Source organism: Labrus bergylta, chromosome 4 (assembly GCF_963930695.1).
Source record: "Labrus bergylta chromosome 4, fLabBer1.1, whole genome shotgun sequence".
NCBI classification, from domain to species: domain Eukaryota; kingdom Metazoa; phylum Chordata; class Actinopteri; order Labriformes; family Labridae; genus Labrus; species Labrus bergylta.
Window position 1 is genome coordinate 18,577,874 of NC_089198.1, and position 140,120 is coordinate 18,717,993.

General features: G+C 40.7%; 11 protein-coding genes across 21 annotated transcripts in view; 8 read left to right on the forward strand and 3 right to left on the reverse strand.

Moving 5' to 3' along the window:
- LOC109984060 (receptor-type tyrosine-protein phosphatase S-like) overlaps nt 1-13,216 on the forward strand; it is a 72,835-nt gene extending 59,619 nt beyond the window's left edge. For 5 of the 7 annotated variants that reach the window (XM_065953944.1, XM_065953939.1, XM_065953942.1 and 2 more), the window contains 18 exons: nt 1-44; nt 174-261; nt 482-700; nt 1,646-1,803; nt 2,480-2,494; nt 2,732-2,844; nt 4,492-4,589; nt 4,852-4,975; nt 5,434-5,609; nt 5,695-5,814; nt 6,648-6,802; nt 6,987-7,272; nt 7,741-7,919; nt 8,293-8,419; nt 8,760-8,885; nt 9,611-9,765; nt 9,880-10,015; nt 10,563-13,216. The exon at nt 1-44 is cut by the window's left edge and continues 210 nt beyond it. In XM_065953944.1, the coding sequence (XP_065810016.1) occupies nt 1-44; nt 174-261; nt 482-700; nt 1,646-1,803; nt 2,480-2,494; nt 2,732-2,844; nt 4,492-4,589; nt 4,852-4,975; nt 5,434-5,609; nt 5,695-5,814; nt 6,648-6,802; nt 6,987-7,272; nt 7,741-7,919; nt 8,293-8,419; nt 8,760-8,885; nt 9,611-9,765; nt 9,880-10,015; nt 10,563-10,631 (2,388 nt within the window). In that variant the 3' untranslated portion in view covers nt 10,632-13,216. The remainder of the gene's footprint in view (nt 45-173; nt 262-481; nt 701-1,645; nt 1,804-2,479; nt 2,495-2,731; nt 2,845-4,491; nt 4,590-4,851; nt 4,976-5,433; nt 5,610-5,694; nt 5,815-6,647; nt 6,803-6,986; nt 7,273-7,740; nt 7,920-8,292; nt 8,420-8,759; nt 8,886-9,610; nt 9,766-9,879; nt 10,016-10,562) is intronic. The other 2 variants (XM_065953941.1, XM_065953945.1) reach the window with 1 other exon arrangement.
- Nucleotides 13,217-17,821: 4,605 nt separating this feature from the next.
- On the forward strand, nt 17,822-27,698 carry LOC109984091 (GRAM domain-containing protein 2B-like). The gene is made up of 12 exons (XM_020634106.3): nt 17,822-18,002; nt 19,808-19,979; nt 20,959-21,031; nt 21,184-21,287; nt 21,775-21,864; nt 22,693-22,764; nt 22,861-22,923; nt 23,013-23,112; nt 23,310-23,366; nt 23,748-23,847; nt 24,567-24,677; nt 26,011-27,698. The coding sequence occupies exons 1-12, from the start codon at nt 17,965-17,967 to the stop codon at nt 26,024-26,026; spliced, it is 996 nt and encodes a 331-aa protein (XP_020489762.2). The 5' UTR covers nt 17,822-17,964; the 3' UTR covers nt 26,027-27,698.
- Nucleotides 27,699-28,851: 1,153 nt separating this feature from the next.
- On the reverse strand, nt 28,852-36,634 carry LOC109984065 (alpha/beta hydrolase domain-containing protein 17A). Of its 2 annotated transcripts, none has more exons than XM_020634077.3 (6): nt 36,438-36,634; nt 35,650-35,735; nt 34,599-35,101; nt 34,153-34,347; nt 33,184-33,363; nt 28,852-31,426 (listed from the first exon to the last, which is right to left on the reverse strand). In XM_020634077.3, the coding sequence occupies exons 3-6, from the start codon at nt 35,099-35,101 to the stop codon at nt 31,201-31,203; spliced, it is 1,104 nt and encodes a 367-aa protein (XP_020489733.2). In that variant the 5' UTR covers nt 35,650-35,735; nt 36,438-36,634; the 3' UTR covers nt 28,852-31,200. The 2 variants fall into 2 exon arrangements, with proteins under 2 accessions (XP_020489733.2, XP_020489732.2); XM_020634076.3 differs by having other exon boundaries at nt 34,599-35,104.
- Nucleotides 36,635-38,087: 1,453 nt separating this feature from the next.
- Nucleotides 38,088-71,878, forward strand: LOC109984046 (semaphorin-6B). Its single transcript, XM_020634046.2, has 17 exons — nt 38,088-38,673; nt 54,679-54,802; nt 55,726-55,837; nt 56,844-56,904; nt 57,016-57,078; nt 60,083-60,181; nt 60,264-60,354; nt 60,601-60,720; nt 61,248-61,336; nt 61,958-62,175; nt 62,266-62,397; nt 62,649-62,798; nt 62,950-63,126; nt 63,989-64,129; nt 64,764-64,841; nt 66,365-66,426; nt 67,687-71,878. The coding sequence occupies exons 2-17, from the start codon at nt 54,697-54,699 to the stop codon at nt 68,670-68,672; spliced, it is 2,685 nt and encodes an 894-aa protein (XP_020489702.1). The 5' UTR covers nt 38,088-38,673; nt 54,679-54,696; the 3' UTR covers nt 68,673-71,878.
- A 1,646-nt stretch (nt 71,879-73,524) lies between these two features.
- gpr35b (G-protein coupled receptor 35 b) lies at nt 73,525-78,231 on the reverse strand. The gene is made up of 2 exons (XM_065953946.1): nt 76,126-78,231; nt 73,525-75,274 (listed from the first exon to the last, which is right to left on the reverse strand). Exon 2 carries the CDS (start codon nt 75,267-75,269, stop codon nt 74,421-74,423), a length of 849 nt encoding a protein of 282 aa, XP_065810018.1. The 5' UTR covers nt 75,270-75,274; nt 76,126-78,231; the 3' UTR covers nt 73,525-74,420.
- An 8,583-nt stretch (nt 78,232-86,814) lies between these two features.
- On the forward strand, nt 86,815-100,519 carry LOC109984028 (nuclear receptor ROR-beta-like). Its single transcript, XM_065953947.1, has 10 exons — nt 86,815-87,295; nt 93,515-93,600; nt 93,715-93,856; nt 94,212-94,736; nt 95,409-95,530; nt 95,647-95,779; nt 96,338-96,445; nt 97,103-97,213; nt 97,739-97,851; nt 97,949-100,519. Exons 1-10 carry the CDS (start codon nt 87,289-87,291, stop codon nt 98,108-98,110), a joined length of 1,509 nt encoding a protein of 502 aa, XP_065810019.1. The 5' UTR covers nt 86,815-87,288; the 3' UTR covers nt 98,111-100,519.
- A 1,654-nt stretch (nt 100,520-102,173) lies between these two features.
- Nucleotides 102,174-115,500, forward strand: LOC109984031 (endophilin-A2). 2 transcript variants are annotated; one of them, XM_065953948.1, is made up of 9 exons: nt 102,174-102,369; nt 106,600-106,668; nt 106,763-106,979; nt 107,193-107,326; nt 107,991-108,149; nt 110,371-110,474; nt 111,638-111,771; nt 111,898-111,957; nt 112,732-115,500. In XM_065953948.1, the coding sequence occupies exons 1-9, from the start codon at nt 102,325-102,327 to the stop codon at nt 112,914-112,916; spliced, it is 1,107 nt and encodes a 368-aa protein (XP_065810020.1). In that variant the 5' UTR covers nt 102,174-102,324; the 3' UTR covers nt 112,917-115,500. The 2 variants fall into 2 exon arrangements, with proteins under 2 accessions (XP_065810020.1, XP_020489669.1); XM_020634013.3 differs by lacking the exon at nt 111,898-111,957 and having other exon boundaries at nt 102,175-102,369.
- A 147-nt stretch (nt 115,501-115,647) lies between these two features.
- Nucleotides 115,648-121,327, forward strand: stap2a (signal transducing adaptor family member 2a). The gene is made up of 11 exons (XM_020634012.3): nt 115,648-115,957; nt 116,739-116,810; nt 116,886-117,005; nt 117,104-117,160; nt 117,259-117,410; nt 117,490-117,621; nt 117,727-117,796; nt 118,238-118,340; nt 118,457-118,552; nt 118,637-118,765; nt 119,877-121,327. The coding sequence occupies exons 1-11, from the start codon at nt 115,850-115,852 to the stop codon at nt 119,930-119,932; spliced, it is 1,095 nt and encodes a 364-aa protein (XP_020489668.1). The 5' UTR covers nt 115,648-115,849; the 3' UTR covers nt 119,933-121,327.
- Nucleotides 121,328-122,319: 992 nt separating this feature from the next.
- On the forward strand, nt 122,320-129,963 carry sema4e (semaphorin 4e). Of its 3 annotated transcripts, none has more exons than XM_020634043.3 (15): nt 122,320-122,401; nt 123,836-124,149; nt 124,286-124,431; nt 125,651-125,713; nt 125,797-125,895; nt 126,051-126,150; nt 126,246-126,356; nt 126,494-126,645; nt 126,819-126,997; nt 127,111-127,267; nt 127,451-127,673; nt 127,851-127,966; nt 128,571-128,728; nt 128,808-128,860; nt 128,937-129,963. In XM_020634043.3, exons 2-15 carry the CDS (start codon nt 123,954-123,956, stop codon nt 129,557-129,559), a joined length of 2,376 nt encoding a protein of 791 aa, XP_020489699.2. In that variant the 5' UTR covers nt 122,320-122,401; nt 123,836-123,953; the 3' UTR covers nt 129,560-129,963. The 3 variants fall into 3 exon arrangements, with proteins under 3 accessions (XP_020489699.2, XP_020489697.2, XP_020489698.2); XM_020634041.3 differs by lacking the exon at nt 122,320-122,401 and adding an exon at nt 122,408-122,543; XM_020634042.3 differs by lacking the exon at nt 122,320-122,401 and adding an exon at nt 122,550-122,815.
- Nucleotides 129,964-130,239: 276 nt separating this feature from the next.
- cactin lies at nt 130,240-135,547 on the reverse strand. Its single transcript, XM_020634040.3, has 10 exons — nt 135,198-135,547; nt 133,479-134,082; nt 133,251-133,346; nt 133,014-133,159; nt 132,715-132,877; nt 132,204-132,318; nt 131,905-132,097; nt 131,672-131,797; nt 131,118-131,488; nt 130,240-130,916 (listed from the first exon to the last, which is right to left on the reverse strand). The coding sequence occupies exons 1-10, from the start codon at nt 135,506-135,508 to the stop codon at nt 130,426-130,428; spliced, it is 2,616 nt and encodes an 871-aa protein (XP_020489696.2). The 5' UTR covers nt 135,509-135,547; the 3' UTR covers nt 130,240-130,425.
- Nucleotides 135,548-136,208: 661 nt separating this feature from the next.
- cdc34b (cell division cycle 34 homolog (S. cerevisiae) b) overlaps nt 136,209-140,120 on the forward strand; it is a 4,799-nt gene continuing 887 nt past the window's right edge. Inside the window, exons 1-5 of the mRNA XM_020634087.3 lie at nt 136,209-136,975; nt 137,995-138,081; nt 138,199-138,296; nt 138,993-139,127; nt 139,251-140,120. The exon at nt 139,251-140,120 is cut by the window's right edge and continues 887 nt beyond it. Coding sequence (XP_020489743.1) covers nt 136,790-136,975; nt 137,995-138,081; nt 138,199-138,296; nt 138,993-139,127; nt 139,251-139,461 — 717 coding nt within the window. The 5' untranslated portion in view covers nt 136,209-136,789 and the 3' untranslated portion in view covers nt 139,462-140,120. The remainder of the gene's footprint in view (nt 136,976-137,994; nt 138,082-138,198; nt 138,297-138,992; nt 139,128-139,250) is intronic.

The following is a 140,120-nucleotide window of genomic DNA, read 5'->3' on the forward strand; positions in this document are numbered from 1 at the left end:
GTCACCATCATCCTGCCATCACTGGAGAATCGCAGTCCTGTCAAGTAAGAAGAAATACAGTTTCAGACTTAGTGCCATAAGTTGGCAAGGACAAAATAAAATAAAAAGTTTGTGACATTTTAGCTATTTGAATCATCCTTTAAAAGTTTTATTTCCTCCTCTGCTTTTTGCAGGAATGTTTATGTTGTTGTGGTTCCACTGAGGAGAGCCCGCGGCGTCATCAGACACCTCAAGAGTCCAGATGAGATGGACCTAGAGGAGGTGAGAACCACAACAATGACAGCACTCACAGATGCCTGTGCCTGGAAGCAGGAAAAGACTCACAAAACACACACACACACACACAACTCCTGGCAATGCTTAGCATTTCTGATTTTAATATCAGTGTTTAGACATTAGTCAGAGATATTGGAATGCTTCATTTTTTTGTGTTTGTCTTCTCCCTGTCCGTTTCTCTGTTTTCCCCCTCTCTGTCTCTCAGCTGTTAAAAGACATCAGTCAAAGGCAGAAGGATACTAGGCAGCAGAAGCAGGTGGACCTGCGTCGGGCTTACATCACAGCCCGTTTCACACCTGCCACTCTTCCTGCCTTCTTCACCCTGGGAGACCAGCTGGACTACGGTGGCTTTGAGAACCGCGCTCTGGACCCAGGGCAGGAGTACGTCTTCTTCATCCTGGCCGAGCTCAACTCCACAACAGGGGTACAAAAAGCCGCCGTGTCACATCACTTTTATGTCCGTGTTTAGATCAACTTCCTCAGTCCCTCGCTGCCTGTGTTTCCCCCCTGCAGGCTGTCACCATGCATTGTAATCAATATGGCCTCACTGCTAAAACAATAAAAAGCGTGTCAGTCAGAGTGTTGGAAGAAAAGGCAATAACCCTCACGTACTTCCATCACAGCCGCTAATAAAGCGTGAGTGTACTGTTGTGCCAGTGGAGGAGATATTGCCCTGTGTAATGCTCGTATGTTGATTTGAATTGGATATAGATGGAGATATATAACTTGAATTATGTTAGATTTAATTTTTTTATTACATGTGTTTAGTAGGAGCTCTTTAAGCCCAGGGGAAACTCTTCAAAAGTTCTTCAGAAGTAATAAATAGGCACTTTAATCATAATCACTTTATTTTGATAATAAAAACACATGTGATGATAGTAAGCCTTTTGTCCATTATTTATACGTTGTATAAATAAAGCTGATAAAATATAACCTAATGCACACATGTAAAGCCAGCTAGTCACAGTGACAGGATACTCTATACCACTGCAACTTCTCTGCAATGAATACTATTTTAGCTGGTTACATTTTATGTAGTGAAAGAACTGTTGGTTTAACTCATTGTGTTATGTTCAGATCCACAGTGTGGTAAAATGTTAAACAAGTTAAATGTGCTGTGATGATGTTACTCTTGAAAACAAAACAATAACCCAGAGATATTCTAAAAAAAAAAAAAAATCCTTTTGATAAAAAACAAAGTGAAAATCAAGCTGAGATGATTCAGGCCGCTAATTAAAAAATTTCCCCCATGGGGGATCAATAAAGTTTATCTTTATCTTTATTCATTAAAAAAAGAATAAATGAAATCTCTTCCTCTCCCTTGCACAGTTGTTCTGATTCTGCACTTGTATGTTTGTTTGTTTTACAGAAAATGTATGTGGCCAGCCCGTATACAGACCCAGTGATTGCCCCAGATTCAGACCCCCAGCCCCTAGATGCAGGTGATGGTCTGATCTGGGTGGTTGGACCTGTGCTTGCTGTGGTCTTCATCATCTGCATCGTTATTGCTATCCTGCTTTACAAAAAGTGAGTGGGACGTACAAACGCTGTTACAAAGCATTTCAAAAGCTTTGATGTTCAGACAAATGTTGTTGATCAGCGTCTTCTATAAATCTGGATGGCTAAGACTGGAGTTTGAATACTTTTAAAACTAGATATTAATGGGGTCACAAATATACAATTTCATGTTTAAGTGATTCTAAATCTCCCCCCTACTCTGCCTCTTAATGCAGTTTTTGCTGGTTTTCACTTGACTGGAAGTTGATGTTGCTTTTGTTGGTTGCCTATTTTAGCCGTGGATTGATATACATCAGATGTTCTAGTGAGTATAATGGCAGCAAGCTGGTGTATGTGGAATAGACTCAATGTATTCCCCAGAATAAACGTTGACATTCACTCAACATAAATACTCTTCTTTTACATGTATACAGAGGCTCCTTCTTAAACTCATGGTACAGGAACTGCGTAATGTTTGGCTATCTTTCCAATCAGGTTTCATCAAATTTGTTCCAATTTAGAAGTTTATTCTCCCTTCAGACAATTAAGAAACAGTCTGACCCGGCTGTTAGCCCGTGATATCTGCTGCAAGCCATCAAGCTTTGGAATACTAATGCAAAATATTGATTTACCTTTCTAACAATCTGTCTGTTTCCTTCCTTTTCTTCCCCTAATTATTCCTGCCTTGCTCTCGTTTCACTGGAAGCAGCAAACCTGACAGGTAAGATTAAAGCAATGTCAAGTTCTTTGTCTGTGTTAACCCACAGCAATTGCATGACACGAGATGCTGTGCAGAGAGGTTATATCAAGCCAAGTCATACAAAACACTATATCTGTGAATGCACTATTTACTTGACTCAAGTAGCCGTGCAAATGATGTGTCAGTAGTGAGTCTGCTTCCCTCTCTGTTTGTTTTGCATGTGCTAATTGCTCTTTTGACTCACTGGTTTTTGAGCAGCAAGCGCAAGGACTCTGAACCGGGGACCAAGAGCCTTTTGAGCAACGCAGAGATGATGGCCCATCACCCAACAGACCCTGTGGAGATGAGACGCATCAACTTCCAGACTCCCGGTGAGACCCATGAACCAACACAGGCACCCAAACACACACTCTGTATTTGCATAGTAAAGTACACTTCCGATTTCCTCCTGATTGGATGATGAAATATGCATGCCACCAATTTTATCCTGGGCTAAGATTATGCAGACAAGATTGTGAAAGTACTCCTCCGCGCGACAACAAACTTGTACCTGGAAGCTTCCAGTTATTTCTGAGGACTCAAAATGGCCACCGCCCAGGTACAGTCAGTGCTTAGTCATGGCTGAGTCATAACGGTGTGACAAAATCCGATCATCTCCTCTCGCCCACATTCCACATGCCAGGCTGCAGAGAGCACATCAGAACGGGCAGCGATCTGTCTCTCTAAGTCTTTAATGATCAAGTTGCTGAATGAAAAGGTGCGGCAGGGGTTAACTGTGGTCATTTGCAAAGAAATGTTCTGTATACTAACCAGCCTACCAGACTCAAATCCCCACTGTGAAGTAACTACATGGATTTTGCACCTCCCCACCCCCTACTGAGTGAGATCTAACAACATAGCTGATATCGTACAGGCAGCAAGCCGTTGAAGCCTTGCTTTCACTTCTTACATTGAATTAACAGCGTTCAGAAAACACAGCCTGGAGCAAATTAATCCCTGTTCCTGCTATATTTTCATGGTTGCAGTTTATAGAAATCTCACGTGGAAAGGGTGGTAAGATGTGTCACCGAGTAGAAAGGTTTAGTCTTTTTCCTGCAAGGATTTAAAAAGTCAAATATGATATTTTATTAAATCCATAGATGACGGTTTGAAGTTGTATTTTTCATGTTCCAGGAGGCAGAGTAAAAGCCACAGATTAAAGCTTTTCTATCATTTTCTTAATTTTTCTCTCTTGTGGCTGCAACCTTGAAGCTCCCACCTCACCCACTTCTCCATCCCCTGGGATTTTTGCTTTTGAGGTGTTTGGCAAAGATGAAATTCAAGTGAATTTTCCAGTAGAAGCGCCTGACAATATCTGAGGTCATTCGTGGTCGTGACAGTGCTTGTTTTGTCGTGATCACTTGTGGGTGCTGCGGTACGAGTGCTGAAGCAGAACATTACTGTTATTATGAGCCTGTTTACATAGCTATAGCTGCACAATGACTCTGCACAGGGCATCAATGTGTAATATGACTCTGGAAACACAGAAAAAACAATCTAAGGCATGAATTTGATTGTTTATTGAGTATGAAGCAGTGTTACTTACAAATATTGTTTGCAATATTTGCATTTTGAATGGACAATGGATCGCTGAGGCTTCTCTTTTCTCACTCCAGCTGTGTAATGAAACGACTGTAGGAGGCTGTAAAGATTTGTTCCTTGGTGTGTGCGTGCATGCAAGCCTCCTAATTAGTGTTCTGTCTGTGTTTGTTTTCTCTTGAGTCGCTGCTCCTCTGATCACAGAGAAAGCAATTTATCAAAGAAAAAAAACAAAACAATTTACTAACAAACAAGACTCGCCTCCCTTTGTTCACACACGTGGATCAAAATTGATTTTCTGCCTCAGCGTGTTCCTTAATATGTGATGTTCTGTGATTGTAAAAGAAATTATCTCCACAGCTCCGCACATGTTTGACGTTGACCTTCTGTAATTAAGGTTACTCAGACCTAAACTCTGCATGATCTATGACCCCATGTAGGAATGATGAGCCATCCTCCGATCCCCATCAGTGAGCTGGCCGAGCACATCGAGCTGCTGAAAGCCAACGACAACCTGAGACTGTCCCAGGAGTACGAGGTGAGAGATGCGTTATTATGCAATACAAATAAATAGATTGCATCTTTATTGTTTAGAATTGCAAGCCTTTGCTCCATGGAGTAAATCTTATTTAACGTGTATATCACTGTGTGCAAACTCTACGTTCATGATTTATTCAGCACTGCAATTTATTGCTGTAACTCGTCCACATTACACAGCACTCTCTCCATTATGCTCAAATGCACGACTAAACATACCACCGTGCTCTGTTAACGTCTTTGTTTTTGCTGCTTCTCCTCAGTCCATTGACCCCAGTCAGCAGTTCACCTGGGAGCACTCAAACCTGGAGGTCAACAAGCCCAAAAACCGCTACGCTAACGTCATAGCATACGACCACACCAGAGTCATCCTGGCTCCCTTAGAAGGTAAGGAAAGAGCAGCGAGTTAAAGAAGATGTTAAAAAGATTTTAATGAGTCTGTTTGTGCTCAGAGGGGGTGGACACAAAAGGGGGGAGAGAGAGGGAGGAGAAAGGGAGAGCTTGCATGATGGATGAAATCTGAAATTGCAAACAGTGCTGGAGTCTGCCTGTGTGCAGCGGCATGAGACTGACAAACAGCGCGAGTGCATTCAAGTGCAGCCAGCACTCCTCCGGAACAACAAGGGGGAGAAGGGATTTGATCTAGAGCTCATGAATTTACACCGACAGAGGCTTGTTTGTTTGTTGTCCTCCACTAGTCATCCCGCAGCTGTCTGTTGGAAGCCAGGGCTGCCGGGAAACAAACAGTTCGTTAGTCTGTTTGATGTCATACATGCAGGTTAATTTATTATGTCGCTGGTGCGCGTCACAGTTTAGCAAGAGCCTCACAAGTGTCTCGTTTGTAGGTATCCTGGGGAGCGACTACATCAACGCCAACTACATTGATGGCTACAGGAAGCAGAATGCCTACATTGCTACACAGGGCCCGCTGGCAGAGACTTTCGGGGACTTTTGGAGGATGGTGTGGGAGCAGAGGGCTGCCTCTGTGGTTATGATGACCCGCCTGGAAGAGAAGTCAAGGGTAGGACACCTTTAGAGGCTAAGTTCACCTGCAAATTGAAGTTCTGAGGATTGTTAGTGATGATGCTTTTCTTTCATATCTTAAGATAAAGTGTGACCAGTATTGGCCCAGTCGTGGCACAGAGACATACGGGATGATCCAAGTCACCCTGCTGGACACAATGGAGCTGGCCACTTTCTGTGTTCGCACCCTTTCCCTGCATAAGGTAAATGATGACACACTTTGTCTCTCATCAACCCCTTGACTCTCCCATCTGCCCTTTCCTCTCTCACATCCATGCTGTGATCTCTTGAGTATACAAAGAGCAAACAGGAGCAACCAGTGTAATCGTACATTTCCAGTGTCACCAAATGAATAGTACATGTGGACACACAGAGGAGAATAGATTAGTCTTCATGCAGTGTTCAAAACCAGGCCAGCCTCCCCGTGTCGGGCCCTCAGATTTGATCACCATTGGAGGCAGAGTACTTTCTTATAGCGAGGGGCTAATCTAAGACCGTCAGACTTGCGTGTCTCTGTGGCCTACTTACAAACACAGAAACTAGGCCAACTGTAGCTTCCAAATGAAGCACAGCTTCACTAAAATTTTGTTGATGTGTTTTGAAATGTCAAGTTGGGGGACTCATCATACAGTAGAGAATAAAACACATGAAATATTCAACAATGCTGGTCCTGTTCCTTTGTTTTGGGGACAGTGTGGGAATATTAAGAATATTTCTATTACTCAGTTAAATATTCTACAATAATTCCTTGATAAAACATACGTTATCACTATGATTCTTCCGCTTGAATCCATTCAAAAGCTTCTTGGACATTCTGTATAAAAGGAAGTTGTGCCTGCATGGCGTGTTGACAATGGGGATACATTTGAAAAACTGCTCTCAAACTGACAAATGTGTCACTTTAGCAACTTAACAGGGTTTTTGTAACATCTGATTATACAAAAGGGATGAACCTTATATATGTAAATGTTCAGTTTACAGTTCTGACCTCTGCGATTTTAAAGACTTTTTTTTTTTTGCTCGTGTCTTACATCAGAGCGGTAGCAGTGAACGGAGAGAAGTGCGTCAGTTCCAGTTTACATCCTGGCCAGATCATGGTGTGCCAGAGTATCCCACCCCCTTCCTCAACTTCCTCCGCAGAGTCAAAGCCTGCAACCCTCCTGATGCGGGACCTATCATCGCTCACTGCAGGTATAGTTTGCACACATACTGTAAGTGGATAATTATAACAATACTGTTTCTGTATTCATCAAACAAATGAGATAATAATATGTACCAAATACCAAGCTTTAGAGAATTTGGAAAGCACATCATAAATCTCCAAAACACCTCCTATTATTACTATTACAATTCTTCCTACTGTCCTCTCTCATAGTGCTGGTGTGGGTCGCACCGGCTGTTTTATTGTCATTGACGCCATGCTGGAGCGCATTCGTCACGAGCGCACTGTGGACATCTATGGTCATGTGACCCTGATGCGCTCACAGAGGAACTACATGGTGCAGACAGAGGACCAATACAGCTTCATCCACGAGTCTCTGCTGGAGGCCGTCGCCTGTGGAAACACGGAGGTGGCCGCCAGGAGTCTGTACTCGTACATGCAGAAGCTCTCTAAGGTGGAGACCGGGGAGCACGTCACTGGCATGGAGCTGGAGTTTAAGGTAGGAGAGCGGGCAGACAAATGCTATGTGATATGCTATGTGTACTCACAATCATTGGTAAAACTTTGCATTTGTCCTTAAGTTTTAGTGCAGTTAAACTTCAGGTTTTCATCTAAACTTGTTTGACGTGAGTGTTAGTTAAAGGCCTGATCATGTTATATCTACTCAGGAAGAAAAAAATTAAAAAATAATAAAGTTTAAAAGATTAAAAACATTGTGTGCAAACAGAGAAAACTACTTTACTATCGTGTTTTTTTTTTTTATCTCACAACCACTCAGCTTGTTTTGTGGCTTGCAACTACCAAATCATAGAATTTTGTGGCCATAGTACATCAGCTAACCATGCAAATAATCCCGAACATCGCTTCACTTTTGCATGCAAAAGCAGTTTTGGTTTGTTATATAACTGACTTTCAGATTTGAAAAAAAAAAAAAGATAACAACACATTTTTTTAAATCTCTCTTCAGCGACTGGCAAACACCAAGGCCCACACGTCCCGGTTCGTCACAGCTAACCTGCCTTGCAACAAATTCAAAAACCGACTGGTAAATATCATGCCCTACGAGACCACACGCGTCTGCTTGCAGCCAATCAGAGGCCTGGAGGGCTCTGACTACATCAACTCCAGTTACATAGACGGATACAGGTATGTTTTGGTCCTGGGAAACACTAATATGGCCTGACCACCTCATGCGCTTATGATGGTTGATGAGTGAATGGATCGGATAGGTTTTCACCACAGTGCTCTCACCTGTCACGTCCTGTCAGATCCAACGTTACTGTATACATGTACCCGCTTTCTGTCTCGTTGCACAATGAAGGAGACGTAGGCTGAAGTGCTTCTGATGATTCAGGCATTCAGAGTAGTTGTACACACATGTTTTGACTTTTCCCCTTCCTGCCTGAAGCTTGACCCCCTTTTCAGTTTGATGCTTGGCGGAGGAAGAAATAGGGACATATCATGGAGAAAGTGGCTTCATCATGTGTGTGTGTGTGTGTATGTGTGTGTGTGTGCGCAGGCAGCAGAGAGGCTACATTGCCACCCAGGGTCCACTCGCTGAGACCACGGAGGATTTCTGGAGGATGCTGTGGGAGCACAACTCTACTATAGTGGTCATGCTGACTAAACTAAGAGAAATGGGACGGGTAAGGAGCAAAATAAATTCACATGACAGCATTAAGTGCTACAATAAACAGTAAATTTTAGCCGTGTACCCCATGTGGGCTCTTAAACCTAATCTTTCAAAATGGCATACAGTACATAAGAACTGAAAATTGTATTGAAATTAATCACCCTGGCTGTTTAAGCTGAGGGGAATTGAATAAAAATAAATGCTTAATGCAACTTTGTATTGCTGTTTAAACAATATCATTCTTAGTCTAAGGGGTCTGACAGTTTTCAAATCTGGCCCTTTAAAACAATATTTAAGTACGCCTGCTATAAAGAATGTCTTGTGACTTTATTTTTTTTTTTCTGTCCTCTCAGGAGAAGTGTCACCAGTACTGGCCTGCTGAGCGCTCAGCCAGGTACCAGTACTTTGTGGTGGACCCCATGGCTGAGTACAACATGCCTCAGTACATCCTTCGGGAGTTCAAAGTTACTGATGCCAGGGTGAGTTCATGGTGTCAGTGTGTTTAAAGACCAGTCCCCATGTTACATGTTGTATTCAGACACAAGTGAAACAGTACACTCCTCGACTCCTTTGCTCTTTTCCTGATCCATCAGTGCTGTCAGAAAGCAGCAGTGCATTGCATGTCCAATCGACCTGTAGTGTGTGTCAGTTATTGTGTGTTTTGTATGTGAATGTGCCCAACACAGCAGGTTAGCACTATTGACAGGCAGACCTAGATTACTCAGTCAACCATGCTGTCTTCAGATTACCTCAACAGCATATGTGTGTGTGTGTGTGTGTGTGAGTGTGTGAGTGACTGCATGTGTGCTGACTGCTGCTGCATACGTGTTCCAGTCATAGATAACTGGAGCTAAGCCTGTCCTGCACTGACGCCACATTGACAGATGCTCTATTGATCTCCATTAAAGGAGGAGTCAGGAAGGCTGAGCAGCAGAGAAAAGATGTAATTGCCAAGTGAGTGGCTGACAATAGCAGACGCACTGACGTTACAGCTTGATGTTAACCACAGCCAGTGATCCAGGGTCAGATAACAGTAATCATTAGAGAGAAAAACAGGATATTGCCTGGCAGAGTCTCGCTCCACGGTCAATACAGAGAGAAGAAGCTCTTCTGAAATAATCACCTTACAGAAACCATACACTTCAGGGATAAATATCAGAAATATTTAGTGGCATTATTTTTTTCTCTTCTCCACTCCATACAGGACGGCCAATCCCGGACAGTGCGTCAGTTCCAGTTCACTGATTGGCCGGAGCAAGGTGTTCCTAAATCTGGGGAGGGCTTCATTGATTTCATTGGCCAAGTGCACAAAACTAAAGAGCAGTTCGGCCAGGACGGTCCAATCAGCGTTCACTGCAGGTAAACAGTTGGGTTATAATTTTCAGTATGTTGGTATAAATATATGCCTTTGATTATGTCCAAGCTCTGGCACCTTGTAAACTTTTGGTAAAATGTTTTCCTTTGTGGCTGTAGTGCTGGCGTGGGGCGGACAGGTGTCTTCATCACTCTGAGTATTGTCCTGGAGAGGATGCGTTACGAGGGGGCGGTGGACATCTTCCAGACTGTCAAAATGCTGCGCACACAGAGACCAGCCATGGTGCAGACTGAGGTAAACACTCAACAACATGTCAGACTTATTTATTCTTAGAGTGGGGCTGAGACACGCAAGGAAAACACTGAAACAGCACATCATTGTTACTGCTAAAGCTCATGTTTTCATCAATACAGTTGTATTTCATAGCATTATACCTGTCTGAGCATTAATATTTAAAACTAAATACAGTACAAATAAACATGATATTTTTCATACCGTTAAGCTTAGGTTCCCATGAAATTGTTGTTTCCTGTGCCATTATTCTGGCAGAGTGAAAACTTGCATTTAAATCAGCATGATAAGATTCAACTATTTATTTATTTGATGTGAATTCAGATTTTATAGTTTGACCCATGTCCCATCTGTTAACATCAGGCTTTATGACCTACTCTGCGGTCAGACAGTCAGTCAGTCAGTCAATCAGTAGGAGGAGTATCATATGTTTTTGGGGTGCTGTCATGTTGTCCCTCTTTTATACAGTCTATGATGTTAGCAGTAAACACACTTTTTTATTGATAAAATATTCATGATTTTGTGTTTCTATCATCTGTTTCTCACTCAGGATGAATACCAGTTCTGCTACCAGGCTGCTCTGGAGTACCTGGGTAGCTTTGACCACTATGCAACGTAAGTGAAGAGACAACCATCCATCCATCTTTCTGCCTCGAGGTCAACAAACAAACCAAGGAGCGAAACAGAGAGAAATAATTACAACGTGAACATTGAACCTTTTTTTTTTTTTTTTCTGGGGGCGAGGCTCAAAGATGAAATCAACACCAACAAGGACAAAAAGCAACAACAAAAACAGCAACAAGAAAATCTGTGTGTTACAGCGGCTGCACTCATCAGGGACGAGGTGGTGGGTGTGGGGACTGTCCATGTTTAATCCATATACTTACCTCAGTGTTCCAGTGTGAAGGACGTATACTACATGTGTGTTGTGGTCAGCTATCTCCAATACGAACCAGTGAAATACAAATGGCTTCTGAGCAGGAATTATGATACTTTATGTGTATAAAAAACAAAAAGGAAAAAAAACACAAAGAGCCTGGATATTTGCTGCACCCTAAATGGGCTTTTTATCCTCAACTTTGTATCTATTGGTTTGGTGTACTAAGGGGTTACAAAGTGCAAAGGTGAACATTTCTATGTGTCCGTGAGTCTACTTCAAAGGTGTCTACTGCTGCCACAGGTAGTTCTGATTCCATTTCAAGCAGATGATTATTAGGTCATGCCTCTGCAGAAGCCTACAGTACGGACTCATCACCCTGAGGACTGTTGGAGAAGCATGTGGATGCCCATCAACCCGACGCACAGTGCCAAGAGAAACCATAAAGAACATGAACTGTGGCCTACGAGGAGACATGCTCCCTCTTTAATCCAGCATAACAAAGAGTCGGACTCTGACTGTACTGGCTGAGGATAAGTTTGCACTCCCAAACCGAGTCCTCAGCTGGCCTCAGAGCAGTGATTAGAGCCCATTGTTTCCTCAACTGGGCTGAGATTTGAAGTCCAGTGCATTCTTCATTCAACAAAGCTTGCTTGCTACTTGCTATAGTTCCTTGTTCATCCTCCAGCTACTCTTGATGTCAGCCCCATTGTGTCAGTTCAGCATTAGTGGCTCACTGAAAGAGATGCTCATGAATTCAAACAGCCCATTTCATGTTTTCTATGTGTTTTTACTGTATGTCTTTGCCTTATGCTGACATGCATTGTGTGCTAAACATTTATAGTCATACAGTATCTTGAAGTGAGGATGAAAGCTGTATCAGTAATAATCTTCCTCCTCTGAAGCTTACCTACTTGAATTGCACCACTTTGCAGTTTAATCACTCTTAATATTTCACTGTTTAAGGCTACCGGCAATGAGAGAGAAATCCCCAAAACATTCAGCACAAGTGGTTAATTGCCCACTTTCAGCGTTTCTCTCCCCTAAATCAGCTGACCCTGCTGTTTGGAACCTCATTAAAAAATCTCTGTTCCTGAATCACGCTGTACAGAACATCCCAACTTAACCAAATGATGTTTCCCCCTCTGTCCTCTCCGGTACAACTGCACAAGTCCTTGATATGGATTGAAATCTTGTCTTGATTTGACATATAATCATAAATGGTCCCACGTGTTGATTGAAGAGCACAGCGATGTTCCAGTGTATCAGACATCTCGGGCGATTTCACCGATTTTGTACATACAGTCTATCATTGGAGTCCTATACAGTACAGTTACAAACGTCTGAGCACAAGATATAACGTGGGATTGGATGTGATGTAGTTCTTATTGTCGCAAAAGAAAAAGCCTTATTGTTATCGTTCACTTTGTCATATTTATTTCGTATGATTTTTTTTAAGATATTTATTATTCTATTTTGTTACTTTTTAGGTATGTTTTTAATTTATTTATTTGGAATATTTAGCAAATATAACCAATAAGATGTTGTTTACTTGTTTTTTTGGCGAGCCAATGGTATGATATTGTCATTGTTTTTTTGTTTCGTTTTTTTTTAATGGTCAGTTTTGGTGCTTTTTTATTTGCTTCCTTATTATAAAGTATGCCCTCTGTGTAGGGTGCTATTTGATACTGATAACTGATGTCCGACTAGTTAGCTAGAGATGTACATTAGAGGCAGCCCTAGTTTAAGTTTACAGTGATGCCCTTTTAATGCCCTTCCTTGTTGACGTCCCTAATAACAGCAGTGGTGTGATCATAGCAACACAGGTATGATCCACCTCATCATGATTGGTCAAAGGGCATCAGAGAAGTTAGATCTATAGAGCAGACTTGTTGGTGAAAACCTCAGACAAGTTGCTGGTATTTAGTTTGCTGGAAAGCAAATGGTAGCAAGTGTATTTTTTGACAGAGAATGGGTGACTTATCACTCAACTACACACAGGCACACAACTACACACACACACACACACGCAAAAGTTATTGTTAAAATCTAAAATTATTCTGATATGAAATTTATGTGTGGTCCAGAAGTCTTGACAGTGTGTGACATATATAAGAATATGTTATTCCTTCGATTTCTAATATTATTGTGTCAAGAGAAATATAAAGTGGCACACACATGAAACATGTGAAATGTGTTGAGGGCCAGCTCTGATGATGCCATCCCCCTCACTGATGTACCTGTTCTTTCCTTTCAAAACCCTGGATGTAGATATTGTATCTTGACTTTGTATTAAAAGCAGGATGATTGGATATACAGCACAATGAGCTGCTCGATTCCTGTTGCCTCTTTTTGTTGTTGTTCCCTCCTCGTCCACTAGATGGGACCAAAGTAAGTCAAAACCAAAAGCCTCTCCTGTCACTCCAGCTAGCTTTGACAAACTGCACAATGCAGTGTGCACAAAATAACACCCAGGAAATGTTTGGAAATGCAAGCTGACTTTTTGCACCAGGGTTTCAGGAAAAAAAAAATCTGATTTTTCGAAGTTTGGAAACAAAACAAGCAACAAAATTAAGTTATAATATAAAGTAATATAGTACAAAAGGATGAGATGGATGATAAAGAGGGGAAACACCATGTTTACACCTGCAGTGTGAGGAATCTGATGCTGCAAGATGACATCACAACACCACATCCATACATTTTGGGTTTTACTGAAATTAGGGCTATTTTGTTTCCAGACACTTATAATATTATTTATTTTACTATTTTGTGCCCAATCACAAATATATGACCTTTAGTTTCCCAGTGACAGTCAACCATGGATAGGTATATCAATAGTTGTCGGTCGGGGTAAATAAAAAGCAGTTTGTACTGAAGCGACTGCAACAAAATCAGGGAGACTAGCTAGCTTGGTTCTCTTAAGTGAACACAATGAGTCTCACTACACAACTATAAACCCCCATTATTTACAGTTTGTCATCATATTTGGTTTCATAGATGTTTTAGTTTTGTTTTGGCTACAAGACTAAAACTTAGCTACAAGAGCTGGACTGATGAGAAAAGGATGACACCTCAAGATATTTTGGCTATAAAAAAAGTTTATTTTGTTCATTCAGACCAGACGGGTTCCTCCATTTCTTCTGATTCTAGGATAAGCTAACCAGCAGCTGGTGCTAGCATTACATTTAGGAACAAATCTTTCACAAAGGGTCAAACTTAAGTTTTACTTTGTAGATAAAAGAGCTCTCAGGTTTCTGTCCTCACAAAGTCTGCTCACAAACTGCTTTATATTCCTGAGTGAATGACAAAAGGTAGGCTATTCTCAACATTTCTTGTATTTTCTGTTTGAATGCATTTTCTTTGAATAACTCTAGACAAAGAGGGTCATGCTGATGATCAGGAAAGGGAAAAAAAATGCTGCTCCTTACATAACTGATGGTGTGTTTCTTGACAGCTGGGACAAAAGAACACTACATTGTAAAAACTACAATATTATTTTGATAACTTATTGTAAGAAAAGCTAGAAGCAGAATACTAGTAATATAATAATAGACTGAAGCACTGATGGATTCTTTTCCAACATTAATAAAAAAGACACACAGGTGATGTCTGTGTGCGTTTTTATGCGCAAACAGCATCAGACAGGTTTATGTTGCTGTCATGGTCAAACTTTTTATACATTGCTTTAATTTGAACACAAATCCCTGTTAATGACTATTGTTTTATTTTAAATGGAACTATTTTTGTATATTCCTTGGAATAGGAAAAATACGAACATCTTAATCATTTCAAATGTTTACTTCTGTTTTTGGAAAGATTCTCACGGCCCTGTCATTGTCTCCCGACCCCTACTTTGGGAACCACTGGACTAGGTGATTAAATCTGCTCTAATTTACTTCAATTTAAAGTCACACTGATAGGCCTGTCATACGTGACCTGAGTGCAGATCCACGTGTTTCACTTCTTTCTTTTTTTTGCAAAAGCACGGTGCTACACCGGGGCTAGGGGGCGCCATCACAAATCTGTCTATCCCCGGTTAAGCACCCTCACGTATTTGGGTAGTTTTGTTTTGTTTTTAAATAAATTGTAAAAAATCGCACCCCAATATATTAGTCAAGCTCCCCCACAGCACCGGAAGAAAAAAAATCCTGCCGCCATCACTGTGTTCGCATACACATACAAGATAAAGATAAGAGTCCTTTGCATGTGTAGAGTTCAGGTACAGGAACATTATCCACATTTTTTCTTACTAAAATCTGATCTGCTGATACAAAAACCTGTTACACCTTAGAGAAGTATTTGTTTGGTTTTACTTTGCATGACTTTCTCAGAATCTGTCAGCGAGCCAACAGCTTTTTGTATTTAAACTTTTAGGTAATGACAGGAAAAAGATAAGAAAGAAAAACAGAGTAATGTTCCTTCCATCACAGAACAGTTGTATGTACTGTTGTTAGGATGCTGTCACGTCTCTAACCTGTAGTATTTCCTTCTTAAGGTGTGTTTGGACCGGCCCAGCAACTTAACACTTTCACTCTGTTCAGAATGAAATCAATCTCTTAATCATGTTCTTACTGTCTGAAGATGAGAGTACTTTACTTGTTGTTTGAATTCAACCTGCCTTTACTTGGAAATAAAGTAAGGACCTTCAGGTAGATCAATGACAATAACTGTAAGAAGGAACTTGTTACAGATCAAAAATTAAATGAAAACAGCTAAAAGGAATAGCAAAAAAGTGAAATGTTTTATTTTGACTCATCAACTGAGCTGTCTATTTGTTTATATATATATATATTTATATACAGTATACAAGAGAGAGAGAAGAGAGAGAGATCGACAACAGTGGCTTGAGTTTATTTAGTGTGTAAGCCTTCATTATACCCAAGAGTAAAAATATAGATTAGAAAAAAAGACAAAAAGGATCAAAATTAAAGGTTAAACCACTTAGAAATATTTGTAATTTATTTATTTTTTATATAGGTATGTCCACTTTTTTTTTTATCAGTCATACGTGCACCTAAGCCCTGTTTGCTTTTGCTCACAACATTTTTTTTTTTTTTTTTTAAATGTAGCCTACTTTGATTTATTATTTAAAAGAAATTTGACAAAATAATGAAATGGTCAATCTTGCTTACTTTTCTAGGCTTAAATCATCATTTTGTATAGCTCAAAAGAAAATGGTTCTCCCTCATCACTTAAATAAAAACTACAAGGATCCATCTGTATTTCTCTTTGGACTCAGAACTACAATGTCAAGAATAAAGATGGTTCAGTCCTGATCAGGTGACAGATGTTTAAGATACTGGAAGTCTGAGCTTGTGTCCCACAGTAAACAAACTGTATTTGCACAAATATTTGCTCCATTTCTGTTTATCTCTTGTTGAGAGGCAGCCTAATGATCATGTGAAAACACACTAATTTGCCTGCACACACAAGCCATAAAAGTCAATAAGAAAAGGCTGGTCTACTGAGCTATGAGTGACAATGTCAATGTGTGTACACTTAAGCATACATATCTTTATTCATTTTAAAGACTTTTTTCAGTTTTACTTCAGAGTGATCTTTTTTGTCCATTTTTTGTTGTGTCATGTTAACCGTGCTGTAGGCCATAAGTCAACCTCTGATGTTTATCTGTAGGCTACAGGCTGAGCTGGCTGAACAACCAAAAAACACATGACAGTAGAGTTTACATACCTGTGTCACACTGCGTGTACATGTGTGTGAGTATTCTCAAACATGAATCTGTGAAAACCTACTTATAGGTTTCTTACTGAGTCAAGAACCTTTTGGAAAGTGAAGACGGTCACTTTTTGATGGTCCCTTGAAAGGTTTATTGATAATCCAAACTTGGTGGTTCAATAGGGCTAAATCATTTTGAGTTTTTGTACCCTAGGTTTAGTGTCAGGTTACTATAGTTGTAGAGGGGATGTAGATAATGGGATGAGGGTCCCCAGTGTGACCGCGCCCTAAGGGCGGTCATCTATACCGTGCTGCGCCATTCCCACACTGGCCGGCACGGTCACACTACACAGGTCTATCCGTACCTAAGCACGATTACCTCTTGTACATAACGTCGTAATACAACACATGCACGCTTTATGTTATGAAGCTCAGTTTACAAACAGGCGGACGAGAGAGAGAGAGAGCGAGGGAGAGAGAGAGAGAGAGAGAGAGAGAGAGCGAGAGAGAGAGAGAGAGAGAGAGAGAGAGAGAGAGAGACGCGCAGTCGAGTCCGCGTCTGTACATCAGAGAAAAACAGAGAGCATGACAGCTACTTTACTGACTTTACAGCTTATTTTAAGCCATTTTAACCAGACACAGCAATAAATAAATAAATAAATAAATAAAATACATGCGCGGCCGAGTCCGCGCGGACGCCCGCACATCGGAGAACAACTCAGAGAACATGACAGCTTTGAGGCTTATATTGTGTCATTTCAGTCAGATACAGCCATGAAACTCTGGACTTCTCCACAATGAAGGCTGTCAGCGTTGTTTACCCGCGTGCTTGTGCTCGTGCATGAAGTGTACCGTGCAGAAGCACACCTCTCCGAAGTGTGCCAAAGCCAAGGAAGTGTACCGAGCCTGAGCACGATACGGAGCGGTCACACTGGTCAAACGAACTGGACTTTAGCGTTGAAGCGTGCTTGGGCACGGTACGGATGGCCAGTGTGACTGTGCCCTAAAAGTATAGGCTACAAGTAGGCTACAAGTACTGTGTGTCCAAGTGACGTGTGTCAAAAGTTCAGGGCACTGTAGCTGGAGCCACCCATAGCAACTGTTGTCATGAGGAGCAGAAGCCTTTTCCAACTGCTTTCAATGATTGGTTGTATTTCGTCCCGCCTCTCAAACCTGATTGGCTAATTTAACAATACGAGCCAATCCATTATGTAGGCGGTCCTTGCCTTTGGTTCTCACCTGCCTCTGGCTACTTCAGAGTAACTCAGGAAAAAGAAGACTTATGATTATATGAAAGGTGTTTTAATAAGAGGGGAAAGCTCAAACCAGATGCAATTTTGCTCTGCATGTCTGAAAGTGTGCGTACCTATATGAGCTCGAAGTGTTTATTTCCATCATGAGCATTAACAGAAGATTCTCACTGGACAGTTCTGAGTGAGTAAACACATGACTTTTCCTCTCATTTTATATTTTCCTATCGTTATGTCTACATTTTATATCAATGACAAGATGTTGTTGAAACTAGAAATTGATATTTTTTTTTTATTGCTGGTTGACAGTACAACCAGCAGCAGGTGTGCGCAATGTAGTCTACTTGTTAAGTCAAGAGTGTTTGTAGCTGCTGGTTTAAAAATGTGAACTAATCGAAGTTAATCGCTGTCTGCGCAGATGTAACGTGATCACATTAAAACTATATAGACTGTAAATATTAAAACATACCCTTGAATCCACGCAACTGTGATTGGCTGAATAGGAAGGAGACATCTGATTAGCTACAGACATTTCCCTGCTGAAAAAAAATGCATTTGTGAATCTAACCACAGCAGGGGAGTCTCAAAAGTCCCACACACAAATGCAGTGAGGTTCACAAATGACAAACAGTTTGTATATAAATGTAACAAGATACAAATGTGTTTTTAAAATATATACAGTTGCAGGAGAAAGTATGTGAACCCTTTGGAATTTCCTAGTTTTCTGATTAAATTGGTCATAAAATGTCTTCTGATCTTCATCTAAGTCTCAACAATAGACAAACACAGTCTGCTTAAACTAATACCACACAAACAATTATATGTTTTCATGTTTTTGTTGAACACGACATGTAAACATTCACAGTGCAGGGTGGAAAAAGTATGTGAACCCCTTGGCAAATGACTTCTCCAAGAGCTAAAGGAGTCAGGAGTCAGGAGTCAGCCAACCTGCAGTCCAATCAATGAGACGAGATTGGAGGTGTTGGTTAAAGCTGCCCTGCCCTCCAGTTTTGAGTTTGATATTCTCAAGAAGCATTGCCTGATGTGAACCATGCCTCGCACAAAAGAGCTCTCAGAAGACCTACGATTAAGAATTGTTGACTTGCATAAAGCTGGAAAGGGTTACAAAAGACTCTCAGATGTAAGTCAACAACAGAATGTCTTCAACAGAAGAAAATACGCCTTCTGGAGTGGCCCAGTCAGAGTCCTGACCTCAGCCCGATAGAGATGCCGTGGCATGACCTCAAGAGAGCGGTTCACACCAGACATCCCGAGAATATTTCTGAACTGTAAAAAGTTTTGTAAAGAGGAATGGTCCAAAATTCCTCCTGACCGTTGTGCAGGTCTGATCTGCAAATACAGGAAACGTTTGGTTGAGGTTATTGCTGCCAAAGGAGGGTCAACCAGTTATTAAATCCAAGGGTTCACATACTTTTTCCACCCTGCACTGTGAATGTTTACATGTTGTGTTCAATAAAAACATGAAAACATATAACTGTTTGTGTGGTAATAGTTTAAGCAGACTGTGTTTGTCTATTGTTGAGACTTAGATGAAGATCAGAACACATTTTATGGCCAATTTATGCAGAAAACTAGGAACTTTCTCCTGCAACTGTATGTATATTATATATTTGCGGATTTCTATTACATATATACAAAACTATAAATATTCTTGTGTGAATCAGAAATACATTTGTGAATCTTAATTTTTTATTTGTGGATTTGTTTTACATTTATATAGAATGAAAAATATTTGTGTGTGCATTGAAATACAGTTGTGAATCCTTCTGTGTGCATTTGTGAATATTGAGACTGATCTGACTCCATACACAGGAGTTGTTTTCTTCTGCAATCCAACACTTTTACTAACTTAGACAGTATAGCCTTCTTGTGTCCTCATTACATCGCTTTACTGGATGTTGTCATATATCAGTTGACCTGTTTGCTGCTTCATCACTCTGACATTTATCTCCTCCTCTCTTGGGACAGCTTGGCACATGAAGCAGGACTGCTTGGCGCTAAGGGAGGTGGCAGCATATCAGGTAGTAAAAAATCTAGACATAGCCTGGTTGAGGGCCGGCTGGAGACCCAGGAAGTAAATAACAGCCTCAGGGAGCAGACCATAGCAGAGGAGCTACCAGATGGTCTCATCAACAATAATGTAAATGCATCTCACATCATTCAGCTCCTTCCTGTTTTCTTTCATCCTGTATTTAAAAGGAAACACACCTTTTACTTGTGTGATAATATTGTAGACTATCAGTGTGACGGGGGGGGGGGGGGGGGGGGGAATTAAAATGATGAATCAGTAGCCCCATTTAAGTCAATGATGCTAGCTTTATTGTGTCTCTCAGCTAGTTCTTATGATCTGCTACTCCAGTAGGCCTATTGCCTATTTCTATATTTTGCTGCAGCAGGCAACTGCTTTCAGTGAAAGAACACTAAAATGTCACTGTAATACACAGAGGAGCATTTAGCAGCTAAATATTTGAGACCAAAATTCTACATGAATGAGGTGGTCAGAAACACAACTCCACATGAGTCATTATGTGGCTCTGCCATGACTGGATGTGTACATGTACAGCTGCTAGGCAACAAGTAGGCTTCAGTCATTTCAATCAGAAAGTGTTTGTATGTATATGTTGTATTAATAATTCAATTCTGAAGCCTAAAATGTTGTTATTTGAAGTTTAGAGTCAGTTCTTTCATGAACTGCCTTTCAAAGCACAGCTTTGTCTTCGACTTTAGAAATAATCTGTTATTCATTAAGTAAAGCCTAAAGTAGGACTACTCTCTCAGAACCACACAGCAGACAGAGGGCCAGCTTTGTGGGGCATTTTGATGCTATATATAAGACCAAGATATTTTCTCCTTGAGTCGGTAGGCACCAAAAGCAGATCTTAAAGATACTGAAAAATACGGCCGCTTAACAAACACAACTGCACAAACGTGTGGTTTTGGTACAGTTTACATTTGGAAACAGGTGAGCGAGTGTTGCTTTAACAACCTGTTTCTGGTGCCTCCAAGTGGCCTAAACATCAGTTATGTAAGTAATATTGTAATAAACAAACAAACACCAGACCTGCTTCTGGTCAACACACACGTGAACTTTTAAACAATTCACCGTTTTCCCTCAACAGAGCTTCAAGAAGCACAACAAAAACTTTCGCAAACTGTTTCCAGATATTCCAGAGCTCGAGAATCTGACACATGGTGAGCAGAGAGAAAGTCACAATGACATTTTTTAGAATTTCTGTCTGACAGAAGTCTGGCTTATACTGTATATATTCATGTATTTATATGAATGTCTCTGTTGCAGCTATAAATGATGCATGTTATTTTGTGCGTGTGTAAATCTATTGTAGCATTCACCTGTGCCATGCAGAAGGAGGTGCCGTATCATGGAAAACTCTATATTTCTGATCACCATGTGTGTTTTCACTCCTCCGTGCTGCTCAAAGAAACCAAGGTAACACTCTAAGACACATGTGGGCGTGAAACTTTATTCTGCAGTTAATGTATTTAACAGATGCTTTTGAGTAATGCAAAATACATCTGAGCATTTTATTTAACAATAAAATGTTATCATAGTGGTAGCACTTTGTTGGTGTTCTATGTATTTGAAACCATTCACCAATTAAGGTAATATGTTTCTAATTTTGTAGTAATCTTGGCATAAAAGACTTTTGACCTCACTTGTTTTAGAGAGGAATCAACAGTCATTTAGCCTTTCCTGGGAATTCAAATTCATCTCAAGCGTTCAGGCTTTTTAACTCTATATCAAAGGCGGACTTCACAGAGGAACATTTTGTAGGAGAGAGAATACAAATAAAAAGCTGCCTCTTCACTTTGATTATCCACCTTTCAGGTCACTTTCAGAGGAAAATGTAATATGACTATAGAGTCCTCTTGAAGGCTGTGAGAACAGAAAAAAGTATTTTGTCAACATTCTTCAGGTGGCGATTTCTGGATGCAGTGTCCAGGAGGTGAGGAAGTATAACTCGGCTTTATCCATGTTGTCAATAAAGACGACGGATGGAAAGAAGGTCAGACTACACTCTAAAAAACATTCTGTATTTAGTTCTCTCTGGTCTTTGTTCTATTATTTGCTGTACTTTATTTGTGGATTGCTTTGTATGATGTCATTTTAAGAAGTTCCCTGACAAAATGTGTCATGTCCAGATATTTAACTCGACCTAATCTTGGCAATATGTTCCATTGTAATCGTACAACTAAAATTTTGATAGGACGCAGAACTACTCTATTTTCACACTTGAATGGGTACAAAATCAGGATCTAAAGGGTTTCAGTGACACAGTAAAACCTCTTGGGAGTTTGTGCGGCAATAACATGGATTACACCTAAAGGGAATTGTTAATGTTAACGCTCCTCTAAACAGACATCCTATTCTGTTGTTGTTGAACCAGAATAACTCCCTAACAGGAGCCTTATTAAAGGCTCAGGATGAGACGAAGAGATGTGACGTGTGTGCATTCATGTGCAGGGCCACTCTTTTTACACATTTCTTTTATTTTGAATCGTAATATTTTTCAGGCTTTGTCTGAGTTTTTATATCTTTTGTATTCATAAAATTGATTTCCATGACTGGACAGTGCAAGTAAGCTTAGTTTAGCTTAGCTTAAATTAACGGTTGTATTGTATGAAATTACACATCCCTATTCAACATTGGATTTTAGATTCTTTTTATTCAATAAACGAAAAGATGAAGTCAAACTGCCTTTCAAATTCCTGTAGTTATACTGACTCTTTGTCAAGCCGAGACTTAAAGTGTGCTTTCTTAACAATGAGCATAGACATATGCATTTTGTTGTTCCAGTATTATCCCTTTCTTCTCCTTTTTATGTCTCCCTCAGTTCTCATTTGTGTCTTTGAGAAACCGTGAGCTGTGTTACAAACTCCTTCACAACATCTGTTCATATGCTAAGGTGGGTGTCTGATGAATCCAGCTGTACACAAAGAAAGAAAGAAATAGAAATCCCTTCTCGGTCTTAACCTGTGAATTTGTGTTTTTTCTTATACAGGAGGGGAGTGCAAACAGCAGCCCTCATCACTCCTCTGCAGAGAATGAAGTTGAGCCTGACATTGTAGGTTTGCTGCAGCTCATGCAGGGGGCTAAAATGGGTGCATAAGACGTGATGACTCTAACCTTCAGTGTCACTGTCCTTGTTTATAGGCCTCCAGTGTTTCCAGCTTGGAGGACGTCACAGATCATGATCTGAGCAGACAGAACAGCATTCATCTTAAAAACAGCGTTTTGCAGATGTCCGGTGAAGGTGAGGAAAAGATGGAAGAGAAGGGTTTAATGGGATAATATTACTGACAGTTGTTAGACTTCAGTGTAATGTTTATTTCAATAAGGACTTCAGATTGTCTGAGATGGAATTGTATTGAGAGCACTGAACATTTTAAATGAGTATTTTAACAACACCATTATTTGCAAGGTGTAAAATGTGTTTTTGTGATTTTCTAGGTCCAACCAGTTCCAACTTCACACATCAAAGCAGCTCAACAGACGCAGACAACAAAGGTGTGTGAAGAGCTTACGAATAGATGCACATACCTTTCACTGTACTCTCAAAGATTCACCCGACGTTACTCTCATGAAGTTCAAACGCTGTCATTATGTTGGACTCTAATTTTGAGTTGCAAGTTGTAAAACCCAGCAAAATCTAACCAATCCATTCAATTTACTCCTCCCCGATTGATCAACAACTTGAAATACAAACAAATCTGAAGTGATAGTGCTCCATATTTCAAGTTAAAACACCATATTGTATTCACTGCTACTGTTAGGTACCACCAGCTAACATCAGCATCCAACTACGTAGCTAGCATTACTTTCTGATACTGTTACACGATATAATAGAGAAAGGCTTTAAAAATACTGACAGAACTTTGTATGTACCAGCTGGGCCATGGATTTGGAGGATCATGGAGAGAGTTGTACCGTTCCTCTTCGTCAGTGAAATGAAGAACCTCAGGAGTCTCTTCTACATCTACTTTATGCTGTAAGTATCACGAGTTTCCTCCCGTGGATTAAACTAACCAAAGGACTGTACTTAAGTATCCTTTCATACTACTCTAGTAAGTAAGTACCACGTGTTTATACTTTACTACATTTATTAAGGTTGCTACTTTTCAGATTTAAATCTCACATCCAAAACCAAGGCATTTTACAGAATATAATGTTAGAAGTTAAAACTGCCCAACCGTATAAAGTCAAAAATAAACTTCACCTCAACCAGCTTCATACTTTAATTCTTGCTACAATTCTGTACAATACTGCTGTGTAAGACCTGAATTATGGAAGACTTTGTGAGTTGACGCCTTTAAAAGTGTAACATAGATGTTAAATAGCACGAGGACGTCTTTATTGGTAAAGTTTGGATTCTCAGAGAGAACTGTTTTTAATGGCCTATTAAAAACAGTCTTTTCTATAAATTTTGCCTCTAGTGGTAAATGTTTTGTCATGATAAGTTATTGGCTTGAGAGAAATGAAACCTTGAGATGTGGTTTTAGAAATGTGATCACGCAATGTTCTCTCAGGCTCCACACAGATACTATTTACTGATATCTTATATTGTTTTGGCTGTACGGTATGTTCTTGTCTCAGCTCAATCTTTGATCCATTCTGCAGAAATGTACTTTCACATTAGAGAGAAGTGATGTCGTGTCTGACAGCAGACCAAAGGTATTCATGCTTTTGTTTGTGTTTGTGTTTTTTCAGCATGACATTGCTGCTGGTGGCATCGGGGTACATCGGGATGAGGATCATTGCTCTGGAGGAGCAGCTGAACACCTTGGGAGACCTGACAGAGTGGGCTCTACACAAGAGACAGTGAGTAGTGCCAAAAAAAACATGAAGAATCTGAAAAGGGAGCCTGTGAGCAGATGAAAGAGGAGGAAGTGATTTACGGGACGGCAGAGAAAAACACCAGACATGGCTTAAACCGGTTTTGGTGACTTTTTAAAACCATCACTTGCACGTGAGCTTAGACATGAACACAGTCGTTCTGCAGGTTTACGAACTCAACAATGTGACAAAAGATAAGTGATAACATTCCACCAGTCACACCTATGTGTTTTATAAATGTAGAGATGATGCTTTGATCCATGCAGAACTTACACAGCATTAATGATGATAAAAAATATTGAATCAATGACAATGAATGTAGTGGGGACTTTTATTAGAATACATAACTTCTATTTTTACTCCTTTTACTTCACTCATTTAAGAGCTGTGCATACTTGACATGTTCAGATTGTACAGATAATAACATGGTTAACAGATGAAATATGATGCATAGCTTTGAAATGACTGTACAGAAGGAAGAGGAGAGTGGAAAGACTAGAACTGATTGAAGTATCAAAGTATAGTATTATTGTTTTTTTTTATTGCCATGGTCATAGGTTGATCAGTGGACATAAAGGGAAAGTCTGAGTACATTAAAATGGGGTTGGATGCTTCCAGAAAGATCATGTTGTGGACATTACGGGGAAAGGAGTTGGAAATAACACTAAGGGAAGGAATTGCTGAAACTCAGTAAGAAGTGTTTGAGTTATAGGCAAGGCACGTTTATTCATTTCAACAGCAAGGCAACTCAAAGTGCTTCACACAAGACATCAAGAGCGTCATGACGGAGAAAAAAAGAAACATGAAAATAGAAAATGTAAAAATCACTATAACAAACAGTTCACAATCTCAGAGAAGAAACTTCCATCCTCAGGAAATCCCAACTGTTTTACTCATGTGTCACAACACCCATTTCTCACCATGTTTTTCCCACATTGTTCGACAAAACCATGTTAAATATAGAAAGAACAGTGATATTAAAAGGGATAGGATTGTTAATACATTTCATGGTTAACGGTTACAACCAAGGAGGTGTCGGTAATGCAACAGTTATAGATGCTATATGCATTGTGAAAAATCAATTCTGTGAGATATTTAAAGGTACTCTTTAATTGTGCTTATTAATAACACATTAATAATCACTTCTGGGTTATAAGTATTTTCTCTGATCTTTAAGTACATTATTCTGAGAACACTTTTGTAATTTGACTTAAATTACATTTTATGGACGGACATGTATTTTTCAGGACGCCTATTTTACAAATTTATAATTTATACAACTTTTCTTCCACCACTACCCTCCCCTTGACTTCTACAGGTACCAGGAAAACTAGCCAGCAGAGGCAGTGATAAACAGTTCCCCTATGGAACTACTGTGCATTTCTTTGTTTCCTCCAAAGAAATGCACAGTTTAGTTCACAAATAGGATCTCCAATCTTTTATTAGCGTCATGTCTACAGTGGATGTAGATCAGCATTAAGGTGCTTTCTGGATGTGTGAACACGGACACACGTGGTGAACTACATGGATGAGTGACTGCTTTGGCGGAGAAGCACCACACTATTTCTGTCCGGAGTGCAATCATTTTCTGCTGACAGGTCAAAGAAAGGAAGCCATTTCTCCAGCAAAGAGCCATATGGAGGCAGCGTGCTGAAGCCAGGTTTGTTTCCTGGCCGTGTGAACAGCTGAGCTCAGCTAGCAGACGTTTCTGGGCTGACCTGCAAAATGTGATCATCACAGTTGATTTTAACAAGGTGAAAAAGCACCTTTTTCTGTTTCTTGATTAATAATCAAATGTACATTGTAAAATAATGGTTCATGTTGTTTTAGTGAATTACTTATTATTTAGTGATACTTTATCTTACTGTTATTGACAACATTCAGCCAGCAGGGGGCAGTCAGTCCTTTAACATAACTTTTACAGGCAGAATGTCACCTCGAAAGACTTTTTTCTTTTTTAAAGGGGCTCTATGTAACTTTCAAAAATACTGCGTTTGAAGCGATACCGCATGGACGTTAGGTGAACTGCACCTGTAACCTGTTGCTCGCTCTCCCTCGCGTGCTCGTACGTACACAACACTGGATATTTACCGGCACAATGTTTACAGAGGAGGAAAGTGAAAGTCTGTGTGTCTGTATTCATTCTCCATCCTACAAACGACAGTCTCTGCAGGCACTGGCTGAGAGCAGGAGTGTGTGAAGAGTTTGTCCGCCTTTGAGAGCTCCTAGGGCGGATAGAAGTGTGTGGAAGGCGGCCTCTGGCTGTAGCGGGAGTGTGTGATGAGTTTGTACTGTTGATCTCTGTAAGTGGAGCGGAGTGAGGAGGACGTTGAGAACATGCATAAGATGTCACTTCCTGGAGCTTTCTCGGAAAATACTACCCGGGGAAACTTTTTATACAGGCAACACAGACAGACAGTGAACATTAATGGGAGATAAAAAACGATTTATACATGTAAAAACTTACATATAGCTCCTTTAAAAATTAGTATAATGTTAAGAAGAAAAATGCAGTTTTTTGTAAAACTGTAAACTTGTGTTCATAAACATTTAGCAACTGATTTCTATGGCTGTGATTTGTATGGTTGTATAGTTTCTGGAATCTGTGCATGAAAATGACTTCTAACTTGGTGTCACAAAACATGGGGACGCATGAGCGACTGTATGTATTACATTGTGACAGAAACATTCTGGTGTTTTTACAAAGTTTTCTTTAGTGTATCAAGCTATTAGATAAACTTGTTCTCATACATTTACCAGGTCTGAAATGTCTCAAGGATTGTTTTAACTGTACAACAATAAACACATCAATTCCAGCCTATCAAAGTCAATCAAAGAAGTTTGAAATTACTATGTACAAAAATACAAACTGTTCTATCAATACCAGATATTATACATGTTTATTAACTAATGCCCTGTGTACAATCAAATCGAAAAAGAAAACGACATTTTTGTACATAAGTGATCTTTTTATTATTTTGTTGTCAATAAAAAGGTCAAGATTCAGTCTCATGAATTAATTTCATTACATCATCTTCTCAGTTCAAAAAAAGCAACATAAAATTACAAATCATAATACAAAGAATAGAATAGGTAAGTACAGTAACCATATAAACAGCCCACTAATATTATCTAGCTCCCCCCTGCCCACCCACCCACTGAACACTGCCCCACTCAAACTCTAGCACAAAACTCAACATTACATCAGTTAGTATCAGCAATTTAAAAAATGTGAATAAACGTCCTGTTTTTTTAAAAAGCGCTTCAATCTTCCGATGCCATGATTTCAGCTTTACCCTCACATAGAATACATAATAGATATAACATCCCGCCCCAATCACTTGCTGCTCTGCAAAAACACGATAGACATGCATACAGTTTTCACTGTTCGACCCCCCCTCCCCCCACCCCCATCAATAAACATTCAGGGCCAGAGGATACAACAAACGTTAACTTCAGTGGTGCATCATTAAAAACGGCGATTATCCACCGCCTTCCTTGGAACCCCATGAATGAAAAGGTGGATCCTGTGGTTTCCCTGAAAACACGACTTGTCAGAGAGAAACTGAGGCCTACTGTCAGAGAGCAGCGTTAAACTCACTGATTCTTGTAACGGCTCAGAGCTCTGCTTCAAGATGGTAACAGATATCCATTATTTATATCAGAGATACGAAGTACAGAATGACAACTGAGAGATTCCCTGCTCAAAGGACAAAAGAGAGCGAGTGGTGTTCAGTGACTATTCCACGCCCGAGACCATTCTGTACTCCCAAAATGGAGTAATCACATCAGTGAGAGTTCAGCACATGTTCCCTTAAAAAAAAAAAAAATGCAGCCACTGTCACTGTAACTGATGGATCTCCTGGAACATGAAATGTTTTCGCTTTCTTGATCCTGTACTTCTCAGGTCTACAGAGTGCTTGTTACATAATCAATCTTGATGTTAGTATCTTTGATGCTGGCCTGTAGAAGACAAGTCAATAGTAATGAAGACACACAAACTTACATTTTAAACCCTTATTACACTTTGGATGCTTTGTACAATAGTGCTGAACTTAAGACCTGCTTTTGTCATGCTTGATCTGATATATATATATAAAATGTGTAAATGCACTGTAAACTACAGTACTTGTAATGTGTGTGTATGCATGTGTGAATAGTGTTTGAGTGTGTGTGTGTGTGTGTGTGTGTGTGTGTGTGTGTGTGTGTGTGTGTGTGTGTGATGATGTGCAAAGGTGCGTGTGGTGGAACCTGCACCACACCAACAGTGAGAGGCTCAAATATGGCTTGTGTCACACATGGAGCGTGCTGCCACCCATAAGAGAGCTTCCTGTACATTTAGGGCCACTGAGGTTAAACAGAGCGAGGAGGCATGACGTCTCGTCCTGGCACCGGATCTGAATCACACTTTGCTAGTCATAACGTCAACACGCCAGGTTCTGAAACACACAATCCATGGCCCAACACTACAACAAACACGTTCAGACTAATTACAATAAGACAAAAACATTGGGGGGGAAATGTGCATGAGGAGATGGACTAAACTGGGTAATGAGCGCTACTGGAACAACACTTGTTCAAAGAAAAAAACTGTGCTGTAAGACCACAGGTTAATCAATCTCATGAAGAGTTGAAGTGAGGGATTATTCTGAATAGATTTCCTACTTTGGTCAACTGAACAGCTTATTTGTCACCTTATTCCCTTAACAGCCTCCAAATCGAGCCAATGAATATCACTATGAAAGGGGAAAATTGCCAATAAAGACTACAAATTATTCATAAACCATCTCAACAGCCTCACTCTAGGAACTTAAAGGAATAGTTAGAACTTTAGGAAACGCTTAGTAGACTCTTTCGCTGAAGGTAACACAAGAAGAATGATACCACTCTTATGTCTATGAGCTGAATATTACAAGCTGCAGTGCACAGGCTAGCTTGACTTTGTATAAAGGCTGGAAACACTGGAAAAAAAGGACACCTGTCTGTACAAAGGTAACAAATCAACCTACCTGCACCTCTACATTTAGAATCATTTTTGTTCAATGTATACAAAAATTGATTTGTAAAAGTTACACATGGTTTGCTGTAGACTTGTTCCTACTTCTTGTCTCCATACAGTCCCTGGCTACAGATGAAGAGTGGTATAAATCTTCTCAACTTACACTCACCTCACTAGCATTTTACCACATTTTTGAACTACTCCTTTAAATCCGAATTATTCCCAATCAATAAACATCACACATCAGTAAATTCTTAAGGGTCTACAGGCTTCACACTGGAGTGAGCGGATCAAATTTGACATGAGAATAACAAAGTAAACCTACACAGCTGTTCTATTAAAGCTCAAGAGTCGTCATCAACACAAACAGAATGTGGCCCCCCAAGTTTCCCTTGCACTACGACACTATCGTTTATGATCATATACAGTAGGAGGACTAGGAGGGAAAAAGCAATCAAGACAAAATTAAAGTTATTCCCTGTAAGTTGCAGTTGCAATACTGCGGACTGTAAAAAACTAAACTTGCAGCACGGCCAGATAATGAAGTGTAAGCTGGCCACTCTATGATCTCATCAGAGTCAAAACTGAGGGAAAGTATAAGATATCTAAAAATATTCAAGCTGTGACAGATTTCCAGACCAGTCCTTGTGTTTCCACGATAACTGACAGTAAAGGGAAGGAGATGGACCCCCAAACCACACAAGTAAAGTAGGGTAGTGTTAGCTGGACGACAGTAAGGGAAATGCCCTGGTAGTCAGATGAATAACCATTAACAGGTAAACATGAGGCGGAGGGGGGAAAAGGGAGTAGGGTGCACCTGCTTGACCAGTGTTAGTCCACCGGAGAGAGAGAACTGGTCGAGCTGCGGAGGTATTCTTCATTCAAACACGCGCATTGGGGTGGGGTGGGGGTTAAGTATTGAGAAGTCTTCATAAGCCTCCTTCACTTTCATCCGTCCAAGTCTTCAGGATGTCCTTCATTTCTTTCAGCACTGCCTAGTTCACACACATACAAACATGCACTCTCACACATTATTCAGGTGTCCATGGAGATATGAGTACACACTTAACAATTACATCTACGGCTCATATTCACCAACATATCATACTTTAAAATGACATCTGTGTGCCTTTAACAGACAGAGTAATGTTGATGCCTACTGTGTCACATTGTAAAGCTGTGATTCATAATGTTCCCCTGTTAAAAACCTAAATCTCAGTTTTTGTTTTAGTGTTTTACAACAAACCGCTGCACAGATGGATGCAGCGGGTTACTTATTAAAAAGTGGTCTCACCTTTAACCGTTAATTATTTTAACATATGTTGTGTTAAAAAGTAACCTTAAGGTGTTCCGCTTCAAAGACAAACAGATGTGACAGAAAAAAAATAAAAAATAAAAATCACACATTTGTTTAGGTAGATTTCTCACCCTTAACAATCACACATGCTGACATCACATTCACTCAGTCACACTGTCATTCATACAAACAGAGAGGCTGTTGTTTGTTTCTCAGGCGTGCTGTGCAGCCAGGTCCTGGTTAATGAAGCGCCGTAGCCTCTCCAGGTACTGACTGTAAAGCTCAATGTCGTTGTGACCTGCTCCCTCCACCCAGAGGGGCTCCACGGCCTTGGGGCAGCGCTCAAACAGGGCGAGGCCGTGCGAGAAGTCGATCACCTCGTCCTCTGTACCGTGGATGATGAGCACCGGTGAAGGGATCTTCGACACTTTCTCAATACTGGAAGAACAATGAAGTAGGGTGTTAATGTACTGAACAGGTAATTGTAAGACAATCCAGGAAACAGGTTTATCTTTTAATCAGTAATGACTATGAAAATATACAGAGTCCAAAATGTTTGAGAATTATGAAGGTGACTTCACATCAAATCTGTCTTTGAGTATCACCGACCATTTGTCATAATCAGTGAAACTCTAAAAGGTCATGAAAGGTTTGTGGTTTCTTATTTTATGAAGCAACTAGAGTTGCTTCAACAACAGCACATACAGTGTATACAGTTATTCATCCATTCATATGGATTCTAATGGGGACAAGTTTTATTTGCATACATTCAGATACTTGTAACGTTTCCAACCATCTGTATGATCAAAATATGACTAAATCCAAATGAAATTGTACATTTTCTAAGAAAACCATCTATACCCTCTTTAATAACCAAATGATCAGAATCAGTTCAGAAATACTTAATTATACTTTATATTGATGAGTTATGTTTACCTGAATAATTAAACGTATTCTTCACCCATTTGTATAAAGCTTTGTATAATTAGAAACCTGGTAGTATTTTTGAATGGTCGTGCATCCCGCCCTCATTTTCCCCTGAGACGGGATATCTTTGTATTTTTAAGTCTGACAAGGAGCCTCCGATGATGCAAAAATCGTAATTTTGCATCATCAGCGGCTGTTGTGGTTAACGGGGAGTGAATCTACATCATTAGTTCCTCATATTTTCGACCACTGAAGCTACAGACCTATCACAGATCAGTGGGTGGGACCTCACTCCCAGAAACGAAACTTAACGTCCACCATATTGCTTGGAAGCTATGCTAACAGGCTCTATGGAGAAAGCTGATAGGAACCGACAATGGCGAAAAAAGTATGTTTCAACTTCAAACTGATATGGATGAAGAGGATTTTGAAGGCCTTGTGCTCGAGTCGAATGTTTGTGGCTATCTCTACGAACCGCAGTATAGCAGCGAGGCAGCTGCTGCCAACAGGCGGGTGTTATGCCTCGGCTGCAGCGGCTGCTGTTGATTTATTTATTTATTTATATTTCTACTACATGTATGACCCAATGTCAATACAGATTCATGTTTCAACAGGTGAAATATCCCTTTAAAGTACATTATCTCATGCGAAGAAAACAAGGTCTCAAGTAATGGGAATAACCGAACAATAATATTTTGCAAAGCCATTAAGCCAATAATTATTGCCCAAAATGTTATTGTATAACCGCAGAGTGTAATGTCTAAATAGATGGGTATATATATAAAATAAACTAATGGTTAAAAAATGAAAAAAAATTAAATTATATAGTCTTCTTCATTAACCAGACTTTAGTGCACAGGGAATTACAATAAGTGTATACAACTTCCACAGGATCAGAGACAGATGTGTCATAATGATTCAGTGTAGCAACAAAAATATTATTTTAGCTTGGAAACATCGGGTAACAGCAGAGGAAATTGATTATACGACAAGAATGGGCAGAGAAGTTCCGTTATTATTTACATACCAGTACTTTCAATAACAGTTATAATTTGTCCCCATTCAAATTTGATGTTACTGACTAAACTCAAGGAAACACAGCATCAGTTTTCTTCCTTTCACAGCTACTTTGAAGTTTAGAATGGTGTGAATAACTGAATATAAAAATATCTTCTGAGAGTTATGTCACTTCATACTTTAAGAAAAGAAACATAATTATTATTTTTTTAAATGCCACCACATAATAATCTGTGTTGAGAAAAACTTACTTGGGGAAGGCATCAAAGCAGTACGTTTTCTTAGTGTCGGGGAAGGCCACTCTCATTCCAGAGGTGAGAGGAGAGTGGAGGACCACAGCAGCGCACTCAAACCGAGACGCCAAGTCGACTGTGGGCACTGTGCCAATGCTCTGTCCATACAGGATGATATTCTCTGGGCTGATGCCGTACCTGAGACAACACACACAGATTTCCGATCAGACCATTACAATTCATTCCATTTCAGTTTGCAAGACAAGATGTGCCTAAGGATTGATGCAATGTATAAAGTGTGCATATGTCCTTACATTAACATGGTTGGGTACGCTGTACAGTCCAACACACCAGAACAACTACCCCTGGTTTTTATGTTAATAATACAGTTCATTTATTCAAACCAACAGATGCTTTGAAGAAGATCTATATCATTGGTTAAGTCTTGCAAAGAAAAAATCTGGATTATGCAAGTACATTCAGATCTTTTCAACATCAACTCAACTTCAACTTTATTTGTCCCCGGAGGGCGATTGGTTGCATCACTATTTCTTTATACAAGTTATACATTTTTTAGAAGCCTTCAAAAATTCCCGACACCACCTGGGAGTCTAAGTTTCTGCCAACACTAGGTTCTTTACACAAGCTGGCAGCAGACAAAAGAGAGGATTGTTCATTATATTTTAGATGCTGCCACTTCTTGCAGAGCACAGTGTAACAGCCAATCATCAGCCTGTTTGATACAGAGCCATTGCTGTGCTTTGATTCGACTGGTTGATGGTCAAAAGGAGGGTAATGTGGTCAGTAGGGACACAGGTTGTGTATAACTTTGCCAACCAAATGTTATTTTTACTCGAAGTAACTGGACCTCGATGTTAGTGACTGTCACTTCTTAATACCAAAGATGCTCAAATTGGCATTTGGTGTTTGTTTATTGTTTATTTTTGGACACTGTGTGATGGGACCAGACTGTTTCTATCTGCTTACCGAGAGCGCAGGGCGTGCCAGGCAGCATCAATGTCAGCATACAGATTTTTCTCAGAGGGCTTGCCAGTGCTAACACCGTAGCCTGAGTAATCGTAGGAAAAAATGTTGCAGTTGATGCGGGTGCCTAAGCCGATGTAGAAGCTACTCATTTGGCCAAGGTCTACTGCATTGCCATGGGAAAACAACACTGTAAACCTAGGAGACAGAAAGAAGAAGAACAACAAAGTTAAACAGCAGTCTGAGACTAAGCAGGAACTATTCTGAACCTAATAAAATAACGTGATAGAATTGAATGACTAATAAAAAATACGTAAGCATTTGGTTTCCAACAAAAGAAAGAAGAGTTGCCCTTTATTAAGAACAATCAAAACCTAGAGTTAGAGGGTTGTGTGCGCAGGCAGAATAAGTGTGTGGGGATGGTGTTCAGGGGGTGATATGTGTCTTACCTTGCATTAGGGGCACAGCGAATGTACATGCACCCAACCCTGTTCCCTCGGCTAGATCTAGTTAGGAACACGTCCGTTACATCCAGCTCTCTCTGTGAATACTGGAACTCTGCTCTCTCTGTGAGGTGAAGCTTCCACCTGGGCTCATTTCCACCGCTACTACCGCTGGCGCTGGCAGTGCCACCTGCAGTGCCACCTCCTCCACCACCTCCTCCACCACCACCTCCTCCGCCACCTCCCCCTACACCACCACCACCACCACCTCCGCCTCCCCTGTCACTTCCACTACTAGTGCTTAGCCGGGAGCGCAGTCCTGGGGCTCCGAGAGAGGGCAGAGCGGAGCTGGACCCTGAGGCAGCTCCAGCTCCAGAGCTTGGATCTGGGTCAGGGAGAAGGGCGTAGGTTGGCTCTGGAGGGAGGAAAGCCAGCTTGGCTGCAATGCGGCTGGGGCAAGGAGGGCAGCAGAATAGGCAGCATAGCTCTCTTATAGACAGACCGTTCATCTTCTGGTCAAAAATAACATGGGAGACAAAGCAATTAGTTGGAAAAACAGTATGAGGACAGTATGCAGGAAACTTAATCTTTCAGTATTGATTCACTGCAGGGTTTCCATCAGTCGTGTATTAGCAGTTTTTAGAAATGCCTTATAATACATCTCCACTGTTATTGGAAGAGATCATTAAATTTAAAAAAAATATGAAATAAGATTTTCTAAGATTTAAGCAAAAATTAGCACTAAAACTACACCACTCATCAAAAGCAGCATATTAGATTTATCTGTTTTTTTTATTGTCATCTAGTCACAAAATTGATTTGTGGTTGGGTCAGGACCAGCAGGATTCATACGTCTTCCACCTCTGTCTCATCCTCTTTTGCTTTGTGGTACAGAATCAGAGAGAATTGTTGCAAAACTGGCACACAAAAGAAACCACATATTTCAGAGGTTGGAAGAGACATAGGAAGACATAAAACATAAGATATGGTGTTTAAAACCTGCGTTAACAACTTCTGGAAGAAACCCTACTCCAATATAATTTTAAAAAAAACGTACCTGGATTTAGAAATCCCTGGCTCTTGAAATGAATTGGCACACAAAGGAGCCAAGGTTTCTTGTTCTAGTCACTGAGCCAGCTGGATCTTAATACAAGAAATGATAACATATTGACATTGCTTGACATCATGTGGCAACATAATGAAGATGATAAACATGTGTAAAATGCATGAAGGCCTGGTGCTTGAGTGTGGCTGTTTGTACATGACAGTAGCATTGAGAAGATAAAACAAACAGGTCCAGTTAATTAAAAATAAACACACATACATTGGGCAAAAAGTTTAAAGTAACCTGAAAGAACAAAAATTGAGGTAGAGAATTCTGATATTCAAAATAAACATGTGTGAGGAACATAAGGGTTAGAAAGTATTGTGTTATTGTCATATTGTTAACACACCAACTACAGCTTATTAAAGATAAAGTTTATGTATTTATACCAAGGCTGCTAAATCTCACAGCGGGATGATGTGAGTCAGATGTCCTGGTGTGATCTTGATTAAAACACATCCTCTCACGGCCGCAGAGAGACTGATATGCTAATGTTGCTACATGGTTAAATATTAACCTCTAATGTTAGCCAGTGATGTGGGCACATAGCAGGTGCAGGATGTTAACCATGCATACATGCAATTTCCAGAACAGAGAATCGATCATGTCCTTTAAGCAATTCAAAACTCAGTGAATAGCCAAATGGAAGCTAGCAGTCAAAAAATATAATCACTGGTTGTTAGCAAGGAAAGCCGCTAGCGGCGGCGGCTAGCGAGCTAGCCTGTAAGCTAGCTACTTACCGATTCACAGTAGGTCGGCAGGCAGGCTGGTGTGCTCATACAAATACAAAGATGCAGCACAAGACTTCGAAAAACCTTCTTCCGCCTTGACATTTATGTATTTACTCATATGCAATGACATTTGTCGTTGGCTAGCTAGCTGAAATTCATTGCAACCAGATTCTTTTTTCTACTACTGCCCGTCTAAACCCGGAAGTGACGTAGGAGATGGTTCGTTTCTAAAAACTTTATTACAATTGCGTTAATATTATTTATCCATATTTAATTTATTGTTTAATGAAATGTCACAAAAATGTTTACAGGTATGTGTAGTAATTTAAACTATGACGACTCAAAACATTTTTACAGTTTTGTCCCCACAAAGCTCAGTTTTCTCAGTCAAGACAAAAGGATTGTTGTCAATAAATGTAATTCTTTACAAAAATATGTCTTCCGATGGCTTCATTTTAAAATCTCTTGATTTAATATGTCATAGAAAATAATACAAATTATCGAAAACATTTATCTGAATCAGAACAAAAAAAACAGCATAAGGCCATATAAATTAATTTTAATTGATTCACTTCAGTCTTAGGGTTAGGGTCATCTTTAAAAGCCTGAGCAAAATGTTGGAACACATGTTTGGATCCTTCTAAAAAAAAATACAAGTCCTTTATTTAAAATACGAAATCATTTGCAAAATTAATTCTAATACGTTTTTTTTTTTTTGGCAGCAACAGCAAAAATGAGTAGCCTTCTTTAAAGTTCAAATTGTTCTGGTAATCTCTCAATTGATCTCTCTACATTGTGCAAAATGCTTTGTTTCCATCTTTGCTGCATGCCCATAAAAAAATGTCTTCAACTTAGAAATATACGCACAAAAATGAATTAGCCTATATGAAACACTTAATATAATATGGGCTAAATTCAGCATTTTTAAGCATTAGTCTACGTGTTAACAATTAGTTTAATGTTAGAACCTTAAAGGTAGTTTAGTAGTGCTCCTTTATATACAGCTTGGTCGTTTTTACAGCGTTCTGTAAAATAAATCTAATTTAAGAAGGTTTTTTAGATTTGAATGCAAAGTCATATTTTGTGTTATTATTACCGTGAAATAATCAAATACAGTGACGCACCACTAGGCCTACTAATTTAGAAGAATAAGAGTATCAAATATTAAGTAAAACCACACACAAAAAATACAGTTACTAACGTAACTGGAACATCAATTAACATGGGAACTGTAGGCTATTAACCCTTTGCTAAAGCATTACAAAAAAGTTCCGAAATAAATAAGTGGCATTTGTATTTCTATGTATGTATGATTTGTTTCCAAGGAACAACTGGTCCAGCATTTTATAGGCATTTTGAAACCGAATTTAAATGAAACCCATTTCTGTTCACTGTTTCTAACATACACGTTGGTGTCACTTCTCTTTGCAACCTTGCAAAAAGACTGATTAGTTCAAATGAATGTATTTATTTATTTATTTAGTTAGACTTATTGTTTCCTATTGTTTAATACTGTCTGAACAGCTTTGTCTAACACCTATTTCCATAATGATTACACAGAACGTGTGTGTGTGTATGTGTGTGTGAGAGAGAGAGAGAGAGAGAGAGAGAGAGAGAGAGAGAGAAAGAGCGAGAGAGAGAAAGAGAGAGAGAGAGAGAGAGATCCTCCATTCATCATTGATCCACTGCAGGACTGGGTATCAGGGGCTGTGAATTATGGGCCCCTGCTGTCACAGTGACTGCTCTGCGTTTGGACATTTCACCTCGACACTGTAAATTTTGAAGGGGAGGATTTCACATTTTTGCTGACTACTAATCTCAGGTCCATAGTTTGGCCAAAAGCAGACAGACAGCCGGCCGGTACCCCCGACAGAAGACTTAGTGCGCAATTGCAGAATTTGGGATTTTGAGGCTGCAAGAAACCGCATTTTGGATCATAGGTGACCGTTTACTCTGCAGACTCCCTCTCTTTCCAAATGGGAAAGAAAACAACGTTTTGTAGTTGACTGGGCATTTTGGACGCGCTCGCTAAACGGTGATGCTACGGCGGCGCGCAGGGACCGCTGAGGGAAGAGACAGGTGAGGTGCGGCTGAGGAGCTGCTGTTATTTCTCTGAGGCTTTGGATACCGAGAGCCGTGCTATCCATCAGACCCCGTTTCTCTACTGAGAGGGACAAGAGCGACCGGAGAGAGCGAGCTGGCGACTGGCACCTGCCTCCGCCTCCCTACCTGGCCATCTGGTGCGGTGAGTGAGCCAAATGGTGGGACTGGGAGATGATTTAAGTGTCGAAGGAGACTGGGGGGGGGTTGGAGTGGATGAACAGGTATACCGAGCGTGTGCGCATTTTTATTACTGCCACCAAACGCGATGGTGCATTATTTCTACCCCGGGTGTGTTTGGCATCGACCTGGACATGTGTGGACATGAACTGCTCTTTGTTTCTGCTGCAAGTTTCATGTTGTATCTGCATCATCTTTGTCGAAAATCATTGTTCTCTCACGTGTTGCATATGGTCCTCACTGTGCCAAGCCATCATGTAGGTTTGAAGTGATGTCTCAGCATAATAAGAGCTTGTAATTCTTGCACATTTTAGAGCTGCAATGCAAAGACGAGGAATACAAAGCCTGAGGAAATTCGTATGGATCACGACCCGATCGTAATTCGGGACATAAACGAGGCTTATTGCTTTCAGGTGTTATATTTAATTGCTGCCCTGTGACAATGTTTTATTAAATATTTGCTTAAGGTCTCCTGTTAAAGGTCACATGTGATGATTTGGCAGCCCATAAAGCCAATTGATTATGTCATTACCCAGTCACAGTAGGAAAACAGGAGTGGCACTGAGCACACTACATTTAAGAAATTAAACATAGCCTTGTTATTAAAGATTAAGGCAAGAATACCCCATATGTATTTCCTATCATCAAAACTGATAGATCCAAACATAGCTGTTATATTAGTAATATTCTTTAACACATGTTTTTTTTTTCCCAGAATGAATCTTTCTCTCACAATAACTTATCAGCTAAATGGCACTCCACATTGGACCCTCCACAACCTTCTTGGCCCAAGTTAAATGCTCACTCACTGCCATCCCAGCTCTTACTGAAGTGATTTAGTAGTTTTATGTAATTTATTGTTTACAGCTTCATCCTTCACACTAAAAGCTATCCAGCTCTTACTGAAGGACTTTTAACAGCTCCCAGCTGCTGCTGTTTATGTTTGTGTTTGTGAGGTGAAAAGGCAAAAAGAGATGGTTGGAGTTCAAAAAGAAAGAAAGAAAGAAAGAAGAAGAGGGAGAGGAGAGGGAGAGACATAGATATAGACAGACAGACTGGGAGCTACAAAGGATAAAGTGTGGCAGATAGCAATCTGGCATGCAGACTACAGCGAGGATGTAAACAACGGAGAAGCAAATGATGGAGCAGAGAGCTGCAAGTGAACGAGTGCTGAGGAGAGAAGGGCTGCAGACAGCAGTCTGAGCGGGTGTGAATGGTCTCCCTGTTAGCCCCGCTTGCCCACACAGACAGCCACACAGCAGCCGTGCGAGCAGGTGCTAACCCCACCACACAGCCACAGCAGGGAACAACAGGTGCAGCCACTGTTTCCTCCAGCCTCCACCCGCCCATCCCAAAACATCCTCAAAACACTCCCTGCCTGAGCTGAGGGGAACCAAATGGATCCTTCAATCCACATTTAGGAAAATAGCACACAAAGGCCAGGCTTGAGTAATTCAATTAGAAAATTAATTACACTGCAAACAAAGTTGGAAGCACTTGAAGCAATAAGGCCGAACAAGCTGCAGGTAAAAGGCAATCTAAGAGAGCTTCAGGGTGAGACAACTGCCCAGGGGGACATTTAATGAGCTCTATTGATCACACAGGACCCTATTCAATCACACATGCTAAGCCGCAAACACGCCATCTCAAGCACGGAGAAGAAAAAAAAGATTGGATTGCAGCATAATACAGAATGCTCTCAAAGGGAGTAAATCTACGGCAGATTAGTGTGCTGGGGTTGCTAAGGAGCATGTTTCTAGAAATGTGTAAGAAGACTGTCTGAGATCTGTGTGTGTGTCTTTGTGTGTGTTAAATAGTGTGAGATGAATCAGACAGAAGATGTTGGAAGGAGAGAGTTGTTACCTAACAGCTTCTCTGTTTCCTTTGCCAAAAGAATACGTCAAGCAATCAGCGTCACATTTCTCCTCTTTACCTCTACTGCTCAGGGAGGAACATTGACTGTTAGTCTCTAAGCTGCCTCTAAATCTGTTGTTTTTCTACTTCATATCAGACCATGGGATTGATTTGTTTCTTTTTTGCCAAACCACGTAGGACAGCATCTTGAAGAAACCCAAAAATGCTTTTTTTTCCCCAAATGTGATACCTCACCTACTGTAGATTTCCTTGTTTTCTCTCAGTACGAAGAAAACGCCCACTCCTTCTGTATGAAGGAATTCCAAACTGTGTTTTTGTAACGTTCAAAAAAACTTAAAGTAACTTTTTTAAACTAGCTCTATCAACTCCCATCAGCCCCAAAGTAACCACTTCGCTCTGCTCCAGAAAGAAGACAGGATTAGACGCTAATCTGATCAGAAAATAAAGCAAGATTCTGACTAGCACCAAGAGATTTGAAGGAATGCTTATTTTTCTAAAAAGCCGCCAGTAACAGGAGTCTCAGTCTCACATGGGGTGCAGTGTTTATCTGGTGGGATTTCTTAAGTACAAAATCCACATTTAAAAAGGGTGTTGAAGCCTGTAGACCTCAGGGCAGTAAGATCAAAGGGAACCCTCACTGGCCAGGCATCTGCTGGGTGACCTATTCTAGCAGGGTCCTCCTCAAAGCGAGCACCTTAGGGAGTCATTGTGCAGGATTAAAGAGGGCGGAGGGTCACGCAGACAGGTATATTCCAAATAAACTACCTCACGCAAAACATTCTCCTTCTCTGTGCTGACGTGGGAGCTTTTCAGACAAGTTCTTGCAGATGTTAAAAGGTGAAAAGTAGCAGAGGAGCGTCACCTTTTGCAAACTCTGCTGTAAATCGTCCATGGCACTTTAATCTTGAGATAAATGATGGCCATGTGGATGTATGATGTGTATGCGGTGGCTGTATCAGCCTTTGTAATAATGCCTCGCAGTTGTTTTCATGTAGAAACCCCTCATATACTTTACAGCAGCCATGCATCTTCACTTTTATGACTCTGTCTTCCCTGATTCCTCCCCTGAGGTGCAGCTACTCCTTTATGCATCCCTGTGCACATTGTGTGGGCTATAGCGCGCTAACATGTGTGTTCATCTTACAGAGTGTTACTTCTATTATTGTATCACGTTACCGTCAGCTCAGACGCGCCCTCATCTGACAAACAAACAAGCAGTTAAGAGCACATACATGAGTGATATGCAAGTGTGCATGCATATTATATGTGTGTATTTGTTGCAGTGTACGTGAGCAACATTAAAAGTACATTGGAAGTGAGCAACATTAGAAGTACTCTGAGTTGGTTTGTCTTTAAAATGAGCCAGTCTCTTTGCATGCAGCTGCTCCTCCCGTCTAAACTGCCATGCAATTTGGTGGTGAGTGATATCGCAGCTGTTTCAACTCACAACGATGGAGATAGTATAATCTTTCACCTTTTGTGGTCTTGTTTACATCACCAAATTGCAAAGGGAGAAAATGACCATCCACTTCATGCTTTCAGCAAGTCTCTTATAGACATTTTCACTCACACACACAAACAAGTAAAACAATAACAAAATAACCTTTTCTCAAATGCCAGCGCTGAGGCTCTTGACTTTTATTTCTTTTTGGAAACTACAGGGAGGTTTATTTATATATATATATATTTCTTGCCTGCTTGGTCTAGCTTCTTGAATTTCTCCTACTTTTGTTGTCCAACAAATTCAGCGAGGACCTAAGCCAACAGCAGCTTTAGTTATGGCAGCTTAGCCACAGGGATTTGGAAGACTTTTTTATTTGGAGATAAAGGCGCATCCGAGTCCTTTGTCTCCCAGCTACTCGAGATGGTTTTGCAGCCAATGAAGCTTTGTTGTGGCTAATCTTTCTCTCTGCTTCATCCTGTCCTCTCCCACACCCATCCCCTCTTTTTTTTTTGCAACAAACACAACTTTTCTCCCTTTTAATTACGGCTTTTCATCTGGGACCCAGTCACAACTGAGAGGAGAGCAGCAGCAACACAATTATACCTACGAGGAGGAGAGAGAGCTCTCTGGGGAGGTGTTGTCTCTGCGTACGTGTGCGTTGGGGTTGTGTCTGTGCGTGCATACATCATGGGCCTGTGTGTGAGTGTGTGTGTGTGTGTGTGTGTGTGTGTGCACATGTCAATCCACTCACAGGTTCATTTTTGTTGACATTTTGATGTAAGTTGTGTGTGGACTACCTATTGTGAGCTATGATCCTCTTAGCAGGCTTCTGCCAAAAGAGCTATATTTACTCTTACTGGTGATCACAGCACACACAGAGCAACATGATGAGAGTATGAGCTACCTTTCAGCCCCATGCCTCCTTCTATAACAGCAGAGGAGAAGCACTAACAGCATGTGAGATGTATGGTAATGGCTGTCACTTTGAGACAGAACCAATTTAGCATATTTGGAAAAAGATAAAGGCAGCGCAGTGGTTAACAAAATCTGGAAGAAACCAAACCGCAATAAAGCAAACAAATAAGATTCTCTGCAGGTATGAAAACGACAAGAACACCAATTTTCCAGCAATATAGATCATCGGTCTTTGTTCTGTACATAAGAAAAATCTCAACGCTCCCCAGAGACGAAGCTACCTTGAACAGTACAAAATGCACCATTACCACCGCATGACGAACACACTAACAGTACGTTAAAACAGGTTAAATTCTTAGATGAAAAACCCTGTCACTGCTGTGTAATTAGACCACATCTTCATTACTGTCATACGCACTAGTGTGTGTGTGAGTGTGTGTGTGTGTGTGTGTGTGTGTGTGTGTGTCTGTGTGTGTGTGTGTGTGTGTGTGTTCGCGCATGTGTGTCTGTGTGTTTGTGTGTGCGCGCGTGCTTGTGTGTGTTCGAATCTGTGCTCATAGTGTGTGTCTGAGTGCGTGCACAGAATACTCATGTGCTCGCCCCCAGCTTGGAGCTGTGCAGTGAATGTATATGTGCTTACTGCAGTCAAACTCTGGTTAGGAACGTTTGCCCTTGCTGCAGCTTTTGTACAGCACTATAAACGTGTGTGATCGTGTGTGTGGTTGGTTGTGTGTTGTTTGTCATGTGCATTTCTGTGCAGCACCAAAAGTACACTCATCACCTGTTTTATCACCTGAATGTATGATTGATAGATTTTGGTTACATGTCCATTATCTATACGCTGATAATTCACTGCATGCATGCTCTACTGTGTGTTTGTCATATATAGCTGTAATTTGTTTTTAGGCAGAAGGCATGATTGGGGAAGGAGTCTGAGAGGGGATGGAGCTCTCTCTGGCTAGACTCCAGTTCTGTCCATCCTATTTTAATTACCTATGGCACACACCCAGGGGAATATCTCCCTTCCTCTCTCGCCTCTGTATCTCCTCTCCTCTCTTCCTTCATCTCCCTCCTCTCTCTCTCTCTCCGCCATCGCTTTCTCTTTTCATTTTGTCTTTCATTCACTCTAACTATCTCCTTCTTCTTTCCACCTTTCTTCCTCCATGGCACATAACCTAAAAGACAGCGCTGCTGCATCAAGTACCTATGCAGAGGTAACCTTTGAATTAGCATATAAATGACCCTGTAGATTGAATAGTATTTTAGGATATTTAACAGCAAAAGACAGATTACCTCAACTCTGATTAGACCTGTTTCAGAGGAGACAGGCAGCCACTTGAGGGAATATCGCCTCCACCTCGATAAGATAAAGACTTGACACAGTGATTCCACTGCTGAGGAGGACATGATTGTGTATGTGTGAGTGTGTGTGTAATAAGTGTGGATGTTCAAAATCCCATTTGCTCTTGCCTTTGTTTGTGTATGAGTGCATGTGAGCAGGTCTGTTTACCTGAATAAATATCTGGGTGTACATCTCTCTTCACTTTCTTATCATGTGGTTATACCGGCGCTGACACCTGTTATGAGTGATTTCTAATAATTATCTCAAGGAACCATTTTGAATTCGCATTAAAACACTAAAGCTGGCAGTGCTGGCATATATGTTATTCATAATATCACGGTTAAGTCTTAAGCATGTGTGTGACAATTACAGACAGAGCTAATCTATTAAAATATACAATTACTTGGGGGTGTTACCACCCTGTTGTCTGCATCTTAATATGACCTACAGATCACAGTTAGTCAGCTTAGCTTAACACAAACAGAGGAAAACAGCTAGCCTTACTCAGTTGAAAATGAAATATAAGCTGACTGGGACATATGAAGCTCTCTGGATATTCAATCTTATGTGTTTAATCTTTATAACTAGTAAAATGTAAAAACATTAATTAGCAGTTTTTGCGGAGGGTTATGTGCTAGGCATGTAGCTGTTGCCAGAAAGCGGCAGAGACTTCAACAGACAGTCCAATACAACTCAGAGTTGTAACTTTTTCTCTTCACTTTCCTGAAGAGATGCTGGCTGGTGTGTTTCTTTATTCAGACAGATCTAGGAAAGTGGCTTCTCCCTTGTTATTTGCTAAGCTAATCTAAAATGCCACATTTCCTTATTAGCAGAAGCAAATGGGGGACTTACAAATTTGATCGAGGTTTCTTCTCTAACAGAAAGCAACAAAAACAAACTGCATTTCACAAAAGTTGTTTTTTTTCATGAGCAAGGAGTATAGTGAGAATGAATTCCTTTTGTTGTGGATGTTTCTTAAGTTCAACCTTCGGGCAGCAAAACAAATAAGCCAAGAGGAAACTCCTGGTGTTTTGGAGCCAGGGAGAAATGGTCGCCCTTTAATTGTTGCTACAACTGACAAATCCTAATTATTCTGTCTTCAACATTAGAGCTGCTAGTGGGCCAATCATACATCCTAAAATGTGGGATTCATCCTTTGTGAGTCTTAAGATCTATAGTTAAGTCATACATTCTTCAGTGAAGTGGAAATCAGACCATCTGAATGCAAACAAGTGAGAATATTTCTCCATAGTTGCTCTGGTTTCTAGAATCTCTTCTCTAAAGTGATTTAGAGACTTTCCAGCTTGAAATTGAAATACAAAGTCATCACATTCTTATAATTTCAACAATCTATATTTTGCATGCATTTAATTTTTGTAAAAGAAATTACAAAAAAAGAGATATGTTTTCACAAAACAAAGGTGTTCTTAATGCTTTTGCAAGAAATGTGTTAAAATATTAGTTTATTTGATTGAAATGCATCATAAAGAAAAAGTTGTAGCTTGATGTACTCTGTTGGTATAGTTGAATGAATCAGAATTAGCGTTTGTGGGACTCATATCACCCTGTAACTCCTGTATTCTAAACAACTTGAAACTGAAAGCCTTTTTCGGCAGAGAAACATCTTTATTCATAATATACACGCCCTCGTCTTGTTGACGGACAAACTGTGAGATTTACTTTGGAGTCAGATAACTTTTTCCTGAACTTTTTCTGTAATCTTATCTTCCATCATCACACTGTTAGAATAAAAACATGAAAACCCCTCTCAGCTACATTTTTTCAGCCCTTTCCTTTTACAGTATAAATCTGTTAATCTATTTATGAAGCTGTAGTGATGAAGGGTGGAAGACTGAAGTATGAAGGTGACCCACTTCTCCAAGTTTAGCCCTTGTCTGTGTTTCTACCCTCAGGCCTTCTGCTTTATTCCGGGCTTTAACCTGCAAACTGTTCTCAAGGAGCGCGTGTGATGATGATGAGAAGAGGGTGCAAAGGATTCTGTTGGTCTTTATGTTTATGGGTTTGTTAAAACTTTTTTAACCAACAAGATGTATTATCATCAAACAATGTCTCAGAGCTTCCATATGAGACACAATAGAAAAAAGGGTGTTTTCTTCATACGAGTACTTATTTTTGTCAATAATTAAGTCTGTGCCATCGATGCTGACTTTATGAATCTGGTTTAAATATTATTGACTCCAAAGGGATAAAAGATGATCCCCCAGTTAGCTCAATCAGGCTTAAATATTACATATTAAAGGGTGACCCCACTGAAAAAATGCTCAGCACTCTTTTTAAGTGAATGTGTTGGGTTTGAATAAATATTGTCCATTGTTGACCTATTGATTTCAAATGAGTATATAGTGTATATAGTGTCTTGCCAGTGTGCTGATAATATGTGAAGACAAAATCTTTGCAGTTCCCCCATCCCCCTCCATGCTGAGGCAGAGGGGACCCCCACCTCCCTGTCTATCTGCTCCATGTACATGTGAATGCACATACATTTGTGTTCATGTTTAATTGTATGCATCACTGTGTGTATGTGTGTGTATGCTAACACATGTGTGCGCATGAATTCTATGTGTTAGAGGGTGAACCCGCCCTCCTCTCTTATACATCCACTGCAATACAACATCTCTGCCTCGCTTTGCTATTGGTTGCCACGGTAACAAAGGCACCGAGTGGAGTGGCTGCAGCAGCTAGAGAGCGAGCGAGCGAGAGACACAGAGAGAGAAATAACACAGAGAAAGAGAGAGAGATTTTTGAGTGTAGACCTAATCACAACACCAAATTTAACAATGCATGAGAAAACACAGATGAGACACAGCATGTTGCAAAATGCCAACGCGACGGAAACATGTATGCAGATTTAACCTGTCCAGTTTTGGTCATCCATGCACACGCACATATATCACAGGATTAATTAATGTCTAGCTGTAGCTGTGTGCTGCACAGGTCACGGCTCAAGCAGCTCCACAACAGTGCGAGCAGCATTAATGACGTGGGTTTGGTTTAGCTGCTAAGGCCTCTGGTATTTATTTCTCAGTGTTTCCTCATGTTCACTTAATGCCCCTCTGTGCACAGGGAGGAGATCTTTATTCTGTCTGTGTTTAGCAGGAGGAAAGTGTATTGATCTGGCACAGCGGCTTTACTAGTTTGGATGCCTCGTGCAAATATGAACACCGAGGCTACTGAGGAAAGGATCATGGGCAAATATTACATTGATAATGATTAGGTATCTTTTCATGCACTGGAGCTTGCTGCTTCATACTCAGATTAGTTTTAGGAAGGTAAAAAGAAAAAGTGGAGTTGTTGAGATACTTACACATGTATCTCTCTGACCTTTGATACTTCCTAATATTGGGTTTTACCAGGTAAGCCAGTTAATGCACTGCTCTCATACAATCAATTACCAACCCTATTTTTTTTTTTACTGGTTTCGGGTAAGACAATAAAATGACAGTCTTGGCAGAGAGTGTGATTTAATTAATTTAATTTCATAGGGATGATGTAATTAAAAATAGTTCCAATACAAAGCATGAAACAGATGTGTTAGACAAAGTTTAGCTTTAGCTAGTTTTCAATTTTTATCCCTAGTTAGGTCTTTACAGTGTACATGAAAGATAAAAATCTTCTATGATGTTGTCGGTTACAGTTGCCATTCAACATGCTGCCAGTTTGTTACTGTCCTGCCTTGTACATTTATGGAAAGAGGTTCAGGGGCTAGATTGTTGTTGCTAGAGGATGAAGATTATTGTTAGTCAAAACTATTGACTATAAATAGATTGGCAACGTCCCACCACCACCACCTCCTCCTGTTGTACAAAAGTCAAGCCAATGTACCCTCCTGACAGGCACTGACATACTGAGCTAGTCAATATGCCAGGGCTAAGGTAGACTGTGCCACGGTTTTGACGTCCAGCCTATTCTACTAACCAAAACACAGATTAAACTGTCTTAAATTTACGATTAAAATGGCATAAGCCTTTCAGTGCGAAGTGTACAGCAGAACAGATTCATGTGTGGGTCTGAAGCAGACACGTATCTTTGTGAAGTTTCCTCTTTCCATTCCTCATCTACTCTGTATATCCGGTGCACACAGTACCAGAAACCACATTCTTCAACAGAGCAAGAAATGAACACTCTACATAAATCAGCAGGATGAGACCATGTTTTTATAAAAATGTTTTAATTTTATAGATTGACCAGTGTTCCATCTGTTAACATGGAGGAGGCGGATTCTATGACCTTTAAAGCAGCCAGTAAGTAGGGGGAGCTCCAAATGTTTTTGCTTCACTTTTGAGGAGCAGTAACGTCGTCCATACTTGTAGATAGTCTATGGTCAAATCTAGCAGAATTTCAATATTAGTGTTTTTTCCCTCCAATAATTTTCTTACTTTTATCACACTGGTATCAAAGTAATACTCTATCTGCTAATATCCAAATCTAGGTATTAAAATTGGTATTTGGAAAGACAATGGTATCCGAACATCTTCAAGAAAGATGAAATGGATCTCAGTCACTTGCTGCTTATGAGGAAAGAACATATGGACGGACTGATAAGAGGGGTAAGCAGGTGATTCTGCTCCGTCAGATGACCTGCTGATTTGTTAATGATGTGAGTGTTAGCAGGTGATTTGCTAATGGGCCGCTAGATTACAGCATGTCTGTCCCCTTCATTACATGTATCCCACGATAGCCGTGTCAGTGTCATACCATTTGATCCTATCAAGCCAACACAATGTGACACAAAGAGCCTAGCACCCCTCTCCTCTCCCCTCCTCTCCCCTCCTCTCCTCTCCTCTCCTCTCCCCTCCCCTCCTTTCCTCTCCCCTCCTCTCCTCTCCTCTCCTCTCCTCTCCTCTCCTCTCCTCTCCTCTCCCCTCCCCTCCTTTCCTCTCCCCTCCTCTCCTCTCCTCTCCTCTCCTCTCCTCTCCTCTCCTCTCCTCTCCTCTCCCCTCCCCTCCTCTCCTCTCCTCTCCCCTCCCCTCCCCTCCTCTCCTCTCCTCTCCCCTCCTCTCCTCTCCTTTCCTCTCCTCTCCTCTCCTCTCCTATCCTCTTCTCTCCTCTCTTTCTTCTCCCTTGATTTCTTCATACTCATTCTGTCACCAGCAGGATGATTTTTATAGCTTGATGAGCTCCAAGTCTGAAGGCGGGTATCTCTTTTTTGTGTGTCTTTTATCCTTCATTTGTCTACAGGGAAAACTCAGAAGCCTTGATAATCAAATGTCAAAGCGCTGCCCCCGAACCCCTTTATTTAGCCAAGAGCTTTAAAAATACTGTTTGTGCCTTAAGACTGACTAGCAGCAGCCGCGCTCTAACATACTGGCCTTGGTCGAGATCTGATGGTTTACCTTATAGATCAATAACCTTAATCAATACACACTCTAATGAGGAGGCTCCATCAATGATTGGCTGCAGGTATATAGCATGTGGAGGGAATTTGTGTGAGAGAAACACAGAGTGAGGAAGAAAAAAGAGGAATGCTAGACTTTTAACCTGAGCTATTTAATTGCAGTCTTATGTAGTGTAGTAATACATGCCTTATAGCCAGAAGCCTCATTTATCACGTTTTTTTCAGAACACATTTGGATATCTAGACATGCAGGCGTTTGGCATTTGAATTGTACTCTAAATGTTTTAGGACAGTTTTATGCTCCAAAACTGATTTATGTCATGTCTGTATGTCTGCAGAGTTTTGAGATTGGGGAAATGTGAGTATATGAATGAATGAGAGGCGTGTCAGTGTTTTTTGATGTAGTCATATGTAATACAGTGTGTGTACAGTATAAGTCAAAGGGACATTCTCAGCCCTGCAAAATGGTAAATGTTCACACAAATCCATTGTCACACATAATTGTGTTTCATTTTACTTTGGAACTACAACAAGCATAGTGCTCTGCGGATGTAGATAAGAAGTATCATGTAGGCATCGATCAGTTAGATCACTAATGGGGTAGGGGGTAGTACTTAAGGAGTATGTCAAAGGATGCAGCGGTGCATCATTTGTAAAAGTCTTCTTTGCGTCAAAAACGTACAAAAGAGGCATAACATGCAACACTTTTAGAATTGACAAAAATATAAGTTAGTTATCCTGATCAGTGACAGCGATAGTAAACTAAAGCAAGTGTCCAAAAAAATGATGTAGCTTTGGTTGACGTATCTGAAGACCTTTGGTTTCAACATGGATGTCTAATAACTTCAAATTGACTCCTCTACTCATGTCCTTTCCTCTGCAATTGCTAGTAGGAGCCGGAGGGTCTTGCAAAGAGAGAGGGGCATAAAAGAAAACTTGACCCCAACCCTCTATATGACCTACAAAAAACAAAATCAGACAATCAGCAACATGATTGTTTTGCCTTTTTTTTTAAGCTGTTCATCTGGCCGTTTTGCCTTTATTAGACAACTGAAGAGATACAGGAAATGTTAGGAGGCGAGAGTGGGGAATGACATGCAGCAAAGGGTAGAAGTCGGATTCAAACCCACAGCAGCAGCGATAAGGAGTTTAGCCTAAATACATGGGGCACACGGCATAACCACTAGGCTATCAGCACCTCGACTGTGCATTTCTACATAGTTATTTTAAGTGCCTGAAATCACTTCCACCGGGTGTGACACAGGTTGATTAACAGCACTCTGGAGAAACAGCCTTTTTACCATTTCCAATTGATTGGAAATTGATTGATTGCCAAAATCAAGACAAACAAAGTGTCCCACAGCAGTTTTAAAATGAGATGATTATGGGCATCATCGAAAGCATGTTTTTTAATTCAATTTTAAAGAAGTGTAATGGACTTTTCCTATGCTGTGGAATAAGGTGTTGATGCTATTTAATGAAAATACAAGTCCCATTAAATCTAGAATAAAACATATATTGTGTTTGTGATGTGTGTACAGATTTGATGAGTAATGACTCAGAGGAGGGCAAATTTTGGTGCAAACTGCTAAACTAAGCACATGATCAAACTACTCCACAGCCATATGATGTCTAATCTCACTAAAACACGTTTCATTTTATTCCCTCCATCCATCCCTCCAGTCAAAATAGACAGAATTTCATTTAAGCATCAAATTTGGACCCCTCTCATGAAATGGCAGTAATGAAATGAGACTGACCCTGAACCTTAATCAGTTCTAGTTCAGGGAATCCCAATGGAGAGTCAGACGGCGCAAACCCACCTCCCCCCTCAGGGCTCCTCCAAAGCAGGCTGAGATGTCAAACCTGCAATCTTTAGGCTAGAATTTCATTTGAAGTGGCCCCTGTGTATAGTCTGCAGCCCCCATCTCCTCACTGATGTCTTCAAACAGCCTGTCACTCAAATGTATGCACAGTGTGAAGTGTTGGCAACACAGCTGAATGTGCTCATGTATACAAAATATATGCATTTTACATAATGGATGCATTTGTGTACTTCAAATCAGTCGTGTGTTTTTTTTTTCAACCTGGTACAGACAAGCAGAGAGATATATAAAGAGAGAAATGAAGAGGTGAGATGTTGGTGATGGAGGGGGGGAGATGGAGAGATGGAGGATGAAAGAAAAAAGGCGAGAGTTGAAGAAACATGTTTTTCAGGTTGATTTGATGGGATAATATTTCATAAAGCATTTTCTTTTATTTCTAGCCTTCGTTTTTGCGTTTCATCAAAATCTACATTTTCCAGGGATTTGGCAGCGCACTCAGCAACCCAAGACAAAAACAGGAGTGCTCCGCCCTTTCTGTTCCCCTCATTTGTCGTGTCTTTTCTTCCTCTTTCTTTGTTTCTCCTCTCCTTTTAAAATATTCTCACATCAAAGACACAAGCTGTGCAGCTGAGCCACAGGCGTTTGGAGTAAATGCACAGAAAAGCTTCTACATTCAAACGTATGCTTGACGGTGTGGCTGACTTAATTTACGACTGGTAGTAACTCATGTGAAGCAGTGTTGTTCCGCTGTCTCTGTTTTAAATGTGAGGGAGAAGTTGATGGCCTGTTTTTGACTGTTTGACCCCTTTTTGTGGGTTTTCAACTAAGCTAGTAACATGGCTATATGCGCAGCAAAGGTTGTGTGAATGTTATTCCTTCAGGATGTCTCTGGACCTTCTAGTTAATATAAAACAGCCCATAGAGAACCAAATGTATGATTTTTCTATTACAAAAATGGGTGTAAATTAAAGTTTATTGCACCCATCAGTGGAAACTATATTTGGGAGATAGGAGAAGATGCAAAAGAAAAACATTTAAAAACATTACCCAAATCGTACCGGGTTTTCAATAGAAATAGAAGCAACAGGGGACACATTGAAGATGTTAGCACGTTGTGGTAGTGCTTCTCTTGCATGAAAGTTTAAAGAACAATTTTACCACAACCTTTTAAGGCCAAATATGCAACATTCTGAATACTAACATATCAAAAATCTTATATTCCCCTTTGTAAATATTTTGTGGAGTAATGACTTCCTTAAAAAATGTGTAATGTCAAAGTCCCTCTTGGTTTGTTGTTCTGAGCTCTGTGTTCACACAGAAGGGACGACTCTTAGTTCACTTTGTTTATGTCATCCAGAGGTTCAGACAAGTTTCATACATGTTTGTGTGTGTGTGTGTGTGTGTGTGTGTGTGTGTGTGTGTGTGTGTGTGTGTGTGTGTGTGTGTGTGTGAACTCCTTCTTTCTCTAACCATGAGCCCTGCTACCACAAGGGGGGAAGAGATGTGTCCATGAGGGGACGGGGTTGTTTCTCTTCCCCCTCAGGGAAGAAAAAGTAAAAACACTAATTGACAAGTGATTCTATTAAAAAAGGACCTGTAATGAATTCCCCATCTCAATCTCGCATGGAAAGAAAAGGGAAAACAGTAAAGAGAGTCTGCAGATTAGTTAGAAATAGATTAGAGAAGTCATGATGAGAAGCCAGTACGCTAGAACAACGCTAGCATTAGCCAGCATTACATTAGCTAGCCTGCTACTGTTTACAGATATAAGCTAACCTGCAGTTTTTTTTCTGTAGAATAAGGAACCTGTGTTAACCTTGTCTGGGAGGATTTTCATTCTTCGCCGTGATTGTGTTTACTCTCTGGAAAGCATTACAACAGCATGTTTTAGTCAGTCTTCATCTTGTTTACGTCTGTTCCATGTGAGGGGCTAACTCTGATGCACACCATCATTGTAAATCCTTTTCCCATCCGTAATAATGAATGTTTGTGTTATTATGCCTCCATATATAAGGATCTTTACACAACACAAACACAAACAGTGGAAAACAACACACTGACAACTGAGGCGAGCATTAAGGAGTAAAAAGCAGAGAAACTCAGCTCGACGTGAACGAGGTCGCTGCCCCACCTTGCGCCAGTGTTCCAGACTTTTATCTCCCGCATTCATCCTGACTTCTTTCAGACATTTTACTATGGGTCTGGAAGAGAAAACATCTGCATAGTCTGAAGGATATCCGGGTTTACACATGCAACCTACCAGGGAACGTGGGGAAATGTTCAGGAGTGCAATGCTTCCGTGAAAGGGGCTTTCCTAATATCCTGTAGTGAGTGATACACCTTTATTTTTAATATCTTGTATCGTGTGCATGTTGAAGATTAGAGAGAACAATATCTGTGAAGTTACAGCGTTTGTGTATGATGCAAACAGATTTTTTATTAAAATGTTAATACTCCTGTAGTCTGAGCCCAGCCTTATTCAGTTATTTAAATGTGTGGGCTCATATCTTTATACTGCATGACCCCTTTGTGGCCCATTCCCTATTGAAGAGACAGATTTGCTCCTTTTTCCTTTTTAATGATTTAGAGCATTCATGACCTTTGACTTTAGTCCAGCTTTTCCAAGTCAGTCACCCTCATCCCTCCTCTTTTTTATTCTCACTCTCTGATCTATAATAATGAGCTCTCCACTGTTTGTCTCTAATTAGCAGCAATATAACCTCCATATGTCCACAAAGACTGACAAAGAAACATTTACATCCCAAAGTGGCTTTGTAATCCTGGGAATGTTTTGTGTCTCGGTGTGTGTTATGTCTGTGAGCGTCTCCTTCAATTCACACTGCTTGACAATGGAGTGACATTTGTGACAATAGAGCCCCATTACATCACGAAGCAGACAAAAGACGCACATTAGCTCGCTGCTGGAGTCAGGTTGGTGGCAGCAGTCACCCTGCTGCACTTCTGACCCTTTGCTATCAGACACACACACCCACACCCACACACACACACACACACACACACACACCCACACACACACACCCACCCACACACACCCACACACACACACACACACACACACAGACACCTACACACATACCTGTTGAAAAAGTCGATCAAAATGTCAAAACATGCACACTCACACACTCGGAAAATATTGAGTTCACATCAATAACATTTTTACCTTGCTCTCCTTTCTCTCCCTCTGTTAACAGTACATCAGTGTTGCTGCCATGGCGACCCTGGCTCCTCCCCTCACATTTCTTCTCCTGCTGCTTCAACTGGCTGATGGCTCTTTCCCAGAGGAACCTAGTCCTCTTAGCTACGTCCCCGTAGAGGGTATGTTTCTCCCTGCCGCTGTGTGTGTGTGTGTGTGTGTGTGTGTGTGTGTGTGTGTGTGTGTGTGTGTGTGTGTGTGTGTGTGTGTGTGTGTGTGTGTGTGTGTGTGTGTGTGTGTGTGTGTGTGTGTGTCTTTGTTCGTGTGACTATAGACTGTACCATACGAAGAATTGATGAATGGCTCCAAGGTGGATGTGGAAATCAGTGGTCAAGGGTCAGAGCCTTGGTGTGGAGTTGCTTTGAAGCCACCCAGGCATGCAGGAAAAAAAAGAGACTTCACTCAGTCTCTCAGTGGCAGAATTCATAAATAAGAAAGATACACAGGGAGAAAGAGATGATTTTTATGGGTGTTGAGAGGCTGGGGAAGATGAAAAAGAGGGAGACCATTGGATCGGAAGGGTTGATCCAGATGACGAGAAAGAAGGCTGAGGGGTGGAGGATAGAAGGGGAGGAGACAGGTGGAGATGGATCGCTACGTCCTCTCTCTCCCTCCCCTGCAGTCAAGGACAATGAGACGTTTTCCCAATCTGTCTCCTGATGCTGAGGGCTCCCTGTGGAGGCTGATGTCTACCGTCTTTAAAACTTTCTCAGAGTCTGATGCTGCCACTTCCTCTCTCCACCTCTCTCCTCCATCTGTACTCTCTCATTTAGCTGGAATGTTAAATGTAGGAACGAGAAGGAGTGAAATAATAGTAATGACTGCACACAGGTTTTCTCATTATGAAGCTGCATGCATCAAAAAGTTCTTCTGTGGGCTGTAACTGTACTGGTGTTCATCTTTGTCCTTGTTTTTCAAAACAAAAACATCAATATTAAGAGAAGAAACTATTAGAGGGAAAGTAAAATACGCAGTTTTATATCCTGCTTAATATCTATGGGTAAATATATGTGCAAAACAAATGTATGTTTCTGATTTGTGTTAGTTGTGCGGAGGTATCCAGTGTTCCTGGGCAGAGCTCATCGTTCAGCTCAGAGACAAGAGCTGCACATACAGACGGTCCTCCAAGTCAACCGCACGCTCTACATAGGAGCCAGGTAACCAACAGCAACCGCCTCCAACTGTGTCTTACTGACGCTTGTGCATTAATATCCTTTTGCTTTCATTTGATGCCACAGCTTCCATCTGCTGTCACTCTGCAGAGGACATTTACAGTTTGTTCCAGGGAGGAGGAATTCAATCTTGTTTTTAAATGTCAAGCTAAAGCTCTTTGTTCACATCACTCTTTACACATGAAATAAAAGATTATATTACACCTGTAAGCAGTGGTCCTCGTGCCAAATCTGGTACTCCCCCATAAATAGTCAGGTTCCTGATGAAAGCTGAGGTGCGGATTTAAAACATTAGCATCGAAGCTCTAACTCTTTTTAACAAGGACAATAAAAGGCTTATATAAATTCAAATAAATATGACCCAATAGCATCTAAAACTGCACCCACATGCAGAAAGAGGCAGGCTGTGCTTCGTGATGAAAAGGTTTATAATGTATCAAATCAATAAAACAAATTAATAATATAATCCACAAAACATCCCACGTTTAAAACACAGACTTTGATCCTAGCTTCAGCCTTTTTGACCACAACAGATTTCAGCCTCAAAAAATACAAACAGGTGGCCGTCATACACAAATGGTTTGTTGACAGCAATAACAAAACAACAGTTCTTGCATTTCATTTGCTTTCATAAATGAGGCAGAGAGCAGTTTTGTGCACCACAAATATATTTAATTCAGGTTTTTTTTGCCAAATGAGTATTAACATAAGCTGCTGTGACTCTGTAAGCCCTCATTTACTAAATTACATCTGATGTATGATAAATCCTAAAACAAGATTTTTTTATGAATCTGATTTATTCTGCGATATATTTACCCCACTTGTAATATATCTGCCTTTAAATGTAAAAACCTGTAAAAAAAGAAAAATTCCGAATGCAAACCCTTCCTTATACATCGTTTATATCCTATTGGTTATGGATTGTTTCACATATCACATCATGTAATATGGTGTATTATATATTTGCACTGATTTGTTGCCTCTTTTGTAGAGATGATTTGTACAGAGTGGAGCTGGATAACATGGCAGGTGAAGAAATGTTCTTCAGTAAGGTAACACTCATTCCCTTGTTCACACACAAAACCAAGCCTGCACTCATATCTGATAATGTCCACACACACACAGATAACAAGCTTTGGGACTTTGGTTCATTCTTTTTGCAGAAACGGACGTGGGAATCCAATAAGAATGATATTCGAGTGTGTCGGATGAAGGGCAAACATGAGGTACTGCGCTCGTACACAACATTCTGACTTTGAGATCCACTCTCTCATGCATCAACACAATCTACACTATCACACGCATGGACGGACACAACAGCTGTTACAGAAACCTTATTTCCTCGAGGTGCACCTGCATGCGGTATTTACACAAATTTGATCTTGTTGATACAGAATCAGCACATCACTTAATCACGCCAGAGCAGTGAAACGTTACCCAGCCCGAAAGATGCCTATGAAGCTTGAAAGCCATTTTTCTGCACACCTGCATCCTCCCTTTTTAAGTTCACTCATAGCATGCAGGGGAGACAAGAAAATAAGGAAATGTGTGCAAAAAAGGGCGTAGTTGCATGATGCACAGGGAATGTGATCTAATATACAAAAGAAAAAGATTATGGGTAACTTGGTTGTCAGGGTGTTTCATTTAGATTAAATCTTTATTGTATAAAGATATTATTCATCTTTTTCAAGCAGTGGCCATTTTTCTCTGATGTCATGTTCACAGCTGTGCTCCATGTTATTAATAATATCCAGTAAAAGTTGGTAGTCTATAATATATTTATGATGTCACTACTTCCTGATTCATCAGCTGCTAAAAAAAACAGAAATCCCAAAGGAACATTTGGCTATATTTCAAGGGACAACAACATTATGTGAAAAGCGATTAACTACTGTAAGACAATAGCTAATGTTAGCATTTAACCCATTCAAAGCTAACATTAGCCTGTTTAATAGAATTACACACAGTGATAAAAACCCATTCCTGTCCAACAGTAGCTCAGCTAGAAATTAGATGAATGCTAATTAACTGCAAGCTTTTGTTATATCATTTAATTAATCCCGAGCTAAAATTTAAGTGACAACAGCAACATGGACATTCTACTTGGAAAAACCTCACGCCTCACGCCTCACGCCTCTCCCTCTGCTACCTGGTATCACTCACCTAAGCCCACAAAATTATCCTCAAAACATGCAACCCAGCAAGCATTTATCTTTTGGTTGAAATTAGGTGGTAGACACTTAGACTTGTATCAACCTGTTTGAAATCCCGGCTAGTGCTCACTGAGAAGCCAACCGTTGTCACTTAAACGTTCTGTTCCACTCAGCTTGTTATGTCGGACTCAGAGGAGAGAAACACTGGCAGTCAATCAACAAACAGCCAAAAAAGTCAAAAAGAAGCAACTAGTGTGAGCGTGTGCCACAGCCCGTTGTCCTGTCTGCACTGCCCGAGGTGAGGAGAGAGAGAGAGCGAGAGAGGAGAGAGAGCTGCTGACACAAGTCACAGAAACTGGATGGCGTTTGTTTTAACAGTCACTGTGGTACTGTGAAAAAAAAGCTCAGAAGAAACACTTTAATATAATGTTGTTAGTGATATGCAATGATCAACATTTTTGTATTTTGACTAAAACACTTTGAAATGCTGTAGCTACTCAAGAGTGTTTGTGACTCAATTAGTGTGATTTTATGGTGATTTTTCAGATTTTATACTTTTATTTAACTTAGACCTAACCCTGCTTGTGATGCCAGAAGAAAAATGGCAGCAGTCTGAATTTGGTGAATTTTCACAGGCAAAATTGAAATCTGGATGGAGCTCATGGCAAAAGAAAAGAGGTGACAGGAAACATTACTGAGCAAACTTTGTAGAAAGAGTGACATAGCCTCAGGAAGGAAACAGCAATAAGAATCAGCTGAGAGTCACGCAGGTACAGTAGGTATAAGATGTGCGTGGGCAGAGGAAAACTGAAACACTTATAGGACAGGGGAGCCATCAAATAGAAAGAAAGGGCTGACAAAACAACTAAAGGAAAATATGCTTCCCTTTAATGAAGATAGGTGAGGGATTAAAACAAGTAAGAATTAAATAAAAGTAATTTAAGCTGTGATAAAAGAGCTCCAAAGGCAGGAGGAGACAGGATGACTTGAGGTGGAGGGATGGGGGGGGGGGGGGTCATGAGAGGAGAAAGAGGAACAGAAGAAGAAAAGTGACAGTAGGTGGAAAATATTAGCAAAAGTATCACCCGATCATTTACATTTGTAACAATTAAAGAATACACCTTGGAAGTCCCTCTTTGCTTGGTAACAGGCGTATTTTTTATAAGCTTTAGAGGTGCTGCTTTTGTGGCCTTCGCAATGTTCAAGGCTAGATGTTTCTCAAGTCTTCGCGGTGACCTAAAATAACCGGATACTGGCTTCAACAACATATCAAAAGTACATTACTTAGATTGGATGTCCTCATATCTAATATCTATTGAGAAAGCATGAGAGCTTACTTCTCAATGAATGCTATTCCTTTACTTTAATCTGTGCTTATCCTGCTATGACATGCGAGAAATGAAGGTACAAAAGGTTTACAAATTAGCTAGCTAGAGTAATATTATCACTCGACAAACATTTAAAAAAAGTTATTAACTTTATGCATTTTGCACATAGTACGAATATGCACAATAATAATAACAATATAATGCAAAATTAATCAATTATCTAAATTGGAAACGAAATACCTCTACCAAAGATAAATCATATGGTTAGCTAGTTACACAAGCTAGCCGCTATCACAATGAGGAATGCCCTATTATAGGTTCATAGGTTCATAAGTGCTGTAAAAAAAATGTTTTCCATCTTTGCAACTTTTTGTAATCAGACACAGTTTTTAAGTACAATTCCGAAGTAACTTGGGGGCTGACAAGTGTCATCATGTTTCAGGTGAAGTGGTAGGAAACAGCTTTAAATTATAACTCAACCAGCAGCCCCCAGTTTGAAGGCAGCTCAAAAGTCCCTGTCCTGTTGTTCCTCCAGATGAAGTGTGTTTGAGGATGTTATTTCCTCTAACAATTGTTACAAGCTGCATTTCTCATACCACACACAGGGAGTCTTCTCGCTCTGACTCGTAGTATTCAGCTTTGCTTTGCTTCATAACTGTCTCTTTCAAGTTGTCCTGTACTGTGTGATTTCCCCTCCACTTAAATCTTTTCCTTTTGTCTTTTTTTTTTTTTTTTTTTTTTTACAACAGGGAGAGTGCCGTAATTTCATCAAGGTTCTTCTCAGCCAGCATGATGGCCTGTTTGTATGTGGAACAAACGCATTCAACCCACTGTGTGCCAACTACACTGTTAGTATCCATCTATCTGTCAGCCCGTCTTTCTCTGTGTAGCTGCCAGTTTGTTTGTCTTAATAATTGTTTCCTGTTGCAGAGAGACACCCTTGAATTGGTGGGAGAGCCTGTGAGTGGGATGGCCCGGTGCCCATATGATCCACGACATGCCAACGTGGCTTTATTTGCAGGTAGCACCATGTGTTTGTGCTCTCAAAATGAAGAGTTCACTGTATCTAGCAGACATCAGACTCAGTTTTCAGCTCTAGACATTGAAGCGTCTGTGCCCTTGTGTTTACGTTTGCAAATGATTTATAGTCAGACCTCTCGACGCATTGCTTGTTTGGTTTTAATCTTCCTGACCTTGTGCTATCTCCCCATCTGTATCTTCCCCTTCCTCTTAATCTCCTCCTTTCCTCTCACTGCGCTTCTCTCAGATGGAAGTCTCTTTACGGGTACTGTGACAGACTTCCTGGCCATCGATGCTGTGATCTATCGCAGCCTTGGCGACAGCCCCGCCCTCCGCACGGTCAAACACGACTCCAAGTGGTTCAGAGGTACTTTTCAGTTTCAAAACGATGCATAAATGAACCTCAAGAGCCGGACAACTTAATGACTTTTTGTACGTTCTTTTGGGCTTATTTGTGAATAATAAGACTGCGGAGGCTAAAAAATATTAATAAGCTACATTAAGGGAAGCTGAACGTGAGGAGATCTATATTTAATAGATTCATTTGAAGTGGAGCATGTTCACACAGAGTGATGTATTGAGGTTAGTCAGACTCTGCAGTTTCCAATTCAAAAGATGAGTCAGTTTACAGAAAGAGAGAAATAAACAAGCAGACTGAGGTCAAATCTCTCGATGAAAAACATTTAAAACATGTGTATCCTCTTGTCTATGATTATAAATTAAACAAGACATCAATATTTAATGAGCAATGTTGGTGGACAGCATTGTGATTGTACAGCCCCTTGTCAGAAAGTTTGGAAGTTTTCGTTTTGCTTCAGGCGCTGCGACATTATTGTTCATTAAGTGTGATTGTGTGTTACTAACAGTGTCTTCTCTCATTTGACTTGTTTTCAGAGCCGTACTTTGTGAGCTCCATGGAGTGGGGGCCTCATATTTATTTCTTCTTCAGAGAGATGGCCATGGAGTTTCATCATCTAGAGAAGGTTCTCTCAAACACGACCTGTTTTCTTTTCAAAGATTTATTTTGAGATTTGTGTGCCTTTATTGTTAGAGATAGGACAGTGGATAAAGTTGGAAATTAGGGAGAGAGAGAGAGTGGTATTACATGCGGGAAAGGAGCCACAGGCTGGATTCGAACCTGGGCCGCCCGCTTGGAAGACTATAGCCTCCATACATGGGGCGTTCACAATAACCACTGCGCCACCAGCGCCCCAACGACCTGTTTTCTAATTTATTTTAATTAGCAGGATGTTAATTTTTATGCAATTCAGATTTATTGAGCATAAAGCATATTTTTTGTGAATTTTAAAGCAGAAAAAGGAATATGCACAATTTAAATCTCAGAATGCTCATTTTACAAAATGATTTACCGTAAACAGTTGAACAAAAACTTGAGTGGTCGAAGCTAGATAGTGGTATTGAATCATATTAAAAATTGAACTAAACGTATTGTTCTGTCAACTTTAACTTTAACAATACAAGATAATCATTTGGATACGTTAGAACATTACAATGAATAAATGATTCTTTTCTCTTTATCCCTCTCCCGTCTTTGTTCTACTTTAACCCCTCCATTTGACTTGACGTTGCTTGTTTTACTCCAGGTGATGGTTTCCCGTGTGGCTCGTGTGTGTAAGGCAGACCTTGGTGGCTCTCAGCGCGTCCTGGAGAAACAGTGGACTACATTCCTGAAGGCGCGGCTCAACTGCTCTGTCCCCGGAGATTCACACTTTTACTTCAACCTCTTACACGCCACCAGCGGGATCATTCACATGCAAGGACGAGACGTCATACTTGGTCTCTTCTCGACGCCACCAAACAGGTACTGAGTGGCACAAAAAAGAAAAAAGAAAACGAAAAGCACAAATCATTTTTTTCTTATAAATGCTGTGTTGTTCTTCATCTTTGGCAGCATCCCTGGCTCTGCAGTGTGTGTGTTTGACATGCAGCAGCTCGCTCATGTGTTTGAGGGCAGGTTTAAAGAGCAGAAATCCCCTGAGTCTATTTGGACTCCTGTGCCGGACGAAGCAGTGCCTAAACCCAGGTATTGTTATTATAAAGTGATGTAAGCAGAACTTGTGCAGAATACTGCAGCGCTGCTGTCCTGAGCGTCTTCCTCACATATAGTCTACTTTCTCCTCTTGCTGTAAGCTCCATTTCAGTCACATTGCAACTTCACAACCACTCAGCAAATATTCTAAAACAACTTCCAGCAGCTTCTTTCGCTCTCTCTCTCTTTTCTCTTTGTATTTATTATCCTCGTTCTTGTTTTTATCTTCCCATCTCCATCTGCAGACCAGGAGGATGTGCAGTGCAGGGGTCCAGATTTAGCTCCTCTAATGCGCTGCCAGACGAGGTGCTGAACTTTGTGAAGACCCATCCGCTAATGGATGATACCGTTCCACTGCTGGGGCACAGACCCTGGGTGGTCAAGACTATGGGACGGTACACATATGGACTCAATTGTTTTTTATAGCACCCATGCAGAACATTTTATGGCATGAATTTGGGAAGCTTAGATCTTAACATATGAATCATAGCCTGTAGGTAAAAAAAAGGAGAAAGGCTTATATTTAATGTACATATCTGTCTCTAGGTACCAGCTGACAACCATGGTGGTGGACACAGAAGCTGGTCCACATAAGAACCGTACAGTTTTGTTCTTGGGCTCCACCAGAGGAACCATCCTCAAGTTTCTGATGATTGTCAGTGGAGATTCAGTCTCCCACAGCAGCGTGTTTCTGGAGGAGGTGGAAGGATTCAACCCAGAGAAGTGAGTAGGAGTTGAGCCACATTTGTGCTTGATCTCCAATAAATTATCCATCTCAGCATGTTGCTGCAGGTAGATCAGGACTCACGCTATCGACCTCCTTTTAAGAACTGAGTAGCTGTGAGTTTTGAAAATGAAATTACCTCAGCTCTACTTTGAGTGTGATTTTTTAGGGCATTTTATCGTAAAAGACTAATCTGGTTTAAAGTTCTTGCTTCTAATTGTAGGTATATTCACATTTATTTTATTTTTACATCTGATTACAGTTCACAAAAAAAATGACAAAAAATTCAGAAAATATGATTTTCATAAGTCAAATGAGATTTTTCTTACTCTTTGTTCCATCTGAACATAAACTTGTATATATGCATAAAAAATGATAGAGTATTCAGTATCACTGCTTAAAAAATGCTCAATTGCTTCATTGATTGACCATCTAAAAGTTTCAGTGACTTAGCAATGACAATAAGAATCTTGTTGGTTGTTTAATCGATCATAAAGTCAAGCATTGTTTTGTAGCACAAGAAACCTTTGCAACTTAGATTGATATACTTTCAGACCTTGAGCATTAAAACAGGTAGAAGTAAAGTAAAGATTTTGTCTCCGGCCCTGGTGCCAGCTAGCACAAAAGAGTTCATTTTTTCAAACCAAACAGCTGTGGTTTATGTTCCTGTGCAGGTCTTAATAAAATTGATGTTGTGACCATTTGTATCAGGGTTAGAGCACAGGGTCTGTCTGTCTTCAAACACCAACAGATGAGACCTTTGAACCCGTCTCAGATTGATTTAAAGCCAAACAGGGTGCACTGACCACCTCCTTGCCCTCTGCCTCCTGTCTACACATGTGCGTGTCTCTGTGTTTGCAGGTGTGGTGAGGACTCTCCTCAGGCCCGTCAGCTCTTGTCTCTGTCGTTGGACCGGACCAGCCACACTCTGCTACTGGCCTTCCCCTCCTGTCTGGTGCGAGTGCCCACGTCTCGCTGCCACCTGCACTCACGCTGCATGAAGTAAGAAACAAACTGTGACCTGTTTTTGTCTTAGAGAGAGTTTTTCTTTTCTTTACCTCGATGTTTCTTTGGCTGATAATTAGGTCAGTTAGAATGTAGAAGTGGCTATTAGCCAAGGCACTGCACACTGGCCAACTTTGGTTTTCTTCTTGTGCTCTCATTCCAGAGTTGTGCATAATGTTAATTATGGTAGCATTTGTTTCCTTTGTATATATAATTTAGCTTGACACTACACAGTCTTGATCTTGCAACAAAGAATACATGATTTATTATGAATACTAACAAGGAGTTAAGTACTGCACGTATGGGAAAGATGTGTGAATGATGTCAACCTGAATCCCACAGCAGGCATAAATCACATGGAGATACAAGAAGCTGAGAACCAGAAGCCACTACTTACAGTGCGTGTGACTGCTGTGTGTAAATATGTATTACATTTAAATAACATCACAAATAAATCTCATACCTTCATTGGAACGTACAACAGCAGTGCCCAGGTTTGGCGTGACACATTTCCCTAAGTCTCCGAGGGAGCATTTTACATTTTGTGAGTTTTCTTTAAATGTTCCTTGTGTGTCCCTTCTCTGTATCTGTGTGTGTGTGTGTGTGTGTGTGTGTGTGTGTGTGTGTGCAGGAGTTGTCTAGCCTCCAGGGACCCGTACTGTGGTTGGACCAGAGGTAGCACCTGCTCCTTCCTGAGACCAGGCACACGGTGAGGACAATGTACACTAATGAACACACACACCAACCTTCCTTATAATAGTATCATACCTCTGCAGACTTGCTGTCTGCAAACCCTGCATTCGTTTCTGTGTGCTGAGGGAGTTCTTTTTAACTGTAGTTAAAACAATCCTTTGTGTTGTATTTGGACCAGTCTGGCCACTGCAATAATGTTGAGTATGCATTTGAGAATAAATGCTTAAAAATGATGAAAGGGGGGTGTAGTTTAAGTTGTTCCAAATATGTAGATTAATTCCCCTCCATTAAAGGGTGACCTTGGAATTTTTGGTCTCAATGCCCACTATAGAGTTCTTTTGTATCATAACTTCAGATGTAAAAAAAACAAAAAAAACAAAGAAGAGAAACAGAAATGCAGGGCACAGCTGGTTGACTGTTGTTGTTCAGAAATTCAAAGCAAAGAAATGAAATACAGTAGATAAGATAATGATTCATAAATAACTTAACACGCTCATACTGGTTTATATTCTGTTGTTACTTAAAAGGCCATTATTATTTTAACAAACTCAGCAAGATTGGCTAAGTGGTTAAAATCTCTTAAGTATTAAATATTCATTCCTTGACTATGTGAAGTACACTGGATCCATTGCTTCATCTATTAAACTGTTTATTTAGTGCAATCTAAAAGCTTTCTCTTTTTTGTCTTTTTAATGGGTTTTAGGCTGATATAGTAACCTAATGCTTTTTTATCTTCCATCTGCACTTAAACAATTCATGTTTGTCTTGTTGAGAATCTGATGATGCAAAAAAAAGTTCATCTTCTCTTTCCTTTTTCCATATTTATTGCAGTTAGGGAGTTTAAATGAATCTGTAAAATAATTGTACTGTTTTTCAAATAAACGAAGAAGATTCAAATGTAAGCATTACTTTTAAAAGTTTAATATTTTCTATTGTTTGTGTATTCAACATTACATTTGATTTATATTGTTAAAAATTATTCTTTAAGCCAATTAACATGTGTGGCTGTATAGTATTCCCTGTTTTGGGGTATATAATACAAACCTTAATCATTGAATCGTAATAAGAAGCATTGTCCTTCATTCATTAATATTCCAGTAAATATTATGGAGCAATAGTGTCAGTTATGTATGTTAATGAGGGTCAGTCACTGTACCTGGGATTTCAATCCATTCTTCATGCTCCCATCACCACCTGTCGACTGACCCTGACCTGCGACCTCTTTGTCATGTGTCAAAAAAAAGGGAAAATCAATAATGGGATCAATAGTGTATCCTATTACAATGAAATTACATATCAATAAATGTCATATATAACTGAGTGATTTCTATCAACAAATGTCTCCTTTTATGTACTGTTTACTTAGTTTGTAATGAAAAGCCAATGTTTTATTTTCACTCAGGTTTAATGTTAGACTGTCAACATATAGGAGAGGGACTTTCTAAAGTGAATGAAGAACACATAATGAAATGTTCCCTGCTGTGTGGTGTCTATATGAAGAGAAATTAATGACCTGTGATCTGATCTGTGTGACTGCAGGCTGCCTTTTCAACAAGATGTGGAATATGGAAACACCTCCTCCCATCTAGGAGACTGTGATGGTAGGTTGCAGTACTATGTCATGGATGCTTCAGTCTGAGGGTGGTGTACTGAGAGCAGGCTCCCCCTTGTGGCTGAATCCTTCATTACACTGTCTACTTGTCACTGAACATTATGTTCTGGAAAAAAAACCAGAGAGAGAATATTGATGACTTTTTTTCAACCATTTAAGCCCATTTTAATTATCCAAGTAGTAATGAGATTTCCTTCCCCACAGCTCAGCAGGATCCTTCCAAACTTATTCTAGCATCTGAGTTTGTTGAGTGTATTGGTCTCTGTTGAATCAGGTGGGAGTGGATTCTGGTTTCAGCTTTACTTTCCACAGGTCAGACGTGCTCCCAGTGTGAGACAGTTTAATTAGAGAGGATGTGAGATGTAGACTATACAGCTATACCGCACAATGGGAAATGATATATCCTCCTGGTTACAAGACTTTGTTCTCTATAGGATGAATCCACATCTGAGAGTAGGATGACCAAGGGTAGCCGGCGAGCAAGCTTGAAATAGCATAAAATACTGATGTCACTTTATTTCCGAGGGGCTCAGATGTCGCTGCAGTATCACCAGAGGGAAGGCTCTTTGAATCTTGTTCTGGATTTTCAAAGTCAGCAAAATCTAAAAAAGACATTTCCATTCCGGCTGACTCTTTCTGAACAGTTTTAGGTCACAAAGTCATCAAAATATTTCTTCTGAGATCATTTCTTTTAAACTGATACACAGGCGTCTAGTTTTGCACCAACTCTCAAAAAACTGATAGCAGTAGAAGTCAGCGCTGCCAGACTGCAGACCTGACAGACTCAGAGCGTTGAAAAGCGCAGCACAGCCTGAGCCAGGGGCCGGCGTTTGCTGCTGTGTCTGCAGATGGGATAGATTAGAACTGGGTGGAAACACTGAGGTAATGGTATGTGCTGAGAGGAGAGACTCTCCTATGAGGCTGCAGGACGGAAAGTGTGGGGAGAAAAAGAGAGACAGCTGCTGTGGTCTGAGCTGTGCTGATGACAACTGCAGAGCTCTCTGAACCTGGATCCTTTGGAGCCTCAAGGCCAGACTGGAGAGGAGCTGAACACAATGATCACCAATTATGAGTGTTATTCTAGTTATTGATTAATCATAAAACATTAAGAGCTAAGCAGAAGGAGCACTATATGTAATAACAATGATCATCATTTTGGAGTGCACCCTGTGGACATACATTTAAAGAGGCGGTCCATTGTGCTGTTCTTTTAAATGTCATCTTCATAATTGTGTCTTTTAATCTTCAGGAATCCTGCAGCAGAGTTTGCTGATAGAACCAGAGAGCTTGGTCTCCCTCAACCTGCTTGTGGCCTCTGCAGTCTCAGCGTTCACCATCGGGGCGGCGCTCTCTGGCCTCGCCGTCTGCTGGATCATGGCCCACAAACCAAGCAACCGCCGCCATGGCAACAGCTCCCAGTCTGCCATCCAGCGACGTGAAAGAGGCCTTCTGAGTAGTGGCGGCGGGATGGGAGGCTCTGTGCTTAGTGTGACAAGGCAGGGAGGTGGGGAGCGTCCCTGCACCCAGGGTGGGGAAACCCTGTTTGTCATGCCCAATGGGTGGGTGAAGTCTGGGGAGCTGGACCCGGGTTTCCTGCCGACCCCCGAGCACACGCCCCAGCAGAAACGCAGAGGCCTACGCCTGTCCGACTCCAACTCAGGAGGTTGGGACACCAGCCAGACATACCTGGGGGGAGGGTCTGTGGGTCTGGGTTCCCCCTGTCGTATCCCCCCCTCAGTCTATCTGACTACCAGACTCTTCCAGCAAGGGGGAGGAGGGAGACACGGCGGCGAGGGACGAGGGAATGACACACCACGCCAGCACTACGTCTGCCTGAGCAAGCAGGAAAAAGGAGGGAGGGGAACGCCCAAAGCCCCTCTCAGGAAGTCTGCAGGGGAGTATGTGTACCCCATGACCCCTCAGGACTCACCCGAGCGACGGAGGGTGGTATCAGCACCAAGCGCCCCCATGGAGTATGGCGAGCCGCTACCTTTGCGCTGGCCGGCTCCTGAAGGATACATCCTGAGCAGCCACGGTATGGTCCCCGTTTCTATGCCTCCACCCTCCATGCCCCCTCCAAGCGGCCAGGTCTACATGTCCCAGCAGCACACCCCTGGGCTAAGCCGAGCTCTGCTGAGGGGGGCTTTGGAGCGAGGGGAGCTTGGGGAGCTGATGGATCTTAGCCAGCTGTTGAGCAAGAAGAACTGCAATGACAGGACTCAGACTGGCCAGTGACTATTGAGGAAATGAATAAAATGTCCAGAACTCTGTTTTTGTTTACATAGATCTCTCTTTTCGTCCTTATTCTGTCCATCCTCCACGCCCCCTCCCTCTTTCCTTCTCTTTTCCTGACATCTTTATTTGTCATTCAGCCTGCTCTCCTCTGTCAGTACCCCCCCCCCCCCCCCCCCCCGCGCGCACGCCTTTTTTTGCCACCCTTGATGAGTCTCTCTTTATGACTGGCTGCTTGGTCTGCCACTCATATCCTGACTCAAGCTAATTGGTTGGGTGGACTGAGGTTGTTGCTGTGTCTGCATTGCAGAATTACCTCTCTCTCTCTCCTGCCTGAGAGAGGATGAGGAGAAAAGAAAGAAAGAACAAAAGATCTAAAAAAAAGAAAAGAAAAGGGGGACAGCAGAGCAGGGGTTGCTCAGAGGATGTGGAAGGTGAAAAAGACGGACATAGCACTTAAAGCTGGCTTCGTGCAGATTATCTGTGGATGAAGGAGTGGGATACTGTCTCCCTCTTTGATCACATTAACAAGACCGCCACCCATCTGTTTTACTCTATATTACCTGTTGGTCTGGTTGCCAACAAGGTTCTTTCAATGAAATTATAAAATCCTAACATTGTGAAAGTACCTGAAGCTGGAGATGACTCATCAGCCCAATAAACCGACTGTAAAAACAACTTTGATGGATGACAGGAAAACACAAAATCCCTCTCTCTTTATCTTTTTCCATCTCTTCCTCTTTGAGACACACACAGCAGATGCTAATGTGTTTTTGTACAGGTGACAGAGTATTTAGTATTCTGTGTACACCAGAAGCGGGACGTGTGTGTGTGCTAAAATGCCTCTAACCTTGTCTCATAGGGATATGGGACCATAACTCACGTCTTTCTGGAGCAGAGTGCAGGACTGAAATGTCAGCACTATTTCTGCCAACCGCATGCTCTCTGTTCGTTTGCCTTCTTACACGCCATGTATTTTTTAATGACCAATAATTCCAAGTGGACGTCTGGGGAGATTGCACCAGAAAACTGAGCCTACTACAAAATAAGAGCATGACTGAAAGAAAGGAAAAAGGGAGAGAGGGAGGTGTTTTGGGAAAGTATGCAGACTGCAATATATAAACCCTGTCCTTTCACTGTCACCTGAGGGTTTTTTCGCAAGTACACACACACATCCATTAGTGCTCCATTATAGGACACAGTCTGGTTTTATTGGGCAAAATTTCCCCTGAAGCCCACAGTGGGTCAAGGTCCTATAGATGTGATACAGAACAAAGTGACAGTTACAGTGGTGATGACTAAAACCCCGGGCTTAACTCAGAGCCAACAGGGGTAATGGAAATGTTCCCAGCAGGCAAATGGGACCATATATTTAGCCCTTCAAAGTGTCATGGCACTGGACACGTATAGATCAACACAACATGGTATGAGTGTGAAAGAGATCAAGGTCATAAAAGACAGACAAGATAAAGAAAGCAAGTATGAGACGCTGAAATGAGGTGCACTACAACGTGTTAGAATTTGATATATTCAAACTGATTTTCACTTACTGTGCCAGTCCCAAGTTGACAAATGAATGAAGTTAGTGCTGACTTTGCAGCAATATATGGTTGATTTGTACATAGTGACCTTTCATTTAGATGAAATTATAATGTTAGAGTAACTCCAAAAGTGACACCAGGGGCTGGCTTGCAAAAAAGACATAACACGTATCATGCCAGTATTACTTGAAATGAATGAAAATCTGTTTTCATATAGGCTAAGTTTCATATTAGACGGCTCTGATATTCAAATTGGCAAAACACTTGTATATAAACAGAGCCCTCGTTTTTTTTACATCTGAGTGCCAAAAGCAGGTTATGAATGATCAACTGATGCCTGATTACTGAAGCAAAAACACAAAGAGAAACTTGTTAATAAGTGCCATGAGGATTGTTTTCGTCCGCAGAGTTGGAGATCTGTTTATTGCAGTATATTTGTTGTGTTTGCCTTTTTAAACATACCCGCTGAATGTATTTTTTTATTTTATTTTAATGTGAGTGTGTGTGTGAGGTTGAAATCATTTGTCCATCTCTATCTGCTGAATGTTTTCAACAGTGTTTGAAAGGTCCTTGTAAGAGCTACTCTGACACTTCACGATGCCACGCGTGTATACTGTAAATAATGTTAAGACGGAAAACCTTGTCATCCCCTTTATGATTATACTGAAGTATTTTCACTGATGCCATGACATTAAGAGTGTTAATTCCAGGACAGCTGATACATTAATAAGTAGTTCAAAAGCAAAACTTCAAATGAACAGAAACGCTCAGAGGGAGCATTGTGTGTCTCATTTGGTGTCCTGATTCTTGACTTTTCTTGACAATTTGTAAAAAGGAAAATGTATTAGAAAGAAATCAATCCTTAATTATCGTGATATCAAAGAGTTGTTTTTGTTGATTTTTGAATCCCCAAAAAGAAGTCAAGCATTTACTCTTTGTTGGTTCTTTTATTTCGGGTTTTGCTTTTGGTCATTTTGTCATGAACAGTCTTGGTTTCAAACTGTCACTTTGGGTTCTGGGAGATTGTATTGAGCATTTTCTCAACTTTCTCATATTTCTAGACTCAACGATTAGTAATTAAATTGTAAAATATAGACAGCAAATGAATCTATTACAGGAATAATTGTTTGTCGCAGTTCTATTCTGTTGTTAAGTGATCGTCTGTCTGACATTACAAACTAACTGCCATACTGAAAGACCTTGAAAACACTCGTCAGCATCCTGGGAGAATGAATGTACTCGTTTTTTCTTTTTGTCGTCATTTTTCTGTGCAGTAATAAGGAAAAGCACAAAAACTTGATTTCTCTTCTTTGCATTTTGAAAGGGGAATGTTTTTCTGTATCATTTGTGAATAGTGTAAATAACCATGCTGAAGGTAGTGTATAAGTTTGGTTGTCTGGGAGAGTCTTCTGAGACAGGACTGTCTGAAGTATGATTTTTTTTTTCTCTTGGTGATGATGCTGTGAATAAGATGTATGTACAGTATTACGTGATTTGGGGCTGACTGCTGGGTTCAGCTGTTTCCCTGTTATTAGAGTAGAGTCGCAGGCGGAACTGAGCCTTCTCATTTGACTGATGCCTGCCGAGTTTTTGCAGTTGCTAAGATACTGCTGTTATAATAACCATCAATCTTTTGAGTACTGCTATTAAACGGCATTATATAACTGACTCCTAATGTTGTCGCATTTGCCTCTGAATGCACTCATTGAAATAATGCACATCATTATATGCCTGTGCACACATTCACACAAATACACACATTAACACTTCCATTGCCCAACGAATAATGTGTATATCATTACTGCAGTTTATTTTCTGTAAATGAGACACACTTGTCATCTTTACGGTACTTTAAAACTTCACAAAAGCAAGCTCCAGAGCAGTGAGCAGAGGAGGTGGAAAATCTATGAAGCATTGACATTCCTGTCCACTAGATGGCGCTGGACACTGGCCTTCATTCAGCATGGCTGTGAGAGAGTTGAAAGCCTCCCATGGGTGCCTGAAACTTGACTGGACACTACATGCTGTAGTTTCGATTAGAGGTCCTGGGCAGAGATTAGAACACCTCTTGATCTCTCTGCTTTGATACTATAAGGCTTTGAACGCGACTCATACAGCATACAGATATTTCTTACACAAGACACACGCACAACTAAAGCAACCTGATAACCTAAGCCAGATATAACTGATCAACTCTTTCATCAGCGTCTGTACATACTGACATAATTAGCAACACTGTGAATAGAATTACCTACAGCGTAGTAACAAATGAAAAATGCAGTTAACCTAATGGATGCAGATTGACATCAAATTACAAATATGAAACATTTGATGAGAATAAATCTCAAAAGTGGTTCAAAATAAAAGGTCAATAATATTCTTTGCAATCAGTCAGCTGGCTACTTGTTGTACACTGCCGATTAAAAGGAGTAATACACCATTTATATATTGTCCACCATGAAGTACAGGAACTCAAAAAATATAATGATTTTTTTTCAAAGGAGCAGAGGTAAAAGATACACTGTGCCTACAAATCTTATAATGCAACTTAATATCATCTTTCACTGAATCCTCCCTGTCTCCGTAATGCCCACTTTGTTTTTAACCCCCCTCCTCCAGTTTGTACAGCAGGTATGTGTTAATAAAAATGTAATCAAGGCTGTTTAAAAAAACGGTGGATTTAGTATTCAAAGTCAAGGCAATTCATAAATGCCTTTAATCTGCATTGTTCCCCCCTCATAGCTAGCTGAAGGTGATTACTGGTAGTGACACACTCCATTCTCACTCATTTAAATAACTCAGCAAACATTTCCAAAAAACAGGTGGTCTGGTGTGACTACCATAAGTTGTGAAACTTGTGGCTTCAAATGGCAGTGAGCAAAAGAATTGGAGACTTAAAATGGCTGTCAACTACTATCATTATTGTTTTTTACTGTAGATTTTAAAAGCCCAAAATGTAGCCTGAAAAAAATCATCATCATTTTTTTTTCTTTCCAGAGCCACATTATACTTTACACAGGTGTTTAACAGGCTCTTGATATTCATTAGTAGACATTGCATATGGTTATCTGAACGTGCTGTGTTAAGTCAAACTACCTCTTTAACAATTTCATTTATTTTACGTTGTCCAATGGACTGCATCTACTAGTCCTATTTAGGTTGTTTCCATCTGGTTCATTTGGAACCAGAAGTTACCATATTGGTTCAAGAGAGGGGGACATACGGCCTAAAACTCTATCCTTGTTAAGTTGTTGCTGTGGTACTGACTTGTAGCCTAATAATATATCAAATTAACATCATGAAGTATTAGAAAATACATGAAACTCAACTCAACTTTATTTATACAGCATTTTATATACAACACTGTTGAAGTGCTGCACAGGGCAGATAGAGAGGGAAAAAAACATTAGAAGGTAACAGAAAAAAGAAAATCAAAGACATAAAAAACAGCAATATTTTCTTTAGTTGCCTTGCTTGCACCCCAATGCAACAATATCAGTGACAGAACAACAACGACATTAAAAATGAAAGAAGAACAGGTTACAATGATGTAGACTGTAACACAAAGCTAACTGATATCTAAGCCCTGAGCTTGATGGGTCATTGAGAATGAAAAGCAACTGGGTAGAAGTATGTTTTAAGAGTCCTAAACATGTCAATAGTGTGTGAGAAACGGATGTTGGACCAGCAATAGAGAAGGACCTGCTATCCAACACCTTGTCCTGGATCTTGGCATGGACAAAAGGCTTTGGTTAGATGATCTTATTTCTGTGACTGGCTGATATGGGGGCAGGCCATTTAATACCTTGTATACAATCATCAAAACTTGGAATTAAATTCTTTACTAAACGGGTAGCCAGCGTAAGGAGGCAATAATGGGAGCAATCTGATCTCTTCTTTTTGATACTGTTAAACTCTGACTGTTGCATTTTGCATAAGACAAGACTGAGTGATACTAAAGATACTAAAATAAAGTGAATTACAGTAATTGATGCAAGTGGATAAACATGCATAACTTCCTTTAAGTCGGAATTACAGAAGATGGGTCTTAACTTAGAGATGGTTCAGAGATACATGACGCTTAATTTTACAACCTGATGTATTTATTTGTGAACTAACTTTTAGTGCTGCATCAAATATGACACCAAGATTTTTTTACCCAAGATTACAGAATGGGAAAATGGGCAGAGATGTTAAAAAATAAAAAAAATTATAAATAAAACTTTTTCAATAAAAAATAGTAGCTGATAGAATCAAAGCAGCAGTTTGTAGAAGCGATCCACTCAGACAAATGTAAAAATATACTTTGAGGTACAATGGTTTGTTCTGACTGCCAGTTTTTAGGCGGTATGCTAAAGTAGCTGACAACAAAGCTGACATGGATGGGTGTGTAGCAGACAATGAACACAATCATGTTTGCTGTTACCATGCTGATGGTGCTTTTCCTCTCCTCTGAATTTGTGTTTTGCTTTAACAGAATAAAGATGAGCCAACTGGAGCAGAAAACGATAATCAAGAGTGGAGCGAGGAAGCCTGCCAATACCAGCGTGACAAAAAACTGTAGTTTAAGACGCTCATCTTTACATCGTTCATAACATCTCCAGAGTTTTTGGGGGTAGTTCTCCTCTATGAATATAATGCATATTGTCACCACAAACACCCAAATGGTCAAACATACAGCTAAAGCAGCCTCTTTCTTCCTCCTCCATGATCTCGCCTGCAGCGGGAACTGCACAGTCAGGTACCGATGGACACTGATGGCGGCCGAGGTGAAAATGCTGGCATACATGTTGATGAAATGTATGTTAACAAGAAAAGTACAAAATAAGTTCGGGGGCAGGCAGAAGAAGGCATTATAGATCCTGAATGGAAGGAAGAGGATGAGGGCAGAATCAGCTGCAGCCAGGTTCAAGATGTAGATGTGGGTGTCTGTCCAGGAGGCTCGCTGGGCAAACAAGCCCCTAACAGCTGCAGCATTGACGAGGAAACCCAGAAGAAACAAAGGACAGTATGCCAGACCCTGAAGAATTTCCACTTTGCAGGTGTGGTTGGTGGACATAGTTTCTGCAGGAAGCAGCCATGTTAAAATAAGAAAAGTATCTTAGTTTAGAAAAAGGACTTGATGAGGTTCAAAAAGACAGCTTTGCAAAAGAACCACACACAAAGATATTGCTAAACATTGTTCAATGCAGCTTGGAATATCTTTATTAAAGGATTAGTTTGAATTCTTTCAAGGTCTGTCTTAAAACAGAAACCTTTTTACTTGCTGAAATGTTTGCCCTCTTCAATTTAGCATGATAGTTCTGTAACATTGTTGATCTCACAACAGATACAAATTTTAAAAATGATATGTCCCTTATGTGAGATGAACATTACAAAAATCCGGATTAACTGTTTGGATCAACATTGCAGACTTTTTGAAGAGAACTCTTCTTTTGTGTTATTTTTCTGCAAGAGAAAATCTGGCGCCATTAGCTTGAGCTAAGAATGAAATTAGCAAAAAGGGAGAGTGTTGTCCTCTGACTTTTAGATTGGAGGTGATTCACTGCAGCAACCAAAATCGTTTTTGTTGAATATGAGCATTTAAGCAAACTTTAAGACAAGACTTAACCAAACGTGAACCTATCGTTTCACCTGATAAGATTTGATGATTCCTTTGAATTTCCTCTCTTACAGACTAGTCTTTAAACATCATATTCTACAACATGTGAAGCAAACATCTACATTTAAGCTCCTCAAGAGGGAGTATAAGGCTGCAGCCAGGAAACATCAGAAATACAATTTATAATGTTTTTTTGGTATAAAGTATTTAACTTTCAGTAACATACAGGTGATAACGGTTCAATCAGTGGATGACTGAAAAACATATTTTCTAAGTTATGCTGGTCAAATGAAGAAAATAAAAACAAACTTACCAATTTAAATGTTCTTTCTAACTTGATCTAACGGACCTGAAGGTATCAGTACAACTGTGTTTTTTAGATAGAGAACACCGTGTCCCCTCTTTATGTACACGTGCAAGGCTCTGCAACTAAAAGTGAAACGTAGAAACCAGAAGAAGTAACAGAACCTGCTAACTAAACCATAGACCACACGGACAGTTTATCACGTAGCTTCAAGGGGAAATGCGTGTGTTCCTCTTTGATGAACTATTTGTGATTTAATGGTTAAAAAAAACAACTTTCAAAAACTGTATTTGTGTATTGAGCTGAAAACTGTGGCCGGGCAGAACTGGGGGGTCGCAAAGAACTTAATCAAATATGAAATCCTTATAAACTGGTGATTCACTTTTTGTCAGTTTTATGGTAGTTTCAGTTTTGAATAAATAAATCAACCGCGTTAATGTTTTGAGCATCCAGTAACGACGCAGAAGAGGAAATAACAACATCCTCCACTGCAGTAGAGGTGAAAGTAAAAGGTCAAGAGCTGCACTGGCTATGACGACTGGAAAAGGAAATTGCTGAATAAATCTTGTCCGTAAGCAACAGGCACAACTTTGAGCACAACCTCTCCACTCTTCAACAGCTTGGTTGTAAAGAGAAATGGGTCAGTGTTTTGTTCTGTTGGCAGGCAAGAGAAAAGGACAAACTTCAGCAAAAAAAAAACAACATTTTTATATTTTGGGTGCTTTTGTTAGGAAAGAGTGTGTTCATGTGTTTATGGAGAGAATGTTTGTCGTGCATGTTATGTTTTTCTATTGTCGAACATCAATTAAGCAGCAAAAATAGCCTAAAAATCCTCCTGAGCTTGACAACAACGGACAGTCACAGGCCTCATTGTAAATCCTTTTTGTATAAAGACTTTGGAAATTAGTCTCTGAATTAAACGTACAGTATTACCCACAGATAAAGGCAAAAACTATGAATCTTAGAGACACATTGAGCCTTTCTCTCTCTTTCTCTCCTTTTGAGCAGCTCTCACCAACCTGCTTTTTATTTAACTTATTATTATGTTCCATAAAATATGCACACACCGCTTGCTTAATGGGTGCTCGTTTAGAAACGGAGCTTCAAAAAGCTTCTCAGAAACAGAGCATGTGTTTGTGTGATTGACCCTGCTTTGTGTGGCTGCATGCTTCGCGTTTGTTTTGCTTTGTTTTTGCATACAGTAACCATGTCGAACATCGACTGCTTGTTTGTCTTGTGGCCTCTGATTCACTTGTGACAGAGGGTGTGTTAACCAGAGTGACTAAGATAGTGAGTGTTCTGTGACGCAAATCGTGAACATTGATTTAACGCAAAAATTAGAACTTGATATTTGATAAACTCAAATGATAAAGTAATCATTTGAGTTTCTGATTTGAATATAGGAAGTTAAACATCTACTGAAAATGCTTTCCCTCAGTAATCATAAACTGTTGTCCTTATTTGACCAAACATGGACTGGATGAATCATCTCCATTATAAGCTTTTACAACATGGGGCCAATGCTGAGCTTGAATTCCGGTACTTCGATGACAAGTGCATGCGAGCTGATTTGAAGTGCAAATGACTTTCAGTGTGTATCAGAAAAAGAAAAGTGGTTGTTGAGAAAATTGAAAACTTTTAAATGATTGAGTAGAATGACAGAAATACAGCTTTGTTTGAGAGGAATAGAGAGAGCGCAGCAAGGACAGCATGGATGATAGGTTTAAACTTTGTACTCTCTTTCTTTAGAAATTAAAGTTTAAACCAGATTTAAAGCATACTGACCAAGCATCGAGTGCTGTACAAGACATTATTAACCAAAACTATCCCAGCCACTATATGGATTCTTAACTACATCACTCCAGTGTTGTCAAGTACTCAGGAGGTTGGCAGGGTGAGCAAAGTGCAGAGATAAGACATCTATCTGCCACAGTCTTAAGTCGGTTTGAAAAACAGACCTGAGGTTGCTAGTTTAGCTCAGTTGATAGAGCAGGGGCCGTATATGTATACAGAGGCTACAGTCTTTGTTGCACTGGTCGCAGGTTTGAGTCTCGGTCCTGATGCTGTTTGGTACAAGTCATCCCCCACTTCCTCCCCACTTTTCCTGTCTATCTTGGTATCTAAAAACACACACGCATGCACACACGCATGCACACACGACAAACTACAAATGCAGAGCTGAAAGGTTATTCCACAAGCAAAAGAAAAGGTTGAGAGAAGGAAAACCCAAGAGTGATTGACTGAGGGCCTTAAAAACAAGAGAGGGGAGAATGGAAATCTGAAAATGCGATCTGGAAAAAGTTTTGGACGGGCTTAATGGAACAGATGAGAACACAAGACACAAAAACAGATGACAGAGCAGAAAGGTTCTGAGAACAAAGTTGCCCTTTAACTTGGTGTTTCATGCATTTAAATCTATTTTTAGTTGAAACAGTACGGTTTCAGGAAAGGTTTAGCGTCCCCCTTTCAAGCTGAAAGAGTAGACTGCAACCTCCAAACTCAAATATGGACCATTCAAAGCCAGAGGGGGAGATGTTCATCCTTTTAGAGAGAAGACTAAAGGTTAAGTGTATGGTGGCTGTGTAAAGGGGAATAGACGACCATTGTAAAAGTAGCCTGGAGACTCAGTGGCTTCATTAAGTGAAAAAGCTGTCAGTGATGCAGTATGTGTACCTATTAAATCAGCAAATGTAGGAATGAAATGCTCTTGAAATCTCCAATGTAGACAACGAAAAGCCTCAAAGCACAGGAAATGTTAGATTACATCCTGTTTATTAGGAATTACAGCTTGTAGTTTTTGCGGTTATTACATTTTTTAGCGCCGCTCCAATTTTATTAAAAGCTGCTTCAAAGATGATATTCTCTGAAAATAAAGGCAGAAATCTAATATTGCACAGGATATGAAGGGGCTCCATATTTGGGACGGGCTCTGTTGTTATCATTAATTTGCTCTAAATCCCTTTAGGCATATCCTGTTTTCACAAAGATATTTCCCAGATTGCCCATGATCTGGCATAAAATCCTCGATATATTACGTCTCTGTGTCTCGGGTGATTTTCTTATTCGCGTCCTACACATGCTTGTGTCTCTCTTGCTGTTTGACTTGCAAGCACTTTATTTCCTCCCTGCCTTCATTCCTGTCTGTCTGGTACTGTTTGAAAGTGCCCTTTACACGTCAGTCTTGTAGCGGGTGGTGGTGGTGGGGTTCCATTGCTCTAACTAGGTCAGTGAAGACACACCCCTCTCTCCCCTGGCTGTGCCCCTCCCCCCTGTCTCCCTTCTTCCTTTCCTTCTGCTCCCTGCTGTGACGCAATGCAGACTTTTTGCACTGTCTGCCTGTTTCTCTCTTGTTACACCATACAGCACCTTCTTCCACTTTATCCATTACATGAGAAAACCTCCAAATCAGCATCCAGCAAACACATATCAGCTGCAAACAAAGACAACTTGCAACTTCAAAAAAACTGCCCGTCAAGTTCAATGAATCAGCCGCACCATATGGGACTAATCACACGCCAGAGTCTGGAAGAGTTGGCTCTACATTTTGTTGTGATGACGGATTACGTAAGGCTGAGTGATTGCATAATGTTTGTGGGGGTCTTCAATTTGTGATCAAGCACATCAGAAAGTGTGTCACTGATACTGTGAATTCGCTTTGGGATGACATAAACAGTTTTCAGATCTCCACCGTATTGGTTTGTGTCAGAGATGATAGATAAAAATCTCTGCATTCATCTGCTGTTTTTGAACCTGATACAATACCCAACTTGTGACTTAACATGTGTCCGCGCAGTCTGTTGACAATGTGGATTGAAAATCATGAAATATGCATGCTGAAGAGCAAACTCCAAGTATTACATAAGCCCAGCATGTTGTACCGCAATCCCAACGCTAGATGTCTCTGCTCCTGCCGGCTGCTTATGGATGAGTCATCTGGGCGGTTTTACAGTGTATGAACTCAACTACCGAATCTCACCCATGCCTGATTTTAAAAAGGTAGCGTTTATCTCACTAAAAATACCAGCTGTGTGAGATATATGTGGATGCACAGCATATCATATGTGTTGAACAGATGGTATTAAGGTGGGTGGGTGTTAAAGAGAATAAACCTAGTTAGAAAGAAATCAAATTAAAAGACAAGCTGATGAATATGTATAAAGTAATGTTACAAGGAGGACTTAAACATCGCCTCAAGAGGTTTATTCAGTTTTTTGCTATTTTCCCTGATAAGCTCATCTGAAGTATTTAGACATAAATGTGTGTGAGTCTCCAGCAGTGCCCAGCGCATGGCACACACATGATTTAGGTCATTGGGATAAACATTAGGGAAGCAGGATGATATGAGGTGGAAGCGAGAATAATCACAGTTGAGGCAAATGTGCAGGAAATTCAGCCTCCACCGGGCTGTGTTTGCTGGCTTGTTTACTGTAGACAGAGAGAAAAGAAAACAACCTTGTCGGGGGTCCATGTGGGATCACATATGTGGTCGCATGTGGTGCCTGTATGCATCCATGTGTGGGTGCAATCACACTCGCCTGGGTGTAACTGGGTCATGCTCACATGGCAGAGCACGTTGAGTCACACAGGAGATAAACACTGGGCAGTTGCCATAGAAACCGCCTCGTCCTGTTACCACATCCATATTTGTATTTGCATCAGATTTATGTGATAATGTCCGTGCAGACAAAAGCTGCACAGCATTTCCACTTATGTATTCAAGCCAAGTGTTATAATCTGCTATAATGGCTGCAGGTTGTATAAGTCTCGACTGTTGTCAGAATGCATTAGCTAAATGAAAGGCTCAGTATTGTGACTGTGTGGACATAACCAAGTCTTAAAAATCAGTCAAAAATCTGTGGGTGTGGAACCTGCTTTAACAAGAACAAAGCCAGAGAGAAATGGAGGTGTGGAGGGGTGAGCGAAAGGGAGACACTGAATGACAGAGCCAATGATTCGCTGCTGATTTTGTTTTTCAAGACAAGTCGAGACAAACTGTAGAAGTTTAAACATTGTACTCTGTGTGTGCATGCATGCAGCATGGGTTTAGCAACATGTCATAAGGATCCGTCCTATTTAAAAGTCACGTTCATGTGATTTTGAGGTTTCGGGAAGTGGGCATATGACTTGAGGGTTGCTGTTTTTGTTTCATGTGACTGCTTGTATAAAATAAAAAAATGAGAAGGACTCAAGGCGAGCTCTTGAACAGGCACTCAATGTTCAGGTGCACTGGTAGTAAAATGTTGCTGTTCCACTGTACAAATACAAGATGTCAGTGTCGATGATTGTGTTTGCAGAAAGCAGGGCATGCTGAAATAAAAATCAAATACAATTTGGTGTAACACTTTTGGGTCTGCACATTTTTTCTCAGTTAAAGCAGCTACTGTGGACTTGGTTTTATAGAGTCAAACTATTAGCAACAGCATGGATTCAAAAAGGACTACATTAAACTGAATGATCATGTTTAAAGAATACAAATGAAGTCATTGTTCTTAAGAACCTTTTTCTACAAAATCTTAAATCTGAGCTTATCTCCTTTCTGGGGTCTGTGCAGGTGTGGTTTGTTCCATTTTGTTGACAGAGCCCAAACAATCCACCGACAGTTTTCATATCCTGATTCAAATTTTGCGGAATCCTGATTGGTCAGTGTGAGTCCCCCCGCCTACCTCAAACCAGTACGAAAAGCAGACAGAAAAACAGATACATAGTTTCCCCACTTTATGTCCACAGACACTACATGTCCACTCTAAAATAATCAAGAGTAGAGTTGAATTTGCATATTGGCAGTTGTGTTCTTTTAAGATCAAATTCCTTTTAGGAAAATTAGGTGATTAGAGTCTTAAAGAAGAAGAAAATCCTACTTCAATTGTCTCGCAGATTTCAGGGGTTGAGGTCAAAAATACACATAAAAATATTAAGTGATTAGATTGGGACGTCTATGTAGGTTCTCAGTCATCCAGGTCATGGTAAATAAAAGCTTGATCCAAAGGCAAGTGGACCTTGTTGAAGATCTTGAAGAAGTTTCACCTAGAATTTAAGAAGCCTTTGGGAGGAGAGGTTTAACGTCTTCAAGATCTTCAACGTAGTCCAGTTGCCTTTGGATCAAGCTTGGAATTAGATAGGGACTGTATAAGCTAAAGCTTCATTCAAGTTCATAGTTTTCTGCACTTCTAAATGCAAAAAAAAGACAACTATTTGACGTCATGATGCTCGTTTACAGAGGAAAGCCAGTGGTAAAGAATATAGGTTGTTCTGTAATGCCCGAGAACTAGGGGAGTGTGAGTACTCAGTGAGATGAATCTGTACCTATATGACCTCTAATTGAACTCATATGAGTTATACTGCAGGCTTTATCTTACTCTACTGCGTGTGAAATATGAGAAAGATAAGAGGAGCCAGAGAGGAAAATAAAGAGGCAGATGTGCTTTAGTGTGGAGTGGAAACAGCAGCCGGGAGGACAAAAAAGAAATGAGATGTAGGGGTTCCAGGTAGCCTAGCGGTTATGTTGTGCACCCCATGTACAGAGGCTATAGACTTCATTGCAGCGGACGCGGGTTCAAAACCAACCTAAGCCTTTTGCTGTATGTCAACGTCCACTCTCTCCTCCCAACATTTCCTATTTCTCTTCAGCTGTCCTATCTAATATAAGCGAAAAAGGTCCCAAAAAATAACTTTAAAAAAAAAAAAAAAAAAAGGAAAGAAATGAGAAGTTTGTACTTCATCTGACACACTGACCTATGGTGACGCAGCAAAGCTCACAGCTCCAGATTACAGAGCTGCAGGGAGGGAAGAGAGGGATTAATGCTGCAGGCAGAGAGGAGAAAACAGGGAGATTAACTGAATGAGGGAACAGGGATTACAGCTCTGTAGGATGGCAGGAAGGAGCCTGAAATAATCCCAGCAAAAGGACTAGCACAGTGCAGTACGTGTGTGTGTGTGTGGGTGTGTATGTATGTGTTTACAAGGCTATGATTGACAAACAAGGACAAATTAGGAAATGGGTAACTAGCTGTAGTGAATTTCCATATGAGGGATGCATTTAAAATTACCCCATGAATGCATACAAAAAAAGATTTAACATATGGCATGTAAAAAGATATACTGGAATGTGAGTGTTTGATGCAGCTCAGGCAGAGAGCTGGGCCATGGGGCCCCACTGAACCCATGTGCAGCCAATCTGTTACAGTTAGTCCCTCATCCCTGCAAAGACTCTTTATGTGAGCGAGGCCTTTAAATTCAACCTTTGGGAGTCACAAGGCTGCACCGGCTTTGATCTGAGTCAGGAGAAACCTTTTGCTTTCTGTTCCTGACAACAAGACTTCTGCACAACAACAAAATGCCTGCCTGGCATTCAAAGAGACGGCGAGGCGTTCATGGGTGGGATGAAAATCTGAATATCACATACTGTGCGTGATAGGTTTTCTATGTGATGATGATATCCATGTGTTGGTGAGATCTAACTAGTCCCAGCAGGAGCAGCGAGGAACTACTGTAGCTTTTCCTTACATTTTCTTATGACTAGGGAGGTCATCCTTTGATGATATATATACATAAAAGGGTCTTCTTCTAAACTTATCCTGGAAGGTGGGAGCTATAATTTTAACTGTACTAGCGTTTGTACAATAATAGCCCTTGTAAATTGTTAAGGAAATATATAAAATGCACATCTAGTACTGTAAAGGAACACAACAACAAGGTATAAAAATGGTAAAAATAAATAAAATATCTGGAAGAAGTAATTATCAGACAAGTGGGACAAGTAAAGAAAAACAGTCCAAAAATATGTTTTACAAAGCAACCTAATAAACAGAAAGGAAAAAACAACAGACAAACATAAAAACAATTAAAGACCGTAATTTAACAGTATTGTTGACATGACATCAGTCCTTAAATTCTAAAATAGCAAACATATTCCACGCCTGCAGCTTCACTAGGATTAACATATTCTCACCTTCAATGAACAAAAAAAATCAAACATTTCTCTCCCTTATTCAGTATCTGTAAAAGCAGACTTATCTTTAACTTTCATTCATCACTGCAAACCTTTTGTTTCTACTCTGTTACCTGTAACCCATGTATTCTGTACCCTGTAGTACATGTGGGTTTATTTTTTCCAGTTTGATGTCACTGCTTTCTTATGTTACTTCACCAACAAACAAAAAATAATCAGTCAATCTTTGTTTGGATGGAGCCCATTCATAACAGATGTTATCTTGAGACACTTTACAAAAGAGCAGGTAATAAAATAAAAAAACCTACTCATTGTTATGTTACAAAAGAACCAACGTTAATCCATCATGAGCACAGCATTTAGCAACATTTAGCAAAGTTACAGTGGCAAGAAAAAAACTTCCTGGAATTGCAGGGAAATTCTTCACTTTACCATGGGACAATAAAGGGTGTCCTTATGACATGGAATTTATTTATAGGCCGTGTTTGAGTGGGTTCTCAAATTGCATTTTAATGCTTCTCTGCAGACAGATCAATTCTGTCCATAACTGGCTCCACAGGGCTCCCACTTAATGACGATGTTGGTTAGGAAACGGTTTTCTCTGAATGAACAAATCAAAAAGGTAAATGGGCTATTTTACCTGTGCGTCGTTGTGCTGCAGCTTTGCTTGCCACACGCTAAAATGTAAATATCCGTCTATTATTGTATCTGCTCTGCCTGCGTTACTCCCCCTCCTACTCCCTCATCCTGTTATGCTTCCACTGGCATTCTCAACAAAGTCCTGCAAAATCATCTAATTCTTTGTCACCCATTCTCTTCTTTCACATCTTACTTTATCATAAGGTAACAAAATGTCTACCTTATTCCAGCTTCACCAAGGCCTTGCTCCTCCTCCTCCTCCTCCTCCTCCTCCCACTCTCTCACTCTCTCCCTCCTCTGCTGTCTAACTGAGCTGCAGCCGTTACATAAGAGCTAAGGTCAAAGTGTCACTGCCGTTGTCAAGGGAGACATAGAACAGAGGGGGCTTTGAAGGAGACATGCACAGGGGGAGAGAGAGGGAGAAACAGCACACACACAACAGCTAAGAGGAAAAATGTGCAGGAAAGGCAAAGTTAATTAAGGTTTGAACATGTTTGCACCGCTAAAATCATCCCAATGTAAGAATGAATAAAAGACGATACGCATTTTCATGTGGAAAAAACAAAACAAAAAAAGAGGTAGTGGGAAAAAGGTTTAGAGAGGAAAAATACAGAAGAATGCGAATCCTTGTGTTTCTATGTTTGACTGAATGTGTGTGCTCGATGTGTGCAACAGAATCAGAAAAAGAATCCATGACTGTGGGTGCTCTGTGCTCAGCTGCTCCACTAACCTAGTTTGAGTAATCTCTGCCTTCGTGCTGTTTCATAACACTACTGCCAGAACATTGCATCATAAAGCCAGCCGCTACAGCAACACCACCGCCACCCCTTTACCCTCCATAGTACCCACCTCCACATGGGCAGTCGCATACATTTACATCATAATCTGAAAACGTTGTGCGCATACATTCTAACAGGAAAGAGGAGTTTTTTTAAGAGTAAAAGGCTGTACACAGACAGGGATGATTCAAGCGGAAAATAACAAATGTGCTGCAATAAAAGACTTAGATTACATAAATGATATGCAAATGATTCAGTAGTAGATGTGTGATATGTCCGTGCATGTCCAGTTGAGAAATGTGAACATGAAACAGGAACCAGACTGCTGAGATCCAAGTCTGTGAAGCCGCTCGAAGCTGGTTTGGATTTTAGTGAGCCATCAACGGGAGTGAGGCCAGGGACATTTGAGTATGATCCTTTACTAAGAACACCACTGAGGGACAAGGTTCATGTGAATAGCTTGATTAAATATTTTATAAGTCTATAAGCTGGGTTGCTCAAGTCACTGCAGAGAGATTGTTCAACGTTTTTTTTGAATGAAAAAAGCTTTTCCCACTATTTTTATAATCATTATTGGAATGAGCTTGTCATTGCCATATATTCACGTAGCACTTTGAAGATGACCGGAAAACATGCAGCATAAACAGAGTGGCATTATTTTGTTCAAATATGGTCTCTGGAGAAATAATGAACAACAAACTGCAATGCTGGGAGGCGTTGGAGATTAAACTCTAGCTGCAATTTAATAAAATATATCTTCTAATAGATCCACCTATCTCTAATTAGTCTTTTCATTTGGACTATAAAATGTAAATTAATGGGGAAAATGCACATCGCAAGACAGAACTGATACATTGAAATGTGCTGTTCAGACAAACAACAGTACAAAAAAAGACTTAACCAGCATTACAGCTTGTTATTTTTAGAAGCTGGCTGAGGCCAAATGGTTACATAAAGCCATCCAGGTCAACACCATAAAGACACATGCAGTAAATACTTTTAGGACAGTTCTTCAGCATTAAGATAAACAAAACAGAACCAGTTTTATAGCTTCTTGCTGCTGGTTGTCCACTTCCTCATCACCTGATTTGGCTGATATGAATCTATGATCTGGTTATTAGGACTTCAGTCTGCAGTTCCAGTAACTGGTGCGAATGACATGAAGTTTGAAAAGGAAGCAAACATTAAAGTCTGTGAAAGCAGAACCGCTTTTGGTTTGATTAACTGCCTTATCTCCTGCCAGTGATCATCTTTATTGCCTCACCACAGCGCCGTGAGAGTAAGAGCTTGAACGCTAGTCAATCATTTGCATAGCCACCTTAAACTCGCTCCCGTCTGCGCGCCCCCGCGAGAGCTGCGAGAGGAGCTGTCGGCAGTGAGATCATAGGAGAGTCCACGCTTGAAGAAAGTAGGTTAGCAGGGTAGACTGAGAGGAAAGCAAACGAAGAGACAGAGCGCAGTGGGGGGCGTTGAACAGCACTCGTCAAACCGTGTGGGACTATTCTGTCAGAAAAGTTCAGCCAAATCTATCAGCCGAGACTGTAAACGATGCGATCCAAAGCGACTTTCTGCACTATTTTATTTTGCTCGGACTTGACAGAAGGATAGAGGAGTTTCGGTTAGCTTTTTTTCTTTCTTTTTTTCATCGTGTATTACGAGAGAGTTGTCTGCAGCCGGAAAGAAGTTAATATTTACACAGCCAGGTCACTCTGGCTCCTGCGTTTTATCCTGCTTTTTCCTGTAATCTACATGATCCACATGTAGCCGAGTTTCCATCGTCCACGAGTCAACAAGAAAACGTCAAACATGAGAGGTAAGTGTATGTTTGTGTCACAATACATGTGTTCATGTTTGGTAGGAACTTGGTAACGATCACAGTTGGGTTTTGAACGGATTTCAGCGGCCACATGTGTGCGCACAAGGACTTGTGTGCGCCTGTTTTCCTCCCAGTGCGCATTAATCCCTCATGACTGGATTATGGCTGCACAGAGCCCGAGGCTGCATGCTCCACTGTGAAGTTCAGCATTCAGTCCTACAAGAGCTAGAAACATGTTTTTCATCTGATAGGACTTCGCTCAACCAGATAGATTGTTTTTTTCTAAAAACCTGCTCTTTGGTCTGTTGATGGTTAAATCAGACCAAAACATCCGTGGCACCCATGCGTAATTTTGTCCTCTGATTCATGGCGTTGCAAAATGTGTCTTTTTTTTAATGAAATATGACTCACATCTCACCTGGGAGTCCTTCTGTAAAAGATTGTCTGGGGATCCATGTTAGGCGTTATGCAATAGGGGAGAGGGAGGGGCATGAGAGGAGGTTGTTGTTAACCAAAACTAGAATTATGTAATCAAGACGCTATTCGAGTCCATCCGGTTTTTAATCAGGTGAAGTCAACACTTTAATAGTGAACATTTGCAAAATGAGCTTAACATAATATATCATTAAGTTATTCTCTAGAATATATTACAATGTTAACAAATAATTTTGTCATATTTCATCTTTTTTTTTTTCTTTCTTAAACTACAATCCTAAAGATGTTGATGTAATCTTTATTTTTGGGTACTATTTTCTTAACAAAAGCTTTCTAAGGCTATACACTAAAAGAGTGTGTAGTTGTGACGTTGTTGTGATGCGATGGCAGTGCCAGCATGGCCGACAGTGTGAGTGTGTGGAGGGAGAGGGAATCGGCTGTTCCACTGACCTAGTTATGTCACCAAACATTATACAGCAGCAGCGTACACAGCGGAGGGAGGAGGAGCAGCTAAGGGAAGCGCCTTGCCGCGGGACGTGCACCTCCATGTGCGGTTACATGCGCGCTCACTGGCACAGACTGAACTTGAACTTGGGCTTTGGGGCAACAGATAACTATTAACAAAGAGGGTTGTTTAAGAACAGGCGAAGTCCAAAATGTTTAAGAGGTTAACTAAAATAGTAAACTAGCCCCTGCATGTAAATATTTTCGACATGGAGGTTTTATTTATTTATACTTCCTGTTGTGCACACATTACATAACCTCTCAACATTTGAATCAACATGCAAGTTAATGCGGAACTCTTTGCTTGACAACAAAAAAAACAACTCCTGATACTTTAAATCATCCTTGCCTTCGTGTTTAAAAAGGTTTGGTTCCATTTTGTGTTTAATTTCTGTCACTCTGCTCTGAGCATTGCAAAACTTTACAATCTTTTGTTATGCAGGGCCGGAGACAATCTGTAATCTGTGAGGAGGTTTTTTTTTTTTTTTTTTTTCAGCAGAGGTGGAAAGAGATTCATTTTTGAACTAAAAAGAAGAGAGGGAGGGATCCGAGAAAAAGCTGAGGGGGCCTCTGGGGTAGGGAGGTTCCAATTCTGGCAGGATATCCAAATGTAAACAAAGCTCGGCCCTTTCTGTTCTCTCTCACTGCACTGAAAATGTAGGTTAGTCGCTCAACTTGTCATTGCCTCGCAACAAGAGCATGTCAGCATTTTTAGCCCTCATTGCACTCAGATCTGTAATCTTATGTAAGTGTGAATTGTTGAGTCATTCCAGGAGATTTACCATGCTGACAGACGTATAGAGGCCCTTAGCGGATGCCTGGACATCTGTTTTACTGTACTGGAGAGAGGTGTGCACTTTTAAGTTTCCTCAAGCCATAGAGGAGACTCATTCCCGCAACAACAGCCGGCAGAGGAAAGCCATGAAATTCTCTGCACTATTGTAATCCCCCCCCCCTTTGTGGGCCTCAGCTTGGCCTCCTCTGGTATTTGCATCTTTTAAAATAGAGCCCCTTGATTTGAATTCACAGGCTGCTCATGCAGGATCGTTTGTATGCATTCTGAGTGTCTGAGTTTAAGTCTCATCTGTTCGGTTTTTTCATGCATCAACCTCAGAGGAGAAAAAATGCCACATGCACTAGAGTTGTGAAGAGAATGGGTGGGTGTCCTACAAGGCATCAACTGAGGATGGCGTCTTCAAAGATAGAAGCAGAAGGTGTGAAAAAACAAAACAGGGTTTGGTTTCATATGTGAGAATATTTAATCGCATTGACATTTTGAAAGCTATTCGTCTTACCGACACAAAAATCATGCTAAAAAACATTCCCCGGCACTGAAATTATTTTAAAAGAGCAAGAAAGCGAAGGGGACAACCATATTCGATTGTTGTGATGCAGTTATGTGCTGCACTGTAAGCCTACACCCAACAGAGAGGCATGACAGAACAAGTGTCCCAGCATTGCTCATTCGTATAGAGCTCAAGCACAAGGCCCCTCACCTCCTACTGAGCTTGTTTTCTCGTCCTGCCAGTCATTCGTACAGCAGGGAAATGAAAGAAAACACAAAGATTGCCAGCTTACTGCACCTTGTGTCAATCCTTGGGCAGTAAGCACATTATTGTGACTTGCATAATAAGTAAACATGAACAACCTGTGCTCAGTTTGCAGATTAGAAAACAGACTAACAATGTGTGATTAAGTGTTGTTTGCTTCTTCACAAATACGATAGTGATCACGAGGAGGGTCAAAACTTATCTTCTCTCCTCTTGTCACGCTGACACACTGACACACTGACTGCCTGACTCTATCGCCAGCGGGCTCTTGATGGACAATTACAGGCTGTTTTTTCCACATTAGATATCAACAAGTGTTGGAAGCACAAAGTCAGTGATTGTCCTCCTCCTCGCACAACCCCACCCTTCTGAATTAGCCTTAAGTACAGATAACACAGCTACACATTTAGCTGGCTGATAAACACTCCTTGGGGGCCAGTGTTGTTTGAAGCAGAAATGTGTCTGTTGACAGTTTTGTTTTCAGCAGAGGTTTGGGTGTGCCACAGAAAGTTGATGATGTACTGATCAAACAGCTGCCACACTCAAACAGCATACTTTGTCAACCATTTGCATCATGTTGTATTGTTGATTGCTTTTAACGTTAGCCTTTTTATTTGACTTGGTTATTGTGTCAGTGGTTGAGAAGTGTAAAAAGATAGAGGATGCAGGATTCATGCATGTGAGCAAATAGCAGGATTGGTATGGAACTTCTAGGAATGGAGACTCTCTCTAGAGAGCTGAAGGTCAAAGGCTAGAGACTGGTGCTGTAGCAAAGGTCAACATTGATATTCAGGGTTAAAGATCAATGTTGCTTTTACGTTGGCTTAGCTACTGGTGCTATGTGTGTCTCTATCAGCAGTCGTGAGACAGTTGAATTTGACATATCTTTTTGTCGTTTTCAACAGAGTGTATATCTCTTAACAGGGATGTTTTGTAGAGATTCAATTATATTTTGGTTAAATCAGTTAGTAGATATAATATTGTAGAGTCACTTTGAAGCAAAAAGGCTCCTGCTTTGTAAATGTGCATAGATGGTGGTTTTCTGAGTCTGATATGAGAGTAAATTGGCAATGGGTGAATGATAAAGGATTTTTAATGGGTTACGATCCAAACTTTAAACGTTTGATCTGTGACTCTTGGACATAGTAAGCAGTATTTTTAAATATAATTTTTATTTTAAGGTGTGAAAATGATTGGTCAGTAACTAAAAATAGATGAGACTTTTTAAAAGTAGAATAATAAATGAGCATTGGCTCAGTTTTTCAAGTAACCAAAGCCTTCTAGTTAAGTTTATGTTGTAAGAAATTAACTGTATTAAGATAATTGGTTTCAGTTCATTGTTATTATTAGCATAACAGCTTATAGACAACACAAATTACATTAGGGAACATTAAGGGGGCATTTGACTGAGTCTGGGTTGTGGCAGCATTTCTGCAGAGAGTCAGAGAAGAGAGAAAGCATGTATCTGTGGTTGTAGCAGCGAGGGTGGGTGGCTGGGCATCTGTGTAATTCTGGCTCTCAGCACAGACAAGAATAGAACGGGTTGAAGCAGAGGCTCAATGTCAAAAAGGGGTGGGGGCTGAATAGCTGACATTCAACTTGAGAGTTTCTCTGCACAGGGTGGACCACAGCCAGGTACAGTATACACTTTTACAGTTTAATCAAATGTAGTTTCCTGGCCATAAAAAGGCAAATAGCTGAAAAAATGAAGTGAAAGAGAAATAAACCCAAGGGAAATAAAGCAGTGTAGATCAATTGTGGGCATTAACCAATCTGGCAATTGTAGCTTTCAAGTCGTTTTATTACTATTTCTGTTAATTTAGTTTGCTGTTATGTAACTACAGCCACTTTTCTGATGCAAGCTTCAGGGAAACATTTTTTCTGATGAGGAAGTCTGAGCAGTCTACAGTCCCACCTTAAAACTGGTCTGTGTAGAGCCGGGAGCGCGCCTGCCTCCCTCCTCCCACTCCCCCTGCAGTGGGAAAGTGTGTCAGTAGGACAGCGTGTCCACATGGGCTGACGGGCTACAGTGCCCGACTGACAGATGACTCAGCCAATACCAAGGATGCTGCGAACAGCTCTCAGCCAGTGGGAAAGAGATGGTCTGAGGAGGGTGGGGTTTCAGTAATGCTAGAGTGAGCCCGGCTGAATGAGTGTTGTGAGGTATGCACACAGACGAGAGTTATATAACTGAGCGGTGAGGGAGGGGTGGAGGGGGAACCTGAGAGAAAGAGAGGAAGAGAGGGAGGGAGGAGGGAGATATTTTTCCATTGCATGCCTGCAGCTGCCCTGATCAGTTGAAGTATTTTAGTCAACAGTTTTAGAGAAGAGACAGACGGCTGTGTCATTAAAGGGTGGAAAGAAGGGAAAGTTGGTGTTTTCCAGTACCTAAGAGTGCAACAATCCCTCCACAATCACACAAACTGAGCTTTTTCCACAGAAAGTGGGACGAATGGGATTTTTTTTTTTTTTTGTAAATAAATCTGAGATTAAACAAATACCAAGGGTTAGCAACAGTTGTTAAATGATATAGCTGCTGTTGTTTTTGTTCTTCCTGAAGAAAGGACTCTCTGTGTACATGTCATATCTGCAAAAGTCATGTGATTCGCTATCTGTTTGTCTCTCTGTTCTCACATGGGGTCTGCATGCTGGGTTCAGAGAAACACAGTTAATGGTTAGTTATCTGTCCTTTAACATATTATAGGACAGTGTGTCTGCTGGGTTGTTCTAATCAACAGAAAAATGACACAACAATTAACACATGATTTTAGGTTGCTCATTGCTCTGACCCACAAGATGTGTTTGTATCTTTAATCAATTTTGTCTGGTGCAGCAGAGAGGATTGTTTTTGTTCCTAAATCTGTTAATCATTTCCTAATTATAAAACTTCAGTTCAGTAGATTGTGTTTTCCACTTGAGGAACATAATAAAACAACAGTTCAGGGGTCATAAAGCACAAAAAGAAACTACAAGACACACCAGAAATAAAATGTAAAAGTAGTAAAAGTAAGTATTGTTTCTTAATTAGAACAGATTTACAGATGGGGAGTTCAGGTTCTGATCTCAGGATCAGACTGCATCAGACACCAAGAGGGACTTACAAGAAATATTATGATCTGTTTCAACCTAGAAACATTATCAATAAAATCTATTTGCATCTGAAAGTAAAGGTCTCCCATTGAAGGGAGGCAGAGAAAAATCCAGTATCACAACTCAATGAAAGTTGTTCAAAGCTTTGTTGCTGCATTTTGTATCAGGTGGGAGATAGCATTCTGATAGAGAGTACACAGAGCTGCATCAGCCCAACTGTGACAAGATGACGGCAGTGGCTACCTTTTAAAAGGCTAACAGAAGACATGACAAAGCTAATATTGGCCAAGGAAAAGTCATGATAGCATCACATACAAGACCATTAAAAAGAGGGTCAAAGAAGGAGACAAATGTAGCGTGTGAAAAACAGGCTGAAAATCTCGGATAACTTCTTCCTTATTTTTTCACCTACCGACAGTGATAATAGGTCACACATGTCTGAGAAAGTGTGTGTTATGTCTGATTGAAGGTATCCTGTTACTTAGTGTTGTGTTACTGTTTAGATATTAACTGTTTTTGGCAGCACTCTATGGTATGACTCAATAGAGTCAAATAAGGCCAAAGCTGCATAGTGTTGCAGATCTTAAGGTCACATTAGGTTTCAGTGTTCTGACCTCTGTTCTTTCTGTTCTTGCAGCTCAAATCGAGGTCATACCCTGTAAGATCTGCGGGGACAAGTCCTCAGGAATCCACTATGGAGTCATCACCTGTGAAGGCTGCAAGGTGAGGAGGAAATACACAGAGAGTAAACCTGGTTGTCAAAATTAAACCTCAATCAGTCTGTTCCAAATATGTCTGTCATTAACCGTGTTTGAATGTTTGTGTTGTGTGTTATAGGGTTTCTTTCGCCGCAGCCAGCAGAACAATGCCATGTACTCTTGTTCCCGTCAGAGGAACTGCCTGATCGACCGAACTAACCGTAACCGCTGCCAGCACTGCCGCCTACAGAAGTGTCTGGCTTTGGGCATGAGCAGAGACGGTAAAAACACACACTAAAAACGCACTGTACCTTCTGAAAATACTTTCATGACATTCAGCGTTAAAAGAGTAATAATGTACCACAACAGACATGTTGTAAACCAAGGGAAGCCCTCGGCTGTATTGTTTCACATCAGCTCAGTTAAGAGGATCTTCTTCTTCGTGTGTGGGTTGCAGAGAAAAGGATATGTAATAAACAGACAAAACTTTTCATGTAAACTTAATTTAAGGACTTTAACATAGGGCTGTTATACGTATAGGTCTATGGATCTACAAAAAAGACATGGAATGTGAGTTGTTGCAGTTAGTTTTACAAGATGTTGGATAATAAATAATAAAATGTTTTTTCTCTGCAGCTGTCAAATTTGGTCGTATGTCTAAGAAGCAGCGTGACAGCCTCTACGCTGAGGTGCAAAAACACCAGAAATCCCAGGAGTGTGCGGGCTCCGGAGGGGGAGGACCTACCTCTCTGTCCTTGACCAAGGAGGATGGTGTCTGTGGTAGTAGCCGGGAGGACGCTGAAGAGGGTCTGAGCCGGTCTTACAGCACCGGGGGCTCCAGCTCCACTCTCAGTGACCTGGATGACATCGCAGCGCTGCCTGACCTATTTGACCTGCCGCTGACCCCCGAAGAGGCCAGCGAGTACTGCAGCCTGGAGCTGCTGGGCGGAGGAGCCAGCACCGGCAACACCTCCAACTCATCGTCCTCTTCTTCTTCCTCCTCATCCTTGTCCAATCAGAATTCCCCACAGCAGACTATGCTGGACGGAGGGGACAGCAACGGTCTCCAGCTCCTGCATACACACTCTCACACACATCTGCTGGGACATACGCATGCACTGCTGGACCAACTGCCGGATGACTGCTCAATAACAGACCTTGGTGAGTCCTGACAACGATAAAATAACAGAAGATTATTTTTTTTGTGCACTCATTACATACACAAACAAACAGTGTCACTTGGACATTATACAATAGACTAATTGATATGCTAGTTTCCAGCTACGTGCTCCAAAGTCAAACCGAAACTCAACACTTTATCTCCTGTTTCACATTACATCACTCTAAGAGGTCAGAGTGCAGCATTATCTCTTTCGTTGTGAAACTCTGGGAAGGGGGAAGGCTGTGGTGACGTGTAATGTTGGAGCCGAAAAAGCACTTTATATATGTGTGTGTGTGTGTGTGTGTGTGTGTGTGTGTGTGTGTGTGTGTGTGTGTGTGTGTGTGTGTGTGTGTGTCTCCTGCTGTGCATTCACATCCGGTGCCCGGATGCGACTTTAAAAAGAAGCAATTAGTGAATATTGTGACTGGTGGATATGATTTCGTTCAGGGGGTGGAGAAGAGCCTAACAGCCTCAGGTACACGATGATCAGATGAGCCATTAGCTTCTCTCTAGTGGCACATACAATGTACAAGCAGAGCAAAGCATCTAGTTACTGAAGGTCACACTGCCTGGAGATGTGTGCATATAAACAATAGCCTGAACCTGCTACAATCACAAACAACCTAAATGAGAAAACACTGACGTTTATGCCTTTTTTTTTCCTTCCACAGAGCGCATCACTCAGAGTATTGTTAAGTCTCACTTGGAGACATGTCAGTACAGCGCTGAAGACATGAAGAGATTCACCTGGGCACAATACACACCTGAGGAAACGCGGGCTTTTCAAAACAAGGTACATTATAAAACGTATAATGTATGCAAAAAAAGTGTTTGTAGTCAATTTTGAAGGATGAAAAAATCTGAATGTACTTGAAAACTCACATCTCCTTCTTTGTGTCACCTGTTCAGTCGGCGGAGTGGATGTGGCAGCAGTGTGCTCACCACATCACCAATGCCATTCAGTATGTGGTGGAGTTTGCCAAACGCATCACTGGTTTCATGGACCTGTGCCAGAACGATCAGATTATTTTGCTGAAAGCAGGTCAGTGTACAGTCTATAAATGTTCACATTCTAAATATTTCATGTACAAGTGAATCCTTTCAAAGTAAACAAAGTCTGAAACTTGCTAACTTTAGTTCCTTCCTGTTTTTTTTGTCTCCAACCTTCTACCTTCACCTTATTTATTATCCATTATTTTGTTTCAATGAATGACACACACTTGGTTCAATAAATGGGGGAGAAAACACCATTCTGGAAACAAATTCTCAAAATCATCTTTTTGTATCTATTCAACACATATTTAAATTTATATTTGTGACATAAATGTAATATATTTGACAATGCATTTACCTTCTGTAAATCTTTTTGAACTCTTAAAAAAAATTATTGATATCCATCTGGTTTTGAAATGGTTCAAAAATGTCTTATATATGCTGTGCTCCAATCTGGGTCAAAAATTTACATTTTGTTGTGTTGTTTTGTGCATGTTGGAGTATCTTGGCCCCTCTCTATCCTTCCCCTCCTCTTCCTCTTCCTATTCTTTCTCCATCTCTCCATCTCTCGCCATATCTTTGGGTCTATCTGTGGCTACCATTTCAGGCTGTCTGGAAGTCCTGCTGATACGAATGTGCCGAGCTTTCAACGTCAACAACAGCACCATTTTCTTTAACGGGAAGTTTGCCCCGGCTCACTTCTTCAAAGCACTTGGTGAGTCTCCGATGGGAATGTAACTATCACACTTCAAAGATTCTCTTTTTTTTTTCTTCTTCACTTTTTAGAAAGTGACGTGCCTGTTTCACCGGAACTGAGCTGAACACAATTCATTATTTGAAATGACCTCGCTGGGTTCATTGTTCTGAAAATGGCAATTAGGAGAATTCAAGTTAGCTGTTCTTCAAAGAAAGAACTGGCTAAAGAGAAAAGTTACACAAAAACAAACACCCTGAGGAACAATGCAACCCAAATGGAAAATGTGACCACAAATTCCGATAAACAGAGCAGTAAACTAATTTAGGGAATGTGACCCAAGTTGTTTGGTATAAATATAATGCTAGTAAATATAACAGATTTTCTATGTGTTCATTTTTTAATAACACATGGATGCTATCAATACTGAGAAATCAGGCAACACTGATTTTACTCCAAAGCTATCATATCAAGAATTACCAGAGTTTCCCATAATGTCTATTAATGCCAGAATAAATAAATAAAAAATAGTTAGAAATGTAACATCATAGCAGTCCTGGTAAGTTTGACAGCTGACCCAATCATATCTTAGACCAGTGGTCAAACTTACCTAGACTACTAAAGACTTCCAGCTATTACTTTTGAAATGTAATATTTCTGTGTTGTGTGTTTCTGCAGGTTGTGACGACCTGGTCAGTGCAGTGTTTGACCTGGGGAAAGGACTCTGCCGCCTGCAGCTGTCAGACGAAGAAATGGCTCTGTTTAGTGCCGCAGTCCTTCTGTCTCCTGGTGATTTTTTTTTTTCTTCATCTTTTCTGCTCACACAGACAGACAAAAAACACAATCATGCTCAAGGAGAAGATAATTTGACCTGCAGTAGTCTATTCATTGCTGTTTTGTCCTTGGTATAAAACACCACACACATACTCAACTATATACGTTTTTAAATAGGTTTTCAATTATTATTTATCCATTATAGTGTCCCAAAATAAACTTCCATCAAATTCCAATTCTCAATTTTCCAGTTTTGAAATTGTGTGGAAAGGACAAAGTGATATAAATGTTATTAATGCAAAAGTGTAAACGTAAGTTGTAGTAGAGGTCTTTAAGTTTCCTTATATACTAAATATTTCAAGCTGATTATTTTGAAAATCTGAAAAGAATAAGATGTGCGAGACATCTGATATATTTTATTGATTTGATCTTATACAGCAGTTACAACATTGCAGCCTTAGATTTGAATATTTAACTCAGTGTCAACTTAATACACATTAAGGTTTTGATATTAATGGCTTAACATTGTCGTTCCTGTAGATCGACCCTGGCTAACAGAAGGCCAAAAGGTTCAGAAACTCCAGGAGAAAGTCTACCTGGCTCTACAGCACAGTCTGCATAACCGCGGAGCTTCTGATGAGAAACTGGACAAGGTGAAGGAAAACACTCTTTATAAACAAACAAAGGTATTTACATGAATGTTAGTATACACAAACTCACCTTTGTACTGTATGTCTTCTGTTCCAACAGATGGTGTCCAAGCTGCCAACAATGAAGTCTATCTGTAACCTCCACATTGACAAACTGGAGTTTTTCCGTTTGGTCCATCCGGAGACCGCTTACAGTTTCCCACCACTGTACCGGGAAGTGTTTGGCAGCGAGATGTCTCTGCCTGACTCCACCAACAGCTAGATAGACATACCAGAGGGATGGAAAGAGTTTATTCAGAGGCAGGGAAGCAAAAGGAGAGACAGAGTAGAATAGAGATGTTGAAGCTCAATAACTACCAGCAGTAACGAGACAATCCAGGACTTTAAATACTCCGTCTCCCATGATCCCAAAGTAGTCCTCCATTTTCCCAGCAGGCAAAAGCACCTTACACTACAGACCACACATGCTCATGGTCCTCTGCGTATTGTAGCATTAAATACAAGCAGGATGGGCATTGTAGTAATAACACAGCAGCCCACTTAGCATGTGAACGATCTAAGCTCGAACCATTTTTGAACATCAGATCCACGGAGGATCGCCCAACCATTTATGAATGTACCTCATCGATCAGCACCAGTGCACCATTAAGAACCTATCTACAGCGAATGTACAACCCTGCCACTCTGAGACAGAGTTTTACACATAGTAAAAGAAGACATGTTGATCAACAGCGTATTTGATACAACTCTCTGTATTAATACATCTCAGTATGGTGTCCTTTGCGTATTCATACTGAGAATATCCTTTTACCGACCATTGCTTATGGACCAAGATCATGAGTCATATTCTCTTAAATAAAGGACACACAGATATGATATGACTCACAGCTCAGGCTGACTTCCATAATCAGCATAGAACCAGTCTCGCACACATTTAGACAATGTTCGGTGCTGCCTCTTTGTAGGCTTTTGTAATGCAATGAGAAACCTCAGTCCCACACACCCCTTTCCTTGTAAATGCCACTTAGAAACAGGAAAAGATGAAATTATCTTTAATTTATATACACATTTATAAACAAATATTTTAAATAAGAATGTAAATAGATGACTATATAAGTATATGGAGAGTGTTAGAACGAGAGAGTTCAGTCCAGAGAGAAAAGTGGAAAGCGAGACGTTAAGAGACGCCGGAGGGAAAAAAAAGGATGGATATTTCATGAAGGCAGATTTTTTGGACTAAAATGTTTTTCTGGACTATTCACTTTTTTGACAGAACTCTCAGGTTTCCTGGGCAACAACCCCTTCTTGCCCATGACGCCAAAGCCCAACTGGGTAAGGCACGGTCAAGCAATGGGGTGGACACTTGTTGCAGATGCAACGCAGCGGGGAGGGGGGCAGCATACCCAAAACAAAGGCGAAAATGACATTGCCTTTTTCATTGCATCAAACTGAGAGATTTCAGTGAACGCTGTCGCTGCCTGCCCCCCCCCCCCCCCCCCCTTGTCTAAAGAGACACCAGAACAAACAGGACACTAAAGAAAATGGAAAGCAAGGCAAAAGAAGACTTCATGAACTGTATGATGAACGGGGATACACAGTGTTTCCCCACCTGTTCTAATCATTAATCAGTACCATAGTTGTAGAATATTTGTTTTTCATTCATAATGTTTCATTTTGGTTAAAGGTTGGGACGCTCATGGTTCATAATATGTATCATAAACCCTCCTTGCTGATTGGAGCATCTGTATTATTTTGTACATTTGCTGTTCCTCTCTCTTTTAGTCCCAAAGCCAACACTTGTCCAATCACCAAGCACTTATACTTTCCTCTTTCTCGCTGGACACTAGTCTGAGGCCAGACAGAGCTACCAGCTGCCCCCTGAGTTGGGCCTCAAAGCCAGTAAGACTTTGTGGTTTTCAGTCAGTCAGTTCTTTACTTTCGTTTTTAATTCCATATCTGTCATTCAAAATCATCCACATCTGTTTACATGAATCATGTACATAAATAACACACTTCCTGCAGGTCGGTCTAGAATTAAGATGATGGTAATAATGTCTTACTCGGGTGCTGTGATGTTCTTGATCAGTCTGCGGACCTGCGGCTCAGGGAGCTAGCTGTGATCTCTTCTTGTCCCTTTATAACCAGTGTCATCTTCAAGCCTTGTGCTCCTCACACCTTTGCACCTTAGATGAGACCCATAACCATTATCACTGTGTTCTATTTTTGTGAATGTTACTCACAAAGTGTCAAAGCCCTTCCCGTTTGTCCTAATATTGTAACTTTACATTTTTTCAAGACATAGGAGTTCATAAAAAAAAACCATGACTAAATCAGTTAAGAGTTAAAGATGGATTTTATTATCGGGCTAAAATGTTTCTTTTGCTGTGATTTACATTTATTTGTCAGTCTTTTCTTTACCTTTCTTTAAGTGGCTCCACTTTTGTCTTGTAAAGTCAGTGATCTGTTTTTTTATTGAAGAAAGATTAGGACAAGTCAAAACGAAAAAGAATAGTTTTTTTCCCTTCTCTTTCCCTTTTTGACAAAATGTACAAGAGGTATATTACTAGTCCAAGAGTAACTGAGTCACACAGCGCAATATATATTGTTGTCCAATGGGATACATTATATGTGGTTTTACGAATGTAATAAATGGTTTCCTTTTCTTTTAAAATGTTTCATTGAGTCTTATTTAACATAAACGTTGAAGTTCATCCATCAATAAAATGTCCTTATATTTTGACTCCATGGGTTTTTCGAAGAGTCTCTAATTAAACCAATCCGACATATTTTTACGGGAAATGTAAAAGGCGATACTGACCGTCTAATCCTTCAATCACAGACTTACATGTGTTCACATTCCTACCAGAATCACAACTGGTAGACCAGTTTGATGGTAAATTAAGAAAAAAATAACAGTCAGAAATGTGATTACATGTTGATTATAACAGTCTTTTATACATCAAAATAATTTGCTGGTTGCAATTCTCAAGTTTTAGAGAACAACAGATAAATGGCTAATGTGATAGAAAACATAATCATTATAAACCCCACCATCATTTGAAGCCCCACCTTCACTTAACTATTTAACATATCTGTCAGTACATATTCTATTAATTTTTTATAGAAAGGGACTATTACATTTGGAGGTTATATTAATGTGATAATGGTGTGAGGAACTTTCAGTTTGTGTTGATTTTGGGGCCCCCTGTGGACAAAGCGATACCTCTAAACCTTAAAGGCAGGGTTGATAATTTTCTTCAGATACACTATTTAAGATTTTGGTAGAAATTGTCTTAAGGTCTTGACATGACACTGAATTATTCATGTGCTCTGAAAAAGGAACGAAGAAAATCTGTCATCTGTAGCAGTTATAAGCATGTAAAAAAACTTCTACCGATGTCTGCCATGAGGTACCAATTTGATGATCCAATCATGCCTCCCCGTCTCCCTGCTCGTTCTCTTACCCAATGTGTGCACTAGCCCACACTCAGTAGTCTATGGTTTCTATGCAAAGCAAGCGATGAGCAGAGGTCCACTTCTGCATGTAAGTGAGGGGCGTGGCTATTGAGGGAGCACAGAGGGGAGGGGGATGGTGTAGGTGTAGACTGAGCACTGAGGGTGCTTGCAAAATCATGTTAGTTTTCGAAAATGACCAACCCTGCCTTTATATCCATATATGGAGGCTAGTCTTCCAAGCGGGTGGCCAGGGTTCAAATCCCGCATGTCATTCACCACTCTCTCTCTCTCCCTGATTTCCGACCCTATCCACTGTCCTGTCTGTCAATTAAAGGCACAAAATTAAATCTGTAAAATAATATTCACAGTCTATGCACTAGGACCCCTTTCTGATTTTGTCATGATTATGTGAGTATTGTTATCTGACCCAAAAATCACATCATGCTGTCTTGTAACAGACACAAATATCACTCACTTGGCAGTACAGAGTTTAAATAAAGACCAACCCAATCTACATTGGTTAAAAGCATTCAAAACTACTACAATTAATCAATCTTGATGCTCTGGGTTGTTTTTCAGAGGCAATCACAATTAAACCAACCAAAAAAAAAAAAAAGTCCTCAAAGGGGCTTAAAGTATGCAGCAGCAACAAAAACATATCTAGCAGTAAAAACAGATGTGTTTAGTTCAGCTATTTATTCATTTTGATCATTTGCCAAGAAAGACGGATGTTTGGATCAGGTTTGGATGCATGAATTGTGTGTGTGTGTGTGTGTGTGTGTGTGTGTGTGTTTGAGTGTGTTTGACCCACTTTATCCAGCGGGATGGAGCCTCCTCCCTCATGCAGCCGGAGCCAGGAAATTGTGGTTGCCTAGCAAGTTCCACATCTGCGGTGCAAAGTTTGAAGACGTGTTGCTCGACTTCTGTCCGTGCTTATACACCTTCAAACTCACAGCAGCTGCACGAAAACAACCTTTTTTTCCCCCGTCGAGGTCCAAGTGGCAACATTGACGGTTCAATATGTCGGTCGCAGGATTTAAGAAGCAATTTTACAAAGCAAGTCAGGTAAACGCGCAACTCTTTTTTTTTTTTTTTAGCCCTTTAGCTTAGCTAGCTTACTTGGCTAGCACCGTCTTCCTTACTTTTTAATGAGCGTTTCCGCTAACTTGAAGCCAACTAGAGTAAAAAAAACAAATACGCATCAAGAGTCACTGTATTTGTTTTTTTTTTTAATTTTAAGACTACCTTGCTCAGTAGTTAATGCACTCTTTCATAACTTAAATGTGTGGTTGCTGCTTGTTGTGTTGTTAAATTAGCTTAGGCTAATCTACGAGGTAAGCAAGTTAACATTTACTTAACCACGTTGTGCTTGCCAAAAGCATCATTTGCCTCTATTTTAGGAAAGTGTGCTGAAGTCGTATAAATACTTACTTTGCTTTGTGTTTATTACGTTTCTCAGTGGCAGGTTAACAGTTCATTGCCATATGTTTCTGATAAGTTTTGTCCGTCTAGCTTCGTGTTGTTCCTGAACTGTAACTTCACGCTTATTTATCAAAATGACCCGGAAGTGAGGCTTCTTTTAGAGAGTGTTTAAAAGTGATGGAGATACTATATACGGATATTGTTGGTGTTTTGATGGTATGTGCACAAGAGACACCGTCAATCAAGTATTATTGCTCTGTTTGTTTGCTTCATCTTTGTGACCTCTACATTTTCTGTCATAACAAAATCTACCAAGGTGTTTTGTTGATACAGTACAACATGTTTAAAAGATTCATAAATATAATTTCATATAATATATATATATTTATTGCTCTAACTTAATACTTTTATAACTTAAATAGCCTACTGTCATCAAAGTATGTCTGTTAATATCATTAAATACTTACTAGATCTGTATGGATATTTTTTGTTTAATTCCACACTTCTACGTTTAAATTAAGGAAAGTCATTATTTATCGCAAACAAATACTTGCTGTAATGTCAAACAGGAACTGAGGTAATTCAATACATCAACTAATAATTTCAGGCTCTTTTAAAAAAAAAAAAAAAATCTTTTTGTACTCGTTCTGTGATGAACATTTCATTTTTAATTCAACGACTTTGTTTACGCTCTCAGTGTGACAGACATGACCTGAATCACCAGGTGAAACCAGACGGCGCTTTGGAAGCAAATCCTATTTAACAAAGCAAATATTGAAACAAATGGATATTCGTCTTTCCATGTCAGTCAAATGTTAATAAAAATGCACTGTCATCTGTACATCAGCATCACAGCCCCATTGATTGAAATATTAGCTAGGTTGGCCTTGTCCCTCTGTATTTAGAAAAACACATTTTTCCGTGGACGAAAGTATTTTGAGGCAGTTTAGTGTGCTCCCAAATATTGAAGCGCTAAAAGATATGGTCTATGCAGATCTTGGTGGTAGTAGCAAATATTCAAACGAGAACTTTGAAGGCCGAAGTGGAGAAGGGTTCCATGTGAACAGCAGTTGAACACTCTTATGGCATATGTTTTCGTGGACACCTGCATTTCAACACCTTCATAATTTGGTCTTTCACAATGTCTCAGGGAAATGACAGCTCAATGTTCAGTGGGTGTGCCTTGGAATCCTAAATATGTGAATACTCTGCCCAAACCAGCTTCCACTTTTTGAGTAATGCAGTAAAGGCAGGTTTAGTTAAGTAGTTGAAATCAGTTGACACAAAACAAAAATAAGGGCACCAGCAAACTCCCACTGTACTTGTTGGCACTACAGTATGTTTACCAATAGGTCATAGGCCCTGTACATGCCTGGCCAACAATTGTTATGAGTTGCCATTCAGGCTTTCAAAAGAAAGAAAAGGGTGGAGTAGTGTAATCAGTTGTGTAAGTTGGCTAACAAGGTCCAAGTGATCATGTAATAAAATATTCTAGATATTCAATTAATGATTGAACAGAGTTGTTTGAATGTTAGCACACATATTCAGTTGATGCTGTGAACATTGTGTTTAGTTGACTCACTGTTTCATTTTAATCCTCGTCATCTCATGTATCTTGATTATGTCATTGACCAACAAGAATTAATCCATGTGTAATGTTTTTGTTTATTGTTGGAATGATTTGGTCTTTGTTCAAAATAGTATTAAAACAGAGTATAGGTCTAAACCTGCTCCATATGAAAATTGTCCTGAGTTTGTTCTTGTACTAATTGGTAGCTATAAAATTGACTTGACTTGACTATGCCACAGCCCTAAGTCCACCTCCACACCAACCTTTAAACCCTTACTTATTTTGGTATTCTTTCGATTCCATTAGAAAAAAGGGACATTTAAAGCTTAATGTTATAACTTTGATTTTTTTTTTAATTTAATTTAATTAACTTTTTAATCCAGTAGAATTCACCCTTGAGCAGCAGCATTAAACCAAAACAAACTGCTGTTTGGTGACAACTCCACTATTCTGAAGCCTCCGCTCTCCTCCAGCGGCACACCTCCAACCCCTCTCCCCTTGCGTTAGCAAGAAGTAGTTTTGAATTAGAACGCACCATAATTAAGTACCATTAAGCGAAAGCAGCGGACAGAATTGTCCTTTGCTCGAGCTGCAGTTGCCTGTGTCCTGCGTCGTTGTGTTAGTAGGTTAGTCTTAGCACATGTTGGTTAACTCATTGGCATAGCTTCATATTGCACATACATTGACAGAATGACCGTGTTCTAAACACACTTGAGTGACATCCAAAGAAGCAGTGAGTGTGTTATTCTTCTTTTCTCTAGTCCTTGGTTTAAACAGCTTTATACGCAAGGCCGCCCTGTCCATGTAATCATGGCTCCGACAACAATACATCTAGCGGGACTCACGCTTCTCACTCCCGTAGACAGTCGTGACTCAGAGAGACATTTACGGAGGATATACTTGATTTCTGCTGTATTTATGTGAATAATGTCGCACATTCTTCTTTAAAGGCAGATGAGGTATTGAAAATGTCTGGGTTTGGATTTCATACAATTAGCTACAACTTTGACATCGGGAAGCAAGAGATACATTTGTTTTAAACAGATTGTTGTCTTTTAGACTTCATTATTAAACATGTCCTACTGAAGTATCCCATGAACCAAAGCTAATGGTGTTTCATACAACATAACTTTGCCATGCCTGTGTGCTGTGTAAGCTAGCAATTGGTTGATCCATTTGGTCCTACAGTAGAGTGGTTATGACAGCTGCACAGAGTTGGAAAAAAAAGAGGAACAGACACACAGTGAGTCTCTGTTTGGCCTGCCAGCTAACTGCTCAGGACTTCAGAGTTTGTTGCTATGGATGAGGAGTGGAGAACTTATGTGCCATTTGTCAGTGAGAAATTGAATTAGGTAGTGTTGGTAGGATAGGGTTAGCGTGTGTGTTTAGTAAAAGAATCCATGGATGTGGCTGTCAAGTAGGAAATGGAAGTGTATGTGCTGACCTGACGGAAACACAAAAAACCTCCAGTATAATTCCTTATGGAAAAGAGGCTCCCAATGCACGGAAAGAGTCAAGTTGGGTTTCCAGACCTCTCAGCCTTGTGAAGAATTGGAATAAAATAATAGGTTTGTTCTGAGATTGGAAAACATGGACATGTCTTGAATTTGAGAATTTTGCTAAACAGGCCAGAGGGGAAAAACAACTGTGGGATATTTAATATCCATTCATTTGTTAAAAGAGAAAAACAGTGTGGCTTTGAAGGTATGGTTTGAGCCCCTTTGACAACACCCTGCTGAAATGTCTTTAAGCTTCTGAACTCATATCACCTTCAGAAAGTATTGGGCAGTTACACCTGGTATTAAAATCCCTTTTGATTGATGGGATCACAAGTAGACAGAACTAAGCATTAGGGTCTAGTTTGGGAGTGAGACAGAAAAGTTTAGGAAAGTGTACATAAATATACAATGATAGACATGTTCAATCTCAATCCTGATAAAACAAAGGTTAAAACATGTCAACTATTGTTTTTTAATATAAAGAACTTGATCCATCCTTTTTTTAAATTATGACCATGTGTTTATTGTTAGGTAGTTGCTTTGGAAAAATTAAAGATAAGATTATAATTTATTGATCCCCACAGGGGACATTCAGTTGTTACAGCAACAGTTAAACAAAAATAGCAAGTACTGTAGGTCAATACAAATCAAAGTTAATGATAAGAATAGATGAAATAAATAGAATAGGACGTATATGAATCTGGTATACAAGGGAATGAAGTAAAATTGGTAAAGTGTGAAAATGATGTAATTTGACACCAACAAGAGACCAGTGAATATTCTCGTATTGTTTTGTGTTCACAGTTGGTGAGTGAGAAGGTTGGTGGTGCAGAGGGAACCAAACTGAATGAAGACTTCAAAGACCTTGAGAGGGTAACAGACACAAAAAAAAATGAAATGGAATATACTTAAACTAAACACAAGTTAGCGGTTATGACTATTGCCAATCTCTTACCCTTACCACCAGAGAGCAGATGTGACCAGCAGAGCAGTGGTGGAAGTCATTAATAAAACATCAGAGTACCTCCAGCCCAACCCAGCAACAAGAGCTAAGCTTTCGATGCTTAACACAGTGTCCAAAATCCGTGGGCAGGTTAAGAGTCCGGGCTACCCCCAGTCTGAGGGCCTCCTGGGGGAGTGCATGACTAAGTATGGACGGGATATGGGCGAGGACACTAACTTTGGTAAGAATGTGTACACAGTTTTAGGATGAGATAAAGATTGGAAGAGAGATGAATGTTTTATTTTGAAAAATACATTGACACATTATGTATGTATCTATTTGTTTGTTAATGGTTTAATTCCCCTTATATTAGAACCACAGGTTGTTATTAACATGCCTAGAGATGTTCCACATGCCTTAAAGCTGGTATCTTGGATGTGTGTGTGTTCTGCAGGTGGCGCTCTGATAGACATTGGAGATTCAATGAAGAGGTTGGCAGAGGTCAAGGACTCTCTGGATATTGATGTGAAGCAGAACTTTATTGACCCACTGCAGGCCGTTGCGGAGAAGGATGTCAAAGACATTCAGGTAAAATTAAAGATGTAGTATACCTCTGCATGTACAGGCAAGGCCTTCGCTAATAAGAGCCACAGTCCCTCAGCATATCAGCTGCAATAGCATGAAAAAAATTGATGTATTACCCTGAACTTCCACCAGATATGTGTGCATTGCGTGTCTGCTCCGCTCCATTACGGCTCTGTGCACCCTCGTCTGTCAGTGCGCAGCAGAGAGCAGCACTACCGGACAGCTGGAGTGCCAAAACATCAACAAACACACGTTAGGTCATTGTTCTGAACCGTCAAAACAGAATGTTATATTCTGGATATAAACCGGATGTTTTAATGTTGTTCTGGTGTCTGACTTCCTGTCCTGCTTGATTTGCTCTGTGGTAAATTGATACATATTGCTCCGGCATCCGGCAAAAGAAGAAGCCTTCTTATCCTCTGCAGGTGACTCCTGACTGGGCTGGAGCTGAGAGGCAGCGCAGCGGAGCCAATGAAAGCAAACACATTGAATAATACCGTAATATAAAAATCTATCAGCTCCGCTGCTCTAATGGAGCTGAGACGGACCGAAGACGCATCTGGTGGAATTTAGGGGTCAAGTTTAAACTATACACATTTCTCCCATAAGCAGTGAAAAAAAAATATTACCTTTGTTATAACCTCACCCTTCCGATATCATCTCTCAGCACCATCTTAAGAAGCTGGAGGGCCGCCGTCTGGACTATGATTACAAAAAGAAACGCCAAGGTAAAATCCCAGACGAAGAACTTAGGCAGGCCCTGGAGAAGTTCCACGAGTCCAAAGAGATGGCTGAATGCTCCATGCACAACCTGCTGGAAACAGATGTGAGTAGGCTGTAGGCTTAACTTGATTCACTTTACACTGCAGGTGGCATATTGGTACCATCTGGACCTGTTTAGTTGTTGAAACACCTTCATACAAATTTGTATGTTCTCTGCAAGATCAAAGCCAACGTACTGCAAGGCTGGTGGTCCATCTTGCCTAGCCATTTATATTTATTTTTAAGATGTTTTTTAGCAACAGTGAAACTGTGATGTGGAAACATAGATATACAAGTTATGAAGTTTACATCAATGTCAGTAGGTTAAAGTGTGAGTGCAATAAAGACATCCAGAATATTTGAGATCAGGGTGCTCTAACCTCAAAGAGTGTTGAGTACAAGCTGCAACCCCCATGGCTCTAAAGTAAGGCCAACCTACAAGTTCCAAAAACTGCAGTTCGCTGAAAGGCCACTTGAGGTTGGCTAAAAAAGTGATCCCATCCACCTCCTAAGAGCACCATTTTAAAAAGCTCAAGTTTACAGCAGAGGTGACTTTGTTTACACTCTGCACAGAAATAGGTTTGCTTTCTACAGCTCATTTCTCAATATGTAACTACTGTGTTGGGGTCGACCTTTAGTATAACTGTTTTGGCTTAAAGTTATGCATGTTTACTGTTCTTTTGAGATGACAAACTGCAAAATATTTGGGTTTTTTTTCAATTTTAATGTAATTATCCATATTTTGTTTGTTGATGAAAACACAGCAGTGTTCTCTTATTCAACTCTGCTGGCGATGTTGGTTTTTGAAAGTGCGTGTTTCATAAATGACTTATTCATAACAACACAGTCATATTTCCAAAGCTCTAGCTTTCTAATCAGCTCTAGCTCTGACTTTAAGCAGGCTTTTTGGAATTGATGCTAAATCTTTTAAACATTTATATTTGATCTCTGACTCTGGAATTGCAGAAACTAAAGGGACATACATTAATACTGCCATCAGTCTGTTGTTTAAGCCTAACAACTTTTCTAGGGGAAACCCTGTCTGGGTTTTCCTCCCTTTGGCTGACAACTTGTTGTAAGCATTTGATTGCTCTCAACCGGACTGATGTGCAGCTTAAATGATCATTGGTCTTATGTAACCTGGTATTGGTAATAACTCAGTGTAATCCTTAAATATGATCAACAGTGATGCATTAAGATTTATTTATTTAATTTATTTATTTTTGTTTGTTTTATAGCAGTTTGAATGTATGCATTTTTATGAAAGCTGCAACAACTGAGTGAAAGTAAGACAGTTGTAAATCGATAGCAGAGAACATGGTGCACAAAATCTGTTGAAAGAGACTAAACTGGTACTGGTATGTTACACTGCCCATCATTTTGGACTGCACATAGAAAACTTAAACAAAGAATTTGTAACAAGCATCCTGATCGTACTTTTCAGCTGCAGTTCTTTGTATCAAACAGTTTATTCTGATATCCTGCTTCTATTTTCCATCCTGTTTACTATAGAGTAGGCTTCTGTAATGGACTTTGAGGATTGATTATTTTATTTTATTTAATCAATTGTCTTTTAATTATAGGGCGAATATTTGATTACATACAACATCAAATTCATTAAGTGGTTGATTAGTAGAGTTCACACATGGCATAATACTGAAACTGAGACTTGGAGAAGCAGGTTAAGCAACTTTAATTTTCATTGTAGTGTCAGAATAAAAAAAATTCTTTTGATGGAAGCAAATGAGTTTATTAACATATTCTAATGTTGTATTAATGAAGTGAATTATTGTATACTCTTTGGAACATAAGTTAGATAACAACAATTGTTACCCTAGAAAATAGCAGTAGAGCTGTTTGGAGCTGCCACAGAAAGTAAAAACTGAAGGATTCTTGTAAATGTGACTGTATTTCATGTTCTAATATACATTCTTGCTGTCTGATATCTCTGTTTCTATTGTTGCTCGCTGCTGACAGCTTTTTAAGTTGCATGAAACATGTTAACGTCTTTGAAGGACAGCATTAGTGAGTCTTGTTTTTTCCATAGTGACTAGCATTAGTGGGAGCTTGTTAAACCTGTTCTGTTTGGTATTTACCATTTTCAAACCTGCCAGCATGACATGTTTCAGAGCTGACGTTAATGTAATGATGACCTGTACTGACGTGATTAACAACCAGTGGAACAGTGATGGACTGGAATGCCTACGTAAACCAGTAAAGAATGCTTTTGCTGCTGTCACTGTGTCTGGTTTTGTAAAATGATTTTTGTATGCATGCACTCTTAGGTGGAGCAGGTGAGTCAGCTGTCTTCTTTGGTGGAGTCCCTGCTGCAGTACCACAGACAGGCCACGCAGGTGCTCGAGGAGCTTTCTGACAAACTGAGAGAAAGGTCAGTGCTGCGACTGTTTGTGGAAGACAGCATTCCTTTCGTATGTTGTGTCCTCTGATTCATGACGAGCAATGATTCAGCAGGATCATCACAATGAATGTGAAGGAGCATAAAAAGCTGAGCGCTAATCACTTTCTTAACTGAACAACACAGGAGTAAAGATGAATATTTTTGGTTTGTAGAACAATGTTTAATTTATTCAGACATTTTACTTGTAGTTGGGGTAACTGGATTGTAACCGGCAAGAAAATGTACATGTTAATGTTTATCCTATCTATATCTGTATCTGTGCACCCCCCTACTTGGCAGCTAAGAGACATGATGTTTCAACATTTCCCAAAGGACATTTCTGTTAAGGTGGTGGCTGCTTTGTCAGAAGAGGCGGCAAGCCAGCTGTCTAATACTTAAATTAATGGTAACACTTAAAATCAAGGTCACAATATTCAGGTTCAAGTGACTTAATTTGTAACTGTAGGGAAATGTGTTTGCAGCCAGCAAGATCGTCATCCATTGTGACATTGTAACAGATTACTAAACAGATGTAATAATGAACAACACATTAGAGAGAAAGAAAACTATTAAAACAACTTAAACATAATAAAAGGCGTAAGGGAGAGAGAAGTCTCAATTGTTCAGATCAATTACAAACAATTAACTAGTTGCTTATTAGCATGCTAATTAGATACTAGCCGCTTATTAGTCATTATTAAGCGTTCATTAGTACCTTAAGGCTTAAGCTACATGACCATAGTATATAGCTAGTACTGAGTCCGCACACCAGATGTAGCTCCAATAAATTAAATTGAATTTCGGCCTCTCGCTTCTAGTGTGCTGACTCAGTACTTTTTTCTATCTTTGATGTTTTTTGGTCCAGGACCCATCACTTCAACCATCTCAAATGTGCGTGCCTTTTTTTTTTACTTTTTCATAATTTATAACTACACAGAAAATTTGCATTTAAGCGGACCACGTAAAGCCAAATAATTGGCGTGCGATCTGAACGGAGCATCAGACAGCAACCAGAACTGCTGAAGGATCTCACATAGACACACGGGAGAATTTGAATTAATTTGTGTGTTTTTTACAACAGTAGTTAAAGTGGAGGGAGAGTGTTCTGAAGGCAGTAGCTGTAGTAAACACTGTGTTTTATTACACTCTCTTAGAGTGAATGATGCTCAGTCTCGGCCAAGGCGTGAATACACACCCAAGCCCAGACCAGCCTTCGACTATGGAGATGTGGAACAATCTAATGGAAGTTATGCCCCAGCTGCCGCGAGCCCTCCAGCTTACTCTCCTGGTAAACTTATATTTGTATATTTTTTAATGATCTGTGTGAGTGTATGTCTGTGTACTCTGAAGAAGGCTTGTGTGCAAGTTGATCTCATTCTTCAGACTGATGTGTTTTTCCCTCTGTGACATAAAGCTCCCTCAGCACAATTTCGCGGCCCATCCTTCAACAGATCCTCCATCAAAAACAAAGCCTGTGAGTTAGACGGATGAAGTTCACATGTCTCACCACAGCAGTAGGGCATATCACTGCCTTCACTGCCTCTGTTGGGAGAGGTGTATGCATGTCTCTGTGATAGTGAAGTATTCAACTAACATTACTGAACGATGTTTGTTGGGTCCACTCAGTCCACTCTGTCAGATCTCAAAACAAGACGGAGCTTGTCAGAGTGTTGAATGAGTCTGTCTGACTTGGGCTGCAGATGAAGAAAGTCATTAGCAAATCTCATTCCATTTTAGATTGAAGTGATCATTCACTGTGTTATATACTGTGTTAATTACACTTAAATATTGTGATGTTTCTTTTTAACTAGTCGTTGTTTTGCTGAATTCTGTTTCTCTCGGCTCACTGACCTGTGAAGCTTCTGAAGCTCAAGAAAAATCATTTCATGGTTTATAAACATTTCACTTCTTGATTCACAAACAAAAGGAAGTAAATGTTTCTAAAACAAAATTTTAAAATTGTTGTCATGACTGGAATAGTAAAACCGTGGCGATGTTATATGTCAGAAGACTGATTTTGATCTTGAGGTTCAAAAGATTGCTTTCTTACCACACTGATGACTAACTTTTAAACATGTCCTCTTTTACCGGTGTTTGTTTTATGATCTAATCCAGAGTCCTGTTGGAAAACACATTGGTGTCACTTCTTATAAATACTCTTTTAAGGGAATCTATTTATCCTTCTTGAAGGTTGCTTTTTTCACATAATGAAAGTTTCTTAAAATCTTTCTCTTCACTTTATGTGCAGCTGATCCGTGCTGCAAAGCCCTGTATGACTTCGAGCCAGAGAACGACGGAGAGCTGGCCTTCCATGAGGGCGACATCATCACCTTGGTCAGTCAGATCGATGAGAACTGGTTGGAGGGAAGCATTCGCGGCAAATCTGGATTCTTCCCTAACAATTATGTTGAAGTTGTAGTCCCTCTGCCATAATGAAAACAGCACGGCAAGAGAGGCACAGCAGGAAGAGAGGGGAAGAGAGAGCATCATTAATTCTCAAAAGATATATTTTCTTCATTTTTATGAAAGGGTAAACATCTTCATACAGGGACATTATTTGTGTATCTAAAGTTAATAGCTTTGTTTAACATTACATCAAGATTTAATGGAACAGTCAGGACAGTTTAATTAGAAAAAAACAGCAAAACAAATGTTTAGGTGCTTTTACAAAAATCGAAATCCTTTCATTCAAACTCTATGCACCTATGCACTTTGTACACCTCCACCACTGGGACTGATGAAGAAAGATCCAGAGAAAATTATATTAGTAAAAGCATGCTGTACCATACAAAACAACCTCTACCCTTAGAGGTTTGCACGCACAGACAAACACACACACCCACATACATGCATACATGCATACATGCATAGACTTTACATACATATGTATACACATACGCTTATTAAGTATATAATGTTTAGTTTTTTTAACTCAAATAAATCAAATTCAGCATATTGGTACTTCACACATGCATTTCAATGCAGTGTTTTATACACCCAGTTTTTAGTTCTGTCTGCAGGCTTAGTGCTGTTGTTATTGTAGAATAACTACATGGAGGACTGGCTGCCTCTTTTCAATGATTCAGACTATCCTCCACTGCCCTCTGGTGGTACTAGTGATCACTCTTAACCATTTGTCATAGAGGCTCTATTACTATACCCATACATATCCATACATGGCTGCTTGTTTTATGTTTGTCTTTTCCCTCAAAAAAACCCAAAAAAAACTGAATCAAATCAGCATCTATCATTAACGGTCAGGTGTGTTAAATGTTTTTCTATCCCTACACTACCTTCGGAAAAAACTGAAGCAGCGTTACAAACATTAACTCAGTTAATTGATGACAGAAAAGTTGTTTTATGATTGCTTTGCCTGAGAGTCCAGTTTTATCACCTTCATCACACTAAAGTATATCTGGGGTTTCTTTAATCCATAGCTCCTACATTGTTTCTTACTGCACTCCATTCTCTTCTTATAGAGCTGATGCCAAAGAAATGTTGCACATGTTTCCTGAGGCTGCTTTTTGACATTTGACAGAAACATTGTTTGAACGCTCAGTTCTTGGAAGTTAATTTAAATATTTGCGAACGCTTTTTTCCCTTTTATTTACTACATATTTTAAGGAAGAGAAGTCGTTTGTTCCCATTATTGTTCAAACTCAACAGTATGACACAAGATTTCAGAATCACTTGGAAGTCATAAGAATACATCAGTTCCTTTATTTTCTCTGGCTTATTGATACTGCTGGCAGTGTCACTCACATTGTTTTGTGAGCTTTTACTAAACTGTCTACACATTTTCAGTCTGGGAGTTGTTTGCTTCAAATAGTGCTGGGGTAAGTTTTTGCTTTTCTACTCTGACCTCTAATACAGAGCATGAAAATGAATCTGATGTGTTTTGGGTGTTTTTTTTGTACCTGCCTCAGTTTCCAGACTGAAACTGTGCACCACTCATGACAGAAGATGCTATCTCCAAGCTATTGTGTGCAGCATTTACTTATAATGAGGAAGGCCTTCACACAATAGCTGGTTTCAGTTTCAATTAAGCCTATTACAAGCTGAGTGTGAACTGAAAATGTTTGTTTTGTTCACTAAAATACCAACTTTCTCCTCTTGTAATGATCCCGTTGTCAGAACGCCCCCCACCCTACTCATTGCTCCAATCTCTGGTTTAACTGGGAGTGGAACAGACAGGTCTTTTCAGCTGGAGAGGGCACACAGCAATGGATTATGTCCGCCCTCCCCCCACTGGTCTTTATTCACCACCTGCCCCCTTACCCCTTACCCCTGTCCCCTTTCTCATTATCTGCTCCATCCCAATCCCATGGTGCCTCTGGAGCTCAGTCTCCTGGTCCATCCCTGGAATAATCTCATTGTTGTCGTAGTATGTGCCTCTTAAATGATATATTTTCAGTCCTGCTATATTCATGTTATGTGGAGGGCCAGAGGCTATGCTGAGTAATAAGTGTGTGGTTCAGGTGTGCGTTAACATGCCTCATTACACCAAACAAAAACCCTGAAAAGGAGAATATGAAGCAGGTTGAGCTATTATGCCGCTTGTATAATGTTTGACGATGAATGATGTTGTGGAACCAAGATCAATTTTTGTGTGCTGCTGTCACAGCTGAAATACTTGTGAACACTACGACTTTAGTAACACTGCATTCGATGGCTCTATACCTGTTAGTGTCTCCACTTCACAATATTGATAAATGAAGTATTATCAGACTAAAAAGCTTTATTTTATTATAACTTATGTTAATGGAATTGTACGAGTTTAAATGTAACTGCTTTGCATGTGTCTTTATTACAGCCGTTTGTGTCTTAATGCAATGATTCATCCTTGAACTGTGACGTGGGGGGGACCAAAAGTGGGATTATCCTGGATTATCTTTAGGATATGAATTACCTCTATACTAAATGTAATCTTCTGTGTTTTAAGTATTGTATATTTTTTACTATGTAAAGGGGCGTGGATGCTGTTCTTCAAATAAATATTTAGTCATTTGGCTCCTAATGTTTTTTGTTTTTTTTCCCCCTTAGAACTGAATAATTGACAAAATATTCTATGATGAAGTCTGTCTTTACTGAGCCGGTGTAGGATTATCTGATTCTTATTTAAATACACCTATTGATGTTTCGTCTTGTTATAGGCTACATCTCTATGTCCCGTACAGTTATACCCGAACCATCACATTTTTAAATTTGCACTATACCACCCATCTGCCTGATCCCCGAGCACAGCAGGCTACAGCAGCCAGCTGTTGGATTATTGCCACAGCACTATCTCATCGGGGAAGGCGTGTCCCTCCCCGAATTACTCAGCGCCCCCTTTGTCCTCGGTCGGTGCCCAGCCAGTGACACTCATGGCGGCTGCACCCGTCAGGCAGCGCTCCGGGCCGGGGGGACCCCGGGCGCAGCTCCCGCCCTGCTACTATGAAGGCTATCTGGAGAAGCGAGGACCAAAAGAAAAGGTAGGTTCTCCCGGTGCAGCTCAAGTGCCATGTTGTTTCCTGTGTGTCCTGTGGATAGCGGTGGTCAGTGTGTAGATGTGTATATATGCAGCACACCGGCTTATCCTCCCTATTTTCCCACTGAACTGTCAACTTCCTTGTTGTGCAGATTGGGCGAGGCGAGCCTGAAGCCTGGTGCAACTGGGGATTTTCCCATAAAATGAATCACAGATTTGTCATGTTGTCAGGACTATGACAGGGAGCGCATGCTACAAAAACGTATTAAATCCGATTGCCGTCAGTATTAAAAGCCAATTCACCTGAACCATTTGTGGCTTGATTCCTTATATCAATAACAAAGCACTGGCTTGGAATGCATTGCTTACTCAAAAAAATACTCCTTTGTTGCTATATTACTGATCCATTTATTGCATTTCAAATAGCCTATGTTAAAGTTAGAAATTGAATCTGGCGCTACCCATTCATATTTCTATTGAATGTTGTTTGTATTATATGATCTATACATAAGGTGATAAAGAATGGAATATCCTGCCATTTAGACCCACCCTCTCTCATTAGGCTCATTTTAATGTATTATAGACATGTAATGTGAGTCTGGCTCAGGTGCAGGCTATTGCTTTGGTCCATGGCCCCAGATTGTCAGCAGCTGTGGCCCCATCTCTCGGGACAGGGCATGTGGGAGTGATAAAACAGGAAATATCCTTTACACACATGTGGGCAAACCGGTAGCAGCAGTGCTTCGTCCAAATGAACATGTCTTCTATTTCTGTGTGTGTGACAGGCGTCCAGGCGTCTGTGGACCTGTCTGTGTGGCAATTCTCTGTATTTCTTCAACAATGCCAAGGATGCTCATGTAAGTTTTGGACTGTATATATGCATTTTTAAGTACATCTGGGTAGTATCTAAAAGTGTAATGTGTGTTCTACAGTATGTGGAGAAGCTGGACCTCAGTGGGTTCGTGTCGCTGAAGGATGACTACAGCCGAGACAGGAACCTGGAGGCAGCCAGACTCATCCTGCGCATGAAGGATGGAGAGACCAAACTCACGGTATAATTCCACTCGACATATTGGCCTGACACACACACACACAGATGCATTAAAATACATACTTTTTGAAAGGTGTTTAAGTGTGTTGTCTTCCCCAGGCACCCAACTTGGAATCTAGGGAGCTATGGAAAGGTTTCCTCTACTCCGTCATAGATGCAAGTATTCATCTTCTGTACACATTCATCTCTGTTATTCTTATTCTCCAGTTTTTGTGTTGACTCATATAAATATTATCTCTTTTGTCCAATCACAGCTTAACGTCCCTTCCTGTCTTACCTTGCTGCCTGGCCAGCTGCAGATGCTAAAGGAGGTTGTGGACAAAGAGCGGTCGAGGCGGAGAACTCGCACCCCAACACGTGCTCCTCCCTCGCCCCTCTCTGTGCCTTTAGTAGGAGAGATCCCACCGTGAGTTGTTCAGCTGTGTCGGACCGTCAGTCATGCATTAATGTATTGCCATTTAGACCGTGTGTTTGTTTGCATGCAGGTGTTTCCGGCCGGTTTCTCGAACAGAAGCTGAAGTCCTCCTAGAGAGACATCCAGATTGTGGAAACATGCTGCTCCGTCCAGGCAGAGATGGGTGCTCACTGGCTGTCACGACTCGACAGGACCTGAATGGGTAAAAAAAAAAAACGGCTGAACGTGTGCACACCACAGCTGCAAAAATAATCTCATCACAGTGTCAATTCTACACATACACTCTGTGTCTCTCCTTTTGCTTCAGGTCAGTATTCAGACATTATCGAGTGACTCAGAGGGATCAGGGCGGTTACGTGATTGATGTAGAAAATCCTGTAAGTGCATTTTCAGTTTTGATATGATAGTGTGACATTATGATTGTATTTACAGTAAAAAAAAAAAAAAAAAAGCTCAGGTTACATTTGCATCAACCCAGCTTTCTCTCCTGATACTGATGCAAATACTTGATTAAGCTGTGACAGATTCTATGCAGGTCCTTTTTGTATAGCTAAAGAAACACTTTCAATGTGGATCAGTGACATCATGGCCAAAACCTGTTGTGCTTCATAATACTCCTTCTGGATTAGACTATTGTGTTCAATATTCTTTCATTATAAAAATCACAGAAAGTGTTTTTTCAGAGCTTCTGGAGTGTTTTTTTATTTTTATTGTTTAATGAAATTGCAATTGACAGTCCAGGCCTGGACATCAACATCATAGTCTGTATGGGACTAACCTACAGCTAATTCATTCTCCATACAAATGAACTTTTCTAGATCCCTTGCGCTACACTTCATGAAGTCATTGACGCTCTTGTGGAAAAGACTGCAGGAGCTCTCCAACCGTTCCTACTTGAGGAGCCTTATGAAGAGAATATCAGTGAGTCCCACCATGCAGTACGCACGTATTCATAGGATTTGGATTTTGTCTTCCTGTGCTTTTTCGTACAAGAAACCAATAACACTTACCAAATGAACCTTTGTTTGTGACATCAGCATACGTTTCTGCCAATGATGAGAACGGAGAAAGGATCCTCCACACCGCCCCCACCAGCCCCCTGCCGAAGGCTCCTGCCCTGCCTCCAAAACAAGGTTTATCTCAGCTACATTTAGTAACTAGCAGACACTCCTGCTCAGACAGTAATGATAGTCATCAATGCCTCCATTCTGCTTCAGATCGTTGGTGCAGTAGCCCGCTGTCCAGATCCCCTGCCCCGGACCGCCGCATCCTGACCTCATCAGTGCCAGCCTCGCCCACCAACCCAATGAGACGCCTCATCCTTTCCCCGTCACCTCTTGCACAGAGTGAGTAGCCAATCAGATATCACCTGATGCACTCCAACCAGATTTATTTCCACTTACATTTCAGCTCAGTGGGTCAAGATTTCAAGTTCTTGTTATAATAATAATAACTTTTATTTATGTAGCACCTTTCAAGAGCAGAGTCATAAAGTGCTTTACAAAAGGAGGAGAAATGAACGGAGAAAGCAAACAACAAAAAACCTCAGCAATAAACAAACAACAAAAAAAGCGTCCACAGTTCCCACAAATCTTTAGCCCAAAGGCAGAGCATTTCAAAATGTTGCCGCTACAACCTGAAAAGCACAGTCTCCCATTGTTTTCAATCTGGTGTGTGGGACTATCAGCAAACCCTGATCAGAAGACCTAAGAGATCTGCTGGGAGTTTACAGCCGTTAAAGTTCAGTGATATAGACTGGTGCCTGTCCATGCAGGGCTTTAAAAGTAATAACAAGAATCTTGAATTGTATTCTGAAATTGATGGGAAGCCAGTGTAAGGAAAACAGAATGGGGGTGATGTGTGACCTTTTGGAGGTCCTGGTTAATAATCTGGCTGCAGCATTTTGAACTAATTGTAGACGGTTAAGAGATGTTTTGTTAAAGGAAGGTAAAAAGTGAGTTACAGTAAGCCAATCAGAAAGAAATGAAGGCATGAATAGTCATCTCCATCTGAGTTGTGGGAACAATGGGCTTAAGTCTGGTAATATGTCTTAACTGATAAAAACAAGAGCAAACAAGACAATTAATATGCTGGTCAAGACACAGAGACTGACCAAAAGAAACGCCTAGATTGCGCAAAACAGGCTTGACAAACATGGATAGGGAACCAAGTTTTTCAGTAGCACTGGGCACAATGGCCACAGGGGCGCATATAAGGACTTCTGTTTTATCAGAATTGAGCTGTAATCAATTGTCTGCCACCCAGTCTTTAATGGCGCTAATGCAGCTCAGTAGAGTTTAGTAATATTTTGAGAAGTAAATGAAATATGCAATTGAATGTCATCTGCATAACAGTGGTAAGAAATATCTTTAAAGCTGCTATTATGCGACCAAGTGGCAGCAGGTACAAGGTGAAAATTATATTATATATTATCATGTTTCTTGTGTCTTTGCACAGCACTCAATGAGGAACTCAAAATGAAGCTGGAGAAGAGGCGAGCCAGCCAAGAGTGACTTTAATCACAAGGATCGCAGCATTTTCACTCTTCGGTGCCAACCCACTTCTCACCGCAGCTATGTACTCATCCTGTGCCTTTACGGTGGAAGACAATGGACTACAAATACCACTTTCTCAAAAGGTGATGCCAACGGCCTCCTCTGAGTTTCATGCTATGAGGATTTTGGACTTGTTAATTAAACACTGGACTGAATCATATAAACCTCATAAAATGCTGCCCTCCTTGATTGGAGCACAATCCACTTGTCTTTTGTCCACTTACATAAAACTGTTTACAAACTTTCTCTTGAGCAAAAAAAAAAAAAAGTGCCACAACAAATAATATTCCTTCAGAAAACAAAATCCACAACAAATACTGAGTATATATGACTGGCAGCTGAAAAGTATTGAAACATGCTTGACAACCTACTGAGCCTGATAGCTGATGACTGAGCAGCTGCTGGTAAAGATGCCAAGATCAACGTCTGACACCTGAGAAACTTTATCTCCTCCTGATCCTGAATGAGCCCCATCAGGTTTAGACTCAGCTCTTCATGACATGTATTATGACTGGACAAAAAAGAAATGTGTGTGAAAACAGTCAATCTGTCCAAAAAACTGGGGGAAAAAAAAATGCACAATCTCTTCCTGCTGCTGTTGGTGATTAATAAGCAACCATTAATGTACTGTATTGTTGTTTCAATGACACTGTACTGTTAAACTGTACTGTTGTTGCTTATTTTAAAATGTGTCCTTATTCTCTGCGATTGTGTACGTGCTATTGTTCGGTGCTATGACTCACCAGTGCTCAGACCTGCCTGGAAAACTGCAGATGATTTCTGTTCCTCTTCAACCTAACCTATCTCCTGTATTCAGATTTAAAGGGCGCCCTCTATTGGCATGTCTGTCAACTAAAGAGGCAGAAACCTTAAAAACACACTGCAGTACATAAAACTTATATGGAATTTGTCATTCATACTGTAGACTGAACCCCGCAAACACTTTCGGCTTCATGATAGTATTACATCACATCCTACCTCTCAACCTTTTATCAACAAAAAAAATGATGATTCATCAAAGATCTCATTATTAACCAGAAATTCCACATGTTTTTTTTTTTTTAGCATTATGACAATTGGCCAGTCCTTGAATATGTGAAACACCTGAGTACTGGTGGCAAACTGTGATCAAGTGTCTTCTTGCAATGAAATGTGTTCTTGTATGTTTGTAGGCCTACATGATGTGTCGTGTGTACTTGATCGTTAAAACAGAACTGTGTTTTTTTTAGATATCAGGGGCATTACATTGTTTTGCATGGGTGTGATTTGTCCTTGTCCTTTTATTAAACTGTTTTTTTCTTAAGTGTTAGGCTTGTGCGAATGATTAAACTGCGATATAATGTTGGAATCAAATCAATAGTCTGAGTGAATAACTGAAGAGAAAACTAGACAATCCTTTATTTCCTTTTTTTGTAGGATAACCTGTTATCAGGACTTACTGTTTATGTTAAAGCTCCTGTGAGGAGTTTTAAGCTGGTTATAAAATAAAAGGACTTTATGATTTTCTAAAATTCCGACCATCAGCAACAAGATCGATTATTTCTATATTCTTGTTTTATGCTTGTGCACACTGCCATGGGATAGGTGTCAGGCTGAAACAGCCTTGTTTGTATATATCCATGGCAAAGATTTACAATTAGTGACGTGTTTGACTGTAACAAAGCGGAAGGAGGAGTTTCACTGGTCAGAAAACACCACTTAGACATGTAGGCCTATAGGATAAAACGGTCTAGAGGTCAGAGATAGGCTACCACTTTGTCCACAGAGGCACTAAAATCAAAACAGGAGCTGGAGCTTTAACCACAGAAAGAAGCTGTCACAGGAACTTAACCCCTGCAGCAGGGGTGACAAAAATTGAATTGATTAAATTTATTTCAGACATATCAAACATATCAAAACACGAAAATACAATAAATAAAAAACAATGTTCAAATTATTTCACAAAAAAAGAAAAAGAAAATTACATATATTCAATTGATATGCCTGAAAAGGAGTAGGAAGTATAAAACTTATTTAATCCTACCCCTTTTCCTTTTCCCTTTTCCAAAATCATTGACAGTCTTATTTGATTGTGCAGCTTATAAAGAGGAATCAGTAATTATTTCAATTTGTATCATAACTAGATTTAAAAAAAAAAATGACAGGAGCTTTAACAATTAATAAGAAGCTCGTGTGTTAATACCACACACCGCTTGGTTGCGTTAGTCCGTCTCATTGTAGGCTATTCCCTGATTGCACATGTTGCTTACGTTTAAAAATCGGTGATAACCGGTTGTTACTTGCCCAAGTTTTTGTAACTTTAACTTCGCCCATCTTGGATCAGTTGCGCCCTCCACTGACAGACCATAGTAAACGAGAACAATGAAAACTAAATCAGATCACAGATCAGCCCCCGCGGCCGCCTTGGCTTCAACGGCTCTCAAGAAGGTGGGTTAAAACAAAACTGAGCGGCAGAAGCAGCCAGCAGCTAGAAACCCTTCCTGACAGACCCTTACCGTCAATCAGATACAACCTGTGGCTTTGGTGGGACCGAAACGGAATCAGAGAAGCTGCTGAAACTTCTGCTGCGGTGTGTGATTTTAACAAGTGAACCTGTTTCTGTTTTGAATTTTCAGCCTTGAAGGAACTTTAACTTCGTCACGTAGCGGTCATGACTACCGACGTTAGCGTGTGTTTTTTATACTGCTTAACCCCTTTTTTATTTTATTTGTTGGTACTTTGAGTAAATTTAACTACCAAACCAGTTTGTAATGAAGAGATAGGGGTTAAAAGTAACGCTTAAACAGGTGTTGGGAATATTTGAATGGACATATCCGCAGTCTTGGGCGTGTCTGTGCGCAGGTGAGTGATTAACTTTTGAGTGTAATTTGGTATCTTGCTTGAGTTAGGACCTTTAGTACTTTTACGGTAGCCTACTTTTGTGGCAACTTAAGGACATTTTGTTATTAAAGCGTGAGTCACTGTAGTAGCATTGCTTGAAATTACAGTTATATTCTAAATATAGGCTACTACAAGCTGGTCATAGTTGTTTTAACTGATTTCAGACTATCTTAATAATGTACACACACTTGTTCCTGCTTGGGGACGTTTGGTCGATAATGTCAACCTCAATATAATGTTGTTATGGTGCGTGTATGTGTGTGTGCAAATAGGGTGTTTAGTCAAGCTGGCTTGAGCCCCAGGGCCAAATATGTGAAACATCTTATCAGGGCTGCATTCTCTGACATGCCACAGCTCATCAGGACAACACTGCAGCACACCTCTGTTGGCTAAGACGCACCCACGGCAACTGTACACACCCACCCTGCAGGGTTGTAGGAACACAGCTGGACACAAATAATAGAGAGAAAAAACTGTTTCTGTTGCAAAGACTTAATTGAAAAGAGCAACAGCTTATCTCCGGTTATTGTACAGTTCGTGTTGATGGTGCAAAAGCTCTTGCAACTCAGTTTGCGACACAGTTTTTGCAAACCACATCTCTCATCCGTAGCAGCCTCTGGCACTCTCTGTGAATCTCTCATTGTTCGCTTGTGTTTGGTGCTGCAGGAGAGCTGAAGTCGACATCCCTGCACCCTGCTGAATGCTTTTCATGGCCCTGCATTAACATCACTATGGCACTGACAGATTTACTGCCGCGCTGACTTTAGCTCACTCCGCCCTTTTGAGCCATTTTTCTCTGCTTTTTTTTTTTTTTTTTTTTGCCATGTCCTCTCACTTTGGTTTAAATGCATCTCGTGCTTTACATTGCATTTTGAATTGATTGTTTATGTTCCTGTAATACAGATTTTAAGCTTTTCTTTTCTGTCAGGAAACGCGTCTACTGAATGGATTGTGATACCCATACAACCTTGTCTCTTTCAGCCCTCCTCAGCTTTGTTTCTTCGGCCTGTGCCATCCATCTCGCCATGGACAGCCTGCTGAGCGGGGCCAGTAAAGGGGCCAGTGCCCTTCAGTCGGAACAGACCTCATCACGTCATAGATGCTGCTTGCTGTTTTTACCCCTTGTATGACTGACTGTTGGGGAAACAATAAAGCTTCAATTCCTGTTCACTTGGACAAAAGAGCCATGCATCCGCTGCTGTCCCTCTGTGTCTTTTGGCTGCTGCCCCTCGCCTTGACGCTGGAAGAAGACTCACCACTGGACTGTGTCCCCCGCAGATCTGTGCCTTACCATAGTAAGTGTTGTGTAATCATGTCCTACATTCAGTCATCTCATGTTGGCTCTTGTGATCTCAGTTTTGACAGACTTATTAGGAAACACGGTTTAATCACCGGTGGTTGATGAGTAAATCAATCTTATTCTATCTGTAGGGAACAATGCACACCTGTTTCGTGAAGAGGGAGTGTTCAACTACTCCACCATGCTGTTGAGAGAAGATCTGAACCTGCTGGTGCTGGGTGCCAGGGAGGCAGTGTTTGCCCTAGACCTCAAAGACATCTCAAAGAAACATGCTTCGGTGAGAGCGCCATGGTTAATGATGCAATAAAGGCTAATATAAGCTTGGAGCATCACCCAATCACTGTTTGCCTTACTTTATCGTTGATGTGTTTTATTGGAGCTTTCTTGGCCCGGGGCTTAACATTTTTTTTAAAAGCAAACTTGTGTATCAAGCCATACTCTCTGCCCTGAATTGTATCTACCATGCAGGGCTATAATCATGCTGTTGTGCAGTCAGACCTGCCTAAGAGCCCTGGTTCTGTGCTGGCCTGTACACATAGCTGTTTGCAACATTGACATTTTTCCACGAAAGTGTTCAACTTCTGCTATTTACATTCAATAACTGCAAATAAGTTCTTCTGAGTAGGGCTTTGTCCCCCCCTACATGTGCAAAAAACTTCTCTTCACACAATGTACCAAGTATGACATCGAATAGCTACTCATGTATCATCATAGCAAGTCCCTATACACAGAACGTTTTGTTTTACACACACATAAAAGTGCTCAGGGTCACAGTTGAACCTTGGAGTGCGATATAAACGCTAGGCTACCTGTCGGACATAGAAAGGACTAATCTGGGCAAAATAATGTGAGATAACAGTTTGGGTTACTTGTTGTGACCAAGTTGGTTATTTTTGCGTTTGTCAGAAACATAAACATGTGTTTTTTTTATAACACTGGCTGGCAGACCAACAGCTTTGCGTGAGAAGCACAGTGTTTTAGGACAGTTTATAATGTCAGTACAATATTAAACAGGTATATACAGTTTATATTTTAGATACAAATTACTACAAGTTCACCAAACACATAGCAATACTGAGCGGCTTTCAGAAAATCATTCACTTAATGCAACTCTAACTCGGTTGTTTTTGTGTTATTATCCCGGCGCAGTTTCGGTAGATGGCTGTTTGGTCATGTGTTTGGATTTGCCCAAGATTTCTGCCTGTTAAAAGGATGTCTTTTCTTGCCTCTGTAACTTTTGCTAAAATGTTGCTAAATAGCTACGCTCATGATGGATTAAGCTGGGTCTTTGTAAAATAACGATGAGTATGGTCTTTTTACCTGCTATTTTGTCATATTAAATAACAAGGAGTATGGTCTCTTACCTGCTTTTTGTAAAGTGTCTCAAGATGAGATTGATTGTTTTCATAAATACCACATATCAAATCATTTACCTGGTTTGTATCCTATCTTTTTGCAAAAAAAAATGTGATAACTGTGGTGCTTGTTTATTTTAGGTTAAATGGGAAGTGACAAAACAGCAAGAAGACGAGTGTAAAAACAAAGGAAAAGATCCTGAGGTGAGTGTGTGTTTACTGTCTTCTGTTGTAAACTTCCTGATATTAAGCAGGTGTGACAATTGCATTTTAAAATCATTTCATAGACGGAGTGCAAGAACTACATCAGGGTCCTGCACAAGACGGAGGATAGCAGGATGTACGTGTGTGGAACCAATGCTTTTGATCCTGAGTGTGATTACATGGTGAGACATTAAGAGCTGACGTGCTCACTTATTTACTTTCTAGTCATATCCCACACTGTATAAAGTGATGCTGCATAGTTCCAGTGTCTATAAAAGCTATAGGGTTTGAAGATGAACGTCTGTGAATTCTAGTGTGCTTCTATGTGTTTGTGCAGTCATATGCTGATGGAAAACTGACTCTTGAAAAGAAAGGAGAGGATGGCAAAGGGAAGTGTCCATTTGACCCTTTCCAACGATACGCCTCTGTCATGTCCGGTGAGTAGCATTACAAAACGGTTAAAATTGACTAAAATTACCGGTAAGGTCACGGTTGCATAATTATTTCATCATTTGTATCACTGTCTCATTAGAAAATGGCCTGTACTCAGCCACATCTATGAATTTCCTGGGCTCTGAACCTGTCCTAATGCGTAGCGCCCCTGACTCCATACGCACTGAATTCAAAAGCTCCTGGCTTAATGGTGAGATTTGTTCCTTTTTTTGCTGAAGGCTTTATTCATGCTAGCGCTTCACTGTCTCTAAACTGAGATGAACTGTTTGTTTTGATAAATTGCCTCGTTGTCAAAGTCAATATTCAATTCTCTTGTTTCTATCCCAGAGCCCAACTTTGTTTCCATGACCCAGATGCCAGAGAGTGTGTCGAGTGAGGATGGAGACGATGACAAGGTGTACGTGTTTTTCAGTGAGACAGCTGTGGAGTGCGACTGCTACAACAAACTGGTGGTCTCCCGTGTCGCCCGCGTCTGCAAGGTGAAAGCGTTTAACTCGCACGCGCTGAAAAGTTGCCGCTTCCTTGCACACGAGAGAATAAAAAAAGAACTTCCTCGGTTGTGCTCGTTCCGCTGCCTGATTGTGCATCCTGTTCGTCTGCATGTTTTTCCTCTTGTAAATGTGGCATTGTGGTTGTCTGTCTTTGTTCACAGGGGGATCTTGGAGGTCAGAGGACATTGCAGAAGAAATGGACATCCTTCCTGAAAGCCAGAATGGACTGTCCAGTGCTTGAGTCTCAATTGCCTTACATTATCCAGGACATGTACCTCTGGTGTGACCCACAAAAAGACTGGAGGGACTGTTTGTTCTTCGCCGTCTTTACTCCACAATCGTAAGCTTGAATTAAAAAAAAAAAAAAAAAACGTTTTAAGGAGGCGTTCTTTCTCTTTAATGGTGTTTGGCACACCGCTCAGCTCACTTTTTCTCTGTTTGTCTGTGTTCCAGGGACACATCAGACCTTTCTGCAGTGTGTGCGTACCGGGTGTCTGACATCAGCAGAGTGTTTGAGGAGGGGAAGTACAAGACCCCGGTCCCCGTAGAAACCTCTTTTGTTAAGTGGGTGATGTATAGCGGAGATGTCCCCTTCCCTCGGCCTGGAGCTGTGAGTCTGCCCACTATTCAATGCATGTGTGTGTGTGTTTGTGTTTGAAACAAAGCCTGAACCAAAAAGGCAACTCTTTTTTTTTTATATAACAAGTGACCCAGCAGGAAGCTGATTCCTTTTGTAGTCTGACTCTGTTGTTCTCTCTTTTTTCACTTACCTTCCCCTCTTCTCCCTTGCCAGTGTATTAACAATGCTGCTCGTAAAGAGGGCATAAATCGGACTCTGGACCTCCCGGACCGGACCCTTCAATTTATCAAAGATAAACCCCTCATGGACCAAGCTATCCAGCCAATAGAGGAGAGGCCTCTACTGGTGCGAAGGGGAGCTACATTCACACGCGTCATAGTTACCCAAGCACAGGCAGCAGACAGCAAGAAGTACCACGTGATATTTGTTGGCACAGGTATGTACAGTATGTTCAGTGTTGAAGTTGTGTATCACTCTGCCACTTTGTGTGTATGTTTTCCTTTGCAAATGTTGTTAACAACGGTTAACAGTGACAGTGATAAGCATTGTGATGTACTTATCAGCTTACAAATTTTGCATGTCTCTATTTCTTATTTTATTTTTATATGAAAAGAGGAAGGCACACTGCTGAAAGCTGTGAACTACGATCAAGAGATGTTCATCATAGAGGAAGTACAACTCTTCCACCCACCAGAGCCAATCAAGAGCCTGAAATTCTCTGAAGTCACGGTAATTTAAAACTCACCAATAGCCTTATTCATGTGAATGAATGAAAGTCAATACAAGTGACCGAAAGAAGTCGAAACCATATACAGGACAGCACATTAAAAACTAAACAATGCTCTTCATCAACGCTAAATACAAAAGGTCAACACACTTTCAATGAAACCTTTTGTAAAATAATTTCAACATTAAAATGTCTAAGTCACAGTTCAAATATGTGTTTGGGGACAGTTGTAGTAGCCTTAATCTGCACTGTGTGACATGAAGAGATGAGTGAAAATGGGGAAAGGATTGTTGATGCACACTCACCGTAGTTTGGCCTGATGCAGATGGAAGTTGTCCTCCTGTTCAGCCCAGGTTTTGAAGTGCTCCGCCTCCTTCTCTCTCTGTAGCATCTCAAGCTCCGTCTCTCTCATGGCTTTTTCCCGCTCCCTCTCAAGACATTACGATGTCTAAGTCTCCTCAAGAAATAGAGGCGCTGTTGAGCAAGAATGTCAGCATTCCATGTCAGTTTGTTGTCAATTATTGTGCCGTATACAAGTATATGTTTCTGTAAAGCAAACATGTTATTGTCATTGTTCTGTGTTTATGTGTGATCCGTTGTGTACAGGGTCACATCTATGCAGGCTCAGACTACGGAGCAGCACAGATTCCCCTGGCCACCTGTAATAGATCCTTCTCCTGTATGGACTGTGTGCTGGCCAGAGACCCGTACTGTGGCTGGGACCAGGTTGACAGGAAATGTGTTTTCCTCTCTACTTCAAAAAAGTAGGCAGCTTTTAGATTTTCAGTGTTTGTTACTATTTTATCCACACTCAGTTAAATCCTATGTTATCTTCTGTTTCAGAAAAGTGATCCAAAGTGTGGAAGATGGCGATGCGTCGGCCTGCCCAGATGCTGGTGAGTTGGTGAATATTTAAGCTCCTAAGATCAAAAAAGACTATGTGTATCTAAAGAAGCTCTGTTTCGTTTTCAGATCCTGTTAAACCTGTGAATCGGTCCATCTGGCCCGGAAGGAACCTGAAGCTGCATTGCACTGCACCTTCAAACCTGGCAAAAACAGCTTGGGAGCGGGACAGCAGCCCTCTGACCCCTGCAGCTCGCTTTCAGTTTCTGAGAGACGGACTGCTCATCCTCAACGCCTCAGACTCAGATGCCGGTCGATACCGCTGCCTCTCTGTCGAGCGCTCCAAAGCTGACGAGCACTCAACGGCTGTGGCAGAGTACCAGGTCAGCATAGGTCCAGCAGGCACAGGCGATGGCACTCTGATTTTTCCCAGGGCCCGGGTTGACGGCCCCTCTGTGGCTGGACTTCAGGTAGTGGTCGCACTACTTGTAGTTTGTCTTCTTGCCCTTTTGGCCTGGAACTTTTACAAAGGCCATCTTCCGCTGCCCTGGAACTGTGGAAAGAAGGTAGCGCAATCCCAGGAGACCCATGAGCAGGGCAGTGAGAAGCCTCTGGTGTTGGAAACAGACAACGGCCGAAGCAGCAACAACCACAACAGGGGGGAGGCAGCATTTAATGCAGAGGAAGAGCACGGTGATCAAGCAGTAACTCTTCCAACTCTGAAATTTATTGATGACGAGTCTGACATTTGAATAAGTGAAAATTAAGCTGCATTTCATCAGGAGGCAAAGACTGAGAAATGAATGTGGAGCCCCAAACCATTTATTTCCATGCAGAATACCACATTCATCCGTTCAGATGTTATAATAGTTAAAAACCTGAATGCATGGGACATTTAACAGGTTGGACTATAAAACTATTGAAAGTTGTTGAAGCAATGTTTTCAGAGACTTTGAACTGATGAGCACATTTGAACATACCAAGAGATTCTATATTTTTTGTACAAATGAGATGCACTTGAATTTCTTCCTCACTTCTATTTTTAAATTTACTTTTTAAGATCCTTACTAAATTTTGTAAATCTCATTTAGGAATGCAATATCTTGACATTTTGTATTCTTTTCAACAGGAATGTACAATAAATGATATTGAGCCATTTGATTTCTAACCACTAGCTGAGAAAACATAGGCTGACTTCTCTTAACACTTTCTACCTGGTCCCTGTGTTGTTTAACTGTATCCAAACATTGAACAGGATTTACAACTTTTCAGCAAGACTGGACTTGCCAAGAATGCTCAGAACAGACACAGAAGAAACCTGCAGTCATGAATAGTTATTATACTTCTGTATGCTGCCTTATTTCTCCAGACTGATTCAATTATTAGATGGTTTAAAGAAGAATTTACAACAAAATAATTAACCAATGACGGCTTGCACGGTGTAAAAAAAAACTTTAATTTTTAATTTCGAAGAATTACAGTTGACTCTTAACATTACAGACAAATTTGTATCTTTAAGAAAATGCTACTCAAAGTGCAGCTAATATAGGAAAAAACATAGCACGTTGACTGTACAGCACTTATACTATACTGTGACTATGCTCTTGGTATGTGGCCTCTATCTCCTGTAGCGATACCTCTTGAAGTGGAACCACAGCTGGAAGATCCCATTGGCAAACTGACAGCGGAAACCGTGTCTGTGCGAGTACTCCCACTCCCTGTTCACAATCTTAAAGGCGATGTCCTCGTACGGAGGGCCTGCATGGAACCTCAGAATCCCAAAGTCCTTGTTGTCGGGACTGGGCTCGAGGAAATACTGCGGGGTGGATCGCTTATCGATAAGGTCCGGGTAGAAGATGTTGAACTTGTAACCCTGGACGATCTTCGGGGGAGGGTTGTCGAAGTCGTAATGCGTCTGGTTGTATTTGTTCCACTCGAAGCCTGTGTGGACCCTGTTGAAGAAGCGGGGTTTCCTGGGACGGTATTTGTCGGCCCAGAGGTACATTTTACCCGTGACAGGAAACTCCACGCTGAACTGGGCCTCGTCGTTGCCCATGCCCTCTCTTGCACGTCGTACGAAGGCGTCCTCTGCGCTCTCGTTGGCATCACCTGGTACAGCAATCAAAGGAGAAACACATTTAGAAATAAATACGTTTCATAAAATGTAAAAAAATTAAGTCACACAAAAAGGTAGGTGTTGCTTTTTCCACACAGAGCTTGATTCTTGTACATTTTTCCGATATAGAATTCATTCATTTTTCAGGTTATTTTTTGTGACCCTGACACTTGAGCCCTTTGAGTGCCACATACCTGTGACTTGTAGCTGTCTGCGTGCCAACTGCAGCCTGTGTGTGTCCTCTTCGGGCGTGATGGTGTGTGTGTCCAGTGGCAGCTCGGACTGCGTGAGCAGTGTGGGACTGTAGCGGCCAGAGTCGTACTCTGCCTGGCTCTGCTGAATCAGGTCCTCCTCTGTCAGCACCGCCTCCACCACCTCTCCCTTCTCCTCATCTTTCTTGTCATCCTTTTCTCCCTCGTCCTTCTCTTGGTTTCCTGCTGTGGATGTTGACGGTCCTGCCTCCTCTCCATCATCTTCAAGTCCTCTTTTCCTGTATTTTGTGGAGGAGGATGAAGCCTGGTCGGCCTCTTCTGTTACTGCCCCTCTTGTTTGCTCTCCTCTTTCCCTGAAGATACAGAAACATTTTGATTGGCATTTTAATTAAGCGAGGAGAGGATGCGTCATAATTATTCAAGATTTTGTTTTTAAGTTATAACACACACGCTGAAAAAGTAGAGCATGAACATAGTGTGAAGTGAAACTTGAAGCCCAGGTTGCAGCTTGTGTGTAAGGCTTTGAGGGAACTTACTCTTCTTCTTCATCACTCCTCTGCTCCTCTTTGATGATGGGGAACAAAGGTTCACTCTCTACTCCTTGTTCCTGTTTCAGCTTGAACAGCTTCTGACGCAGCACATCCTGGTGTCGCTCTCTCAACCTGTAACATCATAGAGTAACTAACTTAGATTTCAACTCATTTCCAAGAAAAGAAAAACATTACCATTTTAAATATTACAAAAGCAATAAGGGTTCCTGCATATGTACCTTGCTCTGGCCATGTAGACTCTGACCTGCTGGAGCAGACTTTCCCAGTAACCGATATCCAGATTTGATCCTCCAGCCCGAATCTTTGTCTCGATGTTCAGGTGCAGCGCCTGCAGCTGGCTGTATGTCTTTCCTTTGAACACCGTCTGAACATCAGTGCTCACAGCTGTGTTGATGCCCTCACGGCGATCACCTGAGAATGAAAAGGTTGCATTGAAAGTAAAGACAAGAAACAGTTGAGAGCAGCTTGCACCTACACTTAGATTGTGCATAAGATGTTTATCTTTTGTGTGATGTACCTGGTCCTTTCCCAGAGGCCTCCAGCTTTCTCAGTTTGCTGATCTCGTCCTCAGTGATAGTCGTCATGTCTCTCCAGAAGTCCACGTTCTTCCCTTGCTCCAGCTCCATGTAAACCTACCGGCAGAACAACACTCATGCAGTTAACCGTTCTTTTGAAGAACAAGAAAAATGTGTAGCCGTTCAGACATGGCTTCTACTATGGTTAGTTTGGATCTGCATGAGATCAAATCTGGATTATATTTTAATCAGTTTCAAGCCTAAAGTAACATAGATTGAGTATTAAATTAATATTTTCTGGGAGGTGGTGCCCCTCAGTGGGAGGTAAAGAAATAGTGGTAGACTGAATTAACACAAGGACACTTAAAAGAATCTGTCAGACAGTCTTTATAGTTTTTACAGTCTTGTATTTTCTAGGATGTGACGGGTGATGTGATGGCTACTCTTACAGTTAGGAGTTTGACAAACTCTTGCAATACAACTTTAATCTTAAAATGGAAAATAAACACGCACCTTTATGTCCTCCAGCAGGTCGTCCATGTCCGTGACGGTGAGCCCGTTGAGAAAGGTGTATGGCTCATGCATCTCCACAGCGAGATCGTCATCTTCTGCACTGATGTACTTAGCCAAAAGGTCAATGGGCTTGGCGCGACCATCCCGGATTCTAATCTTAGACCTGGACACATATCACACGCAGTATGGTAGACACAGTTCAAATATGTGTTTGGGGACAGTTGTAGTAGCCTTAAACTGCACTGTGTGACATGAAGAGATGAGTGAAAATGGGGAAAGGATTGTTGATGCACACTCACCGTAGTTTGGCCTGATGCAGATGGAAGTTGTCCTCCTGTTCAGCCCAGGTTTTGAAGTGCTCCGCCTCCTTCTCTCTCTGTAGCATCTCAAGCTCCGTCTCTCTCATGGCTTTTTCCCGCTCCCTCTCAAGACGCAGCTGTTTCACCTTTACACATCGTAATTGCATTTTTATTTAAATAGCTGTTACGCAGAAGTCTAACATCATACTGCAAAGAAATAAAAGCCTGTGCTCATACCTTCTGCAGCTCTCTGCGGTTCTCCTCCTGAATACATTTGTTCCTGTCTTTAAGCTCCTTTTCACCAAGATGACCAATTCCTTTCTTATCCAGTGCCTAAAACAAAACAAAACCAAGAATCAAAAACAAACAAGATAAGTTAGAAGTTTAAATGATTATTAAGATTATAATGGGCTACTTTGAAAAGGTAAAAAAAAAAAAAATGTGTTGAACTGTGCTCAAACTCACCTTCTGCCACTTGAATGTGCCTAACAAGTTGTTATCACCGAAGGGATTGTCAGCATTGGTGTATCCCATGTACTCCTCACTCCAGCCCATCTTTTCTCTCCTTTTCTTCTCCTTTGTTTCCTTCTTTGCCAGCCTCCTAGCCCTCTTCTCCTCTGGTGTTTCCAGAGCTTTCAACATCTCCTTCTGTTTTTTCTTGTCTTCTTTTTCTTTAACCACACGGCCCCCACGATCAGATCCAGAGCTATCAGACGAATCTGAAGAATTGGAGTGCCGCCTGCCTTTGTCTTTGTCAGTCCTCTCTCTGCTTTTCACGCTCCTCCCTCGCTCCCTGTCTTCACTCCTCTTCCTACACTCTCGGCTTTTGTCTTTCTCTCCTTTTCTTTCCCTGTCTCTGCTGTTGCTCCTCCACCTTTCTCTGTCTTTGACCGCCTTTGGTCTGTCTCTAGCTGGACTCTCTCTGGCAGGACTTATCCGTCTGCTCCTTTCTCTGTCACTGCTCCTGTCACTGGAGTCAGATCTCCCCCTTCTCCTCTCTTGTGACGTTTCTCTGCGATTCTTCATGTCCTGTCTCTTCCTCCTAACCGTTGGATCATCTGAATCAGAGCTGAAAAGAAAAGTGACAAATTTTAGCACTTTTTCTCGCAACGGTGGTCAACCATGTAGTGGAGACTAACACAATTTCAGTTCACAATGGGAATGGTTATTGATTAGATCCAGCTGCTGGTTACTACAACCTTTAAAACCTACAGAAAAAGTTTCTGTAAACTAGCCACCTTTTTTGAGACTGAAAAGTCTTTATATTACACAACATGTGGACCAAATCTCCTGGGCAACCATGCAGAAAAGAATGCAACTCACTATGGTATTTTGTGGCCAGTCTAAATTCAGGTCTAGGCTTTCAAATTCAAAGTGATCTGCCAATGAAAGGCGTCTGATCCAACCTTCACAACAGGGTCCTAAGTCTCTGACTAGACTCTTCTCCTCTGTTGTCCCCCGGTGGTGGAATGAACTTCCAAACTCCATTTGGTCTGCAGAGTCCCTCTGTGCCTTTAAGAAAAAGCTAAAGACCCAGCTCTTTCTTGAACACCTACTAACTTAATGATGATGGTTTTCGATATTATTGATGATGATGATGGTTGTGACAATTGTTTTTGTTTGATAACGACGACTTATAAGATGGTTCCTATACTGATTAGAGCTCTCCAGAACTGCCGTCAATGTTGTGCTTTGCCTCTGTGCAATGCCTGTCAGCACCTGTGTGTCCAATCGGACTCAAAGCTGATCGTTTGCTCTTACTGACATTGTTCCCTTTTTTCTAGATCCTTGCTTGTGTTGTACTTACTCTCTGATGTACGTCGCTTTGGAGAAAAGAGTCTGCTAAGTGAATTGTAGAATCTCACTGGACATGCTGTATTTTTATTTTTATCTTGTATGTTTTGTCTGTTATATGATTTATTAACTGTTTTGAATACATGTTCTTCTCAGGATTCCTATGGTGCCTATTTATAAAGAGGGACTAAATTAAATAAAGTGACTTATATTAAAACGCAAATGATGGGGTGTTAGGGTAGGCAGCTGCAAAATCATCGCTCTGTAACGTTAACATAAAGCAGGGCACATGATCATAAACATATGGAAACCTTTGTTTCGCTGTGATACATCAGCATCACTCCTCAGTGAAACACCAAACATCTGGATAAGACCAGCACACACTGTTACCTTGAAGACCGACCCCTCGACCGGCTCCTGACCCGGTGTGTAGCTCGCGTCCTGTCACTGTCCGAGCCGCTCCTGGAACCTGGACGGTCCCTGCGTTGAGGCCGACCTCGTCCAGGAGAGCCGTCGCCTGAGTCCCCGCTGCTCGACCGTCCACGTCCACGTCCACGGGCCGTCCTTTTCGCGTCCACAGACCGACTGCGAGGTCTTCTGTCCTCCGGAGATCGAGACCCACTCACTTTGGACTTGTTCCGCCGCTCACGGCTCCGGTTTCTGGACTTGGAGCGAGACCGACGTCGAGTTTTCGAACCCATCGCGTACTTTCTTCCAGCGCGGGGTCCGGAGTGCCTGTTGTCGCGTAAATAAGAGGTAACTCGGAAAACGACGTCGACACGAAGAGAAAAAATATACTCCTGTGTTAGAAAAGCTTTTTTTTCTTCGGTAAATAAATACCTACTTCACACCATTAAATACATATTAAAATCCTATCAGTGCCGTTTTTATTCTGGTTTCAGAATTAATCATTTAGGCAACAGAAAGCCACCTCAAAGGGACTTGAAAAAAAAAACATTTGGCGCATACTTTAGACGTCACAAATGTACAATTAGAAAATAAAACGCAAATAAATACCCACAATATATATGCAATTTACTGTAAGGCAAAACAACCTTAATCAAACCCACACTATAACGACGCACTGCTGTCTGTAAATAAAGACAGAGAGTGGAAATAGGTCAGGGCGGATTCTCAAAAACACAAACAACATTCATGTTTTTGTGACGTCACGTAACTCGCAGGACAAATGTAGTTTTCGAAAAATCCGTTTTAAGCAAGTACTTAAAAAAACATTATTGTCAACCTCAACCACTTTTCACATGTTAACGTTAAACTATAGAAGTCAATAAAAATGTATGTTACTGTAAGGTAAATTTGTAGTTTTAAAGGTTAGAAGCAATGATTACAGATGAAGTGGACTACAAATCCCAGACGACATATAGCGCCATTGCCGACATTGAGGGGAGAGGGGGCTGCTTTCAGTAACACTCTTCTCTATGTTAGGGCGAAAACAGCTGCATATCTATGCACTACCTGAAGAGTTTTTATTCGCTCGCATTATAGAAAAAAAAACATAGATGCGTTTTCTGTTGTAATCTGGCTCTCACAGGGGATAGAAATTATTCAAGCCACGGTAAGATCGGCTTTAGCTGGTCGGTTAAGGTAGAGCTTGTTAGCTAGTTTACATTAGCCAGCAGCTACCAATAGATTTACGGCTTATATCCGAGCTTGTCCTGTCAGGTAGATCAACTGAAGCCCGAGCTGCTCTTCAGCCACGATGTGTTTGTCAGTCAATCAATTTATAAGTTCTGACATTTGTAAATAAGTTGTCTTTTTTGTTTTGGGGCACACACCAACACAACCTTTGTTTGGTTTATGCGCAGCCCGGCTGGTTTGGCCTGTTTCATTGTCTCCGAACACTGAAGCTGTGTTTTTTTTTCTTCCTCTGGGTTGTTCACTGAGGTTAGTTTAGCAGAGTCCAGGTACACAAAGCTGCCCGCACTCGACCCCAGATCATCTTAAAGGCTACGTGGTGCACAATGGCGCAACATGACTCCTCTCATGTAGCCAGTTCACAGAAAGCACTCATGTTGGAAATGAAGAGCCTTCAGGAGCAGCCTGTGGAGGGATTCAAAATAACACTGGTGGACGAGGCTGACATGTACAACTGGGAAGTGGCCATTTTCGGACCCCCAAACACTCACTATGAAGGGGGGTATTTTAAGGTAAGGAAGTGTGTAGGAATTATTTGTCTTTGACTTTCTGCAAGTCATTTATCAAAACGTACGCACCAGTCACTTTGATAACTGGCCGAGTTTTACACCATCAAATGGAAAACAAAAATACCAAGAAAAATAGGAGGCCTGATTTAACAAACCCGTGCTCCATTGGGGTGATTGACATGTTAAACTACATTTGTAGCCAATGAAATCTTTGCAGAGGTCAGTCTCTCAGACGTGGTGAGCTATTGATGCACAGGATAATAATGCACAGAGCCGTCATCCTCTGTGCTGCCAGTAATTAGTGTGATTGCAACATTGAGAATAAGAGGTTGCCAGCCTGCAAATTGTAATCTGTTTGTTCAGGTTTTCATCACAAACAGCAATACTCTGTGACATACCTTGTACAGTAGGAGTAGGTGTGTAGGGTTGTTACAAACGCTACTACTGACAGAAACATTGCGTATGTTTCTTAAACACACCATAATGATTAACAGGTTACTGCGAACTCGGACAACTCTATGGATGCTCAACAATATTGGCATGTGATTGGAACCTGCCAATAAAAGCAATACATTTAAACATCGACATCAGCTCGAAAATAAGCAATTAATCCTTTAATATTACTGTTTACTAATTTTTTCATTTGAATTGACTATTTTTGTTATCTAATGCTATTCAGTAAACACTGTTCATTGGTAGGTTGCACCAAGTACCCTTAAAAATGTTATTAAAATTTGATTTTTTTTTTGAGAAACCAGTTTTTTCTCTTATGCCTGTTTGATATATATATTTTGAAGAGGTGTTGTATTCTATATCTCTCTCTGCAAAATTCGTGAACATATTCGTATCTGCAATGTCCAAAAATGAATCAGAAAAGATCATATTAGCCAAATTAAATACAACGTATCCCTACACCGCAGATATTAAATCAGTAACATTAACACCCGTCATTAAAATATTTCATGCAGTATATTGTGGCCGTTGCATGTGAGCCACATGTTAATATGTGTTTTGTCTCCCAGGCTCGGATCAAGTTCCCCATAGATTACCCATACTCCCCACCTGCCTTCCGATTCCTCACCAAGATGTGGCACCCAAACATCTACGAGGTGAAGTAACACACCCTGTCTCTGTTTTAATGTGACACCCTTTTATGCCTTTTTTGGTGTTTCAGTGTTTAAATTGTGCATTTCATATAAAAACAAGTTTTGTTCCTCTGTTGTTAGAACGGAGATGTGTGTATCTCCATATTGCATCCTCCAGTGGACGACCCGCAGAGTGGAGAGCTGCCTTCAGAGAGATGGAATCCCACCCAGAATGTCCGGTAAGCACCCTCTCTCATTACTCCCCTCAAATGTCATTGCTTTTTAGGTAACTCCCATATTTTCTTCTTTCAATCACCCCAATGCTGATCACATGACTTTTGTCTTCAGTGATGTCTACTCGGAGGTTCCCAGAACAATTCATGCATATATGGCTGTATTCAGCACTGCATTTGTAAAAGGATCTGTTTTGGACTAGTACTTTCATTGGCTACCTTTTTTTTGTTAATATTAGTTTGTTTTGCAATAATATTGCACCAGCACAATGTAAACACATGCACCAGGAAAACATTAAATTTTTAAATTATAAAGGCACTATCACAAGAACATTTTCACAGTTAATTATACAAAAAAAAAAAGGTTTTTATGTTGTGCAACAATATGATAAGTCTTCATGTTCTCTGAAATTAGCAGCAATTTTATTTTGCAGCAATACAAAGATAATTGCTCATGCTGTCATTTCCTCGCGCCCGGATTAATGTCGCCTTGCTCTCCTGCTAAAGTGCCAGAGATGTAGCCACACTGCAGACTGTGCAGAACTCTAGACAAAGACTAAACAGTTCAGTATTCAAGAAAACAGAGGGAGAATGGCTCAATATTTCCATCGTGTGTTTATCAAATAAAAATAAAGTTTATTCTTTATAAAACAGCTGCATCACTGACTTTCTTTTTTCAACCTACCTTTGTACTTGCTTCAGCACCATTTTGCTGAGTGTTATCTCACTACTGAATGAACCCAACACCTTCTCTCCTGCCAATGTGGATGCCTCGGTCATGTACCGCAAATGGAGGGACAGCAAGGGCAAGGACCGAGAATACGTAGAAATCATCAGGTAAACAGAGACGCCCTCTTATCTCTACTAACGAAACATTGCAAAGAATAGTAGACCAAGATATTGCGTGTCCTTATTGTTGAGTGTAGGTCTTTCATCATCTTTTTCACTCTCTAACATCAGGAAACAGGTATTAGCCACTAAGGCAGAAGCTGAGCGCGACGGTGTGAAGGTGCCCACCACGCTGGCCGAGTACTGCGTCCGCACACGTGCCCCGGCCCCCGATGAAGGCTCCGACCTCTTCTATGACTATTACTATGATGACGACGATGTGGAGGACGGGGATGGAGACTGCTGCTACGATGAGGACGACTCTGGCAATGAGGAGTCGTGACATGCTTTTTGACAGCATCCCCTCGAATCTAGCTGGCCTATTGCTAAACCTCCTTTCTGTCTGGGTTTCCAGAAATTCAAGGTTAACAACCGAGAACACGTTAACGGCTTTCCCATTCTAAACTCATAAAAAAGGGGTGTTATTTTCCTGAGCCCCTAAAGGCTTTTTTTTTTTCTAAGGTGAAAATTGATGCACTGTTGCAGAAGGGTCAGACCTGGTTTATTTGCACCAGCACAAACGACATTGAGTTTCTTAATTTTTCCCAACAAGTTCTTCATCACCTAAAACCTTCAAATTTAAGTTGTTCGGTCCCCTGTATACTCTCTGGTGTTGTGAGGTTAATACCACTGTTAACAATAGCAACATTTGCACTGGTGCAAACACATCCAACCTTAGCTCAGCGTCTCTTTCATATCCTCCCCCCCTCCCCTAATTGTAACTGTGTGTCACTCACAGTAGTTAGTCTCTGTGACTAACAGAAGTTTGAGGACTTTATGCAGCCTGTTTGTGCTGAACTGCAAACAGGCTGAAACAGACATTTCCTGCGTTGCTCCTGTCGGACCGGATGTCAGGACGATGTTTTCAGTGTTCTTGTGCATGCCAGAACATCTTTGGAAGCTTTTCGTCTCTTTTACTGGTGGACTCCTTACCTTCATCAT

Excerpts from the sequence above, each read along its gene's own strand:
- LOC109984091 (XM_020634106.3), top strand. The coding sequence starts at position 17,965 with ATGAGCATTAACAGAAGATTCTCACTGGACAGTTCTGA. Across the intron at positions 19,980-20,958 it reads ATGGTCTCATCAACAATAAT|AGCTTCAAGAAGCACAACAA; the intron begins GTAAATGCATCT and ends TTCCCTCAACAG. Across the intron at positions 22,924-23,012 it reads ATGAAGTTGAGCCTGACATT|GCCTCCAGTGTTTCCAGCTT; the intron begins GTAGGTTTGCTG and ends CCTTGTTTATAG.
- LOC109984065 (XM_020634077.3), bottom strand. The coding sequence starts at position 35,101 with ATGAACGGTCTGTCTATAAGAGAGCTATGCTGCCTATTCTGCTGCCCT. Across the intron at positions 34,348-34,598 it reads CGCTGTGCCCCTAATGCAAG|GTTTACAGTGTTGTTTTCCC; the intron begins GTAAGACACATA and ends TCTGTCTCCTAG. Across the intron at positions 33,364-34,152 it reads TGGCACGCCCTGCGCTCTCG|GTACGGCATCAGCCCAGAGA; the intron begins GTAAGCAGATAG and ends GTGTTGTCTCAG.
- LOC109984046 (XM_020634046.2), top strand. The coding sequence starts at position 54,697 with ATGGCGACCCTGGCTCCTCCCCTCACATTTCTTCTCCTGCTGCTTCAA. Across the intron at positions 55,838-56,843 it reads ACGCTCTACATAGGAGCCAG|AGATGATTTGTACAGAGTGG; the intron begins GTAACCAACAGC and ends CCTCTTTTGTAG. Across the intron at positions 62,398-62,648 it reads GAAGCAGTGCCTAAACCCAG|ACCAGGAGGATGTGCAGTGC; the intron begins GTATTGTTATTA and ends CTCCATCTGCAG.
- gpr35b (XM_065953946.1), bottom strand. The coding sequence starts at position 75,269 with ATGTCCACCAACCACACCTGCAAAGTGGAAATTCTTCAGGGTCTGGCA.
- LOC109984028 (XM_065953947.1), top strand. Across the intron at positions 94,737-95,408 it reads CTGCTCAATAACAGACCTTG|AGCGCATCACTCAGAGTATT; the intron begins GTGAGTCCTGAC and ends TTCCTTCCACAG. Across the intron at positions 97,852-97,948 it reads CTGATGAGAAACTGGACAAG|ATGGTGTCCAAGCTGCCAAC; the intron begins GTGAAGGAAAAC and ends CTGTTCCAACAG.
- LOC109984031 (XM_065953948.1), top strand. The coding sequence starts at position 102,325 with ATGTCGGTCGCAGGATTTAAGAAGCAATTTTACAAAGCAAGTCAG. Across the intron at positions 107,327-107,990 it reads AGGATGTCAAAGACATTCAG|CACCATCTTAAGAAGCTGGA; the intron begins GTAAAATTAAAG and ends ATCATCTCTCAG. Across the intron at positions 110,475-111,637 it reads TCTGACAAACTGAGAGAAAG|AGTGAATGATGCTCAGTCTC; the intron begins GTCAGTGCTGCG and ends ACACTCTCTTAG.
- stap2a (XM_020634012.3), top strand. The coding sequence starts at position 115,850 with ATGGCGGCTGCACCCGTCAGGCAGCGCTCCGGGCCGGGGGGACCCCGG. Across the intron at positions 117,411-117,489 it reads TTAGTAGGAGAGATCCCACC|GTGTTTCCGGCCGGTTTCTC; the intron begins GTGAGTTGTTCA and ends GTTTGCATGCAG. Across the intron at positions 118,766-119,876 it reads CCCGTCACCTCTTGCACAGA|CACTCAATGAGGAACTCAAA; the intron begins GTGAGTAGCCAA and ends GTCTTTGCACAG.
- sema4e (XM_020634043.3), top strand. The coding sequence starts at position 123,954 with ATGCTGCTTGCTGTTTTTACCCCTTGTATGACTGACTGTTGGGGAAAC. Across the intron at positions 126,151-126,245 it reads ATACGCCTCTGTCATGTCCG|AAAATGGCCTGTACTCAGCC; the intron begins GTGAGTAGCATT and ends CTGTCTCATTAG. Across the intron at positions 127,674-127,850 it reads CGTGATATTTGTTGGCACAG|AGGAAGGCACACTGCTGAAA; the intron begins GTATGTACAGTA and ends TTATATGAAAAG.
- cactin (XM_020634040.3), bottom strand. The coding sequence starts at position 135,508 with ATGGGTTCGAAAACTCGACGTCGGTCTCGCTCCAAGTCCAGAAACCGG. Across the intron at positions 134,083-135,197 it reads TCGAGGGGTCGGTCTTCAAG|CTCTGATTCAGATGATCCAA; the intron begins GTAACAGTGTGT and ends TTTTCTTTTCAG. Across the intron at positions 132,098-132,203 it reads GGCCTCTGGGAAAGGACCAG|GTGATCGCCGTGAGGGCATC; the intron begins GTACATCACACA and ends TTTCATTCTCAG.